The sequence below is a fragment of the Monodelphis domestica genome, chromosome 6 (assembly GCF_027887165.1).
Source record: "Monodelphis domestica isolate mMonDom1 chromosome 6, mMonDom1.pri, whole genome shotgun sequence".
NCBI classification, from domain to species: domain Eukaryota; kingdom Metazoa; phylum Chordata; class Mammalia; order Didelphimorphia; family Didelphidae; genus Monodelphis; species Monodelphis domestica.
This window is the reverse complement of record NC_077232.1, coordinates 140,572,716-140,716,894: the sequence shown is the minus strand read 5'-3', so window position 1 is coordinate 140,716,894 and position 144,179 is coordinate 140,572,716. Positions and strand designations below refer to the sequence as shown.

At 37.1% G+C, this 144,179-nt stretch overlaps 2 protein-coding genes and 1 non-coding gene across 4 annotated transcripts; 1 reads left to right on the top strand and 2 right to left on the bottom strand.

The window, feature by feature from the left end:
• Window positions 1-7,794: 7,794 nt before the first annotated feature.
• GSX2 (GS homeobox 2) lies at window positions 7,795-10,475 on the bottom strand. The gene is made up of 2 exons (XM_001363275.4): window positions 9,685-10,475; window positions 7,795-8,823 (listed from the first exon to the last, which is right to left on the bottom strand). Exons 1-2 carry the CDS (start codon window positions 10,244-10,246, stop codon window positions 8,483-8,485), a joined length of 903 nt encoding a protein of 300 aa, XP_001363312.2. The 5' UTR covers window positions 10,247-10,475; the 3' UTR covers window positions 7,795-8,482.
• A 47,201-nt stretch (window positions 10,476-57,676) lies between these two features.
• On the top strand, window positions 57,677-112,865 carry CHIC2 (cysteine rich hydrophobic domain 2). 2 transcript variants are annotated; one of them, XR_008912870.1, is made up of 7 exons: window positions 57,703-58,236; window positions 76,425-76,479; window positions 76,621-76,776; window positions 95,733-95,838; window positions 101,046-101,102; window positions 101,269-101,328; window positions 107,270-112,865. XR_008912870.1 is itself a non-coding variant. In XM_001363357.5 (6 exons), the coding sequence occupies exons 1-6, from the start codon at window positions 58,118-58,120 to the stop codon at window positions 107,318-107,320; spliced, it is 498 nt and encodes a 165-aa protein (XP_001363394.1). In that variant the 5' UTR covers window positions 57,677-58,117; the 3' UTR covers window positions 107,321-112,865. The 2 variants fall into 2 exon arrangements, 1 of the variants encoding a protein (XP_001363394.1); XM_001363357.5 differs by lacking the exon at window positions 95,733-95,838 and having other exon boundaries at window positions 57,677-58,236.
• Window positions 78,506-78,612, bottom strand: LOC130455342 (U6 spliceosomal RNA). The gene has a single exon (XR_008913249.1). It is a non-coding gene; the product is annotated as a U6 spliceosomal RNA (small nuclear RNA).
• Window positions 112,866-144,179: the final 31,314 nt, after the last annotated feature.

The window sequence follows — 144,179 nt, the reverse complement described above, 5'->3', positions numbered from 1 at the left end:
CATATATTTTGGACTGTGATTTCATTGATTTCCTTTTTTTCTTCTTTCTGACACACGCGCGTACACACACACACACACACACACACACACACACACACACACACACACACAGTCTACTAGTCTGAGCTGCAAACCTAGAGCTCATCAGAAAACTTCAGGGCCCAACCGATTTCATATTGTATTTTCAGGAGTTAACATTTGAAGCTGCCAAGTGCCCAGGGTTCTTTTACATTTTTGCCTGGCTGTTCTCTTGTCCTTTCGCTGTGGGTCTGGATATACCTTTCAGGGCAGCGACTCGCCCAGAGCGCCTCTGCTCAAATCTCGGGGCCATTGTTCCTCTCTCGAACTTCAGTAGCCAAGCGCCTACCCTAAAAACCAGCTGCGCTCTTCTACAAAAATCTCAATCACTCCATTTCTCAGTCTCTGTTGCGCGCGCGCTCTCTCTCTGTCTGTCTGTCTGTCTCTCTCTATCTGTCTCTGTCTCTGTCTCTCTGTCTCTGTCTCTCTCTCTCTTTTCAAATCCCTCCCTTCCTCTCCCCCCTTCTTCTCTTCCCTCCCTTCCTTTCCCCCCTTCTTCTCTTCTTTCCCTTTCTCTCCCCACATTTCCCTCCCTCTCTCTCAGGACTTGAGTCACTTATTTGAAACGGTGAGGCTAATACAAAGTCATCAAAGCACTATGGTTCTTGTCTTAAAGTGACAGCCCTCTTTATGGGGCTGTTTGAAATACGCCCCCTGCTTTTCAATGTCTCTCTATCCATCTTTGTCTGCTCTTCAGAAAAGCGGACAATATAAAGCACAGCCTGGCGAGCTCCCCACGCTCAGGCCTGGGCAGTGCCAACCTCCGCCTTTAAGCAGATTGAAATTGTCACTGCTTCATTAATCTGAAACTAGTTACTTTCCTAAGCACACAGCATACACTTCCGATCTATTTGGATACACTTGCAATAGCCTTGAGTCCTTCCTGGAGAGTGGACAGTAAGTAAGGCTTACTAAGAAAATGAAAAATACAGGATTTAGCATTGGAAAATCAATGGGTTTATATGTAATGCACAAAAGCATCTTAAATAGCAAGGGTGGGAAATGCTTTCTCTTCGCCCGTGTGTGTGCATGTGTGTAGTGGTGGTAGGGGTGTTCATGCTTCTTATACGTTAATACTTTCCTAAGGAAAATGAATTAGACAATAAATTTGATACACAGGATATTCATTATGTATCAAAGGATCAGGAGGTCTATAAACGAATCCTTACCTACTGTTTTGCATGCATCCCTTCGCAAAAATGATTTTTTTTTTTTTTGCAGGGGGAGAAGTGCAGTGGAGAGATCTTAGACTTTCTAAAACCTCTGAGTTCTAACATCCTATAATTCTTGATTCTCTTGTCCACAACACTATAACAAAGGAGAACCATTTGGAGAAAGACATTCTATAAGGAAAGGGAAGCTATCATCTATCTATGGCCATTTGTTCAATAACCCTAGTCAAGTTCCGTTTCTGCAAAGCTCTGCGTTAAGCTTGTCTTCTCCAAGTTCAGTGGACATCTTACACTCTAAATTCCTGAGGCTTCATAGCAAGTTCATTGTGAGGAGAGGGACTCCTATAGTTTCTCTTTCTTTTCCATAGAATCAACTGCACACCCCACCGCTTGGGGGCGGGGGAGGGCTGGAAGCCCTTTATTTTTTACATTGTCACCAGGTTTGTTTGTCTTCGGGTTTCTGGGTTTTTTTAATTTTTTATTCTCTATTCCATTCTATTCAGATCAAAGAAACAGGTCTCTCTTTTTTAAAATGAGCTCAGATTTTTTTTTCAGTAATGTGAGCCTAAAGATTTATAAAATAGATTTATATTGAATTATGTTAATAGAAGCTTAGTAAATGCACCATTTAATTGCAAGAAAAGTGCTCCCTTTTAACGGGTCTGTCACCTTAACAGGTACATTCAAAGATCCATCGAGAATAATGAAAATAGGAATAATTGTTTCGATGTGTGAGCCATATGCATTCAACCCTGGAACAGATTTCCACTGTGTTTAGAACCCCTTCAAGTCCTATTTCATCTGAAAGGGAGGGAGCATTCTCAGTGGTATTATTCTCCACTCCTTTCAAGATAGACCTTTGGATTTTTTGGAAGGGATGCCTCCAAACTCTCCCTTTTGTCCCTGTTTCATCTATCTTGTTCTAGGGCCTTATATCCTTCCTAACTGATTATTTCCCCCGGAACCAAACCAATCAAATAACAAATAACCTTCTGATACAGGTGAAGAAAAGTGGGTGCAAATTTAGGGGAAATTGGGCTAAAAAAGCCCAAGGACCTAAACTCTTTTAACCCAAAAGTTTACAAAATAAGTATCTGTTTCCCAAACTGCCTGACTTGTTTTCGGAGGCTTGTTTTCTTTTCTGCCTGGATTAGTTGATTATGAGACTCACAGATTTAGAACCAGAAAGTACTTAAGACATCATCTATTCCAACCCTCTCACTTTACAGATGAAGAAAATGGGGCTCAGGGAGATAGAGCAATTTGCCCAAGACATTGCAGTTGATTACAAAGAACCAGAGATGGGATATGAATCCAGGTCTTCAGCCTTCATTTCAGCACCCTTTTCTCTGTACTGATCCTAGACATTCCATCAGTGAATGACATTTTATTGTCAACAGCATGGTCTTCAGAAAGCAAAAAAGATGATTGGGATAAGTTTTAGAGCAGCAAAGAACTTCAGAAATGGGCTAGTTGAACATCTAGTTTATGGATCAGGAAACTGTGCTCAACCCAGGGAAGTTAAGTGCCTTGTCCAAAGTCACAAGATAGAGTAAGAAACAGAACCAAACAGAGCCAGGATCAGAGGCCTGGTTCTTTGATGTGCAGTGTTCCTTCTAACTCACCTTTTAAGGTGGTCTCACTTTTGACTTGGAAAATATTTTCAAGCCATAACTTTCTCTCCCCACCATTATCCACTGTGGGAAAAGGATGCAGAAAGGTCTAAGCAAGGAATATTTAAGAAGTGACAACATTTTGGTACCAGCAATAGCTCTCCAAATTTCAGAACCTCAGAGTGGCCACATAAGTATTTCCTTCACACTATGGGTCCATTTGTGCCACAGAGAGTAGAATCTTCTGCACTTGGGGCATAGAGTTGCCCTCAGGGAAACATGCTATAAAAGAAAGAAGGACACTTCTTGGGTCCCTTGCCCTTAGTAGGATTTCCAGCTGTGTTGCCTTTGCCGAAGCAATGATTGGTGTCAGGGCCTTTGCCTTGGGCTTGTGTCAGTCTCTGGGTGGGAGGGAGAGGGGGAAAGGCTTCTGCTTGGGTTCCTATCCTCTAGATGTCTGGGGTCAATGGGCAGGGGCCAGGAACTCTTCCCCTCCTCTTATCTCTCAAGGACTTTTCCTTTACATCAAATTCAGCATCTGCTGTGGAGGGGGTGGATTTAAGCCAGACCAGCTGCTCTGGAGGGTTACTTTGTGAAAGAAGGGAATTCCTTTCCCTTCCCCCACTCATCACCTCCACAACCACCACTACCACCACCTCCCTTTGGAGATTAATTCCTTGAGAAAGGAAAGGCCCTCTAAATCCAGGGCCTGATTCCTCATCCAGATTCAAAGAGGAAAACAATTTCTCCCTAGATGGAAATGCTACTCTCACTTTTCCTTTCTTTCTAGGTTTCTATGCATTAGCAGACACTTGAATCCTACAAATTTTAGGATTTTTTTTCTTTTGTAAGGAGTAGTTATTTTAGAAATGTTGATATTCAGCAACTTTCCTGAGACAGGCAGTCATAATAAAATCAAAGAATTAAAGCTGTACGAAAACAATAGTCTGGGGAAACTGAGGCTCAGAAATCTTTAAGTAGTGTGTCCAGGGTCACATAGATAATATCTAGAGAAGAATTTGAACTTAAATTTTCCTGACTTTAAAGTAAAGTACAGTGCTATATCACACTGCTTTTTTGTGAGTTAATCACTTTACTCTGATTCCTTTTATTGGAACTCCAATTGGAGTGACTTCCCAAGAGAAACACAGTGAAATGTCAAATTATATTGTGCCCATTTAAAAAATATTAAGTGGCATTGAGTGGGAGTCCCAGCAGATCTTAACCAGAATGCAATTCTAATTCCCCTGCCTTGTTTAGCAAAGCAAAAGTTGAGTTTTTTTTCAACTCAAATTCAGACTGAAGGAGAACCCCAGTAGAGAACCATGGCCAGTTGCCTAAGGGGCCAGCCTTCTGTCTGATTTATGATTTATAAAGACCATAACTAGTTCAGAATTTTTCCTTTCCTTTCCTTTCCTTTCCTTTCCTTTCCTTTCCTTTCCTTTCCTTTCCTTTCCTTTCCTTTCCTTTCCTTTCCTTTCCTTTCCTTTCCTTTCCTTTCCTTTCCTTTCCTTTCTTCCCTCTCCTCTCCTCATTCTTTTCTCCTCTCCCCTTCTCTCTCTCCCCTCTCCTTTCTTAGTTTTCTTTCTTTGTCCTTTTCTTTTTCTTTTTTGGTTGTGGTGGAAAGACAGAATTGCCTGTAGGAGAATGATATTGTCAAAAACACCTCTAGAATAAGAAAACCACCCCAATTCTTCAATGATAGACTGTGATGTCAGGGTAGAAAAACTCTAGAAGATGCATCTCATGTGAAGACTTTTCTGAGTGTCCCAGTTGCTATTATCCCTCACAATAGCCTTGTATTTATTTTATACACATTTGATAGCTAGTTTGATGTGTAGACATATAGCAGAGGCAGTGTAGTACATTGAAAGAGCAGTGGATCTGAGTTTCAATTCTTGTTCTGTTATTTACAACCTATATGAAACTGGAAAATCATTTAATGTCTCTGAGTCTCAGTTTTATCATCTGTAAGATAACAAAGCTGAATTAGATTACCTCTGAGATTCCTTTTAGCTTCATGATACTGTGATGATTCTCCTCTCTGCTGTCCCTCCTCCCAATAAGAACTCCCTGAGGGCAAGAGATTTTTGCTTTTTGCCTCTATACTCCTCAGAGTGCTGCTTGGCACTTGCAGTATGTTTATTGGATGTTGAATGAGTTAAAGTTCTTAGAGGAAGACTCTAGGGAAAACAATTGCCACCTGCTTTAGATATTTTGATCTTTATTTTTTTCCCCTTCATCTTGGAGTTCCAGATTGCCAAGGAAGTTCCTTCTAAACACCTTGCTCTCATCCACTCCACCCCCATACACAATGGGGAAAAGAAAGTCTCTGAAGTTTGCCACTGGGGGGTGGGGTGGAGAAAGAAAAGCTTCTGGACCTTCATTTGAAGCAACAAGATACTCTCCTTGTTGCAGAGCATGGATCTGGTGTCTTTGGGGTCCTTGTTGCAGCTACTAGGCAGCTCTCCAGCCAAGACTCCACTAGGACTCAGCCAGTAACATGCCTTCCCAGGGATTTCTGGGAGTGGTGAAGAAGAATGAAAAGCAGGGACCATTCTATGATTTTCCTTAGAAGTGAGTATGGGACCTAGGTGGCTCAGGGGGTTGAGAGCCAGGCCTAGAATAGGAGGTTCAGGTTGAACTCTGGCCTCCAGTACTTCCTAGCTGTGTGACCTTGAGCAAGTCACTTAATTCCCATTGCCTAGCCCTTATTGCTCTTCTGCCTTGGAACTAATCCACAGGATCAATTCTAAGACAGAAAGTAAGGGCTTATTTATTAAAAAAAATATTTTGCCAAGTTTACATGATACATTTTCTTTCCCTCCCCTCTTCCCTCCTCCCTCTTGGAGCTGACAGCCAATCCCACTGGGTTATACAAATGTTACACTTGATACCTATTTCTATATTATTTACTTTTGCAATCTTTTGAAACCCAAACCTCAGTCACATACCCATACAAACAAATGACAAATTATATGTTTTTCTTCTGTGTTTCTACTCCCACAGTTCTTTCTCTTGATGTGGATAACATTCAGAAAATAAGATTAAAAAAAAAAGATGAATGTGGCTCCTGCCAGTCCCCTCTCCTCAGCAACTTTCTTGCTTTTTTCATTAATCTTGGACTCTAGGAAGCTGGTTTTTACTTAATAGGAAGTGATCTTTTGTGAAGTCAGAGAGCCAACTTCATTTTCAGGGCACTGAGGACTGGCAAGAGGTGGGAGGAGAGATAGTGTGGGATGGTGATGATTTTGAAGGGTATGTGTATGTGGGGGTGGGGGTGGAGAGGGAATTTTGGGGATATATATCCTATCAGGTTACTGATCCAGGCTTCTCCAGCCAGGATTCTTATCAGTTTTAGGCAAGAGCAAGCCTGACTCTAGCTAGACACAAAAATTGGATCAGATCAGTTATTATTCTCAATAATGCTTGTGGCAATTAATTATTCTCAGCAGCCCCCTATTCTAGCCTTGTTCTTCCTACATAGGACTTTAAGGGTTTTAGGAATTCTGGTAGATTGTCAGCTGAATTACACTCTGTATGTGTGTAAATAAAATATTGGTCACCAGCTAGCCAATCCTTTCCTATTCCTCTCATTTCTGACTTGTCTCAAATCCAGCTTCCTGACCTCTGTGGCAGAGCCTCAGAAAGCTCCTACTCAGCTATTCAGCACTTTCCCTTCTGATAGTTCTTTTTCTTCCAACCTGCTGTGTCTGACTTGTCTGCTGCTAGAAAAAGTGAAGGGGTAAGGAGAGAAAATGGACTAATCTCTCCCGTTGATGGACAGGCTTAACTTTGGTCAAGTGGAATCACTAATAATGGGAGACTAAGAAAGGCCTTCATTACAAGAGAAATCAGAACTTAAGCTCCCCATGTGAGTTTAAAAGAAAGATCTCTCCAAGAATCATACTGGGTGATATCTTAATAATAATTTTGAAAAAGCATTTCGAATTAAAAGCCACAGGCTCAATGAAGACCAGAGATACAGTAGGCAGTACTTTTAAGCCAAGGGAAATAGTCTCCTATTTTCTGAATCTCCTGGCTCTGGGTACCCAGAAATAGAAAGCCTAGATTTTGAAGGCTGACCATCCATAAAACCTTCTCTTATATTGGAGACAGACAGGGGCAGTTAGGAGAAAAAGTTAGGTTACTTTTAAAGGGTAAAGAGAGCCTACTAAACTATGAACTTAATGAGATCAGGGATCATCTCTTATATAAACTTGGTACTTCATAAGTACTTAATAATAAAATATGTGTGCAGTTAAGACTCTGGACTCTGCCCTCATCTGGATTCTTTAGTGTTTAATGGCAAGGACTGGGGTCCCATTTTCCAGTTTTATAGAGAGCTGGAAGTCCTCAGAAAATGTATTGTCAGCAAGAGTGTTTTTTGTTGTTCTTGTTTGTTTGAAGAAGTAAGGATTGAGGTTTGCAACCTATATGATCAGTTGTCACTTTATCCTGTGAGAAATTTTCTTTACATAGTTGAGTTCTGAGGAAGAAAAGCAGAGAAAGCAGAAAAGAGAGGGGGTGAATTTAGTAGCCCGGGCACTTCATCGCTCTTAGCTGAAGAAAACCAAAAGCTTCAGGGGGATTAGTTGTAAAAGACATTCTCAGTGTGAGGAATTGTGAGGAAGTTAGATTTGAGATGAGGGAGGGCAAGGGATAAGACTGCCACCCATAATCATTCTCCATCACTGAATAATGACTGAAGGTGTTTCCCTAGAGTTTCATCAGTCTCATTAAAAACATAGAGCATCAAACCCCCTCCAACTGTGAGATCCATAATGCTGGGTCTGAATTTCCCTCTTCCCCCTCCTCAAAGGCTGAGTTAAGACACTGTTTCTAACTGCATCAGTTTCAGAATCGTGATTCGAAAAGGAGTGTGTGTGTGTGGGGGGGGATGTTAGGGAGGGCGAGAACACTCCAAACAATTCAAGAACTTTATTACCTCCTTTATTTAAATAAATATAAATATAAATTTATATAAAACTATTCACATACAAAGGGATTCTCAATGACTGAATTTGTCACTTTTTATAATCTTCAGAAACAGAACTACAAGGTATAATTTTCTAAGTTAATTCGAACTTCCTGTAAAAAAAAAAGCACAATAAAATAAACAAGAAACGGGGTTCAGCCATAAGAGATGTTGAAAAACAGGAGAGTAAATGACACACGTTTTTGGAAAACCCCAATACAGTGTTAAACTTTCAAATAACCCCCATTCTACAACACCAGCTTTTTTGTGTGTTATACAAGATTTTTAGTTGACTTCTAAATCAGTTACACTTTTAAAAGAATCTAGGACTGCGAATTGAACAGGAACCAAGCAAATAAAAACCGAAATGAGCTATGCCTGGTGCAGGGAGAGGAGGTGAGGAGTTGACAGGATTCTCCTCTTGGCGTGGTTGCAGCAGCAGCAGGTGCAGAACCCTGGAGAAGACTCCTCTTCGCCCGAGTTCACCATTTTCGCTGGCCTCTGCAAAGTGTTCAGGATTTCTTTGCGCCTGCCAGGTAGGCTCCCCGTAGGAGAGTCTCTGGAGGGATGGGAGATGGGGGTTGGGAAGGGAGAGAAGGATGGAGAGACCCTAGGAGCTTGTTCCGGTGAGGAAGGAGAGCTCATAATGGGGAGATCTCCTTGTCTTCGTTGGCGGAGGAAGGGGATAAGGACTCCTCGTCCTCCGATCGCGGGTAGTGAACTTGACTACTGACGCACTTGCAGCCCCCGTGACTGTTCCTCTGCGAACCTTTGCCCTCTTTCTTGTGTTTCACCCGACGGTTCTGGAACCAGATTTTCACCTGTTTCTCCGAGAGGTTAAGGTACGTGGCAATCTCGATCCTCCGGAGTCGAGAAAGATACATGTTTGAGGAGAATTCCCTTTCCAGCTCCAGGAGTTGGGTGCTGGTGAAAGCTGTCCTCATCCTCTTGCCGTTCTGGATTTGGCTAGTATCCGAGCCACCTGTGTGAGGAAGAAGACAAATCCAAGCATAGGTAAGGAACCAACAACAATACCCCAGGCACTCACTAAACACAGACCTTCTCATACCAGCCGCGCCGAAGCACGGACAGCAAGAAAAAAGTCCTGCCTTCTGACCGAGTCAGCCTCTATCTGCCCCCTTGGAGGCTGACTCGCTGTTCAACACGAGCCTTCTCTCCTGGATTCAATCCATTTTATAACTCTCTTGAGATTGCATATGCCTTTGAGGGTTAGTAGTGTGCGGTATTCAAGAGCCTCTTGCTTCCTCATCACTAAAAGTCCCACAAGGGAAAAATTGTCTTCTCCACGTCAGGCATCACAGCAGTTCAGTCAGAACTGATGCCTGCCATCCACAGCCGTGACCACGGACGGACGCATGCACACTCACGCTGGTGCACAAATTGCACACATTTCATTAGTGCTCTGACTTCACTAGGACCTATCAACACTGTTGTCTGTCTTTTGGGGCTTCACCTTAGCACGCTGCCCCACAGTTTCTCCCTCCTCCAGCACTGAGTAACCAGGTAAACTTAAGTAACTCTAGGCCTGGGGGCTTGATGCAAGTGTGTGTGTGTGTGTGTGTGTGTGTGTGTGTGTGTGTGTGTGTGTGTGTGTGATGAGCTGTGGACAAAAAAAGTTGGTCCAGCAACATCCTTTCTGCTGTCCCTGATCTTCTCTCACGACCTTCTTGGGTCAATCACCAAATCGAACTTAAAGGACTTTCCCTTATCCATCTCCACGGCTTTCTTTCCCACCCCCTTCCCGCCCCCCCCCCCCCAAATAAAAGGAAAAGTTTGGCCCGATTTCCCAGGGAAGGAAAGACCTAGGAAGTTTTCATCCTACCCATGGTGAGGCAATGGAACCTCCGGGGGTCGGTGACATTGTAGGTGGTCGCAGCACAGACAGGTGCGTGGTGCTGGGGATGTCCCAGGGCAGCAGCCGCGGCCGCAGCCGCAGCCGCAGCCGCCGCAGCCGCCGCAGCCGAGCCAGGCTGCTGGGGCTGGTGGTGATGGTGGTGCTGCGGCTGGTGATGATGATGATGGGCATGGCTCATCCGGGCACAGAACTGCGCGTCCCCAGGGCCAGGGGGAAATTGGCTCTTGAGCAAGGGGATGGCCCCGCCGCCTGCCCCACTGCCAGTGCCGCCGCCGCCTCCTCCTCCCCCGCCGCCTGCGCCGCTGCCGGTCCGCGCTGAGTGCAGGTGGGAGGTGACGCAGAGTGGACACACGCAGAAAGTGCCGCTCTTGCGGGACTGGCAGCCGGGCCCCGAAACTGACATGACCAGGGGCGATGGCATGCCCAGGGGGATAAGGAAGTCTGGGCCGTGCTGGTGCTCAGGTAGGGAGGGCGCAGGCCTCGAGGAGTCCTTGATGATCAGAGAGTCGACATAGAAGGATCGCGACATGTCGCGGAGGGCACGGAGTCCGAGGAGGCTGGGAATAGAAGGCAGCTTTCCCCCACTGTTTGTCTTCTCTTCACCCCTCCTTCCCCTTTCACCTCCAACTCTCTCTTGTTTTCCTTGGCTAGGCGAGGATGCTGTCACTGAAGCCCCGAAGGAACGCAGAGGTGCTTAAGTCTGAGAGGCGAACAAAGGGGTCCCCGGAGAGGGCTGGTCCTAACCTCCCCCGCCCGGGCTCCCCTGCTCTGGGGTTTTATATGCCCCAACCCAGCACGTGATGCCAGAGAGTACGGCACTGCTCCGGCTCCTCAGCATCTCCCCACCCTCGGGATAGGCTGCTCAACTCACAACAAAAACGAGGAGGGGGCGAGCACGGGAGGGGGTGGACTGCAGTGGGGTGGAGGCAATAGGAGGAGGAGGAGGAGGAGAAGGAGGAGGTGGAGTGAATAAAAAAGAGGGGGAGGGGGGAACTTCTTAAAGTGTATGTTTTGTTAATTTCGCGGTGATTCTAGCCCTTCTCCTCCCCTTCCTTCCTCCTTTCCAGAGAAACCCTGGGTGCTAGCTCCCTGCCCCCCGCCTGGGCAGAAAGCCCATCGGAGCACTTTACTTTCCACCCAGTTCCTGGCCCTACAGCTCGGGTGGAGGGGGAACAGGCTAGGTGGAAACTCCGAGGGTTTTTATGGGAATCATTCGGACAAAGGTCTCGCTCCAGCGTTGCACTTGCTCTGATTAAATGAGTCCTTTGCTCCTTGGAGCAGCAAAGACTGCAGGGTATGAAATCCAAGAGAACTCAATTTGGGCCCACCCCAATTCTCCCAAGTCCGAGTCGTTCCTGAGACCTACATCGCCGCATCGAATCTCTTGGCACTAGGTCGGTCCTAATAAGAATGTTTCGCTGCCTTGGACTAATAACTCGAGGCTGTTCTTATTCTTTTAGCCTCAGAGTAACATCTCTTACCTAGTTTACCCCTCCCTTTTTCCTCTATGCCTCAACGCCCTAATTAGTCGAATCTTGGCAAATTGTCGATTCGGTTTTTTTCTATGTAAACTTAAAAAAGTAGTCAGTCAGACTCCCAGTAGTCAAATCTCTATTAAATAGGACGACTTCTCGGGTGGTCGCCAAAAACCCTGTTTCACACTGCGAAACACCTGTTCGCCAGGTATTAGGATGAAATCTCCTCCAGTCAGCAAGCGGAGCTCACAGCCTCATACCTACCCCCGGAGAAGGATAGAGTAGGGTTTTCTCTGAATGGTCTCTCCTGATTCACTCGATACTTCTTCATCCTCAGGTTGCTCTGCGCCTAAGAGCTGAGGGCCAGGAGCAGATTTTTTTCTCTCCTCGTTCCCAGTATCTCCGTTGACCTTCAGACAATATTCTGGAAGGATGGATGCTGGCGAAACAAACGGGTCGTTATTTTCCACTCTTCCCCAGATAGAAACCAAAGGTGAAAGAAAGCACTAAGGCTTTCGATGTCTCCAGTTCTGCTTTGAGAAGAGTTAGGGGTCGTCAGCTTCGGAGGACGATAGTAGTTTGTGTGCCATGATCCATTTTGGTTATCTGTTTATTTATTGATCTAATTGTGCGATAAAAATTGCTTCATGGTTTTGCTTCAGTACAGAAATGAGGGGAGCTTATGTCCCCAGGGGAGAGGAAAGGCCCATCCCTCACCTTTGCCACTCCTGCCCCTAGTTAGTGGCACGTTTTTCAAGGGGCCGTTCCTTCTCTCGAGAAGCCAAATGGGCCAAGATTTGACAGATGTCTTACCTGTGAGCCTGAAACTTTTTACGGTCTATTTCTGTGGACTGGGGGAAAGCTGAGCTCAAAGGCAGCTAAAAAATAAAGCTTTTGCCTTGTGGAACTATGTTTCGAAAAACAGGTTGCATTATATGACTGACCTGGGGCGAGTATCTAGGGTCCGAATTCAAGAGACACAAGCCAGGCTGGTGGACCACGCTTCAGTTCTCTCCCCTTCTCTATGACTTCACTTTCCTTCTCTGTCTCTCTGTCTCTCTGTCTCTCTCTGTCTCTCTCTGTCTCTCTCTGTCTCTCTCTCTGTGTCTCTCTCTGTGTCTCTCTCTGTGTCTCTGTCTCTCTCTGTGTCTCTGTCTCTGTGTCTCTGTCTCTCTGTCTCTCTCTGTCTCTGTCTCTGTCTCTCTCTCTCCTTCCTACTTCCCTCTTTCCCTCTCTTCCTCTTCTGTCTTCCTTCCCCCTTTCTATCTCTGTCTTCTCCCCCCCCCCCCCCCCAGGCGAAGTGTAATTGGGTTGTTGGGACACTGCACTCGGGGAGTCAGGATTTATGGATGGCAATTAAAGTTTTATGAATTGCAGCTGAGGCTGGTTATTGAGCTATTTGAATGTGATTAGAATTCAATTAGAAAGTGGTTAGTGGACGGTGGGTCTCTGGAGTGTAAACAGACAGCTATTCCAGAAATGTGCTAATCCAACATCTTGTGACAACAATTAGGGAGTTTTAGGGCTTAAGGCAGGTCAACCTCAACTTTAACTGCTTTTTACCAAGAGTCTGGGATGAGAAACCTTTGCTAAATATGCTCAGTTTCACCCTAGGCCAAGTGGATACCAGTAAACTGAAACTGAGGAACAGACAAATTAAGTAAATAATTAGAGCACTTGTACCTCAATGAATATTTTATCCATAAGAGGAATTATTTGCAGGACTGAATTTTCCATAGTAATTGATCCAATTGTCTCTTCCATAGCCTAGTTTCAATCTTGCTTCATATATATAAATTATATTTATACGATATTGATACCTATTTTGTTAAATGAGGGGGTTGGATGGACTAGATAACTTCCAAAGTTCCTCCCAACCAAGACTTTCTATTATTTTGCTTAGATCAGCTAGACTTGTGGAGGGATTCAAAGTTTCACTTCAAGGAAAGATGCCCTTGAGGTGTTTTCTAAAGGACTGTTCCTAATATATTAGAGTTGCCTGGATCTATATGAGGTCAGTAAATGTGTCATTTTTTAAAAGTGTCATTTGAAATTTTATATTTTGAAAATGCTAATTTTGCTATAAAACCAAAGCTCTGATTGGGTTAAGTGTCTGATTCTAGAAAATTGCAGTTAAAATATTCAGCCTTCTGTTCTCCAAATCTTGGCCCAATAGTCTAGGGTCTAGAATCAGACTTTGAGTTCAAATCCTGCCTCAGATACTTATTAGCCATGTGATCCCAGGCAAGCAACTTAAACCTATTTGTCTCATTTTACTCAACTGTACAATGCATCATTGTAGCACCTATCTCAAAGGGTTATTGTGAGAATCAAATGAGATAATATTTGTAAAAAGAACCTAGCCAAGTGCCTAGCACATAGTAGGCATATATAAATGCCTATTCCTTATCCTCAAAGCTGTTGGGTAAGTAAGCAGTATAATGTCCAACAGAAAATGGTGTCGATGAATGCCCACTTCATGGTCTGACATCTAGAAAGCTTGTTCCCTTGAGGAACTAATATAAAATTCCTTGGCAAAAACAACCAACCAACAATAAAACCTCTTGTGAAACATAAGTTCTCTCTTTGTCTCAGCTGATTCCTTCTCCTCTTTCTCCACTGACTCACTCTGTGACTTTTGACAAGCGGCTAAGTCATAAGCCCCAAGAAGACAAAGATCCCGGTTTCTTAAGCTTTGTATCTATCTAGTGCTCGGTATGCAGTAGGAGCTCATAAACGTTGGCAGAACGCTGAATGCTGAAGGAATGATTTATGTACAAATCATCTTCTCCCTCTGGGCCTCTGTTTCCTCATCTGTAAAAATGAGGGAGCTAGACAACATAATCTCTGCAATTCTTTCTGATGACGCATTCTGTCATTCCTCCTGTCTCTCCTCAACTATCCTGGTCACGTTCTGTTTAAACAGTTCCAGTACTTCTGAATCCTTTCGGACTGGGACGGTCCTGCCTTGATGCCTAGTTGGAGCAATAAGAGCGCAATTTCCTAGGAGCCTCAAACTTTTGCTTTGGAGAAACGGTCTTTTAGGAGGGACAGGCGGAGTGCAGTGAGTCAGGCAGAAGAAGAACTCATATCAGTAATTTCGATTAGGAATTATAATAAAATCAGAGCATCACCAATAAACATCTAGAAGGAGAGACTAGCAGTTAACCGAAGGGCAGGGAGCTTTGGTCCTTCCAAGTCATGAGGGCTGACTGTAGGCGCGCGCCCACAGCCCCCTCATCCTCTTCACAATTTTATTTCTCAATAATTCTGTCCGATAAAATTTCATTGTCCATTAAGTAATCCCCGAAATGAGAGCTCTTATGAGCCTATAATGAGCTCTAATTGCTACGACTAGTCGAGCCACGTGGAAGGATTTAGAAGGTATTAAGCAGTTGGGTACAGAGCACAGGCTGTTACCTAGCCATTACTTTCATAATTCAAGGAGAAAATTAGTCCTTTTAAGGGAAAATCCTTTGATTCCCTTCATTCTGCTCCGGGTGACAGAGTATTGCTTTGTCTTCCTTTAGTTCAAGACAGTGTAACAAATGAGAATGTAACGAAATTGCCCGTCTAACCCAGCACACCTCACTCCTAGAATCACTTTTTAAAAATCAGAGCAGTTTAAAAAGAACGTTAGATCTCCTTCCTTCCTCCAGACTGCAACTTTGGTTGTCTTTTTTCCCCCCTTCTTTTCTCCATCAGTTATGAACCTTCCTTCTTTCTTCCTTTTTCCTTTCTTTTCTCTTTTTTCTCTTCCTTTTTTTGCTTCTCTCTGTGACCACTACTGATGTACCCCTTTCTTCCTTCTCTACTTCTTTTCATTCTCTAGAGTACCCCATAGCTACCGCTACTGCATCACCACTGCACTAACCACCAAACTTAAGGCTCCTTGTTTCCCAATCAATTCGCCTGAACCAGTTCTGCATCCTTTCTCATATGGTTGGACCGTGAGCTAGCCGCTGTTGTTTCGACACATTCCTGCCTCTCCTGCCCCCTCCTCAGCCCCCCTCCTCACGTTCCCCTCGGGATTTCCCAGTTTTAGGGTGTCTTCACCTCAAAACTGGCCCAGTGTTGACGGTGGAGAGAGTAGGCTCTCCAGCCCTGGTATTGCGGCGGGATTCTTGCAAAGATTTGCTCATCTAACATTGATTTCATATTAGTTTCCAAAGCGATGAATGATCTCAAAGCTGGGTTTTGTTAGCTGAACACCAACAGGAGACAGGACTTACTTGCCCCCAGCTCCCATTAATGAGGTCATTATAAAAGCGTGAACAAGTCTATGAATGTTTTATTGAAAGCGCATCGTTAACTTGTATCCATCCTTTTCTCCAAGTGGCATTGTGATATTGCTGTCTGTGGCACATCTTACCCAATATAGCCCGAGATTTCTCCATTATCTGTAACCAGGCAACACTTTCTGAATACCAAAAATTGAAAAGAACCGCTTAGTCTTCAAGAAAGTCCTCAATAATAGTGGAAAAGAACAAAGATCCAGGAGACAACAAAATGCCACAGGGGTGACTTTTCATGAGCAATTATCTCTCATTAATCAGAAGAACAGCTGCAATATTAATTTTCTCTCTTTCTTCCTCTCTTTTCACAGTCCTCAACATTTGAATAATCATAAATTTTGATTTTATGGAGGAGCAACAATTTCAGGGACTTGAGGAAACTAGCTACCTATGGGGAGACAGGAACTAAGTAGAAAATTCTCTTTTTTTTAGCCAGCCCCCCAAAAATGAAGGGGGAAGGGTGGTGGAGAAAAAGGATCCCCTTTTTTCTTGATTGTGGATTGGAGGCAGGACTTTCTTCTCCCCCTCCCCCTCCCCCTTCCCTTCGGCCTTCCCAACCTCGTCTCCTCCCTTTCCCCTTCCTAGAGCCCTGCACCATTCCTTCTTCCCCACCCCCCTTTCACTTATGGAAACGAGCAGGAAAATGTCCCAAGTGTCTGCAGTGGCTGAAGCGTGGGAGTTTCAACATCACTGCTGTCCATTTAACTTTCAAACATGAAGCCAAGCGTTGTAGATCTGTCCAAAGAGACAATCTTTGGGCGTAACTCGCATTGTAGTACATCAAAAGGCCCTTCGCATTATATGAACTCAGCGGCGCATTCATCAGAAATGGGGCAATAGTTCTCTTTTCAGAGTCCTGAGATTTTATTGTGAACAGGATATGTAGCAAGGGTGGAAAACTCGGTTCCCCAAAGATGAGGATGTAACATTAAAACGAGCTTTGGGGATTTAAAAGAATCTCATTACAGCAGAGACTAGCAATTAAAAAAAAAAAAAGACCTCTCTGAAAAGCTGTGGACCCGAATAAAAAAGGGGAGTTTTCGCTCAGCTTCCACATCCTTGCACTTGTTGAGTGGGAATTCAGTCTGCTGCGGCTATTACCTTCAGCTGCCCGAATATGGTCACTTTTAATGGGAGGCTGAACAAGGCTATTCACCTAAAGAGACGAGGTTAGGCTGTGGAAACAACAACATCAACAACAACAAAATGATTTCTCTTCTCCCCTTATTTGCTCAGGGAACGGACAGCCTTTTTGAGGAGCTAGAATTGTCAATTGTGCTAACCCCAGGCATGCTCAAGCGAAGAATTCCATTTGGCTTCTTGCAGAAGACCGGCTCCAGGCAGGGTGGGGAGGGGGGGGGGAACCCGAAGAGATGACAAGTTTTAAACTCAACATGATCAGTAGCACCATCAAACTGGCAAACAAGCTTTCAGTTTATGCTATCGAGAATTTTAGCAAAACTCCCTGCCTCCCATCTCTATTCAAATCCTCTCCCATGTCATCAATCTTCCCTTCCCCAAAACACAATGTTGTGAAGAGCAACAAAGTGAATAATGTATGTATCTAGTTCTCTTTTATCATAGGTAGCATTCAACCGGATATGCTCAAAATGCAAGGGATAAAGGGGGCTGAAATTCCGAAGCTCACACCAACTAGGGAATTCCATTTAATGCTTGAGATACTAGGACGTGCTCACCTTGTGCCATTTGGGTTCTGTGGGATTGCAAATGAAACCAGGCATCTAAAATAAACCAGCTTCATCTATACGGTAAATTTGTATTTCAACCTGCAGAATGGGGGTGGGGGTGGGGGTGGAAGATGGAGATTCATTTGAATCATTCAACAAAATCAAATTTTTACTGAATCTTTATATTTCAGAGAAAATAAGACTTGTGACTTTTTCTTGGAGGGTCAGAGCTCCAAGAAAGCAAAATTATCCAGATAATCATCAGCTGTCCATTTCCCCCATCCTTTTCAGGGGTCACATCTATAGTAGTGTTAAGTGATGGTTGTAGATTACTCTGAGGTTTAATGGTCAACTGGATAACATTGTAAGGTCTGGCAGTTCCTAGCAAACCTGAATGGTTTCAGATGTGGACTGGAGACTGTTGTCAAACTACATATTTGGGTCAGTGCAGGAAAATTCCTCGCTAGGTTGGCCATAGAAACTATTTGACCACAGCAAATTTTCTAAGGATATTGAAGAGAGGTTTCCATAAGGGATAGGGGGAGGCCCAGATAATCAAGTTAACAAACATTTATTTAGCAGCTATTCTGTGCTAGGTACAGAGTTAAGGATTGAAGATCTTGTATCCCAGAAAAGGGGGCACAAACAATAAAATGATTAAATAAAAGAAGAAATAAAGACACAGAGGGAGCATTCACATTTTTGATCAATGAGACATTTTTGCAGCCAAGGGTGCAAACAGGGAGTGTGATGTGATCTTTAAAAATGTCATTTGTCATGTTATATTTGCAAACATGAATTATACTGAAAGATCATGTATCTGATTAGTTGAAGTTTCTGATCCTAGAACACCTAGCATTCCCAAGGCATCTGTTCCTCAACACTTTGGATTTGGGGGGCTCTAAGGCTGTGGAAGTAGGTCAGTGGAAATAAAAGCTAGTGAATTACAAGCACACCGTCTGTCAATAGAACTTAATGTCATGCATTCTTTTACCAGGAAGAACTGCTTTGTGGTTCACTGTGATAGATTTCTTTCTCAGAAATAGCCCTAGAAACGATAATAGAATGGAAGTCAGGATATTCAGATTCTTTAGTCCCAGATTTGCTACAGATGCCTTGTAAATTACAAGACTCGATGCTTTTTGAGGGCAAGGACTTCCTGTCAATTCTGGTATCTGTTCTAGTGCTCTAATCAGTATATTGCACACAAGAAGTTCCTAATGTCTGAATTGCAAATCACTTAACTTCTAGAGATCTTAATTTCCTCATCTGTAAAATAAATGGATTTAACTAAATAATTTTAAAATTCCCTTAGAGTTCTTAATTTCATGATTCTTTTCTTCTCTCAAATGGTTTTTATTTGGGGGGGGGGGGTGGACTCCTTGCTGTTCTTCAGGGGCTTTGCTTCATGTTCCACCATCCTTAACACCACCTTGAGAAGCTGAGCCACTGGAAGCAGTTCCATCTGCCTGCTTTCATGAGAAGAGAAAGACAAACTCTGAGATCTTAACCTTTCAGAATGATGCTTTATTTTTTATTTTTATAACAAATTTCCACTTAAGTTTTCCAAAGTTATCCATAGTCTTCCTCCCTTCTTCCCTCCCCCCTTCCTGAGCTGACAAGCAATTCAAACTGGGTTATACTATTATCATGAAAAACATATTTGCATATTATTCATTTTAAGCAAATAACCTTATAGAACTAAAACCTCCAAACATATCCCCAAATAAATAAGTGATAAATCATATGTTTTCATTTGCATTTCTACTCCAATAGTTCTTTCTTTGGAGGTGGATAGCTTCTTTTTCATTAGTGCTTCAGAATTGTCCTGGATCATATTGCTATTATTAGGAAAGTCTATTACAGCTGATCATTCTATAATATTTTAGCTACTGTGTGTAATGGTATAATATTTTCCTGGTTCTGTTTATTTCACTCTGCTTCAGTTCACACAGGAATTTTGAGCTTAGATAGATGAAATTTCAAACTGCTGTAATAATTGTGCATTGCTGGGTCTAGAACTACAGGATGACTGGTTTAGGCTGTTTTTCACTGGAAATAATCTCCTTGGTATAAATAACTAGATGGTGATGTGGGTAGAATTTGGAACCTCAGAGACTTACTACTTGTATGGTCCTGAGCAAATCATTTAACTCTGTTTGCATTAATTTCCTCATCTGTAAAATGAGGAAGAGAAGGAAATGGCAAACACTCCAATATTTTGCCAAGAAAATCCCAAATGGAGTCAGAAAGAGGCAGAAACAACAGAACAACACTCTCCTTGGGATGATTTCTCAACAGGTTTCCAGGCAAGTTTTTTGGAGGCAAGACTGGCCCAAAGGAGTAGTCTTCCCAAAATAAGATGCTAGAGATGATCCTTTCTGATAATCCAATCTCTCCAAATTCTGAAAGGGTTACCCCTAACACAAGAGGCCAAGCTCTTCAAGGATCATTTAGTCCAGGTTCTCCACCCCTTGTTTTATAGATGAAAAAACTGAGGCCAAAAGAAGTAAGGTAACAGGACTAAATTTCAGGCAAATGGTAAGTGCAAAGCAAGAATCCTAACTCTTACCCCAATCTGTACTTGATTCCCTCTGGCAGGGCAGATCCTACCTTTTACAGGTTTCTAGAAGTAGGGTCCTGCTTTGTCTTTTTTTTTTTTAAACAAAGATAGAGCCAGGCCTACTTTGTTGAAGGGGGAACAATTTTGACTCAGATGAAGGGTAAGAACCTACCTCTTCCTGTTGCTGCTACTGCTGCAGCTCTGGTCCCACACCAGGCAGAGTCTTATACCCCAATTCCATCTGGAATTACAATAGCTAAGCTTGTGTTTTAGCTACTTGTTGAGTGGATCTGTCTTTCCTGGATTGGACTGGGCTGGGCTGGGCTGGGTTGGGTTGAGTGGGACATTGAGCTGCAGGAAAATCCCATTGAGAGAAACAAGAGATTATCTCTACCAGTCAAGTGGTCTTCGCCAACCAGGGTAGAAAAGCCCAAACTATCCATGTAGAGGAGGCACTTGCTTAAGAGGACTTTTTTTCATCCTCCCTGCCCTTACCCCACCCCCAGGGGAGGGAGGGAGGCAGTGAGACTCACAAGGAACCAGTAAGTAATTTGGAAGAAAAGAAAGATGTTGTTAGACGGGGATGTGAAATCAGAGCATCACCAATTTGTCCACCATCACCAGTGTGTAGCTCCGGATTTACTACTAAATTTCATCTTTTTTTTTCCACTGTCAGAAATTTAAGAAGATACTGTAAGCAAAAACATCCTAGCTCTCAGATTCTGTTTCTGCCTATTTATCTTTTGTATTAGGGAATTTTTCAGATGACTGTGCTCTCCTGGCCCACCAAGAAAATCATCTCCAAACCATTGTGGACAGGTTCTCCACCGCAACAAAACTGTTTGGCCTGACTATCAGCCTCAGCAAAACAGAGGTGCTGTTCCAACCTGCACCAGGGAGGCCAACGAACCAGCCATGCATTACAATCAATGGCACGCAGCTTTCCAACGCCAACACTTTCAAGTACCTGGGCAGCACCATCGCCAACGATGGGTCCCTAGACCACGAGATTAATGCCAGGATCCAAAAGGCCAGCCAGGCACTCGGGCGGCTACGCTGCAAAGTCCTCCAACACATGGGTGTAAGCACTGAGACGAAGTTCAAAGTGTATAACGCAGTGGTCCTCAGCTCCCTCCTGTAGGGTTGTGAGACATGGACACTGTACCGGAAGCACATGAAACAGCTGGAGCAATTCCACCAACGCTCCCTCTGGTCAATCATGAGGATCCAATGGCAGGACTGAATCACCAACCAGGAAGTCCTCGACAGAGCCAACTCCACCAGCATAGAAGTAATGGTCCTCAAAACCCAGCTACGATGGTCTGGACACGTCATCCGCATGGACCCACAGCGAATACCAAGACAGGTATTCTACGGTGAACTGTCAGCTGGACTCAGGAAACAAGGCCGACCAAAGAAAAGATTCAAGGATCAGCTAAAGTCCAACTTGAAGTGGGCTGGCATTACACCAAAGCAACTAGAACTCGCTGCCTCTGTCAGAAGCAGCTGTCGAGCCCACATTCACCATGCTGCCGCCACCTTTGAAGATGAGCAACATGGACGTCTTGCTGCTGCGTGTGAACGCCAACACCAGGCCACAGCGGCACCTCCAGTAACAAATGGCGTCCCATGCCCCATGTGCCACAAAATTTGCACCTCAGCCTTTGGACTCCAAAGCCACATGAGGGTACACCATAGATGAAACTGCACAAAGACAATAGTCATTCTCGATCACGGAGAGACTACCATTATACTATTAGGGAATTACTCTGAGAGGGAGATGATGAATTAAAGGTCAGATCTGCCAACCTTCTCCCTTCCTTCCCTCATCCCTCTTCTACCTCCCGCCTCTCTCTCCTTCCTCCCTCCTCCCTCCCCCATCAACTAGTCTACAGTTGATATTACTGGAAATCTGCTTTGATATAACGTAACTCTTTGATAACTTTAAACAAGGGTTTATTTAGATGGGGAAAAGTAGGGGAGTTGAGGGGAGAGAGGGTTTGAGGTTTTTTCCTAATCCTAAAATAATTCCTAAGTTGAAGGATAGTGGAATAGAGTCTAGATTCTGGGAAACTGGTCAACAAGTTTGAAGATTCAGTCATTTGAATATTGTAGGGAGAAACCAGAGAGCAGGATCTTTCCGTCCTTCCACCTTTCTGTTCCAAGGGCAAGAGACCAAGGTTTTCAGTTTGACTGATCCTTCCTTTAACTGTCCTTCCCCAGTCACCATTCTATTTAGAATGTCCCCTTGATTGACAGTTCTGCAGGTCTTGCTTCTCCCGCTCTGCTGCAATTTTTTCTAGTTTTCTCTCATCCACACTTTTCAGCAGTAAAATGTCTTTTGAGATGAATTTCTTTCCATCAATATTTCAAATCTGTCTAATCACAAGATATACCACACACCCTAAGACACAAAATGGTCCCATACCATTCCCACCCCCAAGTCAAAGTCATTCCTGTTCCTATGAGCCACATTGACCAATTTTGACTGGTGAATGCAGTCTAAACATCATTTTTCTTTTTCACTACGTGGTGATTTGAACTAGGAGAGAAACAGGTAACTCATATACACTCTTCCTAAGCACCAGCCAGTAATTTAAAAATTAAACCAAGATCTCCTTGTCCCTGACAATGTGCAACCAAGTGAAGCCTATTCTGGAAAACTTCTGGCAACTGGCTTTGAGGGGCCTTGATGAACCTTGAGAAATCAGCCTGATTCACATTTAAAATCACTGATCTTTGCTGATAGAATGAATTAAGTTTCAATCCCAAAAGTTGTGCATAGTCAAAGATCCAGACTCCAAAAAAGTATTGTTTGGACAAATGAGCAAAAAAAATTTGTCCTCATAGCTGCAGTTCTTTTTTTAATGTAAAGATGTTTTATTTTACCAATTACATATAACAAATTTCCATATAAGTTTTTTGAAGTTATATGATCTAAATTGTCTCCATCCCTCCCTTCCCTCTCTCTTCTTTTATATATTAAACAATTTAATCTGGGATATGCATGTATTATCATACAAAGCATTTCTAGATTCATGTTTGTAAGAGAATACTCATATAAAACCAAAATCCCAAATAAACCAAAGTGAAAATCTTATGCTTTCATCTGCATTATTACTCCACCAGTTCTTTCTTTGGAGATGGATAACATTCTTTGTCATAAGTTCTTCAGAATTATCCTGGATCTTTGTATTGCTGAGAGTAGTTTAATTAGGCTTCCACAGTTTATCATTCTATAGTATTGCTGATACCATGTATAATGTTCTTCTTGATCTCCTAATTTCATTCTGCATCAGTTCATGTAGGTCTTTTCAGCTCTTTCTGAAATTATCTTGTTCATCATTTCTTATTGCAGAATCCAAAACTAACTTATACTACAATTGGTTCAGCCATTCCTCAATAGATGAACATCACCTTAGTTTTCAACTCTTTGCCATGTGGTTGCAGTTCTAATAATTGCTGTATTAGAATTATTTTCTGATTTGTTAACTATGTTTACGAAAATGAAATTCATTAGGAGAACAGAACAGGAGATAGAATAATGATTCCACAGTCTGAGAACCAGGTTTAAATTCTCTCTCTCTACACACACACATATATACACAAATGTTGGCAGAAGTGCATTTATAGTAGCAGACAACTGAAAGGGAGCAGGTGACTCTCTAATAGGGAGTGGTTGGACCAAGAGTGATACATTCCATTCTGTTTTATTCAATTTGACAGGCATTTGATGAATACATAACTTTCTGCTGGATAGGTTCTGCTCTGAGCCCTTTTCTCTTATCCCTCTATAGTACTTTACTTGGTGATCTCATCAGCTCTCATGGGCTCCAGCTTGTCTGTTGACTTCCATGCTCACATCTCCAACTGCCTTTCAGAGATCTCAACCTGGATCTTCAATAGACATCTTTAAACAAAACAGAACTCATTACTTTCCTCCTAACCTCCTCCTGGTGGCATAAACACCACTTCCTTATTACCAGAGAGGGCAAAATCACTCTTTCAGTTCCTCAGGCTTGAAATGTAGGCTGCATCCTTGACTTCTCACCATCTTCCATCCTCACCCCAATCTGTTGCCAAGACCTGTAGATTTCACCTTTGCAACATCTCTCTCAAAAGCTCCCTTCTCTCCTTTGACAATTCTAGTGCAGGCCCTCATCACCTTGGCTCAAGGATATTTTCTGGCTGTTCCACAAGCCTTTTTCTTCTCATTTTTGACTACCAATTTCCTTAAAATCCCTACTAAAATCCCATCTTCTATAAGAAGCATGTTCTAAACCAACTAAATTCTGGTACCTTCCCTCTGTTAATCAGTTCTTATTTATACTGTGAAGATATAGCTTGTTTGTATATATTTGTTTGCAGGTTGACTCCCCTATTTGACTGTGAGTAACTTGAGGGCAAAGACTATCTTTTGCTTCTTTTTATATCCTCAGAGTTTAGGATAGTGAGATGAAAAATAATACAAAGACAAAAAAGCAAAATAATCTAGGAGATTATGTTCTTTCATGTTTGTTAATTTTATCCTGTTTTCATGAATACATTAGGTTTTGATTACATTTGTTTCCAAATAGATCTCTTACTAAAATGCCCATATGTGCAAAATATTTATAGTAACTCTATTTACCATGGCAAAAAATTGGAAAGAGAGGAATGGTTGAATAAGTTATGGCATATATGTGGAATACTATGTGCTATAGGAAATAGTGAAGGAGGGGGCAGCTGGGTAGCTCAATGGATTGAGAGCCAGGCCTAGTGATGGGAGGTCCTAGGTTCAAATCTGGCCTCAGATACTTCCCAGCTATGTGACCCTGGGCAAGTAACTTGACCCCCATTGCCTAGACCTTACCACTCTTCTGCCTTGGAGCCAATACACAGTATTGACTCCAAGATGGAAGGGAAGGGTTAAAAAAAAAGAAAAAAAAAGAAATAGTGAAAGTGATAGTTTTTGAGAAACCTGGAGAAGACTTGTATAAAAGAAGCAAAGTAAAGGTAGTAGAACTATAAAATAATTTATTCAATAACAATTATGTAAACACAGGCAACTTTGAAAGATTTAGCAACTCCAATTAACAAAATGACCAACCACAATTCCAGAGGACTTGACAATACATATTTGTAAAATGTCTTGTTTCTCTTATTTTCTTGTAGAGGAGGAGGTGAGGGAAAAAATTTAGACCTGAAAGTAAAATAAAATTGTATTGAAATTTTTAAATCCAAATATGTACTTATTCCTTTCTTACACAGAAAACTATCCCATGTATAAAAGGGCAGAAGGAGAAAACAGTGTAAAGCTAGAAGTATATGGATAGACAGAATTTCAGAGTTCTTGATCATGGAGGATTATTTGTGGTAATGTTAAGATCAAAAGTATGACCATCCTTGTGATTATCTTAGGTGGAGAGAAGGAAAAAAGTCAATGGAGATGAAAAATTTGATGAACTGAGAAGTCAGGATGTTTGAAAGGAATTCTACATGTGTGTTAAAGTCCCTAAGTGTAAGGACAGGAATTGCACTGAAAAGGAAAATCATAAGTCCAATGACAAACTCTTGGAGAAAAGAGGTAGAATGACCTAGGGACTAGTGCATAACTGCCACCAGAATCTGAAAAGGGTAATGAAATCTGGATAGAATGAGTTTCCAAGGAGGCTAGATACTGTTGAATGATGTCAGAAAGAGGAATATATGAAAATGAATAGGATAGAGAAGCAAGAAGTTTGTTTTTTCTTCCACATCCCATACGTGTATGCTGGTTATGAAGAAGAAAATATGAGAAAAGGAGTATCTAATATCAAAAAGAATAGACAAGTTGCCATGTATTCTTTGGGAATCCAAGTCTCTGTGATTGCAGAGTTGGAAAGGGCTTGAGAGGAAGAAGTTTGATAGGAAAAAGAGTTTGTTAACAATAGACCAGCGGGGATTGGGGGGAAGCGGGTGGTAAAGTTGGGACATTAATGCACTACTGGTGGAATTGTGAATTGATCTAACCATTCTGGAGTGTAGTTTGGAACTATGCCCAAAGGGCGATAAAAGACTGTCTGCCCTTTGACCCAGCCATAACACTGCTGGGTTTGTACCCCAAAGAGATAATAAGGAAAAAGACATGTACAAGAATATTTATAGCTGTGCTCTTTGTGGTGGCAAAAAATTGGAAAATGGGGGGATGCCCTTCAACTAGGGCATGGCTGAACAAATTGTGGTATATGTTTGTGCTCAAAGGAATAATACAGTGGAGGAATTCCATGGTAACTGGAACATGGGAGGGGAACAACCTCCAGGAAGTGATGCAGAGTGAGAGGAGCAGAACCAGGAGAACATTGTACACAGAGACTGACTGATACACTGTGGTACAATCGAATGTAATGGTCTTCTCCATTAGTGGCAATGCAGTGATCCTGAACAATTCAGAGGGATTTTCAAGAAAGAACCCTACCCACATTCAGAGGAAAAAGTGTGGGAGTAGAAACACAGAAGAAAAACAATTGCTTGATTACATGGGTGGAGGGGAATATGACTGGGGAGATAGACTCTAAATGATCATCCTAGTACAAACAACAACATGGAAATAGGTTCTGATCAAGGACACATGTAAAACCCAGTGGAATTGTGTGTAAGCTATGGGAAGGGGTGGGGGGAAGGGAAGGAGGAAAAGAATATGATTCTTGTAACCAAGGAATAGTGGTCTAAATTGACTAAATAACACATGACACATTAGGGACAGGGACAAGGTAGATGATTATGGAGGAAGACAGAGTAGAAACAGGGCAAGAGAATTTTCACACAAACAGGTTTGACTTGTATTCATAGAGATTCAGAAAGGAAAAGAGGGTTTGCTAGCTAGAAAACAGTAGATTGTCCAGTTCTACAGATTAAACAATAGTTGTTTCTTCCCAGGTCCCATGAAGCAGCATATTGAATTGATTTTCTGCTCTTGGCAAAGAACTAAGGCTTTGGATTTGGGTCAGCTGGAATTTTCAGCAGGAATGGTGTCTGGGCCCTTACTAGTTAAGGGGTATTAATCTCAGCTCTGATGTTAATAAAATAATCAGAGATTTTGGAAAGTGACAGTAGTATATATATATATATATATATATATATATATATATAAACAATAAAAATGAATGTTGAATTCCTTCAAGTACTATAATTACGCCTCTTACTGACAAGACAAAATACCAAAAATAAATCTTGAGAAATATATACTGAAGTGGTAATATCTATCCATTCTATCATTGTAAAGTTGCATACTTCATCTGTATTTGATCTCTTTTAGGGCTACCTTAGTGATAACTTCTTCAAACTCTTTGCTCCAACCAAATTGTCTTACATCTCCTATGATACTCACTTTCCTGCCTCTAGGATCATAATACCAAACTTCTAGAAAACTCTCCCTGCCTCCAGGTTGTTACTGTTTGAGTGGTATTGGGTTGTGTTGGTGGCTCTGAGAAGTTAGTGGCTTATCTACCATCAATCAGTTTATAATATCAGAAATAGGACCTGGACCCTTGATCTTCTGGGTTCCAAGTCCAAAAATCTGTCTACTATATCATGCTGCCTCTTTATTGTAATGCTTGTTTGTTTTAAAGCAAATATTGTATCATCATATAAAGGTATTTTTAGCCTGAACTGGACTTCCAGGGATGGCTCTATGATTCCTCTCTCCCCTATGTTCTGTGTAAATCTGGAAATAACCAATTCCGATCATGACAAGGTATTGGTATTTTCAACAAGTTTAGTTGATGAGCTCCTCCACCAGGACTCTGATGAACAGAGACATTTTGTCTAATCACTTTTCTGAGCATGGCTGGTTTCTAAAGATACAAAATAATGATAAATGGCTATTGCCTTTAATATTTCATTTGCAACTAATTGTTAGTAGCTGTTTGTTGCTGATAGTCTGATGGGAAGATGACTATTAAGTTTAGAAAATATCTCACTGAGCTACAAAAATAGTGGATAAAATGTATCGGTAGTCTCAGTTTATGAACAGGCTGTTTCCAAAATTACCTAAATTAGAATGTTGACCAGATTTTCCCTTTAGAAACAAAGTTATTCTATATGGAAGTTGGGTTTCTAGGCTAAGTTATAGAAACCTATTTAAACCACAACATGCCTACATATAATGCTAGAGAGAACATGACCAAATGGATTGTGTGCCAAAGTAGAAGTCCGGAAAAATTGGGTTTAAATTCCCCTCTAGGACTTCCTAACTATGTAACTGTGAGCAAATCGTCTAACTCCCCCACGCCTAAAATGAGAATAATCATGCCTGTTGTACCAACCTACAAATGAAAAGAAGGATAGATGAAGGACTGGAAGAGACCTCAAAAAGCCAACTAGTTCAACCTCCGCATAGTGGTAGATTAAGGAATTTGCACAAGGTAACATAGATTGTATTTGACTCCAAAACCAATATTCGTTCTACTCGATTTTTGCACAAGTGCTTTGAAAACTTTCCAGCACTCAATATCCACAATGACTACATTAATAGTATTACTGAATCTAACTGCCATGGGCTATAATATTTATGAGAAAATAATTAAGAGTTTACATTTATGCTATACTTGAAAGTTTCCTTAGTGGTTTACATGGCATATAAATTTGAGATATTTACATATGTAGTCTCCTAATCTTATAAAAACTTAGTGAGGGAAACTGAAGCTCATAGATGTTGTGACTTGTCAAAAATCATACAGCAAATAATCATCAGAGGCAGCTTTTGAGTCTCAAATGTCTCTCAGTGGAATGCTCTTTTGACTTTTACCTGAAGATGTCAGGAAGATATCTCTTCTCTCCTATGCATAAGAATGGAGATTCCCCACTCTTCCATCCTTTCCAGTGACTGTTTGGGGACTGATGTTAACTTCCATCACTGGTAGTGGCTCTGAATAGGGACAGTGGTACCCATAAGATTGATGTCAGTGGGAGCAAAGAAGAGATTAGGCAGAGAATTGGAGGTGAGGTCAACCTGCCCATGAAAGTCACTAAGATACTTCTTGAGTATGGGATGAGGATACATCCACATGCCAGTAATTCTTGCCCCTCTCCCCCACCCACCCAAGGATTGGCCTAAGTAGTCCTCTCTCCATTTTCATAAACTATTTCTCCTAACCAGGATCTCTTTTCTTTCTGGCTAGCTGTGGAACAAAGAGACTATTAGCTTCTGACCAATGCTCTGGAAATATGTATGTGTCAGTTTTTTAACAGCTACAAATGATGTTCTGGGAATGTTAAAGGGAAATAACTGCTAATATACCAGGTACAGTCTGGGGAATTTAACTGTGGCAAGCATGTGATTCATTGTTTTTATTAATATTATTTAAAATTTTTCTTTTACCACTTATCAGTTGGGGAATGATGTGGATTTGACTTAGCCCTTTATATATTTGAGAAATTAAATCTTTATCAGAGAAATTTGTTATAAATTTTTTTCTGTTTGTTGCTTCCCTTCTAATCTTGGTTGCATTGACTTTGTATAAAACCTTTTAATTTAATGTAATAAAAATTATTCATTTTACATCTTGTAATGTTCTCTATCTCTTGTTTGGTCATAAACTTTTCCTTTCTCTATAAATCTGATAGATAAAGTATTCTATATTCCCCTAATTTATTTACAATATCGCTTTTTACCTTTAAATCATATACCCTTATCTTCATATGGGCTGTGATATATTAATCTAAACCTAATTTTTGCTATACTGTCTTCCAATTTTCCCAGGAGTTTTTGTCAAAGTCAATTCTTACCCCAAAAGCTGGGATCTTTGGTTTTATCAAACACTAGATTGCTGAGGTCATTTGCCTCTAGTCCATTTCACTGATCCTCCCTTCTCTCTCTTAGCCAGTACCAGATTGTTTTGATGATCACTGCTTTATAGTACAATTTAAGATCTGGTACTGCTATGCCCCCATACTTTCTCTCTCTCTCTCTCTCTCTCTCTCTCTCTCTCTCTCTCTCTCTCTCTCTCTTTCTCTCTCTCTCTCTCTCTCTCTAGTTCTCTTGATATTCTTGAATTTTGTTCTTCCAGATGAATTTTGTTATTATTTTTTCTAGTTCTATAAAATAACTTTTGGTAGTTTGAGTCATATGGCACTGTATAAGTAAATTAATCTACATAGGATAGTCATTTTTATTATATTAGTGTGGCCCACACAGGAGCAATTAATGTTGTTCCATTTGTTTAGATCTAATTTCCTTTCCTTTCCCACCTTCCAAATATACAGTAGTCTCTTTCCTGTATCCCCTTTTGATTTTCTCTTTTCATTTAGCCTCTGTAAGGAAAGGTGTTGTAAGGGCAAATATGATCTGGTTCAGAACATTTCAGTAAGATTCACATATATTTCAAAGGAAAAGCAGGTTCTTTGACTTGGACCTTTCATCAAAAGAATTAAGAGCAAATAATGAAGTGGTGAAGTCCTAGTTTGTCTATGGAAATTCTGTGTTTTGAGGACTCTACTACTAGATCATCAAAGTTAGCTGTGGACTTGGTAGAACTTGAGTGATATATTCCCATGGACTTAATTATTATCCCTATTCAATTGACTCCCAGTTTATGCATCTAGTCCATGTTTCTCCCCTGAACTTCAGTGCCAGATTACCTATGGACCTATTGCATATTTAAAACTGGATGTCCCAGAAGCACCTCAACCTAAATATAAAATTGACCTTAGCCAATTTTCCTAGTTTTCTCCTAAATCCTCCCTTTCTACAAGTTTCCTGATTTCTGTTGAAAGCATCTCCTCTTAGGTTCACATGTAGAATGTGTTATTGAATGTTTGTTGATTGACTGACCCTTTAATTCTCTCCTCCTTCCACATCATCATACCTCAGAATCACCCTTCTCAACTCAATCTCTCCCCTTCCCTGCTCCAATGAGATGAGATAGGATGGGATGAGATGAGATGAGATGAGATGAGATGAGATGAGATGATGAGATGAGATGAGATGATGAGATGAGATGAGATGAGATGAGATGAGATGAGATGATGAGATGAGATGAGATGATGAGATGAGATGAGATGATGAGATGAGATGAAGCAGACTAGTCCCAGGCAGCAGTTACCTGTAGAAAAAGAGCAGGAAAGGGGAGAACAGCTAAATTTCCAATTAGTGACTTCCTTTACTTACTGCTCATTTAGTTAGGGTGACTGTTTTGGAGCAGTCATGTGTCTAAGGGAGGCAAGTAGGTTGACTCTTCCTAACTATAAGCTGAAATAAATATGTACTGTAAGCTCTCTCTCTCTCTCTCTCTCTGTCTCTCTCTCTGTCTCTCTCTCTCTCTCTCTCTCTCTGTCTCTCTGTCTCTCTGTCTCTGTCTCTCTCTGTCTCTGTCTCTTTCTTTCTCTCTCTCTGTCTGTCTCTCTCTCTCCCCAGAGTAAGGAAACCAAATAAGCTGGACAAGTTGAAGTATTCAAATGTTTAAAGAAGAAAGAGAAAAAATTGTGTCAGAAGATTATATTTGAGTTAGGAGACCTGAGTTCACATTTTGGGCCTCAGCTTTCTCAAGCACAAATGAAAATGTTGGACTAGATGGCTTTCGAGATCCTTTCAAGTTTTAAACCTTCTGCAGTTTCACCAATCATGGTGGCAGAAAATAATTTAATAGTGTATTGAAAGAATAGTGTTCAATTAGAAAAAATTCACAGAATTACAGATTTTGAAATGACAACAGAGACTATTATCTTTTCCATTGCTGAAAGAGAATCAGCCCTGTGACACAATAGTTGAATGTCTTTGTTTGAAGAACTCCATTGAGGAGCAAACCACAATCCTGAGATTGCCTGTTCTACTTTGGGATAGCTCAAATTATAAAGCTTTTCCTTAACATCAAACTTTATTTTACTTTTTTGGAATTTGCACTCATTCCTCATTCTGTCATCTGAGATAAAACAGAGCAAGTTTGTGGAATAAAAATTAAAGTCTATTTCCTTTAAACACAAGACAGCTTTCAAGTATTTATAGAAAGCTAAGATGTTCCTTCCTGCCCTCCCCACCTCTATCCTTATCTTTTTCAGGTCAAACATCTCCCATTCTATATCCAGGCCTCATATAGCTTGGATTTAAGGTGACCATTTACCAAGTCACTTAATTGCCTCTCTTACTTCTGCCTTAGGAAGATTCTTTTAGTATTTGTGTGACAGATATATTAGAGTGGAGAACACAGGGGCAGGGGGATTAATTAGGAGGTTCTAACATTAGTCCAAACAAATTGTGAAGAAAGTCTGAGCTAGAGTGGTAACAGTGTGAGAAGAGAGAAAAGATGGAATGGAAGTGGTGTTTAGTATCATCCCTGGTTTTGATCTTATTTTAATTTTGTGTAAACAGTTCTCAACTTACTTTTCATTTCTATTCTCTAAAACAACAGAAAAGATAACATGTTTAGCTTCTGATATGGTTTAGAAAAGCTTGTGAACAAACATTATTTTTAATTATTGCCAGTTTTGTATTAGAGTTTGCTCAATGTCTATTGATTTAATTAATTTAGAATATTTTTCCATGGTTACATGATTCATGTTCTTTCCCACCCCTTCTCCCTCTCCCCTCCCAGAACCAATAAGCAATTCCACTGGGTTTTATATGTATCATTGTTCAAAACCTATTTCCACATTATTACTATTTACAATAGAGTATTCATTTAAAGTCATATCCCCAATCAAACCACATGATCATTCATATGTTTTTCTTCTGTGTTTCTACTCCCACAATTCTTTCTCTGGATGTGAATAGTGTTCTTTCTTATAAGTCCCTCAAAATTGAATTCCATATGAATTGGAAAGGCCTCCAGGAATTGATGCAGAGCAAAAGGAGCAGAACCAGGAGAACATTGTACACAGAGATGGATATACTGTGGCACAATCAAATGTAATGGACTTCTCTACTAGCAGAAATGCAATGAGCCAGGACAATCCAGAGGAACTTATGAGAGCACTATTCATATTCAGAGAAAGAACTATGGGAGTAAAAACACAGAAGAAAAACAATTGCTTGATCACATGGTTCGATGGAGACAAGATTGGGGATGTAGACTCTAAATGATCACTCTATTGCAAATATTAAAAAGATGGAAACAGGTCCTGACCGATGATACATATAAAATCCAGTTGAATTGCTTGTTGGCTATGGGAAGGGAGAAGGATAAGAGGAAGGAGGAGCGGTGGGAAAGAATATGAATCATGTAACCATGGAAAAAAATTCTAAATTATTTAATTAAATAAATAAAAAATAAGTCCCTTGGAATTGTCCTGGATCATTTCATTGCTGCTAGTAGAGAAGTCTATTACATTCGATTGTGCCATAATATATCAGTCTCTGTGTATAAGGTTCTCCTGGTTCTGTTCCTTTTGCTCTGCATCAGTTCCTGGAGGTTTTTCCAGTTCACATGGAATTCCTCCAGTTCATTCTTCCTTTCAGCACAATAATATTCTATCATTATCAGATACCACAATTTGTTCAGCCATTCCCCAATCGATGGTACCTCCTCATTTTCCAATTTTTTGCCACCACAAAGAAAGAGGCTATAAATATTTTCGCACAAGTCTTTTTCCTTGCTTTCTCTTTGGGATACAAATCTAGCAGTGGTATTTCTGGGTCAAAGGCTAAGCATTCTTTTAAAACTCTTTGCCCATAGTTCCAAATTAACCTCCAGAATGGCTGGACCAATTCACAACTCCACCAGCAGTGTATTAGTGTCCCACTTTTGCCAAAGATATTTTAAAAAATTTAATTAAAATTTTTCCTGATTACATTTCAATACAACTTTTTTAATATTTGTTTTCTGATTTTTTGCAATCCATATTTTCTCCCTTTCTCTTACTCCTCCCTTTTCCCTAAGAAGATAGGTAATGATATAGGTTGTACATATAATATAAAATACATTTCCCTGTTTGTCATGTTGTAAAACAAAATGTATATTGCTAATACTAGAGAAAAATTCATGGAGGAAATAAAGTGAAGAATGTAATGTTTCAATCCACATTGGGACTCCATTTGCTACTTCTGTAATGGTGTATATATATCATTCTTAGTCATGAGTCCCTTGGAGTTATCTTGGATCTTTGCTTGTTAATAATATTTAAGTCATTCACAGTTGATTATCATATATTATTGTTATTACTGTGCACATTATTCTCCTGGTTCTACTCACTTTTCTTTACTTCAGTTCATATAAGTCTTTCCAGATTTTTTCGTGATCATCTTGTTTGTCATTTCTTACAGCACAATAGTGATTCATTACAATCACATATTACAACTTGTTCAGTCATGATTTCTGTGAATGTGAAATCCCATACCCCTTATGATTGTGATATTATCTTTTATATATTCTATAATTCTGTAATACTCTATAGCTATTTTGTAGTGACATTGCACCCCACCCCCTCACCTCATGCTAGCTGGCTAAGCTGTACATCCTTCTCATCTGCTCTGGTGTGACACTGAGTCAAAGATTTAGGTTTAATCCACAGGTTTCTATATAAGGTAGAAACCTTATAACCTCAGAACAGCCTAACTTTATGTTGACCTCTGCCGAATCAGCATAGCATGCAGTACATTCATGTGAAGGGCAGAGGTTACATCCATGGCATTACTGGCCATTGTAGGGACCAAGATACAGGGACTAAGATACAGGATCAAGGCACTGGCCAATTTACTTGAGTCAGATGAAACTATACTACTGACATCACTCTGTAAAACAGTGCTATGTAAAGGGAACACTCACAAGGCTTGAGGTCTTCAATTGAGGCTTTATTATGAGACTGACCCTCTCTCAATAAACCTATTTCTTTTTTGGCTTGGAGACTTTGTTTTATTTTTGGTGTCTTGGATAATAAATTTCTGCCACACATCCCCTTCAGTTTCCAGTTCTTTTCTACCACAAAAAGAGCTGCTATAAATATTTTAGAATGTATAGTTTCTTTTCCCTTTTCACCTTAGTAAGTAAACTTAATAGTGGTATTGCTGGGTCAAAAGGTAAACACAGTTTTATAACTCTTTGAATATAATTCTAGATTGTTCTCCACAATGGTTGGGTCAGTTTAAAACTCTACCAACAATGTATTGGTATATCCATTTTTCCACATCCCCTCCAACATTCATAATTTTGCCCTTTTATCATTTTAGCCAATCTAATAGTTGTGAGATGATATCTTGAAACTCTTTTGATTTGCATTTCTCTAATCAATAATGATTTAGAGCATATTTTCACATAATTATATATAGCTTTGATTTCATCAGCCCCAAACTGTCTGTTCATATCTTCTAACCACTTCTAACCACAGGGGAATGGCTCATATTCTTATATATTTTACGAAGTTCTCTCTATATATTTAGATATGAAACCTCTATGTGAGAAACTATACCAACCTCCTGCACCCAATTTAATGCTTCCTTCTAATCTTGGCTACATTAGTTTTATTTTTATAAAACCTTTTCAATTTAATATATTCAAATTATCCATTTCATATTTCACAATGCTTTCTATTATTTATTTCATAAATTCTTTTTCAATTTATAACTTTAATAGGAAATATGTTTTCTGTTCTTTTAATTTGTTTATGATATCTCCCTTTATACTAAGGTCACGTGTCCGTTTTGATCTGGTCTTGCTAAGATATTGGTTTATATATAATTTCTGCCAAACTGCTTTTCATTTTTCTCAACAATTTTTACAAAACAGTGAATTCTTATCTAAAAACTTGGAGCTTTATCTTTGTCAAACACAAGATTACTATAATCTTTTACTACTGTTTGTTGTATGACTATTTGGTTCCAGTGATATGCTTATTTTATTTCTTAGCTAGTACCAGATAGTTTTGACAATTACTGCTTTATGATATAGTTCAAAATCTGGTACAACTAGACCTCCTTCCTTAACATTAAAAAAAAAATCATTTCCTGTGATATTCTTTCCCTTTTGTTTTTCCAAATGAAATTTATTATTTTTTCTAGCAGGGAAAAATAAATTTTTGGTAATTTAATTGGGATGGCATTGAATAAGTAAATTCATTTAGGTAGGATTTTAATTGTAATCATATTGGTTCTGCCCATTCATGAACAATGAAAATTTCTCCAGTTATTTAAAGTTGACTTTATTTGAATAAAAAGTGTTTTATTAATTATGTTCATATAGGATCTGGATTTGTTTTGGAAGACATATTCCTAGGTATTTTATGCTATCAATTGTTAATTTAAATGGATTATCTCTTACTATCCTTGCAGTATATTGTTTTATATATATATACTTATATATATATATACACATATATATGTATGTATCTACATATATAGATTTAGGTGGGGTGTATGGGGTGCTCAGGGAGGAGTATTATCTCTGGTATGGAGGGCTTGCCGTGCCCTCCTAGGGCAGCTCTCCAATCTCTGACCCTCACCTGACACCCAACTCTCACTTGTGGCTCCCAGTAGCTGCTAGCATGCCCACCGGGTTGTAGACCCCTGGTGAACCAGGGCCTTGCTCACCCAGCATGTGAAGACTGTTTCGGCCGAACAGATGGAAGAAACCAATAAGAAGGTTCAACGGCTGAGATGGCGACGCAGCAAAGCACTGTGGAGTGCTTAGGGTGTGTTGGAGCACAAAGGACAACACGGCCATCCAATGCAGCTGAGGAAGTCTCCAGATGTAACGATTTTTCGTGCCACTGGACCCAGGCTTCCAACGCCAAGAGAGTGGGACTGTCTCTGTGCATCGACTTTTCCACTTAAATCTCCTTCACGCACAAGTATCTTTGTGCACACTCATCTATCATAGATGAAAACGCACAAAGACAATCGTCATCCTCAGTTACGGAGAGACTACTACTACTACTACTAGATTTAGGTGGGCTTGTTTTATATCTTGCTACTTTGCTAAAATTATTGACTTTTATTTAATTTTAGTTAAATATCTAGGATTTTCCATATATACCATTATGTTATCTGCAAAAAGAGATAGTTTTATTACTTCTTTGCCATTCTGATGATGATGATTGTGTCCAAAAATGTAGTGGCCCAGAATCCTGTCCTGTGAGAAACAAGGGGAATGGATTTTGTCATAAATTTTGTCAATTACCTCTTTACATGGAACACTATGCTTTTTAAAAAGTGATATTGTATGTAAATATTTCTTCCCTGTTCTATATTTTCTTTTTAATTTTATGGCAATTAAATTATCTATTTCATCTTTTATGATCTTCTCTACCCCTTGTATAATTATGAATAAATTCTCTACTGTGACCACGAAAATGTGGGTTTCAAGACTGTGAATTGCCAAAACTGTAAAAATAATTTTAGTGTCTTGATTTAAATCAAAAATAAGTGGTCAGGGCACAGCTGGGTAGCTCAGTGGATTGAGAGCCAGGCCTAGAGATGGGAGGTCCTAGGTTCAAATCTGGCCTCAGACACTTCCCAGCTTTGTGACCCTGGGCAAGTCACTTGACCCCCATTACCTAGCCCTTACCACTCTTCTGCCTTGGAGCCAATACACAGTATTGACTCCAAGATAGAAGGTAAGGATTTAAAAAAAAAAGTGGTCACCATGGGAAAAATTCCCAAATATGAAAATACCCAAGTCAGCTGGGTTTTAGGGAGATTTAATTAATACAAATGAAGGAATTAAGGGAAGGGTGAGAGACAGAGTAAGAGAAAATAGTAGGAGAAGGCCTAGGCCAAATAGGCCTAAGCCTTAAAAGAGACTAGTCAGTCTTTTATCCACTCACCACAAGATCATTCCAAGTGAGCTCTAGTGCTCAGAGAGACCCTCCAATTCAGCTTCCAAACTCAACTAACTAAATTCAGAGAGACCAGCTCCTTTTAAAAAGAAATTTCTCTTATGTCACCTCCCCTAAATTTTCACATCTACCAATCACAGTAGATATTTTCCACATTACTGTCCATTCTTAGTTCCCATCTTCTTTTGTTATCACCTTCCCTGAGTAGACTAAAACTTCACACCTCTTGCTAATCTTGCCCTTTGTAAATTGCTTGACCTTTTAGGGATTAATTTAACCTTTATAGGTATTTAGTACCCTTTTGTATTAGACCTAAAAATAGACCTAGCTTAAGGTTTTAAGTATGAGTTGGGGACTTTTTCATTGTTCCATCAGGAGTTTACAACTTTATCTTCCCCTAAAATATGCCTAAGTATGGGTGGAGTAATGTTAAAATTCCCAATACATTCCTGATCAAGTACCTCCATTTGTTACAAATAAGGGAATAGTTTAACCAAATCTTCTAAGGTAGAGTCTGAGCAGTTTTCAGATTCACAATCCCCCCTGATGATCATTGGGAGACTAGTCTCCCCATTGATCATTTAACATAATCATCTTGTAGTCCTAAACACACGTCTAACTACAGATTTATACAATATTCAATTTTCTAAGAGGAAATTACAGTAGTTAAGGAGGAATAGAAAGGAAAGAAGGCAAAACCAATGTTTTGCTAGGCGCATTGACAGAAAGCCAAATTAGGGGCAGTCCCCTTGGCATAAAAGTGTACATTTACAATAAATGTTCAATCAAACTTCAATTCAATCAACCACACCCAAAGTTCATTCTTGATCTTCTTGCTGTAGTGTAGATTTTCTGACATCTTTCTGCAATAGTTCATTCTCTGGATTTAGGAGTTAGCATGCTTCTTTCCTGAAGATCTTTTCTCAAACAAAAAATTCAAAAAAGCCTTGGATTTTATATTAAAATACAATCTCAAACAAAAAATAAGAAATCTTGGATTTTAAATTAAAATACACTACTCACATTATTAAAACTGCCTCCTCTGGTTCTCTTCAAATTTTTATGATAAGATCTCTTATATTCAGGCTGAAATTCCATTTTGAGCATATTGTATAATGTTGTATAGTGTAAGTTGTCAATCTAAACCTAGCTTTTGCCAATTTATTTTCTAGTTTTCTCTTGTTAAAAAATGGAGGCTTAATTCACTAATTTATTGGTTTGGATTTTTAAAACAATCAGATGTTATTTTAGATTGTTTTTGCTTTTTGTTTATATAGTCTATTCAGTGAATTTATTTTAGTTTAATTTTTTAAACCAATACCAAATTGTTTTGAGGTCTACTGCTTTGAGATCTGGTAATGTTATGACTCTTAACATTTGCACATTTTTGCACCAATAATCTGGAAGTTATAGACCCTCTAAACCTTCAGATAAATTTGAATCTATTCCTAAAAAGTATCTCCTCTTAGCTATTTAATAGATAGAACATCAAATATGAAAACTAATTTATGTAGTATCATTATTAATTGTATTGGCATCTTCCAATCACAATAACCAATCTCTGTCCTTTCATTTGTTTTTATTTCTGAAAAAAATGTGTTTTGTATTTGTATTTATCTGTTTGACAATAAATAAATAAGTAATTTATTCATATTGATGCTCATGAAATTCCTTTTTCAACAGAACACAAGTAAGATGAGTTTGGGGTTGTTTCTTTTATTTCCTCTTCAACCTCTTTTAAAATAATTTAAGTAGGAATAAGTATATTCACTTGATGTTACTCTATACATTTATATAACAATTTTAAGTTGAGGTAGGGTAGTGCTTCAATTTATATTTATAAGCTATATCTATTTAGTTTTTCCTTTCTCACCACTCCACTGTATGTATAAGCATGTAGTTGCAATCATCAAAATCTTGCAAATGTCTTGGTAATTAGCAATGAGATAGTTTTTTTGTAGTGAATATAATTTCCCTAATTTTCACCTCTTTCTCCACAAAGTCCTGCTCTAATGCCTCATTATGTCATGAAGGTGACCCTAGGTGCTTAAAAGTTATAACAGCAGAGCACAAGTTCTGGCAAGTTCTACCAAGCTAGGATGCCATTGACTCTGACCCCAGGAACAGAGTGAACCCACTTTCTTAAGATCAGCCTACCTAATTAAGAAGAAGACAAGTCAGCAGTACAAAATATACTAGTCAGTTGTGACAAAATTTTGACTATGGCCACCCAAGAAACCAGCATAAATACAAAATGATCCTCAATCCATATCAGGCCACTCTTCTTCTGCATTAACAGTGGCAGAGTCATAGAAAGGAGGCAGAGGATGCTAAATACAGGTTTTAGAACATCAACAAACTTTCATTTGACTGTCCTCTGCATTGGAGATCCTTTGTCTAATGAAGAACCAGTGAACATATTTCTAGAACAACTGAATCATGGTGATCTTGGTATTCTTGATATAAATGAAACCAAAAGAAAGGAGGAAATTACCACTAAGGGGAAGATAGACAAAATGGCAAAAGCAAAAGATGACAGGTGAATATCCTTTGTCTCCACTGATGCCTTCCTGATATCAGGAGAAATCATGGAAAGTCTCCAGCACATTCTGTAGACTCCCTGTGTTGAAATTTTGGGAGGACATGGACAAGTCACATAGGATGGACAAATTGGGATCTGTACCGTTATAGATAACTCCATAATCTATGAGAACAAAGATCTACTGGAATATTTGACAGTCATTTCTTTCTGCTTTTTGTTAGTAATATTTCTTAAAAACCCTTACTTCCATCTTAGAATCAATACTGTATATTGGTTCCAAGGCAGAAGAGTGGTAAGGACTAGGCAGTGGGGGTTAAGTGACTTGCACAGTCACATAGCTAGGTAGCATCTAAGACCAAATTTGAACCCAGGACCTCCCATCTCTAGGCCTGGCTCTCAATCCAGTGAGCTGCCCAACTGTCCCCTGTTAGTACTATTTTTTAATGACAGATGATTTTTGTGGATTTATTTTGTATCCTGTTACTTTACTAAAGTTGTCAGATCATTTCAATTCATTTTTTCACTGATTGTCTAGAGTGTTCTATACATATCATTAAGTTCATAATTAACCCTTATCTTCTGTCTTAGAATTGATACTGAATGTCAGTTCCAAGGCAAAAGAGTGGTAATGGTTAGGCAACTGAGATTAAGTGACTTGCACAGTCACATAGCTAGGTAGCATCTAAGACCAGATTTGAACTCCAGGACCTCCCATTTCCAAACCACACTCTCTAAAAATACACCTTTTTAAAAACATAAAAGAGACCATCATTTTCTCAAAGTTTTTCCCAAGAGTGCTATTGTTTTCAAAGGTTATTCCTAGCTATTGAAATAATCACATAGATTTTGTTATTATTATTTATGTCATTAATTATCCTGGTTGAAGCACTTAATTGTGTCCTTGGTATTATTCCACTTTGTTCATATTTTCTAGATATTTTCTTGTAATCTCTTCACAAAGATTAAAAATTTTACCCCAATGTAAATTAGAAAACTTGGTCTGTTTAGTTCTTTTTCTTCCACCTTTCTCTCCCTAGTTTGGCAATTCTAATCATCTTTGTCACATAAAAGGAACTTTCTTGTTCTCTAGAAAATCTTGCTTATCTGTAATTCCATAATTTTAATCAAAGGCCAGCTTTCCTTGAAATCTTTTCAGATTAATTCCACCTATCTTTGATAATGACAGTGATCTGAATCACCCTTGTTATGTACACATTTAAACACGCACAGGCTACTATGTTTATATAGCCACTACTTGTTACTTTATTTCTTTTTCAAGTTCTAGGATATGGGTCTATATATATTTTCTAAGTGTCAGGCATATCCTTAAATTTATAGCCTATATTCCACAAAATGTCACTTAGTGCATATGCTAAAGGAAAAAAAAATATTGCGTTGAGTACATCTTTGGCCTGACCAAGTTTGAAATTTCCCATGTTCTTATGAAATCTTTTCAAGGATAAGAACTAATTCTATAGTTTACTTGTTTTTAATACTTTCTTCAATTATAGTACTGCCTATATTTCATATTGCCTCACCATGAGGAAATCATAATAGAGTTGCAGACAGTACAGAGGAGATCCAAGATGATCAAGGGAGAAGAAAAGCTCCTAAATGAAGATAGATATCCTCCAAAAAATCAACACAAAATAAAAGTTTCCAGTGCAACAGACTAAAATTAAGGGGAATAATGATATAATTTTCTTGAATAGTTAACCATATAGAGAAGGTAAACATAGACTTGATCTTCTAATGCCATAATTTGATTCAATGAGCATTTATTATCTATTACCCACTGTGTTTGGTGCTGGCAATATGAAGGCAAAAACAAAATAATTGGTAGGAGTTTTATTTTTTGTAGGAAGATATAACATGACAGAGATAAACAGTTATCAAGCAATTTCAAGATTGATAAATAGCATGGCATAGTGGGCACAGTGAAGCTAGGAAGACCTGGGTTCAGGGTCTGCCTCTGATATATACTGGTTGTATAATTCTCAATATTTTGTGGAGAAAGTGCTAACCTTCACAATTAAGTATTTCCTCACTTGGAAGTTCCTTCTTCCAGTGAAATCACAAGTCCAGTCTTTATTTCTAATTTCAGAAGGAAGATAATAGTCCCAACTAGGGGAAAAGCTTCCTTTGGTTAGAGTCATCTAAATTAGACCCTAAGATTCTAAGAGGGAGAAAGTTGAGAAGGGAGTACATTCTAGATTTGGTTGATAGTGGATAGCCTTTGTAGAGTCACAAAGACAAGAGATGGCTCATCAAATGGATAGGACCAGCTGGTAGGCCAGTTTGGTTATTTCCAGGATAAATTCTCTAAAAGTGTTAAGAAAACTAAAGAAATTCAGAATTGTAAGGGACATAAAAGAGTCCAAGCATGACTTTTTATAGGTGAGAAAAAATAGGTAACTTGTCTTGCCATGTGGTTTTTAAGTGGTGAAATTCACAAAAGTGGTGGAATGAGGCCTTTAACCTAGATTTTCTGATTCCCAGTTTGGTATTTTTTTCATTACACCATACTGTTAGAACTTGGATTCATATGATTTCTGACCAAAAGCATTATATATGTCATTTAACATGTGATTCCTACAGCTACCCTTGTGATAAGGAAGCCTGGTGTGGTAGAAAGAAGATTGAACTCTGAAGACCTCTGTTCTATAACTTACTAGCCATGGAACCTTGAACAAGTTACTCTGAAACCCAGTTTTCTTTTTTCTTTAAATTGATTTATTAAGAAAAAATTTCCATAGATATATGATTCATGTTTTTTCCCTACTCCCCTCTCATAGTCAATGCAATTCCACTGGGTTTTACATGTGCCATTGATCAAGCCCTATTTCCATATCAAATCTCATACAAATTACACACTATATATGTGTCTCCAAAGGACAACACTTTTGAATCTTACCAAAACCAAGCAGCCCAAAATAAAATAAAAAAATGTGAACGACAGTGTGTAGCCCAATTTGAATGCTATTTGTCTTCGTGATCAATCTAGTTCTTATCACTGAATCATGTAATTAAGAGCTGAAATAGAGATAATTTTGCAGATGATAAACTGGGGCTGAGAGGGTTAAGTGACTTTCCCAAGGGCACATGCTTTGAATGTGTAGCTAAGCCTCTGACTCCAAATCAGTTGTTTCTACCTTAGCCCGCAAGCCTGGGTTGGTGATGCAGCTATTGCTTGAGAGTAACAAGCATGACTAACTTCACATGTGATATACTTGAAATGGCTAGAATCGACTCCTAGCCTCATCGTTTACAGGTGGTGACACGGCGGGATGTGTCATTGCCTCGAAGACGTAATCCCCTAGGCAGGAAAGAGGAAGAGCTGGCATCTTAACTAGCTCACACAGCCTGGGGGCAGTTTCAACTTCCTGCCCCAAGTTCCTCTACTGTTGTGGCAGCAGCTATTGCCGAAGGAACAGCGAGCAGGTTTGCAAGGGCACAATTTCTTTTCTGAGGAAGCATCACCTTGTACAGGACTCTCTCCGAGGTTGTTTGCCCTGTACTAACACATCAGCGGAATAAGCAATTCATTCCTCCAGTGATGCGTGCACTGCTGCCTCAATGAACCTCTCAGAGATCACGTGAGCTGTTTGTCTGAATACCGGGGGAAAAAAACAACCGAAAAGTCAAGCTGGCTGCTCTTGCTACTTTAGCCATAGAATTCTCAAGTTGCTGGGCAACAATGTAGGCTCTGAATGGATTACTACTCTTCCACCCCTCCCTGCTACACACTATTGCTTTCCTTGGAATAACAAGGAGAGTGGAAGAACAGAACAGAAAAAGGAATAGCAGGGGTCTTAATCTTCCTGTATTTATCTTGCTCTTCCAGGGATTTGAGAACATAATGTTAATACATATATGGTTGATTCTTTCCGTGTAGAAGTCATCAGAAAATGAATATTTTCTTAATATCATACATGAGAAAACTGAAAGAAAGTCATATGAAATATGGCCACTTGGAATCTGGTCAGGAAAACATAAAGCCTACTATTTTCAGTCTAGCTGAAGAAATTTAAAAAATGTCCTGGATCATCTTCTTGGTATCAAATCACTTTCTGGGGGCAGCTGAGTGACTCAATGGGTTCAAATATTGCCTTGGACACTTCCTAGCTGTGTGACCGTGGGCAAGTCAATTAACCCCAATTGCCTAGCCCTTCATGCTCTTCTGCTTTGGAATCCATACTTAGTATCCATGCTAAGATAGAAGCTAAGGGTTTAAAAAAAAAATCACTTCCTAGTCCTTAGTTGAATATTTAGGTAAATAAGTTAACACAGCCTTCTGAAGACTATTTAGATGGTTGGGGTAGAAATATATCATTTTCCAACATTTCTTATTAGAATTTAGTTTATTTTACTTTCCCTGCTTATATTTTCTCTCCTCTTTTTTAAAACCCATTTTTACACTATCATTTTTCTCTTTCCTGTACTGGATTAAAACATTGTGTTCCTCCATATTGCTTTTTGTGAACATTTCTCACCTGAAGCCAAAAAAAAAAAGTGAATAAACAAACTCATGACTATAGCAAGTTCATGACCTTAAGGCAATTTGAGGGTTCACTTTTTCTGCATTCTCCCCAGACTGCTTCTTCAGTGGTTTATCAATTATAAAGTGAGCGGATGGGCTAGATGACCACTCAGGTCCCTTTCATCTCTAGATCTATAATTCTATGATCTTGGTTTAGAAGTGACTGGGTTCTTGAATGCTATATTACTGGAATATACTCTTTGGGAAGTTTTTGTACTAGGCTAGTAAGGCTTTATTTACAGTACTGTAGATAACAGTACAATACTGCAAATAACAGATTTGGTCTACTTTTGAAGGACCAGCCTACATAAATATGTAAAAGCCCCTCTCCAGTAGACCAGCCACCAGCTGATGAATTCTTTGGCCATGGCAAGCAATGAAATGACAAATACAAAATGGCCTTTAGTCTTTTGTGTCAGCTTTTTGTTATTACAGTGATTATGACAATGCAGGAAAAAGTGGAAGAGGATACTAAGAATGTCAATTTGCATACTATCTTTATATATTAATTTAACTATTATTGCTACTCCTGCTGTCTGATTTTTGTCCAATAATCAAGGAGTTTATGTACTATTGGAGGAACTGACTCATATCAGTCTTGACATTCTCACTACAAATGAACCAGACAGAAGCAGGAGTAGTTTCTGAATCACCTGCAGGAAGATGAGCCTAACTACTGACCTGGCATTCTAGAAGGCAGGAACCTAGAAGGAGCTGTTTCCACAATGTAGAGTCAGAGTAAAATATCAAATGCCTATTCATCTATTCTGCAGATTCCTTCATATTCTGATTAAATCTCAACCTCCTAGAAGTGCATGGCAGTAGTTATTTACTGCTGCTACTGCTTCCTTTTGTCTGTAAATATGTACCTGTAGGTCTTGAGTGTGTTAAGCATTTCTTTTGTGAATAAGAAATAAATGGTTGTCTTATATTTGATTTACTTTGTGCATTGAATAACATTCTTGTTCTCAGTTGGGGAGAGACTTTGGACACTTTGCCAAACTTAAGCTTCAGGTAATTTTCTCTGTGGTTCCAGGATAGGGGCCTAAAGAGCCAGAAATAATAAGACAAAAGAACCTGATCTATATCTTTTGAAGTCAAGCTTCTCCAGATTTGAACTAGTCTATCTGCATAGGTTTAGGGCTGATAAGGGCCCCTTCCTGATAAGGAAAAGGGGAAGCACCTCAGTCCCCTGGAATTGGTACTGATCCTTATTGTCATATAAGGAAGCCACATCTAAATTAAAGGATGGCTTATATATTCTGTCTAGCAGAAGAAACGGTAGAGATAGTGTGGCATGGAAAAGATATATTGGACAGCATGGCTGAGATTTAAAAAAATGAAGCAGCCAAAGGCTTTTACTACATTAAAGAATCATACCTTTATATCATGTATTCTGTCTTTAAGAAGAGATTTGGGAAGCAATGGTTAGGAAGAGCTTTCATTCATACACCAATTATTGTGAATCATATCCCCCCAATTAAATTTGCTATATTTTAGCAGATGGGAAATAACTGGTTACTGATGTGGGAGTTATTTTAGAAATAGCTGCCTAAATCTGTCATTTAACTTGTTGGAGCAAAGACCAAAACCAATACCAAAATAAGAGAGAGAATAAAAATAAAATATGACTTTTGCTTAAAACAGTTCAAATCTGACCTATTTAGTAAGCTAGGAACAGCTATTTACAAGGAAGTTTTGCTCATGTAAACAATCTTCACAATGAAGCTATGAGAGTACAGAAACTGCCTTAGCCAGCAAACCTTCAATGTCCTTGCTAGTTGGAGAGCTGTGTCAGCCAAAGGCAGGAAGGACCTCTTTAGATTATAAACTTCTTTGTAAAACCTTACAGAGTAAGATAGTGGAAGATAATGAGCAATGTAGCCTTTGAAAACTGAGAGAAGTGTCAAAGGGAAAAAAAAAAAGTTTTCAGAAACCTAGATAAGAAACACAATCACTATTGTAAGAATATTTAAGGATGAAACTGGAAAGAGTCCAACAAACAGCTGAAAAGTGGAAATGATCTGTCAATTTTTTCTTACAAATGGCTTTCTCCATCAATGACAGTGATATAATTACACTTGTGCTTTAGTGATTGAAAGGGCATTAATATTAAATATCTTTTAGCAAAGTGTAAAGCACAGGGCTAAGAATCAAGAACAAACAAAAAATTCAGACAGTCCTGCTCTCAAGGAGCTAACATTTTAGTGGGGGAGACACCACAGATGAAAAGAAGTTAGGTGGAAGAGACTCAGGATTCTTAAAGATATATAGCAGCAAAGTGGATGTTAATGCCTCTTCTTTTATATCATTTCCATTGATAAAATCATATCAATTTCTGATGTTCAACCATTTGATGCTGTCAAGAACTTTTTTTTTTTAGTAGCTGGATCAGTTGCCACACAGGGTTGTTTACCAAGATGATGGCTGTAAGAACTAGAGTATAACCCGTTCCTTTTTCAAAGCTTTTGGGTTCAGGGTCCTGGAGGTTGTGTCCACTAAGATCAGAAGGGTTATGGTGCCTACTATCTTTTCCTCAGAATCCCTTGTTTTTCAGCTAGGCTAACTTATCTGCTATGTGGGTGACAGTTGTTGGCAGTAGGTGGGGATGAATAGCTCTTTCTCCATAGGAGTTACTCTCTGGGAAATGGCTGTGAGAGTTGGGCTAGATGCAGGACTGGTGGCCTGGTTGGAGGTCGTGAGGTAGTAGTGTCACTTCTTAGGAGGCCCATGTTTTTATTTTTGGAAACATCACAGTTTCAAAATGTGCTATGTGAGGAAGCAGAAATGGGATTAAAGAAACAAGAAGGGAAGAATAGTTAGGCCAGACCAAGTATATACTTTGGAGATCTGTGCTAGAACTGATGTTTTTGAGAGTATTAGTTAACTTTCAAGATAGCTGTGAGACAGATATTAAATACTCATAAAAAAATCATAGTGCTATTTTGGAGTAAGAGAATAAGCATTTGTATAATGTCTACTATGTGCCAGGCACCAAATACTTTACAAATATTATCCCATTTAATCTTCATTACACTCCTATTGAAGTAGGTGCTGTTATCCCATTTTATAGTTGAGAAAACTGAAGCAAAGAGAGGTTAAGTGACTTACCCAGGATCATACAGGTAGTAAATACTTGAACCTAAATTTTAACTCAGGTCTTCCTGGATGCAGGTCCAGCAATCTATCTGCTACAATATCAAGCAGCCTTGTTATTACTATCAAAAATAAAGAAATTAAGAAAATATCAATAATTATTGATTCAAATATCTTCTTTCTCATTTGAAAAAAACTCAAGACCATAATGTGTGTGTGTATATATATATATATATATCTCAAATGTAACCTTAATAAAAATGTTCTCTCAAATGATATTCAATACTAGATTATATCTTTTTGGTCATACAAGTGACTAAAAGGTATGAAGAATACAAGATCCCACAGCATCTATTGCTTGTTGACTATAAAAAAGCATTTGATCCAGTTGAGCAAAATGTTGTTCTTCTCAAAAAGGTGTTTCCCGTGCATGTGTGAAAATCATACAAGACTCCTTGAAAGACAAAGAAACAGAGAGAACTTTTGTTTGCTTTTTCATTATTATTAAATATCAAACAAGCAATAAAACCTATGCTTGCCAAAAGTGTTTTCCACAGTCAGCAAGGATTCTAACATAATGTTGAAATGCTTCTATTGGTAGATGACATTACATAGATTGCTTCAAGCCCTAGAACACTGGAACTTCTTAAATAGCATCCATAATTACTGAGATGATTTCGGTCTCCCTTTTCATTCAAATAAACATTAAAGCCCATTGTCTCAATGTATAACTGCAGGACAGTTGAAAGAACTAGTCCATCAATTCATATATTCTTGATAAGCAATGCAGATGGCCAATAACTGGGCCCACTATTGAACTTGAGGGGGGCCTTTGAGACTGTTTCTCCATTTTGGTCACGTGAGTAATAGGGACTGATCTCTTTTCTTTGCCCCAGCTATCTAAGGGCTTGGGCCTTTTGGCCCAGCCTAAACAGAAGGGGTATTTAAGCCCTATTCCCTTCTCTCCCCTTTCTCTCTCCCTCTCTCTCTCTATCTCTAATTCCTTTCTTCCTCCTGTCTGTAATTAAACTCTATAAAAGGTTGACGGCTGACTTGAGTTTTCATTTAGGAATTACATAGCTGAATCCCTTGGCGACCTTAAATTAATATATATCAGTCTTTTAAAAGTGAGTTCCTTGTCACATTGTGGCGACCACGAAGGGACAAAAAGAGAATGGGTAAGATTGCATTTGAGAAATTGTCCTGTACTTAAAGTAGCCTTAAATTGTTACCAATATTCTTCTAGTTATGGTATGTGACCAAGAATCATTGAATAGCACAATCTCCAGAGAACTAGAATTGTCATTCCCCCAAAAGGCAATGAACAAATAGAGTAAGGGTCCAAATTGATTTTAGCCTATTGACCAAATAGAGTTACACACAAATGTTAACTATGAATGATAGTATCAAAAAGATCCCCTGAGCATAAGTGAATGAACAGCTATCCTGAGATGAACCTTTCTAGCTCTGGCAATTACCTAGCTAGCTCAGTGAACGACCCATTGTATCTCAAAGAGGAGTATAGCCATATACTCTGGAGTATATGATGTTTTTATTTTCTCCAGTGCTGTGTCACCTGTGATAACAATGTAAGGTGATGTATGAATTTTTCCAAACCATTGAATATCATGTATATTCTGCTGCTGAGATGATAAATAATGCCTACTTATATTTGTGGTAGATGCAATATCCTTGACGCCTAGGCTAAGATGGTTTTTCCCTAAAAAGGCAATGAAGTCAGCCTTTGAGACTTAATTTATTCAGAGCACTAAGGTCCATAGCATTGACATAGCTTCCTGGCCACTTGAGGTATAAAAAGCTCTGCTCATGGAAGACACTACTGGAGCAAATGTTGAGGCACAGGTAGCTGAAGTTAAGTGAATTGTGTATCCCTGCTGTATCAGTTTTCCATATGGTTAAGTAAATTTTTAAAAATGTTATATGATCTATAAGTATCTCTCTATTTTTCTTCCCTCACCCCTCAAACCCAAGCTTAAACCACTAGACCTGGACCTGAAGAATAATAGTTCAGGCACTGGGGATAAAAAAAGCAAAAAATGAAATAAACCCTGTTTTCAAGAAACCTAATTCAACTTGGAGAAATAACATGCACATAAAAATGTATATACAAGACACATACAAGGCAGACACAAAGTATCATTTTAAAAAATGTATTTAGAATATTTTTCCATGATTACATGATTCATAATCTTTCTCATCCCTCTTCCCTTCCCCCCCTCCCAGAGGTGACAAGTAATTCCACTGGGTTATAAATGTAACATTGTTCAAAACCTATTTCCATGTTATTCATATTTGCAATAAAGTGATATTTTAACATCCAAAACCCAATTATAGCCCCATCAAACCATGTGATCAATCATATGTTTTTCTTCTGTGTTTCTACTCCCACAATTCTTTTTCTTGATGTGGATCTCATATGTCCCTTAGCATTGTCCTGGATCATTATTACTACTATTAGAAAAGTCTGTTATATTTGATTGTGCCACAATATTTCAGTTTTTGTGTACAATGTTCTCCTGGTTCTGCTCCTTTCACTCTGCATCACTTCCTGGAGGTCCTTCCAGTTCACATGGAATTCCTCCAGTTCATTATTCCTTTGAGCACCATCACCACCAGTATAGGAACCATCTGCAGTTCCTATATAATAAAGTTGTGGGTGGTGACCTGAGAAGGAGAAAAGAGACTGAAGGAAAATAGGTGAATAATAAAGACTCAGAGACAACAAGTTAAAACACATGGGGAGTCTCGATCTCAGTGGATACTTCCCATGGACAAGGGTGCCAGAGAATTAACAGGAAATATGAGGAATCAGAAAACACATGGGGAGTAAGAACTCCTTAATTCTTCCTATGGGCAAGAGTGCCAGAGAATTAATAGGAAGCATAGGGGCGACAGTGACTCAAGAAATGATAGGCCATGAGGAAGAAAATAGACTAGGGCTGCAAGAACATTTGCAGAAGAGGAAGAAGGATTAGCAGCAACATCCAGAGATGTAAGAGAGAGATTCGAGCTTGTTCCCCCACTTTTATTGGGTATTCCAGGAATGTGGAGAGGGAGGTGATCAATGAATATGTAACATGGCATAGGTTTTAACATTGGTTGAATTGACAATGACGAAATCAAAGAGGTGGAGATTAACCTGACATGCGCCTTGGAAAGGAATGTGATCTGACAAGGTGGGAGCTAGGATACTGCTGCTGGTAACTTCCGGCTCGGGATTACCCTTGTCCTTAGGACTAAAGATTTAGAAATTCAATAATCAATACTTAATATGGCAATGAGTTTGGCATATGAATACATAAGACACAATATCAATACATCAATCATACTTCCAAGATGCTAACATGCCTGGTATACTACAATATGATACCACAATTTGTTTAGCCATTCCCCAATCAATGGACACCCCCTAATTTTCCAATTTTTTTGCCACCACAAGGAGTGCGGCTACAAATATTTTTGTTCAAACATTTTCTCTTATCTCTTTGGGGTACAAAACTTGTAGTGGTATCTGAATCAAAGGGCAGACAGTCTTAGCACCCTTTGGGCATGATTCCAAATTGCCTTCCAGAATGGTTGGATCAATTCACAACTCCACCAGCAGTGTATTAATGTCCCAATTTAGCCACATCCCCTATGACATTCATTATTTTCCTTTGCTGTCATATTGGCCAATCTGCTAGGAGTAGGGTGGAACTTAGGAGATGTTTTGATTTGCATTTCTCTAATTTGGAGACACAAAGTATCTTTGATGGGATAGTACTAGCAGCCTAAGGGACTGCGAGAGGCCACCTGAAGAGTTTACTCTGAAAGGAAACCAGGGACTCCAATAGAAATAAGAACAAGGGAGAATACTGCTGACAGGGGGACAGTCAGTGCAAAGGCAAGAAGATGGAAGATGAAGCATCTTGTGTGGGAAACAGCAATTAGGACAGATGGGTAGACTATTGAGTATGTAGAGAGGAAAATATATGTATATTGTATATATGTATATAATGTAGGTAGTTGGATACTAAAAGATCAGGTTGTCTGGGCAGCTGGGTAGTTCAGTGGATTGAGAGCTAGACCTAGAGACGGGAGGTCGTAGGTTCAAATCTAGCCTCAGACACTTCCCAGCTATGTGACCCTGGACAAGTCACTTGACCCCCATTGCCTAGCCCTTACCACTCTTCTGCCTTGGAGCCAATACACAGTATTGACCTAAGACAGAAAGTAAGGGTTTAAAAAAAAAAAAGATCAGGTTGTTTAAGATGACAAAAGAGTTTACATTTTATCATAGGGGTAACAGGGAGACCCTGCAATTTAAGAATGGAGGGTGACATGGTCAGAATTTGCTTTAAGAAAATCATGCTGGGGGAGCAGCTGGGTGACTCAGTGAACTGAAAGCAAGCCTAGAGACAAGAGATCCTGGGTTCAAATATGACACAAATTTGATACTTCCTAGCCTTGTGACCCTGGATAATTCACTTAACTCCCAGTGCCTAGCCCTTACTGCTCTTCTGCCTTGCAACCAATACTCAGTCTTGATTCTAAGACTGGAGGTAAGGGTTTTGGAAAAAAAAAGAAAAGAAAAGAAAATATGTTGGCAGATGTGTGAATGATAGATTGGAGTGGAAAGAAAATAAAAACAGGGAGACCAATTAGAAGGTTATTGTGACTAGTCTGGTATTAATTTAAGGGCTGAGATTGAAAGTCAGGGCTCTCCTGATTTCAAGTTTGGTGCTTTTCCATTATATAACATTGCCTTACTGGCCAGAAAATGTGGATTTGAGAATTGGATAAATTCTCTTCCCTGAACAGTTGTTTTAGGCAGAATTCCTAAAGCCTTATGTATCTTCTACTCTTTCTACCAGAAGAAAGGTGCCCAAAGTTCAGGATTACTTAGAGGATCTTGGAATAAATACCGTATTGCCCATAGGGGATAGGGAAATATCAAAAAGTCTCATTTAGATTGAGTGTCTAATCTGGGACATTCACAGAAGCCAAGACCCCTTCAAGATGAAAGGATAAGAATGAAGAAGTCTTTTTGAGCTGAGACTGGTGATGAATGCGAACCAGGAGCAAAATGGCTTCTCTAGCTATATTGGGAATCAGAGGAAAATGAAATTTGGCATTATTCTTAAAGAGTTATAAAACTGTGCATACCTTTTGACCCAGCAATTCCACAATTAGGTGTACTTTCCAAGGTGATCAGAGGAAAAGGAAAAGTGCCTATGTGCTCTAAAATATTAAAGGAGCTCTCTTTGTGGTGGCAAAGAATTGGAAACTGAGAGGATGCCCATCAGTTGGGAAATGGCTGAACAAGTTATGGCATATGATTATGATAGAATACTATCATGCCATAAAAACAATGAGCAGGTTAATGAAAGAAACACATAGAAAAGCCTATGTGAAAGTGAAATGAACAGAATAAAGAGAGCATTATATACAGGAACAGAAATATTGTTTGAAGAATAACTTGTATATGCCCACTTCTAGAAAAAGGAATGATATAATAGAAACATAGAAAGACATAGTTTTTTAATATATATATATACATATATATCTTTTTATTACCTGGTGCTTTATTTAGAGTAGGGAAGGAAGGGAGGGTGGGAGATTTGGGGAAATTTTAATGTAACAAACTAATTAATTTTTTAATAGAATGAACAAGACTACTGATCAGAATCAATAATAATGGTCAATAATATCAGAAACAAGGCAGGACTATACAAACTCTTCTTGTGTCATATTTGAACTACAAATAACAGTATTCATTGTCATTAAGGAGCCTACTGACAACAGGCTAAAATCCACAAGGGGTTAGAAGGTTTTTCTCCCCATCATATTTGGTAGTATGTGTACCTCATGTTCTAGTGCTCCTTAAACTTCAAATGGAGAATTCATAAAATCAATCATGGAAGGGCCATGATTAATCCTCTTATACTTACATTGATTGTACCCTCCAGAATATAAAGGAGAAATTCAATATCTTTATTGTATGTATTATATGTCTACTGTTTGATGATTAAAGACAAGCACACCCAAGGAGACAAATGAACTTTTGTGTGTTGTTTTCCCCCAGTAGATTACCAATTTATTGATTATAAGATTATAAATAATTATATTATCAAATATAGTTCCCTTTTCATTCTTACATATCAGTATGGAGAACAGTATTCCTTTCTGAGATTTTTGGAGTTATCTATAACTCTTCCTTTACCTAAGATATGCAGGCTACTATCAAGTTCTCCCTTTCCTGCTTCCATTTCTTTCATATCCATTCCCATCTTAATGTAGGCATCTGTCAACATCTATTTAATAGATATATTCATTAGTTTCAACTCCTTTGCTGGGAGTTCAAGGCCCTCCACATTATGATCCCAACCTATTTTTCCAATATTATTTCATAATATGCCCCCAGTGAACCTATCAGACTGGACTATGCACTGCTCCTGAAATCTGAACTGTGTTCTGTCTCAGTACTTTTGTTCAGGCTTTTCCCTATGCTTGAAATATCATCCCTCCCTTTGTTGAATATCTATCCATCCTTTAAAATCCCATATAATGTCACTTCTAGGAAACTTTCCTTTATCTGGGTTGGTACACCAATTCTCTTAGAACTCCACACTATTTCACAACACTCTAAAGCATTAATCATATACCATTGCTTATTATAATTATCTATGTTCCTTATCTCTCTCATAGGCTATGAACTTCATGGGAAGAGGAGTAGTGTCTTATCTAACTTTCTATGTCTCCTATGGCTTAGCACAATATTCTGCTATATAGTGAGCACTCAATAAATATTAGTGGAATGAGTGAATAATTGGTATTAAGTAAATGTTGAACTAGATGAGCCAATGAGAGGTGCAAAATGACATTTGAGATTTAAGGGAGAAAAGATCATCATGACCTTCCGGAGGAGCAGAAGAATTAGGAAAAACTTCATGGAGGAGGAGGAACTTGACTTATGTCTTGAAGAATGGGTAGGATTTTTAGCAGATGGAAATAAAGCTATGAAAGGCAATATAGTAATCCTTGATCATAGTAGGTAATTACTGTTTTTTGAATTGAATTAGATATTCCAGTAAGTAAAATATCAGGTTATATGAGTGTGAATCTGGGAAGTGAATAGTGCATGGCTATCAATTCAATTTGGCTAGTGTGGAGAGTACATATGGGGAATAGCCATGGCTCATAAAGCTGGGAAAAGGGGAAGGAACCAGGTTATATCAATTAATTTAACAATAAAAAGTTTGGGTTTTATTGAGAAATAATTACATACACTTACATAATGCATTAAGATTTACAAAACATTTTCCTTAGTTTCAGTTGAATGGGTCTGAGCAAAAGAATATTATGAGATATGCACATAAGGAAAATTGGCTACAAAGGGATGATGGATTTTGAAAGACTTCAAAGGTTATAAATAGAATCAATGGGTAGAAATTATAAAAAGATAGGTTCGATAAGGGGAAAACTTCCCAATATCTCAAAGTGCAATTAGCTCCCTTGGAAATTCAGTAGTACTTCTTCCCTGGAGGTGTTTGAGTAAAGGCTAAAGTTATCTTTTGTTGGGAATGATGAGGAGACTCCTCCATCTTCAGGTATGGAATGAACTACATAATCTCTGAGGTCCCTTTCAGCTATAAGAATCACGACTGATTAGTGTTGGAGAAAACTAGAGATGGGAGAAATTGTTTGAAAGGCTAACTTAGTAGTCTGGACAGATAGGAATGAGAGCTTGGGAAAAATAGTTGTCATTGCAATAGATAGGAGGGGACAATTGAGGGATATATTGTTGACATACAATTCCCCTTATTTGAACATAATTTATTGGTTTTTCACTTCTCCCTCTGCCTTTTCTTAAAAAAACTGAACTCTTTCAGAACCATATCTAATCAATCTTTTGACCCTTCATCTCTCTCCCAGGCTATTTCCCCTGCATTAGCCACTCATTGAAAGTACATCCTATCTCTTTGACTCCTTGGAGAACCAATTCAACTCTATCTTGTCCTCCTTTCTTGAATCCTTAGCCTCCTAATCATATTGCCAATGATGCCCAGTCAAGCTACTGATGGGAGATAAGGAAGAGGAGAGAAGGAGCTCATGGTGAATAGCTTCAAATTTTTCCTATAAAATATGAGGGAAATTTCTCAGATGAGAGAGTGGAGTAAAGGGAAACCATGGGAGATTTGAGTAGGGAAGAAAAGGTTTGGAAGAGTCAATATGGTGAGCAGGATAATAAGTTGATGAGAGGTTTATTAGGATTAGCCTAGCAGTAGTGAGGGCCTGGTTAAGTTTATATAACATAAATTTGTAGTGGACCTAGTTGGAACCCTTGCATGATTTTTCTCCACCTTTGTCCAGCAGCGTCTCCTCCTATCATCCTTCAAATCCTAGCCCCCTCTTACCTTATTACACCTTTGTTCTCTTTCCTGAATCAGTGGCACTGACTCTTAGCTGTTCTAAGAACAAGCTATTCCATCTCTGGACACTGAGCAGTTTCTTTGGTTGTTTCCCATGCCTGGAATTCTCTCTACTGATTATTGACCTCCCTGGTGAATGCTTCAGGAGCACATATACTAACTGACTTCCTTGGCTTCTGAGTTCCAACTAAAATACCATCTTCTATAAGAAGGCTTCTCCCACACCTCTTAATCCTAGTGCCTACTTTCTATTATTTTTCTATTGATCCTGAATATAATTTGTTCTGCATATATTTGTTTGCAAGTTGTCTTCCCCATTAGATTGTAAGCTCCTTGGGGGCAGGGAATGTCTTTTGCCCCTTTTTTTTTTGTATCTTACTGCTTAGCACAGTGCCTGTCATATAACTGGGACTTAATAAGTAGTTATTGTTTGATTGGTTGATGTAAAATTGACAGGATTTAGTAACTGGTTGACTAGAGTTAGAAAAATAGAAAATAATCAAAGGCAACTGAGTTTTGGAGCTTAGGTTAATAATTAATCAAAGGTGTGCTACTGATAGAAACTGGGAAGTCAGAAAGAGTAGCTTCAGGAGGAAGGAATTAAGAGGATCATAGATAGAAAGCTGGAAGGGACCTTGGAGGTCACTAAATCCAGTGCCCCTACCCTCCTTTTTTAACAGATAAGGAAATTGAGGCCTATCAAGGATGAATGACTTGCCTAGTCACACAACTAGTAAAAAATCTGAAACACTATGTAAACTCAGGGCTTCCTGATTTGGGTCTAGTACCTATAGAGAAGATAAATTCTTTTTTGGACCTTTATGAATGCTTGGCAGGGATAGTTTGTACAATGTTTCAAGTCTTTAAGCTTCGGTAGTTTAAAACTTCATTAAGACTTTAGAGACACCCCGTATTTTTGCACTTTTCCTTGTGGTAGTTATTGAAGAAGAGGGTGGGAAGCAGGAGACTCCTCAAGGGAGGTAATACTCTAGAAGGTAGATGAAAGGCAGGAATATTCTTCTGTGCTTTCTAATAAGTTGGTGAACCTGTTTGACAGAGTTTGACCCGGCCTCCTGTAGAACCTTAGCGTCTGTCAAAGGGGCAGACTTCCAAAACTGCCCCAGTCTGGAAAACCAACAGTGAGACAAGCTGTCTAGATTAGAGATCAATAGCAATCAGTGGCAGGTTCAGAAATCCCTGTTGTAATCTGACCCCACGGGATTGGCCTGCAGCCTAGGGTCTGGAAGTCAGGGTTAGGGCTATTCTGCTCGCTCTAGTATTGGGGGTGGGGTGGGGCTGAGAAGAAGACGCTTGACTGTCAGGTACTCCACCTGGGCCTATAGGTTCCTCTCCCCCTGTCTTCTGACGTCCAAAGTCAAGGTCTTCTCTAATTAGGCTACTGCACTCTTAATTTCCTCTTTTTCCTGAAGGCCTCCACCTTTTGACAAGATCTTGGGCGGGGGGCGGGGGGGCAGAGTCCAAGAAGTCGCTTGGGCTCCTTGGAAGCAGGAGAGAATAAGGAGGAAGCCAAAGAAACTGCAAATAACTAGCGAGTTGGCCGCGTGCCCGAGGAAAGGGAAGGATGACGTGGAGAGCGAGAATAGAGAGCGCCCGCGCGCACGCGCGGGTGCCCTCCCCAGTCGCTCGTCCCCTGGTCTGACTGTATGCCAAGTCTCGCGATGCCTTAGGCCGCAGCTCCTGCTGCGGGTGGCTCCGCTGTTGCTGTGGTTGCCTTAGTTGCTGCGGCGGCGACGGCGGCGGCCCCGGTGGAGGTGTAGTCCACTGAGCGGATGTTGACATTGTGTGTCTTTATGGCTTGATGGTAATGGCGGCTGTATTGACGACCGGGACTCCGTCTACCTCACTGTAGTCCCCCTGGAGAGCCAGCGAGGGAGCTAAGCGAGCTGAGCCGTACCCCCTTGGGCGCCTGAGGTAGCGGCGGCCTCGACTCTCCCCTTCACCCTTCCGCCGCTCTCTCACTCCAGTCCCGGGACTCAAGCCCCTCTTGGGCCGGGGCGGGGAGGGGGGAGGGCCTGCGAGGCCTCAGCATGGCGGATTTCGATGAGATCTACGAGGAGGAGGAGGACGAGGAGCGGGCCCTGGAAGAGCAGCTGCTGAAGTACTCGCCGGATCCCGTGGTGGTTCGCGGCTCCGGTCACGTCACCGTGTAAGGCCCGGAGAAGGGTGCGGGAAAGGACGGGGAGGTGGAGGGCAGCGGCGGGGCCCCTCCCCGCGACGTCCATCCGGGGCCTTCTGGCCTGGGCTTGCGACCAGGAAGAGCAGGGACTTGCCTTCCCTGAACGCTCTTTCTTTCTCTCTCTCTTCCCCTCTCTCCTTCTTTCTCTCTCTTTCCCTTCCTCTCTTCTTCCTTCCTTTCCTTCTCTCTCCCTCTTTCCTCTCTCTTTCTCTTTCTATTCCTTTCCCGCAGGTCCCATGGACTTCAATGTCACTGAAAACCCAGCAGAGAAGGCTTTTCTTACTTAATCCCTTACTTCCACCCTGGTCTGGCAAACTGTCCTTAGGTCATTTCCTTCCTTCATGATTTCTCTTCTCCTTAACCTCGATTTCTTTTCCTTCTGTGTCCAGTGACATGTGGTTCAGACTATGTAGAAATGGACATAAGGGCACTAAATCTTAATCTTGAGTGTTTCATGTCTGAGAGACACACACAGAGACTGCAAGGGTGTTCCTAGTTTCTTAAAGCATGTCAGGGATTCTTTGCGCAAAACCTCCCAAGATCCTGTGTTACTCATGGATTTGAATGTACGTGTTGCTTAAAATCTGGGAAGGTAACTAGTATCTCCAAACAATTAAGAAAAATAAACAAACCTAAACTTCCAGTTTAGTTGCATGTAGACAACCTTGCTGATAATTGTTGTCATTCTTCTTCCGTCAAAGTACCTGTGGCTTCTTCCTCCCTCAATCCCGATTCCACCTTCCATTCCTTTTTAGTATATACTTGAATCTCACTTTATAAAAGTTTAATGAAATTCCAGCAGGTAACATTTAACATCTAGGTAGTAGAGAAACAAAAAGGGGTAAAAAGCAGTCTTCTAGAGTTGTGACTAATATAGGAATGTGAACACTTGAACCAAATAATGAGTTGTCCGGAAGTAGGAAGTTTTGTAATGTTTACCTGAAAAGTACAGTTATGTACAACTTGCAACATTATTTTTATTCTTTTCCATTACAAATCAGATGAGATATAAAGCATCTAGCCCTGAACCTAGCACATAGTAGGCACTTAATAAATAAATGCCTGTTCTCTCAGATCCTGAGATCCAAGTGCTATGTTTATTAGTTAGCTCTTTAATTTGCTTTTTGCATGAGTGTCAATTAATGATTAGTATACTTTAAAATAATTTTTATTACTTTTTGTAAGTTTGTGAATAGAGTACTAACTTTAACTTTTAGCCAAATAGATTTCAGACTTCTTATTAGTAAAAATCAGTATTTCTCAACAAGCTAGTAGGCTATCTTGTTTAGGTGTGCTTATGTAATACTCTGGTATCTTTGGCACGAGTTTACAGAGTATAGACATTGTATAGGAACTGTCACCCCCCATCCCTGAGCACCATTAAATGTGTAATGCTTATCTACAATTAATTGTGGATAAATCATTTAACTCTTATACCAGCATAAGTAATAAACATAGTAAATTACATTTGTAATAAGTACTCCAAAATCACATCACAGTACATCTTTAATATTGTAACTTTTGACACTTAAAATCCACATAATTTTTAAAAATCCTTAGAATCTTTAAACTTTTTCCATACTGTGATATAGCTTTCTAGTTTGCAGTTGATTTTGCACATGTTATTTATCACTACAATTCTGTTAAGTAGGTAGATACAGTTGCTCAGAGTAATAGCTCCCAAACCTTTTATACCTCCAGTCCATGCTATCGTTCCTGCATTAAGAATTTCTTTGAAACTTAGAAGTAGTAGAGTCATTTTTCTTAATTATAGCCTCTTCTATCTGGGCTTTATAATTGGGAGAGAAGTGGCATATCTGATTGAAAGAAATGCAAGGTATATTGGGAGAAGGTGTTAAGTTTAGAATAGAGTTGAGAACAAAATAGTAGGTGATAGATATTGATTAAATATTGATTATTTGAAAGGGGCAGTCATCAAAAAGTAGCAAAGCAGTTCCAGGTTGGATACCCATGACCCCTTGGCTTCTCCAAAACTGTTTTGGTTCTTTCTCCCATTTTTAATCTTTATTTCCATTTTAAAGAATTCTGATTTAGATAACTCACTTATATTATCTTAAATGAGTTTTAGTTTATCTCTAGAATATAGTTATGAGCTTAAATTGAATTTTAAGGTACTTAGTTGCCTCAAGACTTAGCTTTGTGTCACCTCCATTGGGAAGCCTTCCTGATTTCTTTTTTGCCCCCATATGTTAGTATTATCTTCCTCTTCACACTATTTTGTGTTTCCTTATCTGTATATGTTGTATTCCCCAGTGGAATATAAGTTTCTTAAAAGCAGGGTACTTTGTCTTTGGATTGTTTTTGTTCCTAGTGCCAAGCAAAGTACCTTATATATGTCATATATTTTATATATGTATATATAGTAGTTGATTGCTCAGTGTTTCATGAATTAATTTAAAAGCTATAGCAATACATGTAGAATGTGTTCTCTTGATGGAAATCTTAATGTGAGAGCTACTTAACAGAGGTGTTAATTGCATCTAGAGGTAGGAGAAATGCATTTTGTAGGGTCTTCTCTGTTATGACTGATTACCTGTAACTTTTCTTAATTCAAATAGAAATAAGACAGAGTGAAAAAACTAAGTAATTGAACTCATTACTCATTTTACTAAGTGGTTGTGTAGATACTTTCTTTTGACTAACTTGAATGAATTTAAACTTAAATGTATTGAAAATGATTTTTTTTAGTATGGATGGGTAATGAGATATGGAGATCTAGAATATATTTCATAGTTTTTTTGTGTAATATTTTATTAGTTTAATCTAATTTTATTATATCAGAGTTAAGGTGTCATGTAGTTTTTAACCCTTTCATTTTACAGATGAGTAAACTGAAATATCAAAGAATTTGTAATTTTCACACAGAGATTAGGATTTGAACCCCAGATCTTCTGCTATACAACTGGTACTTTTTTTTTTATATTAAAAAAAATTCCTAAAACTTTTTTTTTTTCAGAATCTGTTCCACCTCCATCCCCCAAAAGAGAAACTCTTTATAGGAAATATTTGTAGTTAAGCAAAATAAACTCCCTTATTGGTCTTGTCCAAATACACACATATAATACAAATATATACATATCGGTGTCCAGCTATAAATATCTGAATGTGTACTCTGAATCTGTTACCTCTCTATTAGGAGGTAGGTAGCACATTTCATCATGAGTCCTTTGGAATTTGTGGTTGATTGCATTGATCAAGATTTCTTCAGTCTTATTTGTTTACACAGTATTGTTTTTGTAGAAATTGTTCTTCTGGTTCTTGTCACTTCATTGTGCATCATTTCATACAAGTCTTCCAATTTTTCTCTTCCCCTTTATCATTTTCAGCATAATACAGTATAGATGCCATAAACATTTATTAAGTACCTACTATGAGATTCATACTGTACACTAATATTCCATCATATTTATGTTTCATAACTTATTTGACCATTCTCCAATTGATGGATATAGTCTCAGTTTCTTATTTTTTGCCACCATGAAAAGAGCTACTATAAATATTTTTGTATACACGGATCCTTTTGCTCTTTCTTTGATCATGTTTGGGTTATAGACCTAGTAGTGATATTGCTGGGTTAAAGGATATGTATAGTTTAATAAGTTTTGAAGCGTAGTTCCAAACTACTTTTTAAAATGGCTGTATCATTTCATAGCTCTGCTAATAGTGAATATTGTCTTACCTGGTTTCCACAGCTCCTCCATCATTTGCCATTTGCCTATTTTGTCAGTTTTGCCAATTTGATAGATATTACATGTGTAAGGATAATTTTAGCTTTGTGACTTGAAATCTAAATAATTGTTTGCCAGGGATGATTCCCAAATAATAAAAATACCCAAGTCAGTTGGGAATTATGGAGATTTTAATTAATATAGAGAGAAGGAATTAAGGAAAAGAGAGGAGAGAGAAAGAAAGAAAGAGAGAAGAGAGAGAGAGAGAGAGAATGAGAGTTAGTTCTAGCTTCACTATAAGGTATGAGTTAAGTACCTTCATTGTTCAATCAGGAGTTTACAACTTTAATCTTCCCCTAAAGTATGTCTAAGTATGGATGGAGTAATGTAAAGTTCCCAATACATTCTAAAGTACAGTCTGAGTAGTTTTTAAGATTCACATATGGAACTTTAGAGTTGCTTTCAGTTGTATTTCTTTATTTGTGTAAATCTTGTATTTTCTCACTGTACTATTCCTATTCCATGTCTAATTTAATGTAAATATGGTGCCACTTTATTTTTATTTGTAAATCACACTTATAACTTAACGTATATGTAGGCATTATTTAATAATGGTGAATATGTGCAAAGTTGTTTACTTTTTGTATTTTAAATGTTTAATACATTTCATTCTGTATTATGATTTCCAGATATTAATCACTGGCCCCAACCCCCAGGTGCCTTCCCTTGTAACAAATAATGACACTTAAAACCAAGGACAGTGACTACATTTGACATTATATGCAAAAATTCTGGTTTTCCCCCTTTTGTTTCAAAAATCATGATATAAAATTTTTGTTTCAAATATATATAAGTATATATATATAAATAAATATAAAATTTGTTTCAAAAATCATGATATAAAATGTCTAGTGTAAGATAAATAAAATATACTTCACTGTGGTTTTCATAAAACCTTTTAAACCTGATAACACTTCAGGTTCTTTCCTCATCAATACACTTGAAAAATTGTTTCCTGCCTGAATGTTTTCTTTTTGACATCAGAAATGTATTTCAGTTTCATTAATGAAGTAGACGTTCCAAACTAGAAGCGTCACTGAAAACATGTATTCCATGGAAAAGAACAGCAAAGAAGGGAAAACAAAAGTATCATTTTTGTTATTTTGTTATTTTGAAATGTATATAGTGATTTTTGTGCCTGTGCCATTCATCAGTTACCTAAAAGATAAACATTTCTGGAGTCTGAGTATAGTCTTCTTAGATTTCTGAAGATTGACCAAAGTTTTCAAGATTCACTCTAGCATTATTGTTCCAGAAAAGATAATTATTTACTTTGGAAAGTTGTGGGGAGAAGAGGTTAATGTACTTTTTCTAAAAAAAAAAAATCTTTCTGATTATTTCTTTAAAAGACTATACTGTATCTGAAAGTTTATGCTTCATTCTGTACTAGTGGTCATAGTTATACTTCCTAATCAGCCCTCTGAAGTAACTGGTTAACGGATTTTTGACTAATGCAGTTTTATTCTCATTAAAATAGAATATGTTCATTTTTATTAAGTACCTAGAATATGCAGTATACTATTACAGGTGTTAAGGGAAATATACAAAGATAGGTTAAGATGTGGTCCATATCTTCAATTATAGGATTGTAGTTTGAGAGATGGATGAGAACTTGAGACCTAGAAAAGGCAAGCAACTTGTTCAAGGTAACACATTATTGTCATAGTTGGAAATTTGAACTATAGTCCTCTCTAAATCTGGTGCTTTTTTTTTTTGTAGACTATAGTAAGGGCCATGCTATTTTGTTATTTAGCCTTCCTTTCTTCCATCCATATCTTTTTATTCATCCTCATAAATCAGAATAAAACTGAAGGCTTTACATGGTCTTTGGCTTCTAATTTGAGCCTAATCATGGATTTGAATGCCATTTTTGCTGAGTTTTATGTTTAATACCTTTTATTTCTGTTTTATTTTCCTTTTTGATTTTGTGGTCAAGTATGATTAATTTTTAAAAATCACTCCACCTAATCTTCATCAATCCTTCATCTGCCAGAAGGATTTTTCATAGTTTAATTTGGAGCCTCTCTCCACTCTCTCCTCTCCCTAGGTATATAGTGACTAGTTTAGAGATAAATATAATGACATACATAACTTGAAAAGATTTGGTAACTATTCTCTTGAGTCCAGTGGACATGATTTGTTGCACAGAAGCACAATAAAATCAAAAGGTATATCTATTGACTTTACGAAAATTGTTAGCATATTGTTAGAACAAGGCAGTGGCTACTTTGATTGGCTTGAAAATGTTCATATTCCAAAATAACTGTGATGGAATGTTTGGTGTTTGAGAGTTGAAACCAATTCTGCCTAACCAGTTTTTCCTATAATTCTTATATCTTGTCCCCCAAATACATATTTAGTTTTAAGATGTTAATTCAGTTTAATTTTGTTTCAAGACTTGGGGAGTTATGTACTTTTGGAAATTGGAAATATAACCTAGCCTTGCAAAACCAGGTCAGAAATAATAGTTACCTTTTCCAAAATGGACTAAAGCCCAAGAGTTTAATAATATAAAGTCACGTTAAAAGATTAAACCATTGTATATTGTAATAAAATTGTAATTGAAATGAGACAAATTAATTTAGATTTTTTCATATACCAAACAACATTAAAATAGGATGACTTTAGGCCTTTTCCAGTAGATCATTATTGTTAGGGGCTCAAAATTTGAATGTATGGGAAAGTTTTGTAAGTGGGAAATTCTGAAGAAAGTTATTGTATTTGAATTTTTAGATGCTCTATAATATTTGCAGCTCAATTATTACAGTATTAGACTCACTCCTGATAAGAGAAGTGAAACTAACAAGGCTTTAAAAATTCCATGTGAATAGCTATGTGAAATAAAATGATTAAATTTTGAAGAGTAAATTACATTTAATTATTTATTATTAAAAATTAATTAATCAAGTATATTTTAGAATAAGCCTTTTAAATTTAGCTCTTTTCTGGAAGTCTAACTAATTTATTTCTAACAAGTCAAATACTTAAGAGCTTTGAATAAAAATGAAAAACTTGGTTAGAAGAGAATCTTCCAATTAAAGTACTAAAAATCTTATTTTAGGATAAATTTATAATTTTTTATAAAGCTATTACCTGAGAAACTTAATTCTTAAGCATAAGTGTAGGTGTGACAGATGTAGCAGCAATTGCTCCTTTTGTGAAATATACTAAAGTGTTTTCTAAGATGACTTTGCCATTGTTTTTCTCAGGATTTATTTATAAAATTCTAGATAGATCTTTGTCTCATCTCATATGTTGTTGAAGTCTAGTACAATAGTGCCTTATTGATCTGACATTATTGGAAATAGATGTTTCATGTAGTTTGATTTTCCCAATAAACTTAATAGTTTTTCATAGTTGTAAAATTTTAAAACTGAAAGAGACCCAAGAGATATTCTAGGCTACATAGGATTATTTTGCAGAAGTGACAAAAATTTGTCAACTATTTTAATGGAAATATTTCTGCCTAATAAATAATTTCCCATTATCTTAAATGCTATATTTAATCTTATCTTGAAGACTTACAGTCATCAGTCATTGAAAAAAGAAGCACTGCATTTGGAATCAGTGGTCCTAGGTTCTAGTTCCTTGCTTTTAAGTATATTAGGCAAGTTAATTAAGATCTTAGCTTTAATTTTCTCATGAGTAAAATGAGTATTGTAGTGCTAAGTGACCTCAAAGGTCCCTGGCAGCTCTAAATCTATTACTGATTTTTAAGTATTATACTGTAATATGCCTTCAGGGACTATTTGAAGTATTTAGGGCACTTTGCCTCTATGCTATTGTTTTTGAATTCAGGTTTCTTTTTGGGGGTGATAGTTTTCCTGCTTTGTCCTAAGTTAGCCTTTATTTCTTGTTACTCTCAGTTTTATTTTAGAAGTCTTTTCCCTCACTCCTGTTGTTGACTGGGAAACCAGATAACCAAGTGTATGAGAAATGTGTCCATTGTTAGGGTAAACAGGGTGAGTGAGGGTTTGAGACCATGATGGTATACCTATGGCATGTGTTCCAAAGATGGCATGCCGAAACCTCTCTGTGGGTATGGGTGCTGTCCCTGGTAGGGTTAGTTACTAGAAAGGCAGAGGGACTCTGGTGGAGATGCTTCCCTTCCTTTCTCCATGTGTCTCCCTACTTGTCTGTACTTACTCTCTCTCCTGAGTGGAGTGCTCAGGCCATTTCCTTCCCTTTCTCTTTCCCTTGCCTGGGATAAGATGGGAGGGGAGGGTGGGAGAGATGGGGGACACTTGGTTGGGGGTGGGAATGGGATACTGCCTTCAGTCTGGGAGGGGTGGAATGGGCACCGCACGTGGTCTCTAAAAGATTTGCCATTACTGGTTTAGGAGCTTGAAAGTAAAATGCAAGAGCCTTTTAGTGTCAATTCAACAGTTATTTGTTTATTTAAGCAAACATTTATTAAGTACCTACTATGTGCCAAGCAAAGCCATATACTTCATTATTGTGCACATGTATGTACTTGATGTACTTGCTTTTATTTACTCCTTATTTCTGGACTGTTCTAGATAATGGATAATTGATCTTTAGATAAGAGGGATAATATTGCATTAATATGAAGATAGACAAGTATATTTCATTTCAATCTCAGATAATATGATTGCTCTGAAGGTGCTTGAGGAATTTTGGAATTGTGGCAGTGGTCACTTTTGTTAACTTTTTTTTCTGTTTAATTCTTACCTTCTGTCTTAGAGTGAGTACTGTGTATTGGTTCCAATGGTGAACCTATGGTGTGGGTGCCAAAGATGGCACACCGAGTGTTCTCTGTGGGCACATGGGTGCCCTCTGCCCCCCAGTTTATTGCTAGAAAGGCAGAAGGACTTAAGCGGAGCTGCTCCCCTCCCCCTGCCCACCAAACCTGATCCCTCTGCCCAAGAGCCAATGGGAGCACACAGGGGGTAAGGTGGGCAATTCATAGGCTGCAGAGAGGGAGGTGAGAGGAGCACTCGGGCCACTCCCCTCTCCTTCTCTACACTGGCTAAGGACATCCCTCACTTCTTTTACCCCTCCACCCAACAGCCCAATGGGAGCGCTTCCTCCCTACCCCTGTGTGGGGTAAGGGGTGGAGAACATACTCAGCATGTTGTAGGGGAGGGGCTTGGCACTCCATCTCTAAAAGGTTTGCCATGACTGGGCTGGGCAGTGGGGGTTAAGTGACTTGTCCAGGATCACACAGCTGGGAAGTGCCTGAGGTCAGATTTGAAACCAAGACCTCTTGTCTCTAGGCCTGACTTTCAGGCCACTGAGCTATCTAGCTGCCCCTTACCTTATTCTAATTCTTACCATTCCTACCTCCTCCCCTACCAGCATAAATTTTTTTGGGGGGGACAGTGGATGGGACAAAAGAACTACTTTTGCCCATTTGTGGAAGTAAAATTATGTGCCAGACTGACTGAAAAAGCCCTTTTTTGAGAACATACTTTTTGTTATTGAGACATCAACCAAAGTGGTGACCCTAGGCATTGAGTTTAATGATGCTTCCTATAGAATATTAAATAATGGTACAGATAACCTACCTTTGTATTTGATTTAGATTGTATTTTATAAATAATCTTAATAATTGGTAGCATTTATGTAACACTAAGGTTTGAAAATTTCAGCACTTTACAAATATCTCATTTTATCACAACATCCCTGGGAAAGAGATAGGTGCTATTACTATCCCTATTTTACAGATGAGGAAACTTGAGTTTGAGAGAAGTTAAATGATTTGCTTGGGGTCATAGAGCTAGTAAGTGTCTGAGTCACAATTTGAACTGGCAGAACAGCTCTATACCTTGTACCTACTTCAACCCTATGTCTTAAAACCTTTGATTTTACTTATAAAGTGGCCCTTGTTTATTCTAATGAAGGACTTCTTGCATAGGCAGTCCTCTTAGGATTTTTTTTATGTTCTGATATTCATTCTGATGTTTATTTGTAAATGTTCTTTCGGATTTTTTTTTTAAAGGAATGATTTTGACAACATAATATAAAATCTTGTGCTTTGTCTTTCAAATCAGAGCAATTTCTCATAAGAAGTTTTACTCTTAAAGACTGTACAAAACATAAATACTTTTCTTAATGCTCTGGCATAGCAATTTTTCTAGTTATAAGTTAAATCAATTGAACCCATTTTCCTTTGGACATTAAATGCAGTCATTTTAATCTGCCAAATATTTGACTCTTCCACTAATGTCCTACTTTGGTTCTTAAGGTGGCATAGAGGTAACTTGGATTCACCAAGGTTCTTCAAAGAATGTGCTAACTTTAGCTAGTCATAGGAGATTAGAAAGATTGCATCTTGTACGAGAGATAGCTATCATTAGATGGATGAACCTACTTAGGCTCAGACAAGCTCATCAAGATTGTACAACAGATGATTATTTTTTTACCACAGAAATTATTGAATTATTTCCTAAATCATGGAGGATTTCTACCTGTATAGGTGGAGATAGACATACACTTATAAAATAATAAGAGTATATTTAAATATATATGTACACACACATACACACACAAAGGAGTTAAATATAAAGTCATTTGGGAGGGATGGCTGGACCAATAAGCATTAGGAAAGGCTTCATGTTGAAGATATGACTCCTGAAATACATTTTAAAAGCAAAAGAGGCTTCTGTGGATTCAAGGGAAGGAGGAAGTGCATTCCAGGCTTGAAGGGGGATGGCCAGTGTAGAGGCACAGAAAAGAGAGATATGGAGTGTCTGAGTGATGAAACAGAAGGCTAGTTTGACTGGATTATAGAATAATGTCCATTGAGCTGAAAAGATAGGTTGGGGCCAGGTTATTTAAGACTTTGAAAATTAAACATAGGAATTGATCCTAGAGGTAATTAATTGGAAGCTACTGTTTAAATGAGTAGTAAGTTTTATGGTCAAGTCTGGGCTTAGGAAAATCAAACTTTTCAGCAGTTATATAGGATAGAATAGAGTGGTGAAAGACTTGAGACAAGAGACCAATTAGTAGGTTGTTGCATCAATAGGATCTAAACTAAAGCAGTAGATGTGTGTGAGTGGAGTGAAGGTGTTAGATACGAGAGATATGAAAGTAGAAATGGCAAGATTTTGACAATGATTACTTATATCCGATTGAAAAGTAGAAGATAATGCCAAGTTTGATTCCTTTGACATAAAAAGGAAAGTTTGGAAGAGGGAAAAGTTTAGGGGGAAAATGATGAGTTTAGTATAGGGCATATTGAGGTGAAGATGTGTCTAGGATATCCAATTTGAAATATCTAATAGGCAATCAACTAGTCATTAAACATTTCTGAAGGGCCTACTATATGCTAAGTGCTGGGGATACAAAAGGCAAAAGATAATCCTTGTCCTAAAGGAGCTCACAGTCTAATGGGGGAGACAACTGTTAACTTGGGAAAAACACAGAACTACTAAAGTAGTAAGAAAAACCAAGCTTTTAATCAGGAAAGAGATAGAGTTCAATATTTCACTGCCACACAGAGTCAAGTGCCTAAAAACCACACAGAGCTAAAGGCTCTGGCACTCTGGCAACAACAATATCTCCAAGAGGATCATCTGTTAGATGATTCTCTGAAGAGCAATAGAATTTGGGGAACTTACATACTATTTGGGGAACTAAGGACAGGCAAGTATGATTGATTGACTACCATGGCTACAAGGAAATGAGAGGTCCAGACTACACTGACTGGATGCCAACAGGCTTTGGAAAGAAACCTTAGTCAGAGGCTGGGGTATGGGGGAGTGACTTACTTATAACAGACACTAAAAGAATCTGATACAATAGGGGAAACTTCCAGGACTACCATTTGCTTAGGTCTGCTAGCCTCACCTAAACTGGGATTATGAAGAATTTTAAGGTTTTATTGTTCATTTTGAAACTGATGAGTCTGAGGCCTCTTCTCAGCGAATTCTCAGGGGAGGAGGGCACAATTGAGGTCTCCAGGTTTCAAGTTCACACAACAAATAAACATGTACAATCTCTATAATTATAAATAGGAAATAATTACCAGAGGGAAGGCACTAAAATTAAGAGGGATTGGATAGGACTTTTTGTAGAAGGTGAGTTTTAGTGGGGACTTAAAAGAAAGCTTAGGAAGCCATATGTAAAGATGAAGGAGGCAAGTGTGGGAAGTATCCAGGAGCTGTCAGAGAAAATGCCTAGAGCCAAGAGACGGTGTATTTTATTCTGAGCAGCAAGGAGGCCATTGTCATTGGATCAAAGGCAGTTGGTGATTTGGTATAGAAACTTTGGGGAGAGAATGGAGCTGGATCTACAGATCTGGGAGTTATCTGCATAGAGATGATAGTTAAACTCATGGGAGCTTCTGAGATTATGAAGAAAGCTTTCTTTAAAATGTTTATAAATTGCAGTAGCCCATTTCCTAAACCTCTGCCAAAGCATTCACTTGAAAAACACTTGTTAAATATTTTCTGTGCATTATGCTAACTACTGAGGATATAAAAATAAGAAATTGAATAGTTTTGGAAAAAATTTTGTGGCATACATGACAGATAAAAATGTCATGAAATGTATTAGAAACTTAAAAATGTTATGTGGCAACTTACACAGTTGATTAAAGGCCCAATGCTGTTCAGTTTTCAAGAGAGAAAACATGTGTTAGTAATCAGTTGCAAATATAATCAGAGATGCAATTTGAGCAACTTTGAGGTACCATTTCATATCCATCAAATGGGCAATAACAATAAAAAGCAAAGAAGTTCAATATTGTTGGAGTTGTTCATTCACTACTGATGGAATTGCAGAGAGTCTTTTTGGAGAGCAATGTGGTAGTTTGATGTTAAAGCTAGATAAATATTCATACTCTTTAGTCCTGTAATTCTGTTGTTGGACATATACCCTGAAAATGATTTTTATTTTTATTCTTTTAAATTTTAATTTAATTTTTTTTTGGTTACAATACTCACTTTATTTCCCTCACTTCCTTCCACCCACCCTTCCTTCAGCCAACACGCAATTTCATTGGGTATTGCTTGTGTCCTTGATCAGAACCTATTTCAATGATGTTGTTTGCACTAGGATGTTCATTTAGAGTCTCTACATCCCCAACCATATCCCTTTGACTCATGTATTCAAGCAGTTGTTTTTCTTCCGGTGTTTTTACTCCCACAGTGTTTCCTCTGAATGTGGATAGTGGTTATTCTTGTAGATTCCTCCAAGTTGTTCAGGGTCACTGCATTGCCACTAATGGAGAAGTCCATTACATTCGATTGTACCAGTGTTTCAGTCTCTGTGTACAATGTTCTCTTGGTTCTGCTCCTTTCACTCTGCATTACTTCCTGGAGGTTGTTCCAGTCCCTATGGAATTCCTCCACTTTGTTGTTCCTTTGAGCACAATATGAATATACATTTTTAAAAGATTATATACTCAGGGAATTTATTTTAACATTTTGCCTAGTATAACACACTATAGAGGCAGTGTGGCTCAGTAGATAGAGGGATGGCTTTGGAATCAAGAGGACCTGAGGTCAAGTTCTGCCTCTGATACACACTAGCAGTGCTAGATACATAACCTTCCAGTTCTTCAGATACCCCTTCCATGTCTCATCTATAAATCAAAGTAATCTTTAAATCCTTATCCTTGTAGTTAAATTAAACATGCTATTCTTTTTATATAAAAATGTCACCTCTGACTCTGAGCAGTTAAAAAAAAAAATTTTTTTTTAACCCTTACCTTCCATCTTGGAGTCAATACTGTGTATTGGCTCTAAGGCAGAAGAGTGGTAAGGGCTAGGTAATGGGGGTCAAGTGACTTGCCCAGGGTCACACAGCTGAGAAGTGTCTGAGGTCAGATTTGAACCTAGGACCTCCCATCAGCTAGGCCTGATTCTCAATCCATTGAGCCACCCAGCTCCCTCCCGCTGCCCCCCAGCAGTTTTAAAGTGTTTTGGTTTTTTTTTAGTGGTAGGAACATATTGTACTGGGTAGCTCTAGGTTATATGTACTTATTCTTACCTGGTATATCCTCTCAGAACAAGTTAAGGATAAATTAAGGCTATAGCCTTTCTCTGGATAGAACAGAGGGTTATTTCTAATGCATATTTTTGACCATGATGCACCCCAGATTGATAAGTCCAGTGTTGCCCTGTTTACTGTCTCTAGGATAAAATACAAAATACATTCAAAGCCTTTTTACAAGTGGTCTCCATTTTTCCTTTATAGATTTATTATTCCTCTTCCTGTACTCTGTGGTTCAACCTTATTTACTCCTAAATTTCATTCAATCTCATTTCTCTGTACTTTTGTAGAGGCTGTCCACCCATACCTGGAATTTCTTCCTTTTTTCTGCCTATTATATCTTCCTTCAACAAAGCTCAACCCTACTGCCACCATACTTCCTTTCCTGATCCTGTCCCCTCCTTTATTCCTCCCATTTCCCCCCAATTACTTTGCATTTATTTACATAATCATGTATTTCTTTTGAAAGAATGGAGCTCCTTAGGGCAGAGGTTTTTGTATGTGTATACCTAGTGCCTGGCTCATAATGATGCCTGATAAATGTTTCTTGATTGACAGATCTTTGTGAGGATCAAGCCTATGATCTTAATTTGTAGTAACCAGTTAACTTACAGGAATATTTATAGGTATCTCTATTTTGATACTGCCCAGCTTGTATCATGATTACACATAATTATTCTATTAGATGGGATAGATGTTTTTTCAATGAGGAGTGAATGTATATGCCATACACAAATTAAAAATAAGGCAATTCACCCCTCCCTCACCCCACATAAGGCGGCCCCCTCAGCCTTTATTTTTATTTATTTGTTTGTTTATTATTTTGGACCCTTACCTTCCATCTTGAAAATAATTACTGTGTATTGGTTCCAAGACTGAAGAGCCATAAGGGCTAGGCAATGGAGGTTAAGTGACTTGCCCAGGGTCACATTTTTGGGAAGTGTCTTGAGGCCAGATTTGAATTTAGGACTACCTGTCACTAGACCTGGCTCTCAATCCCCTGAGCCACTCAGCTGCCCACATTCCCCTCACCTCAGCTTTTAGATGGGAACTTTGAGACAGTGTGAGGTTAAGTGACTTGTCCAAGATCACATGACTAATAAGTATAGAGCCAGTATTAGAACCTAGATTTCTTCATTCTGGTCCAGTATTCTTTCTATTGAGCCCACACTGTCTTTATCTGTGCATGTATATACACTTAATTCATATATTTGTAAGTGCCACTAATGTTAATGTAAAAGTCTGGAATTAAGTTCTCAAATTGACTTAAGTCATTCCTATTTTAAACCTAGACAGAAGTGAAAATTTGAACTGATAGTGGTTGTTTTCACTTGTAAGCTGACCTAGGAGAGAATATCATTTGCTGTTAGGAATAAGCAGCAATAAATTTTATTAGTATAATAAAATTATATTTATAAAAACTGTATATCCCACCTTGGTAGATTTCTCTTGGTAGAAATAATTTTACTCTACTCAAACTGTCGGTACAAACTTTTAATATTTATTAGACTTGTGAAAATTCATTGTAAATATGACTTTTCAGGAAAGATGTTATATAAAGTAAAAGTATATGTTTGTTATGACTGATTAAATGTTAATTCTACTGATCAATGAATGCCTCTCAATTTAGTTTGCTTTCTTCTTGTTCAGGACTTTGCCATTGGAGGGAACACCCAGATTTGGTACATGGCCTATAATATATACATCTCCATTATTGACTTTTTCTTTCACCACTGTCACTGATTTTCTATATGACCAGGGGCAGCAATAGGCAAAATAGTAAAGTAAGTAAAGCTTACTTTCAACATTCCTGCCCCATGTTAGTGCTTTCCCTTCTCTTCCTGCCCAGTACCCCCAATGCCAGATTTCCCCACCCCTGCTCTTCCTTATCCTTCTGTGACCCATCCCCTTCACTTGTAACTTATTTGTCATATAGCTGATATTCTCAGGACAACTTTGAACTTCCAAGATGTCAGCTAACAATGTGATTATTTTGTATTAATTTCCTAGAATGATACATTAAGGCATATTTTGATCATAGCCTTCTGGAGATAGAATGAGAATTTCAGGCCTTGAACTGTTTTATGAGGGGAGTATATCAGATTTGAAAAGTAAGAAATCATTATTAATAAGTCCTGTTTTATCCCAGGCAGTATGATGGATATTATGTGGACTATAAGGAAGTGTAAGCCATAGGCCCTGTCTTTAAGGAACTTATCAATCTCACTAAAGAAGTAATTTTCTGCTTTACTTTTGAACAGGGCTGGCCCTATAGCTGACTTTTTGTTAACAGAATACTGATATTGACCTATCATGTTGAGAAGTTGATTAATAAGTAAATAGTTATAAAGAGAACAGGCTCACAGTTAAGCACATGAGCACACAAGGTATGAGAATGTTAGAGCTAAAAGGAAACAGAAGATCATCTTATCCAGCCCCTTTGTATTACAAATGGGGAAACTGAGGCCTAAAGAGATGAAATGATTTACCACAGGTTACAGATGAGGTTATAGTCAAATTAGGATTCAAATCCAGGTCTTGGGATTTTCAAGTCAGTGCCCCTTTTACTATAGAGTACTGGAGCTATATAAATTCTAAATTTCTATTTTTTTATTTTTTATTTTTTTCTTCAAAGTTGCTTACTTTTCTGCATGTCATCTTTGCATTGTGCAGGAGACATCATGCCTATTTCAGAAATTTGTTATGTAACTGAAGTTAAGCATTTAAGCAGTTAGCCAGGTAAATGCTATGTTCCCTGGGAGATTTTTAAAAAAGTATATTACATGAATTTATAAAATTTCTCCTGAATATTTTAAAGGGAAGATTCAAGCTTGGATAATATGCTTTATTTTTAAAGCTATGTAACATCTCATTTTGATTTTTCCAATCACTTAACAGACATATATATAGTGCTTTTTTATAAATTTGTTATCAATATATGTTAACTCAGAATGAAGAAGCCCATTAGTGTAGCGTTTCAAAGAACACTAAATGAAGAATGGTTACTAGATTTATTTAATCTCCTTGGGACATATGCAATAGTACAAAAATTGTTTCAATTACCAATTCTGACTGACATGTTTTGTTTTACTTTGTAGTAATATTTAATAAACATTTAAAAGAGGTATTCCCAGATGTCAAATGATAAAGGATTTTATTGACATCTTTTGTTTTTATATCACTTTCATTTCCAAATATTTCTCTCCTATAACACATCAGCAGAAGTCTGACAGTGTATGTATGTATGTAATCTTCCATACTCTTAGACCTCCAAAGACAGGAGGAAATACATGTACTATTATTCTTAGGGCCAAAAACTTCTTGGTCATTGTAATTATATATTTCCTAATAGATGCATTTACATTCTCACATTTTCCTTCTATACCATCTTATATGATGGTAGTTCAACAGCAGAAAGTAATAATATCCTTATTGATAGGGATCCTTTGGCAGGCTCTTTGGCTAGTAAGAATTCAAGGACAAGCAGATGAAGCCAAGTGATTTGTCATGTTGTTTTGATTTTATTCCCAGAATGATAAAATCCCATCAGTGTTTTAATACCCAACCATCTTGTTTCTGATAAGATTTCAGAAGAGGTAGCTTATCTCCTTCTATACTCCATGATTACTGAGACAATATTTTGGTATTCTTTAACTGTATTTTCCCCTATTCATTCCTGCCCCTCTCCCTTCTGTCTTCTAATTTCCTACTTCTTCCCTATTTTTACTTTTTCTTTGGAAAAGGTTGCTAACCCATTAATCATATAAAATGTTTGAAGTCAGTAAAGTAAAGCAAATATGAATAAGAAAATATATCTTAATATACTCCCATTTAATGAATATTTAGCCCAGGGAGTCTTGACCATAGCTCTGTGGACCCCTAGTAAGGCTTTGAATTTGTTTTTATAAAATATTTTGATTACTATTTCAATAAAATTGTTTTCCTTTGAAATACTATGTATTTTATGCATTTAAAACATTCTGAGTTGGGTCCATAGGTTTCACTTGACTGCTCAGGGAGTTTATGATACTAAAAAGATAACAACTCTTGATCTAGCCAGTTTTAATTGTACAAATGGTTATTGCACTTGCCAGCATATGCCTTATTATAAATTGTACAATATTAATGAAGTATTTCTGTATCATATTTAAGCATTCATTGTTAATCTATACAATTATGTTCTGACTAGCTCTTTGACCATGGGCAAGTCACTTAATCTTTCTGAGCCTGTTTCCTCATTTCTTAAATGACAAAAAACTGAAATCTGTAGGAGCTATAGCTTAGAGTTATTGCAAGGATAAAATGTTATATGTACAGCATTTTGTAAAACTCAAAGCAATATTTAGAATGCTAGCTATGTATTCTTGTGATTTTATTAAGTTGAGAGTCTTTGTGGCACAGAAATATCATGCCATAACTTTATTCTTATGCTTTTTATTTTCGTAGATTTGGACTGAGCAACAAATTTGAATCAGAATTCCCTTCGTCATTAACTGGAAAAGTGAGTGCTAGAATTATTTAAATAATATTTGTCAGCCATACAACTAAAGGTCTTATTGCAAAAAACTTTATTTGAATTTTAATGATTATAGAAAATATTTTCAACTTTAATATTTTAGTGTTTTGTTTTTCATCTCTTTAGGTAGCACCTGAAGAATTTAAAGCCAGCATCAACAGAGTTAACAGTTGTCTTAAGAAGAACCTTCCAGTTAATGTCCGTTGGCTACTTTGTGGTTGCCTTTGTTGCTGCTGTACATTAGGTTGCAGTATGTGGCCAGTTATTTGTCTCAGTAAAAGAGTAAGTTGGATTTCATATTTCTATATTTGCAATCAGGAAAGCATGTCTTGTTATATATTATGTTTCTTAGTTTCAGTAACTGATAGTAATATTAAGTAGTTTTGAGTGAAGAATGTTATTAGGAATAATATACAAAAATGAAGTTAAATAATTGCAATCCTAATAGTTTAAAATCTAAAACCAGCATAATAGAAATAAATTTATCACAGACTAAATACATACAAATCGCATATAAATAGTTGTGTAGCATATATATGCAGAGACTTCTGTTTCATTGAAATTGAATGAAAGCTTACTTAATCCACATTTTATTTGTTACTGGTATCTGAGGTCGAAGCTATACAAAAATATGGCTGGACATAAGGTGGTAAAGTCTTTGACCATGTTCCGTGACATGGAGCAAAGAAAAATACACAACAGCCTTCATTGCAGCTTTTTGTGCTTCCTTACTGATGTTAGTAGAATGACTTAAAAGGGTGCCAAGAAAAATACAGTTTTAAAATGTTCTATAAGCATTAATTTAACTGTTTATATTCTAAAAGATCTTGGTCCATTGACTAGTGACTTGATAATAAAGAGCCAAACCACTTCAGTATCTACATTCTCAGAATAAATGAAATTAGAAAGATGCCTCAAGACTTTTCCTTAGAGAAACAAATAAAGAAATTTGTGTAGTTGGTTTCATCATGTACTCACAGATCTGACATAATTTCTTGGAATATTTGATCATCTTTCCTTTCAGTAATTGTGATGAACATAACCATCATCAGGAAGATATTTCCAATATATGTGCCAACATCTATTGCAGAAGATAAAGAAGATAAATTCTATAGAGAATTACATCAACATAGATCTATAGAATATATTCAGCATATCTACACAATTTTCATGAAAATGATTCATGCGCATTCTTTTTTTTTTTTTAAACCCTTACCTTCAGTCTTGGAGTCAATACTGTGTATTGGCTCCAAGGCAGAAGAGTGGTAAGGGCTAGGCAATGGGGGTCAAGTGACTTGCCCAGGGTCACGTGGCTGGGAAGTGTCTGAGGCCAGATTTGAACCTAGGACCTCCTGTCTCTAGGCTTGAATTCATGCGCATTGCAAATATGAAAATAAAATGAGTAGACTTCTAAGGATATTTTTTTTTACTGCAGACCACATCTTCTCTGTCATACAATTGACTGAAAGTAATGGTGTTTTGTGTATTGTTTTGTTGATTTAAAAGACTAATGAGTAGAGCAAAACAGCATTAAGATCTCTTCAATAAGATGCCTTTTATGACTATATTGAAATCATTTAAGATTCTAATCCCACAATTAGAAACAGTGAAGAATATTGGTATTCTGTAAACACTTCTGCAAAAGTTGGATAACTATATGGCAAAGAAGAATAGAGCCATTCTTCATTGTCAGCACACTAAAATTATATCAACAATCTTTATTTTTTAAAAAGGAAGAACAAAGAATAATATATTTTCTCAATTGGAAAAGATGGACATTTTTATCAATGAAATATAAATTCATTTAGATTAAATTTAAATAAAAATAAAAGCATTTTGTGTAATGAAAAACATTGCTAATGTTAAAAGAAGAGAGAGATTGAGAGAAAATATTTGCATTAAGTATATCAGATCAAGGTCTGAAATCCAGTTATATAAGGAATTGACAGACTAATAATACATTGGTATAGTGGTCAAAGGACATGAGCAGTTTTTTACTATAAACATAAAAGGAAATATGGAAAGACTGATTACAAGGTGTGTCATCCTCAGATGGAGACCATGTTAATTTTCTCTATATTGTTACAGTTTTAAAATACATACTGTCAGAGCAAGCATAATATTTATACAAAATCATACAAAGTTAATTCTGTAGAACCAGAACTACCATATATTGGCAACTTTTTTTGTTTTTTTTTTTTTAAGGAAGAAAATGAATTCAAAGGTAGTAGTATTTGAGACATATCTGAAAAGAAGCATGAAACAAAACACTTTTTTGACTTAACTCATTTAGTGTTATCTTATTAAATACTATTTAAATGGTGTTAAATGCTGTTTTATAGTAAATTTATTTAAAAGACCATATACAATCAAATATAATTGCAGAGATAATTTTATTTAAAGATCTTCAGATCATCAGTGTCAAGCAAAGCATAAAATTAGAGAGATGAAGAATTACAGAATGATGGAATTTCACATTTGAAAGCAACTTCAGAGGCCATCTAATCCAACTGGTACCTAAAAAAGCATAATCCCTCTAAAATATGTCTCAAGAAATAAACATCTAAACTTTATGTGAAGTCCTTCAGTTAGAGAACCCACTATCATTCTCATTTCATTTTGGATGGCATTGTTAGGAAACTTTTCTTTATATTAAGATTAAATTTGTCTCTTTGTAATTTATATAAATTACTCTTAGTTTTGTCTTTAGAGGCCAAGTAGAACAAATAAATATTTCCTCTTTCACATGATAGCCTTTCAGATAACTTGGAGTATTTGAATATTCTCCAACAGCTAGAATACTCTTTTTTTTTTTAGAATGCAATTCTTTATAATATTTTATTTGATCATTTCCAAGCATTATTCATTAAAGACAAAGATCATTTTCTTTTCCTCCCCCCCCCCACCCCCAGTAGCCGAAGCATGATTCCACTGGGTATCACATATGTCTTTATTCGAACCCATTGCCATGTTGTTAATATTTGCATTAGAGTGTTCGTTCAGAGTCTCTCCTCTGTCATGTCCCCTCAACCACCGTAGTCAGGAAGTTGCTTTTCCTCGGTGTTTCTACTTCCACAGTTTATCCTCTGCTTATGAATAGTGTTTTTTCTCCTAGATCCCTGCAGATTGTTCCAGGACATTACACCGCCCCTAATGGAGAAGTCCATTACATTCGATTATACCACAGTGTATCAGTCTCTGTGTACAATGTTCTCCTGGTTCTGCTCCTCTCACTCTGCATCACTTCCTGGAGGTCATTCCAGTCTCCATGGAATTCCTCCACTTTATTATTCCTTTTAGCACAATAGTATTCCATCACCAACAGATACCACAATTTGTTCAGCCATTCCCCAATTGATGGGCATCCCCTCGTTTTCCAATTTTTGGCCAAAACAAAGAGCGCAGCTATAACAACTATAATACTCTTGCTGATTTTTTTTCTTTTTTAGGCCATATACATATTTTTCCTACTGTTGTGGGAGAAACACACACAAGCAGAGGCTCACCCCAAGAGTGGGAGACTTCTGGGGCAGCTAAGTGGTTCTGTAGATTGAGAACCAGGCCCAGAGATGGGAGGCCCTGGCTTCAAATCTAGTCTTAGACACTTCCTAGCTGTGTGACTCTGGGCAAGTCACTTAACCCCCATACCTTAGCCCTTACCATTTTTCTGCCTTAGAACCAATATACAGTGTTGATTCTAAGATGGAAGGTGGTCAGGGTTTTAGGAGGAAAAAAAAAGAATGGGAGACTTCTGTTCAATCTAGAAGTAAGAAAATAATTTTATTTGAAGAAGTTTAAGGTGATAAAATAGCCTAATAGCTGGTGGAAGAGCCTGGGGTCTAATCAGATAGTCTTTGAGCTAATGGGTAAGCCCAGGGGCTAGTAGAGTAGCTTCTCTGGAGCTGATTGGAATAGCAGCTCTCCAGTTGGGGAGTAGCAAGATCAAGTGTGGAGTTGGGGGCAGGAAGGCTCTGTGGATCAAGGTTTGCATATTTGAGGGTTTGGGGGCTTGTCTTCTCCCACTCCAGAGAAATCTTTACCTTTCATAAAAACCCTAGAAAATGGGCATAAGCAAATTCAGATGGAGGTGTGGTTTGGGTATACATCACCAGAAAGGGAATAAGGACTATGTACAGGTTTAGGGGGTTCTTCTGGAATGTCAGAGCCTTACTACACAGGTCCTATGTTCTTCCCATTATCTACTTTGTCATCATTTGGCAATATGGGAGAGGTCTCAGTACCCTTCTGGAATAGGAACATTGGAGGTGGAGGGAATGAAGGGGTGGAGAATGGGATACAGTACAGACCTGGCAATTCAGAATTAAGGTAAATATAGAACAATATGAGTCATTCATTAAACAGAGCAGCACAAAGCTGATTCCCAGTATAGAACATTACAGATCTAGCATATCTACAAAGGTGATTGATGATATAGAATGAGTAACTGATAAACAATATAGATTCTGCATTTCATGCTTGAATAATGTTGAAACTATACATTTTGCAATTGATATTTAATTAATGCTAGTAACTAGTGAGAAAGATAAGATTTCAGAGTATGAGGGTCCTGTTTCCATCATTGCCCCTCACTGCCTGCTGCCAGCTTCTATCACAACCAGTACTCATATAATATGAATTCAAGACTTTTCATCATTCTTATTACCTTTTTTCTGGGTTCTCTTAAACTTATCCACATTGTTACTAACATGTGACAGAGTATTCCAGATGTCTAAACAAAGGTGTTTGATACTTTCATGGAACATGTCAATTGTAGCAGTATGTATCACTATAGATCATAAGCTATCCCAAATGTTCCTATTTTTATAGAAATTTTCCTATTTTTATATATGATCTCCACCCCTACCCCCCCATCCTTACATCATTGTATAGAGATTAGTTTAACTGTTGCAAAGGAAAGAACAGATGAAGAATGCCTATTGCCTCTGCTATGGCATGTATTTGAATGGGCAGTCCAAAGAGTTCATCATTATGTAGATTTTGGTTAAACAGTAGATGGATAGTAAATTTGTCTTTGAATCAAAATGTAGGAAAATAGTGAATTAGATTGCATTAGGGGAGTGGTGTAGCTCTTTCAATGATCTCAGTCTGCCTCTGGCCATAAATAACTCATCTTTTTAGCTCAATTGTTGGTTTAGTGATACTTTATAGTTGTGATACTTTATAGTTGCAAATCATGGAAAACCATAATCTCTTAATCAAAACTGCCAGTGATCTAAAGGGCAGTGGAAAGATACAGTGACTACAAATTGGCTATTGCCTATTATCACTGTTAACTCTAAGAAATAGTGTGAAATCCAAAAAGTAAATAAATATAACTTTGTAAAAGTAGGTGAGCTATTCATATTGTAAAAGAGAGATATCAGGTGAATGATAGACTGATTCATTGTTACCCAGGAAAAGCTGAAATTTCAAAGAAACATTCCAGCATGTTGTATTAATTCTTCTTTGGAGCATGTCATGTACAAGAATCACCAAAAAAAAAAGCATTATGCCATCTAGCATTTAATAAGTGCCTTATATCTGCCAGGCATTATGCTCAGTGCTGGGAATAAAAAAGAAAAGCAAAAGGTAATCCCTCGTTTTAAGGAACTTAGTCTCTGTGTGTTCCAAATAGGAACTATCAGAGGGAGTATCTAGGTGTCTGAGGTCATGGATGCATTAAAGTATGAGTTGGTTTTTATTTTAATTTTGTTAGAACAGGAAACTTGGCAAAATGATTTTTATTTGTCCATTGTCTTATGATATAAATAAAAATGTATAAAAGCTTTTGACACGGAAGATGAAAAGATAATTTATTGTTATTATGAATTTTGAAGGACTTTGTGGTCCTTTTTGAAGTCCAGATTCTCCTGTCTATTAAGAATTCCCCCATATTTTTCTCACAATATAGGAATTCTTCCATTTCTGGTCTGATTCTACAGTAGAACTTTTGTAATTTAAGTCATTTCTGTCATATTTATAGTGTTTGATAAAGCTAGAATACAAAATCATACTTGTGCAAAACTGCTAATATTTATCATATAGACTTGGAGAACTTTATATAACTTACTTTTTTCCCCCAACTACATATAAAAATAATTTTTACTTTTGTTTTCTAAAATTTTGAGTTCTAAAATCTCTTCCTCTTTCCCTTTCTCCCTGCTTAAGATGGCAAGTGATTTGATCTAAATTATACTTATGCAATCATGCAAAGCACATTTTTACATTGGTCATGTTGTAGATGAAGATTCACGTCGACGAACATATATATGTACGTGTATGTTATGTGTGCGTGTAATAAACCAATGAAGAAAATAAGATGGAAAATAGTATGTTTCAATCTGCATTCAGACTTTCACCAGTTCTTTCTCTGAAGGGAGGTAGCATTTTTTATCATGAGTCCTTTGGAATTGTCTTGGATCTTTGTATTATTGAGCTCAGTTAAGTCATTCACAGTTGATCATTGGTATAGTATTGCTATTACTGTGTACAATGCCTTCCTGGTTTTGCTCACTTCATTTTGCATTAGTTCATGTAAATCTTTTCCAGATTTTTCTAAAATCATCTTGCTTGTCATTTCTTATTGGACAATAGTATTTAATCACAATCAAATACCATAATTTGTTTAGCCATTCCCTGATTGATGAATATCCTCTCACTTTTCAATTCTTTGTCACCATGAAAAGAACGGCTATAAATATTTTTGTACAAATAGGTCCTTCCTCCAACCCTTTGCTTTTTTTGACTTGGAGAATTTTAGAGTTTAAAAACACCTAGTAAAAATACCTAGTAAAATACCTAGTAAAAACACCTAAAAATACTAATGTTATTTTGCAGATGAGGAAATGAGGGCTCAGAGGTGTTAAGTGACTTCCCCAAGGTGTCACAGCTTGTTAGTGGCTCAGCCTGGATTAGATACTGATATATGAAAATTCCCTATTTCAATTTTTGTGGGACTAGTTTATGACCTGTGTTATTTTATAAATTTGAAGACACGCAACTGTGGTGTAATTTCTTGTTTAGGTAGCAGCAATAGGTGGAGGAAAGGAACCCTTAAGTTAGACTAGTTATTTATTCTTTCTTGTCTGAATTCTATGATCTATCCCTTTGATGTCACATTATTTTGAATTTTTATTTGTCCAAGTTGGTCACTTTTTAGTTATTTTTTTTAACTTTTATAAATACTTGAGGTAGAAAGTGTTCCATAGTATTAATTTCTTGCCATCACTAGCTTGATTGCTCCTTGAAATAAAGGCTTTGGTTCCCTTAAAGACATTGATTTTTTTTTATTCTTTTTAAATGCTCTTACAACATATACAAAATATTTATCTGCTAGTGCTCTGAAAATTGACTCAAAAATTAAAGAAACAGTGAATAGTAAAGATGATTTTAGTCTTCATAATGTGTTAGTATCCTCTCCTTTTTTTTTCATTAAAGTAGATAGACCAAAAATTACTTCTGTAATTCACAAAAACCTTAGATCTCAAAATTGCCTAAGCTTGATAGTAAAAGTCCTAGACTATGGGAGAAATTCAGAGAATGCTTATGGGAATGTGTGAAGATAGGATTAACTCTCCCCTTGTCTATTTTTAGCTAATCAAATCAAGAACTGAAAGTACCCCTACTTGACACTAAGTAAGAGAGTTCACAAATCACTTTCTAGAGTGGGTGACAACTCCAGAGGCCCCTGCCTTGCCCCGGGCAGCTCTAGGCAAATTGAAAGATAGCGATTGGTTCCTATAAAGTGGGGAAGGGACAGGAAGTGATGTGGAAAAAGGACTATAAGAAGTCCAGAACTTCCTGTCCAAGGGACTTCTCTTTTGAACTTCTCCTTTGGAGTTCATCTTTGGACACTTTGCATTGGTGAGCTGGACTGAAGGAGGATCCCTTCAGTCCCTCGATCCTTCATCAGCTCTCTAGGTGAGTAGCCGACCTTCCTTTCCTGGCTTCTGGAGAGATTGTTTCTGGAGAGACCTTCTTTTCCTGGAGGAGGCTGCAATGGTGGAACCCTTGCTGAAGACACTACTGGGACTCCTGGCTTAAGAGACTACCATGACTCCACATGGAGTTCAGGACTTGAGAGCTCTTGCCGGCTGGTGAACTAGACTTCTTCAGAGAGAAATTATAGTTAGGGTATCTAGCTAGGCAGTACTTTCTACTTCCTTCCTACATTTCTCTCTTTTACTATATCTCTATCAAACTAAATTGTTAAGAGTGACTAACAGACTCGTGACTTAAGAGTTAATTTTTTAAATTGGCAAGCTCAATATTACTTTAGAACTTTTATATTTAGCATAAAACCTAAATTTGAAATTTCTTACAAATGAAAGTCACTTGCTTAACATTGCAAACTAAATTGTTCCTTTCTGCCATGTCTGGGTGGCTGGTGCTATTAAATATTATCATGGTAAACATTTATTTAAACAAATTATGTATCAAGAATAAAATGATATAATACATAGTCTTAGTCCTTGAGGTTAGTACAAGTTAGTTGGAGACCTCCTAGTTAAGTGGGATCATAATAATCTTATGGAAGAGAAGGTCCTTTGGAAACAAGAGGGATAGAAGTGTTAATTAGATCAGATTAGATTAGAGATCAAAAAGTTAGCAATCCCCAAGCCATTCCTAGTTTTGTATTTTTAAGCTGTCATTAATTTATATGTAACAGGGTGGAGGTAATATGGTAGAATAACAGGAAGAAGTACAGTGACGTTTCTACCCTCACAGTGAATCATCTCAAGTTGGCATAGGGAGACACATAGTTTGTGTACACTAGGGTTGGAATCTAGTCATAAATTTGCCACAGACAAGACAAGGTCCCAGACCCATAACATGGCACTGTGACCTCAGGCAGGGTTCAGAAATAGGTGCCTGCTGGCAGCTTTGCCACTCACTCCTCAATTCTGGATTAAAGTCCAGGGACCTGCATCTAGAAGTAGCTGTCAAAAAAACAAACAAAAAAACCCCCAGAAGTAGTCATCTAGAGTGAGGAGCACTCAACCCTGGGCTGTGTCCTGAATAAAAAGTTCAGAAGCAAGCCACAGCTGTGTGGTATGGAACATCTTCGACTGCTCCAGTCTGAATCCTACAGAGGGGTAACCAGGATAGGAATCTTAGAGCAAAGGGAGCATAGCTTTCTAGCTGGCTAATATTGTCTGAGTCCAAGAAGCTGTTGCCTAGGCCTAACCCCTGGTCAGGAAATTTCATTGCTCAGGTCAAGGAGCCAGTGATGAGACTTTCCCTGGATTCTAGACTACTTTGGGGGCACTGAAAGTTTGTAGGTCTCCAGCCTGAGCTGTCCTGAGGTTCTAGAATAATATAATACTCGGCACTTCAACAGGGTCAGCTCAAACATTTCCTGCACAAGAGGAAAAAATCCAGCCCTGATATCAAGTTCAAAGTCAATAAGTAAGCTGGAAAAACAAGCAAACAAAAAAAAAACAATCTTACCAAAAAATGCTATTGTGGTGACAAGAACATTCTTTTCTCTTAATTTAAAATTTAAAATTTATTTTTTTTCCACTGGGTTATGCATATATATTATCACTTGAACCCATTTCTATATTATTCATTTTTATAAAAGAGTAATTTTTAAAAATCAAAACCACAAATCACATACTTATATAAACAAGTGATAAATCATCTGTTTTCTGGATTTCTACTCCCATAGTTCTTTCTGTAGATATGGATAGCATTCTTTCCCCCTAAGTCCCACAGAATTGACCAGAACATTTATGAGACACATCCAAAAGAGAATGTCTTCAAAATGTCTAAAACCAAAACTTCAAAAACATAGCTTGGACAGGAATTCAACTAAAATTACTGAAAGAGACAAAACAAGAGTTTTTAAAAGTTCATATGAAATGAGGTCAGTAGAGTAAAAGAAATTAGAAAGAATAGGAAAGAGGACTAACAGTTTGGCACAAGAGGTATAAAACTGCCCAAGTAATACTGAAATTTAGACTGGACCAAATAGAAGGCAATGATCCACGAGATGAAGAAAATTAAAACAAATCTAAAGATTGAAAAAAAAATGGAAGGAAGTGTAAGATATTTCATAGCAAAAATAACTGACCTGGAAAACAGTTGGAGGAGAAAAAAAAAATTAAGACTCATTGGACTGCTTGAAAGCCATGACCAAAAAAAAGAGGCTAGACGTCCTATTTTCAGAAATCTTAAAAAAAAAAAATTACAGAAATGCCTATCAATTGGGGAATGGCTGAACAAATTATGGTATATGATTATGATAGAATATTGTGTTGTAAGGAATTATGAAAGAGTTGGTTTAAAAAGACCCTAGGAAGAAGTATATGAACTGATTGAAAAGTTGTGAGAATATCACTGTAACAGCAATACTCTAATGCAGTGGTGGGCAACCTTTTGAGCTTGGTGTGTCAAAATTTGCCAAAAAACCAAGCATAACTTGGGTCATGTGTCACTTCAAGAAAAAAACCATAATTTTGTGGTATTTATAGTTTAACAAAAATGTGTAATTGTAACATATAACTGTACTTAATAAACCAAAATCTAATTCTTTAACTTACCTGCTTAGTGACTAATTTGTTCAGCTGTCAGTCGGTTTCTTTTGTTGGTCTTGATCTTATTTAACTTGTGTGGGGTGTCATGAACTAAGATAAGTGAGGGGGAGGGGGAATTCTTTAACCTGCCTATTAGTGACTTATTTGTTGCTGAATTTCATTGGCTACATCTTTCAGGCTGTTTCTTTTGTTGGTTTTGATATTATTTAACTGCCTGCACATGCTCCTCCTCCCCACCCTCATGGCCAGTGCATGGAGCAACCCTCCCCCCAGGACCATGTCCATGGCTGAGGGTGCACTGAGCTCTCATGCACCCCCTGTCATCAAAAATGGCTACACGTGTCATAGGTTTACAATCATGGCTCTAATGTAACGGCAGTGCTGTAATGATAATCAACTATGAAAGACTTAGCTACCCTGATCATTAGAGTGATCCAAGATAATTCTAAAGGACTCAGTTTCCTCATTTGTAAAATAAACTAGAGAAGGAATTGGCAAACCACTCCAGTATCTTTGCCAAGAAAATGTTAAATGGGATCAGGAAAAGTCTGACTCTACTGAAACAACTAATCTATAGACCATGATGAAAGAATGCTATCCAATTACAGAGAGAACTGATGAACTCTTGAGTACAGATTGAAGCATAATTTTCCTTTGTTTTTCTTGCTTTTATTTATTTTCTAACATGACTAAAATGTAAATATGTTTTGCATGATTTTAATTGTATAATTGGTATATTGCTTGCCTTCATGGGTGGGGAAGGAACTTCAAGAAGAGAGAGCTTGGAACTGAATATAAAAATATGAATGATATAAAAAGAAAAAAGAAAACCAACCAGATCTTTTAGGACTAGAGGATAGCATGGAAATAGAAAGTATCCCCATATCACTTCTGGAAAGAAACGCTCAAATGAAACTCCTGTAATTCAGATGTAGAGCTTCCAGGTTAAAAGAAAAATTCTGCAAGCTGTCAGAAAGGAATAATTCAAATACAAAGAATCTACAGTCAGAATAATCACACATGATTTAACAGCTACCACACTGTTAAGCAGTGAGCTTGGAATATGATATTCTAGAAGGCTAAGGTGATAAGTTTATCCTAAAACTTAATTCAGCAAAAAGGAATTTAATCCTATGGGGGGAAAATGGTCTTTTAAATGAAATAGAGGACTTCCAAACATTCCTGATGAAAAGACTATATTTGTGTAGAAACTTTGAAATTTTCATACCAGAGTTAAGAAAAAGATAGAGTAAATATGAATGAATAATAAAGGACTAAGAAATAAACTGCTTACATTTTTAATAAAATTTAAGATGATACATTTGCCCCCTCTGAACCTCTCTTCCATTAGTAGTCATAGAAGGTTTCTAATTTGACAAAATACCTGGGAGTGGTTGGTTCTGTTATATCTTGATGATCTTAAGAGAAAAATGAAAAGAGAAGGGGAATACACTGGAAGGAACTTGAAGAAGAAAAGAGGAAGTGAAGATTGGGGGAAATTTATATTTTTATTTGATTATATTTGTGTGTATGTATACATATTTGGTAATCAGGATATAAAATCAAAGGATGGGAAGCAACTGACACTAAGCCTCACTCATCTCATTGATGAGAGGAGGGAAGTACACACACATATGTAATTGGATACAGAAATATTATTCTTAAGGCAAATAAGGAAGGAATGGAAGGAAGGATGAAGAGGGATTTTGAGAGTAGTTTAAGAAAAGGATTAGTTCCAAAAGGATGTACAAAAATATAGCTCTCTGACGTGGCAAAGAATTTCAAACAGGTTATCCATCAGTTGGGGAACTGAGGAACAAATTATGGTTTACAAATGTGATGGAGTTCAATTATCTTGTTAAGAAGTGATGACGGAGATGGTTTCAAAGAAACCTGGGAGGGATTATATGAACTGATGCTGAGTGAAGAGATCCAGGAAAATTAGTTTATATAGAATGACAACAATATTGTAAAAAATAAGCAACTTTGAAAACTTAGGAAGTCTGAATAGTTGTGACCAACCATGATTCCGTAGAACTAATGGTGAAACATCTTACTACCTGTGTGAAAGAGTGGAAAGACTCTGAGTGCAGAATGAGACACGTGCATGTATGTAGTAAGACATATGCATTATATATGTATGCACACATACACATATACTTTTATATACATGGGTTTGATAGGTTTTTTGGTTATTTGGTTTTTTGTCATGGCCAATGGAGAATTCATTTTGTTCAACTGTATATGTTTGAAACAATTTTTAATGTTTGTTCTTCATTGGGGGTGGGGCAGGGGGAGAGAAGAGTTTTGCTGATTCAGAAGGCAAATTTAATTTAAAATTTTCATATAGCAACAGTTAATGTCATCATAGTTTATATTAGTTTATACTTTTGATGGATGTCTTTATAAAATTTATTATTTATTTCCTGTTCATTAAGTGGCATATACTGAATGACATATAAACATTTTTTATTGACTCTGTAATTATTATGAAAATAAGGTATTACATACTCTTTAGAGGCTGTTGAAGGATATAGAACTATACTAGATGGAATAGTCCTAGACTTATGAATTGCCATAATCTTTGTGTTTTTGCTTCTGGTTTTTATAATTCTCTTCTTTGTTTCAGCTATCATTTGTTGCCACTTTAGTATGCCAGTAGCACTCTGTCTTCTAATTTGCTGTTGTTGATAATCTGTGGGCTGGGAAGTAAAGTGGATAAGATTATCAGAATTGTTTAAAATAAGAGCAAAAAGTTTCTAAGTGAAAGTACTTTGCAGGCTTTCAAATTGCAAAGATCATATAGCATTTGTTTTGGCTACTAAAAGGCCATTTCTTCTCTCTGCCTTCCTCTCCCTTACTTTTTAGTTCTCTTTCATATTCCTATAGATTGTTTTTGACATGTGGGGATTTTACTGTTACCCCTAACCTTGATCAAGACCTATTTCCATATTACTGATATTTGCACTAGGTTGAACATTTAGTCTATGTCCCCAATCATATCCCCATTGACCCATGTGATCAAGTGTTTTTCTTCTGTGTTTTATTCCCACAGTTCTTCCTCTGAATGTAGATCATGTTCTTTCTCATAAGTCCCTTAGGATTGTCCTGGATAATTGCATTGTTGCTAGTAGAGAAGTCCATTACATTCTATTGTACCACAGTGTATCAGCCTCTGTGTATAATGTTCTCCTGGTTCTGCTCCTTTCACTCTGCATCAATTCCTGGAGTTTGTTCCAGTTCCCATGGAATTCCTCCAGTTCATTATTCCTTTGAGCACAATAGTATTCTATCACCAACATATTTGTTGGTCATTTTGTTCAGTCATCCCCCAATCAAAGGGCATCCCCTCATTTTTCCAATTTCTTGCCACCACAAAGAACGCAGCTATGAATATTTTGGTGCAAGTCTTGTTCCTTATAATCTCTTTGGGGTACAAACCCAGGAGTGCTATGGCTGGATCAAAGGTCAGGCTGTCTTTTAGTGCCCTTTGGCATAGTTCCAAATTGGCTACTTTTTCAAATACCACAAAAAGTCTTGTGATGAATATATATATTGGTTTATATGAAAACTTTATTTTACTTATTTAGTGTGTATGACCAATAAAGGATTGCTATGCAGAGTATGAACATGGCTTGATAATCTGTTACAAACTTAAAGGATCTTCATCTGTTTTGCTTTTATTTTTTGTATGTTTGTATAACTAATTTTTTTTTTGTGGTTGAAATACATTTTCTGCATTTGTATTTTTGTAGTATATAAATCTAGCAGTTCTTATGCAAAATTTGTGGTGCTTTTGTGTCCTGCTGGTAGAGCCATTATTTGCCAGTGGTATTTGAAACCAGATCTTGGTGACTCTGAGTCTAGCTCTGTTGTGACATACTTTTTTCTTAATTTCTGGGAAGCCTGAAATACCTATATACATTAGGGTCAAAAGAAACTTGCTTGACATCCTCACTCTTATTTACAATTCTTCCTGCTTTGTTTCCAGGAGAGTGTAACATTTCAGAGTTGTTGCAAACAGTCAGTCAGCAAGCATTTAGTAAGAGCTCACTATGTGCTGGTCACTGTGCTAAGCATTGGAGATAGAAAAGCCAGAAACAGACCCTTCTGAGAGAAAGGAATGAGAGATAAAGTAAAGTGCAATGAGTTGCAGGGTGAGAAATAGAAAATCCTGTCTGGAATGCAAGGGGAAGAGTTCCAAAGAGAATGTAAAAAGAGGAAAAGAGAGGAGGTTAAGCTGAAGCTAAAAGAATGTTCCTGGGTCTCTCTCAGAATTCTGAGAGAGGGACTGGTAGGGGGGTTAACATTCAGCCCCAAGGAGCAGTTTGGGAGCAGTGAGAAAATTCACAGCTTTTGGACTCTGGTCTCCCTCAGATCCTGCTTGTGATTCTCTGTGTAATCTTGTGTTTGATTCCTGTACTTCCTGAGATATTCCCACTAGCCAGTTCCTGATCTAGTTTAATTCTACCTGTGACACTTTGAGAAAGAAAGCCAGTTTGTCTTGACCTGAACTGTTTACGCTACCTTTACAGGCACTAGCCTGCACTCTTGGTGATCAGGCCATTTGGTCACCAATCTTGATCTAGCCAACTTGATCTGTTACCTTCACCGAAAACTATTTTGTAAAGGCCATAGGCTAGGGAAGCTAGGATAGGGATATTTTGGGGAACATAGCTTAGTCAGGAAGGTTGTGAGATAACTTGGAAGACAAAGAATCAAAACTTGTGAAAGTCTCTTAGTTTTGAGGTAAACTTGGTTTTATTAGCCTAGGGATCTCTTTGGCCCTCCACCCTCACCCAGTTCTTGTTGTTTTACTTCATTAAACCTGTTGTTAATAAATATACATCAGTCAGATTGTGTTTTTGAGAGCTCTAAGCCTGAAGGTAGCCATCTTGCCTTCTTAGCCTAAGAGAAACAGAGACAACAGACTTCTGATTGTACTTATCTTTTGAGTGGTGAAACCTAGTCCTTTCACTATTCTCAAGGAATTTACAATCTACTTGGAGAGACAACTCAAATAACTGTGTACAATTGAGCTATACATGGGATATATTGAAAATTAACCACACCTTTCCTGAGGAATAATGGTGATTACTATGTTAAAATTCTTTTTCTGCCATACTAATATATCTGTTGCTACTCCCTTTACACCTTGCTTTTATTGAGGCATCTAAGTAACTGTTACTTTTATATTTAAGAAGGTAGAATGAAATGCTGGTATATAAAATATTGTTAGAATGTTTTTGAGGCTAGTCATGCACTAACAAAACAGACTCTTGGAGAAGGACAGTTTTTAAAAGTCAGATTCTTAATTTAAAAAAATTATTTTTCAGTAGTTTAGGGATTTGTGGTTTTGTTGGTATAAATGTTCCTCTCACTAATGCAAATCGTATTACCTCTATAATTTAGAAGAGTTGTTGGGGCTGGGAAATTAATCTCTGATGCCAGCTTGGTAAATGAGCTACTTTGATATTAACTAGGCATGTGGTGGTGAACCTATAGCACACATGCCAGAGGGGGCACTCAGAGCCCTCTCTATGGGCATGTCTGCTGTTGCCCCAGCAGAAAGTCTACCAGTTTGTTACTAGAAAGCCAGAGGGACATGAGCCAGGTTGCTCTCTTCTCCCTCTTCACACAGGACATTTCTGACATCATCTGTCCCTCTAAAACGTTTGCTGTCACTGAACTAGGCTGATCTTCAGACTGTGGCTAGGGTTCATAATTAGGTATGTTCAGAGATTTCCAATCTGGTCTAGGAGCTGCCAGGGCTTTAGGTGTGCTGTTTATCACCTTTGGGAGTCTGGGGGTCATCTCCATTTCAGAGTGAAGCACTGGATTAGGAGTAATACAGTAGAACTTTATTTGATGTGAATTCAGTATACTCAAATTCAGGTATATGTGATTGTAATTGAAAAAATAAAATTAGAAAAATACATAAAATAAAAAATTTATGCTGAATTTGTACCACTTTCCAAGTGGCTAAAATCTCACATCAGTTCACTGAATCACACTCATTCTCACTCTGAGAAATGGTAGTGTGAGTCATTATATTGATTTGTACCAAGCATTAGCTATGGCATTAGCCTGTCTGGAGTTCTCACTTGTTACAAGTTGTTTCTGCCTCAGAGCAGTGCTTCTTTTCATTTAATTAATACTAATAATGGCCCCAAAGTACAAGAGTAGTGATGCTGGTGGCTCTGATAAGCCTAAGAAAAGTTGTAAAGTGCCTAGGGATGTTCATATAAAAATACTTATTAAATAATGGGGTTTGCTATAATGTATGATTTTCAACTTATCAGTTGTTGTGAAAATTGAGGTTTTTTACTATATTTTAGTTTGACTATAAGTTGTATTAATTTCACTCATTTCAAGCTTTTGATAGTTCAACATAGAATATCGTTTCTGTTGGCAGACACTGACAGTATTAGTCTTTATAGACTTTTTAGTTATGTTGTAGCTTTATGTTTGCTGATATTTTTAGTAATTATATATGGAATGTTGATTACCCCCTTGCCCTATGTAAAAGGTCTTTTCCATTGTGCATTTGTCCTTGATTTAACATTTTCTTATTTTTAACCCTTACTTTCTGTCTTAGTAATAACTCTTAAGACAGAAGGACAAGAGCTAGGCAATTGGGGTTAAGTGACTTGCCCAGGGTCACACAGCTAGAATGTCTTGAGGCCAAATTTGAACTCAGGAAGAAGAATCTTCCTTACTCCAGGCCTGGTGCTCTATCTACTACACACGTTATTTTTCCTCTTTTTTTTTCCTTAGGGAGCTCATTTATAGCTTGCTTAGTTTCTTTTTCTAAGATTTATTCTATTTATTGTATTTTTGTAAATATTCATCCATTTCACTTAGATTGTTAGATTTATTGGTATATAATTTGGCAAAATAACACCTAATATTTACTTTTATTACATTTAAAAATATTTTTCCATGTTTCCATGATTCATTTTCTTTCTCTCTTCCCCCCCCCCCCCGCCCCCCAGTCAACAAGCAATTCCACTGGGTTGTACAAATGTTATCACTTGATACCTATATTACTCATTTTTGCCATAGAGTGATTTTTTAAATTTTTAAATAGTTTTTCCATGTTTTTATTTCATTTTCATTATGGCAAATTCAACTTTTTCATTTTTGATACTGGTAATTTGATTTTCCACTTACATTGTTTTAAAAATCAGATTTACCAAAGGGCTATTTTCCCCCATAAAACCAGCTCCTAATTTTATTAGGGAAATGGTTTTCTTATTCTAGGCCTGGTGCTCTATCCACTGTGCTACCTAGCTACTCCAATTTAGTATTTTCTTACAGACATGACCTTTGTTTCATTGTTTTGGGAAGGTAATTATTGGGTAATAAGTGTAAGAGAATGATATCCTATTTTACTTTCATTTTAAGATTTTTATCTTTGATGTCTAATCTATCTAATCCTTGTCTAGTTGCCAGATCTAATGACTTTTTGTCAATAGTAATCCTTACTTATCATTAAACATGCTATCTTCCTCCAGATAGAAACCTGTTGATCTCAGAGTACAGAGAAGAACCCCCTTTCGCCTCCTCCCTCCCTCCCTCCCTCCCTCCCTCCCTCCCTCCCTCCCTCCCTCCCTCCCTTCCTTCCTTCCTTCCTTCCTTCCTTCCTTCCTTCCTTCCTTCCTTCCTTCCTTCCTTCCTTCCTTCCTTCCTTCCTTCCTTCCTTCCTTCCTTCCTTCCTTCCTTCCTTCCTTCCTTCCTTCCTTCCTTCCTTCCTTCCTTCCTTCCTTCCTTCCTTCCTTCCTTCCTTCTTCCTTCTTTCTTTTTCTTTGCATTCTCACTGATTGGAAAGTACTTTACATTCTTTATCATTTTAATAAAGGAGTTAGTATTGGTAGTATTGTCAGTTAAAAAGCACTTATTAAACATTTTTCATGTGTAATTTACTGTGTTAGGCCAATGGATGGGGGAAAAAAGGCTTGGGAAAGACAGCTAACAAAATGAGAACGACCCTTTGAAAGAGGTAGCATTTGAACTGAATTCTAGGGATTCCAAGAAGTAGATATCAATAGGAATATAATTCCAGATGTGTGGAAAAGCATCAAGGTAGAATACTTAACTTCAAGTATGAGGAACAGCAAGCAGGGCTGTTTGTCTTGAGTGAAGAATTTGGGGGAGCAGTGAGTAATATGTAATAAATCTGGTATGGCAGACTGAGACCAGTTTGAGAGAGGCTTTAAATGCCAAGGAAGTTTATATTTGATTCTGTTGGCAATGAGGATCCATTGTTGCTTCTTGAGTGGCATGGCCAGACCTGTACTTTAGAAATATCAAATTGGAAGCTGGGTGGAAGATGGATTGGAACCAGGGAGACCTAGGTGAGAAGGGCCCAGTGTAAGATGGTTATATGTAGAGAGAAGGGAATGGGCACTAGAAAAGTTGTGATCTAACTGATAAGACTTGGCAGCTGATCAGATGTTTGGATGAGTGAGTATGAAGTTGAAGTAGCTTATGTGATTTTTAAGAAGGTTACATAGCTGGCAAGTGTCAGGAAGGATTCAAACCCAAGCCTCTTCTCCAAATACATATCTTTGTTGCTGCTTCCCCTTTTACATCAGCTGTTGCCATTCCTAGTACCTCCCCTTCTGACTGCTCCTTTTCTGCCTTTCAGAGAACCATCTCTTATAACAAATAGTTTTGTTTGTTTGTTTGTTTTTTAAGAAAAAGAGGAAGAAGAGGAAAAAAAAATCAGAAAAACCAGATGAGAAACAATTCAGAAAAAGGAGAGGGAGAAAGGAGCTTGCTACCCTGAAGGCAAAACTTCTAAGTATGATAAACTTGCAATAGATGCTTCTTTTCATTAAATTTTAGGGAAGTATGGTAATTAATGGTTTAAAAAAATAAACATTTTATTTCACATTGAGAGGCAGCATAACATGATATGAGACTGGGTTTAACTTTCAGTTTTTATAGTCATTATCTGTGTCATCCTGGGAAGATAAATTAACTACTCTCTGTACTTGTAGGGGAACATCTATAAAATGGAGATAGTAATACTTTATGTTATCTCAGGATTGTTTTAAGGAAAGTAATAGATTGATTGAGAACAAATTAGAGGGTACAATTCTCACTTTTTGTTTCAAACAGTTTAATAAATGGTTAAATCCATAAAAGATAATCAGTGATATCAGAATTTAAAAAGTATAAGAAGTATAGAAATTTTGATAAATATTATCAGTATATGAGAGATCACTAAAACAACCCTAAAGTTTACTGGTTAATATTTGTCAATTAGCACACAGAAAAACACACTCTTCCATGAAGATGAAACCCAAATTCAAATTGGGCAATTTCTGCAGAAGAGAACTTCCTCAGTTTGGCACCTAGATTGCAGTGCATAGAATTTCTGTTCAGCCAGGAGTAAAGAGGGACCCGAGTTCAAATGTGACTTCAAATACTTTCTAGCTTTGTGAGTACATATCTAAAGACAAGGTTTACAGGCATACCCTGGTTAACATAATCAGTTTGGTCCTCTAAGAAGACAACATTAGGTGAATCAAAGTTGAGGGGCAGTTTGATAGGAACATTATTACTTGTGTACTGTTAGCTGAAGTATATTATGGCAGTTTGGCTTAGAAACTGGCAAGGTTTGTTTATAGCTTATAAATCACTACATAGCACTAATCAGGATGATGTCATAGGAGTATATTCCTAGGAAATAACCTCTTTAGGAAAATCAGAAATAAGGACATTATTGAAATGTATGAAAGGATTTTCCTTTATAGTTTTAATTCCTAATTGTTTATGATCTAATTACCTCATTTATGGGTTATATGGCTATTTATTCTTCCCCAACTTTCTATTCCCCAACACATTAGAAAATGAGAAAGAAATTAAAATGAAGAAAATTAAAAAACTAAAATTCTACTTTATAATATAGAATTGTTAGTAGTGTTAGATTTAAAACATTCAGATTTTTTCTTTTTTTTAAGATATATTTTATTCTGTGGATTTTGGTTCATATTGGTTGCCTCTATCTTAATCATAATTAAATGACTTAATTTACAAATAAGTAAAATAAAGATTATAGAGGAGATAGAATAAATGAAAGTCTACAAAAAGTAAAATGGATCTTTTATGTGCTGGAGGTAGGCTATTCAGGTAGTAGAATTTTCTGCTTCTAAGAATATGCTATGTGTTTCAAGCTTAATATTGTTACCCTTGGCAGGTTATTTGGGTTTTCTGGAGTGAGTTGGTGGTCTTGATCCATTTTGTAAAGGACAAGAACCCATGATAAAATTAACTCTCTTGTTGGTCATCTAAGCAGAATGACTAGAGATTCAATGCTAAAAACTGCTAACCTGTCCTCTCACCCCTTGGGTTTGAGCACAAAAAAGGATTAAGGCACTAGACTGGTGGAGCACGGTGGGGAAGCTTACACTGAAGCTTGCACTGCCTTTTCTACTGTTCTTTCAGTTAAATAGAAGATTTTAGTTCCCAGGACTATCAATCTGGTGCTTTTCTCAAGCACTAAATTCACTTCTTTTTCAAAAATTAAAATGACATTTTAAGAAATCCACTGGACTAGAACATAAAAGATCAGTGTTCTATTAATGGTTAAGGTTTCATTGTCATTAATGGACCCTAGACAAATTTTTTCAGATGTATATTAATTTGATTCAAGTTCTTAGGGGATAGGAAAAAGGGATGAATATAAACAAAAGCCAAGGACAATTTTTGATAGTTACATTTCATTTGATTTATTTGGTGTCATAAAAAACCCGAAATTTGGCAGGACTGTAGTACATTTTATTAGATTAAATATATGACAAACCCATGGACACAAACACATAATTTTTCTTGAGTGCAATTATAATCTGCTTTCTTGCAGTGATTAAAGACACCTAATTAAATACAGCTGTCATGAATGTGAAAAAATGTTATATTTTTCCAGTGTCTGCTAAATTGGCATTGTATTCTTAAAACTATATTTTGATTTTGTGAACCAAAATAATTGTAGAGTATTAACAAATGTTCTTAGTAACTAAAGCCTTTTTTCTTTTAATTTGAGCTTTTGTTGTTACTAACAAATAATTTGTCTCACAGGATTTTTTTTTTAATACTACTGCTAGTATCTATATGCTTGTCATCGTAGTGTGCTAGAAATGTTCCACTCAAATCAAGGGTTCTTTTCTGGTTTTGTATGTCCTCACCTGCTCCTCACTGTAAATCATTGAGATGTCAAGTGCAGTGATTAATTAAGCTGCACGTGCAAGTGCTTTTTTTTTTTTCACCTGTCAAGTAGGAAAGAAGTCTTGCTATAGAGGTTGGATGTTGCTGTCTTAGTTCATAGCTTTTACTCCAGGCTGTGAAGTTGGCAGAAATATTTTGCTTTTAGATTTTGTCAAAGGCTAGCAGAATATTCGATTAAAAAAACTTAGGCATCCCAAGGTATATTTACTGCAGTGAAATATATTATTAAAGTTTTATTTAGGAACATAGTAAGTAGAGACATTTCCTATGTAAATTACCTGAATTTTGTACATTTGGTTTTAATCATCATCAAATGTAGATTATGGAGATTTTATATTATTTACAGTAAGTACTAAAAGTATCAGAAATCATTATGGATTCATAAGAGCATATTATTAACCAGGCATAGAATTTATGTGGGCAGATTTATAGTGATTACTTTATTTTTTATTTAATACTTAATATATGTAGCATGTTAATTTGTTCATGCTTTAAAGCCTTATTTGTAAAAATTAGGTATAAAAGGGTAGTCTTAGAGAGCCTGATTTTCTTTCCATTCATCTCCTTTCCCCTCTCTTTTTTCAAACCACCAGTAAAATTAAAACCTCAAATTGTATAGTAATCTTAATCTATTATTAAAAGGTCCTAGAAAGGAAGATTACAAGGTAGATTCAGGTTTTGAATCAGTTTTGCCATTGGTTTAGCAGCGGGTGGGCAGGCAGATGCCTGCTCAGAGTAGAACCTATTGCCATTTTTCACCATTGATAGAGTAGCCTTTCAGAGTCAATGAGCTCTGTCAATGTGAGCTTGTCAAGGCTACAACTTCATAGACCTGAGAGGCGGTTTGAGAGGTCAGCCCTTTTCAGGTTCGCTGTGATGCAAATGAACTTTAATGCTTAAACAACTATTGGAATTTTTATGTCTGCTCCTTGTTCTTTTTTCTTCACAAAGTCATTGACGAGACATTCAGTGCTTTTTAAATTGGAAGTTGCATTGTGCTAAAGACCTAGTACAGATTTACGGAGGGCTGAAAGCAGTTAGATCATGTTCTTTTCATGGTGCGATTAGAATCAAATCGATTTCCCTACAGCCTTCAGCATTCAGATGGCAATTTTAACAAAGCTTGGGGGCTAGACAAGGGACAAAACGACTGAACTGAATGTTAATTACACTCTGCAGCCTTATTTTCTTTTGATTTGGAGCTGACTGGCAACTAAATTAACAAAAAGTGTGACCATAACTGCTGCCCTATTTTCATTTAAAAGGAGAGCAGTCTCTAAAAGGCTATCTTTACAAAGAAACAAGTGAGGTCTGCTGATCATTGTTAACAAGGGCACTGTTTTTTTAAAAAATTCTTGCCCAAAAGACTATGTTAAAAAAAAAAAGTAATGCAATAAATTAGTCATTGACACACTGCTACCTAGAAAGTTACTTGAGTTTCTGCTTTTATGGCAGAATTTAGGAACTTAGGCCAATAGTGGCAATTCATAGATAATAATGAATTATAATTGGCATCTATGTGACTATAGAACAGTCTTAAGCACATTTAAAATGGAAAATGTAGTATGTATGGCATCCAGATTAGCAGTAGGTGCTTTAAATAAATATCAATATTAGATTGTACGATAGAGATTTAACAAGGTTTTGATGTGAACAATTTTTACTTTACAAATTATCCTTGCTTGACATTTTTATATTAGTTTATTAATATTTGTTTATAACATTTCAGTTGTTTTGGAATATTAACTGCAAGATGCTTTTTCCCTTTGCCTTGTAAAGAAGCTGCAGCTGCACCAAGTTGAGGTTGATTCTGCTGCAGTTCTCTGTCCTTTTGCACCTGCAGCTGTGTCAGACTCATCTTAACACCTGGCACCATGAATTATCCTCTCTTTTATTCATACTCTTAAGCAGGTCACATTTAGGGCTACATGTTATCTGTTGCAGTAGTAAAGTGGCTATAAATGTCAAGTAAATTTCTAAACTGTTTTATGAAACTGAATGAAGAGTTTCTGAATATACAGGCCTGAGTCTGAACTTTGGGTATGAAAATGAAAATAGAATTTTCAATAGAAGTTGTTTTATCAGCAGATCCTCTCTCTCTCTCTTTCTCTCTCTCTCTCTCTCTCTCTCTCTCTCTCTCTCTCTCTCTCTCTCTCTCTCTCTTCTCTCTCTCTCTCTCTCTCTCTCTCTCTCTCTCTCTCTCTCTCTCTCTCTCTCTCTCTCATCCCCTTAAAAAAACCAAAACCAAAAACTTTACAGGTTATATTTTCTAAGTCCAATTTAGGCCCTTATTAGACAGAATTCAGTTTTAGTATATTGTATAGTGATGCTAATTTGATGACATTATTACTATTCACTAATTGCTAGTTTTTAAACTGATAATTCAATAGGACTCTTAAATATTAATGTATTTTTATTTTACCTTATGAGTTATTTTATTGACATTTAAATATTTAAAATTGACATTGGAATGCAGTATATTCAAATATATGTTATTTGGTGGATAACTTTAATGTTAGTTATTCTTGGGTTATATTATGAATTCAGAGGCCACAAAGTTTCAAGTAGTTAAAAACACTTGACATTCATGTTAAAAAAAAAATTAACAGAGAAGATCCTTTCTGTTACTATTTATCACTAAAATAGTTTCGATATTGCTATAGACCACCCTGTACTTAGTCACTGTCCTGTACCTCTCCCCTTTTCACACAAAAAGCAGCTGCAAAAGAAAGTTTTTCTAAAACCAGTCAAGAGTAAAGTTTTTTCTCATTTGTCTTCCAGACACGAAGATCGATTGAGAAGTTATTAGAATGGGAAAACAATAGGTTATACCACAAGGTGAGTGCCGCAGGGAGCAGCTTCGTACTGTTGGGGTCTGAATTGCACAGTATGGAAACAGATGCTTTTGTTGAACTAAAAATATGAAAGGTGGACAAATGGGTTACTCTGTGTGCTGCAATAAAATAGAGCTCATTTTTCTTCCTTTACTCTCGTTCTTGTCTAGTTGTGCTTGCACTGGAGACTGAGCAAAAGGAAATGTGAAACGAATAACATGATGGAATATGTAAGTTAAAGGGCTGTTTTGTGAGTTTCTCTATTAAATGATCATTTATTTTGCTTCTGATCTTATTCTTTTCATGATTATTAATCAGCAAAGGTGTCAGAAGCTTAATCTCCTGAGTGCAAGGATTTTCTACGGTTCACAGATGCATGGTTTCATGTGCAAGACTGATTTATAAAGTTATGAATGACTTGAAAACAAGGCTTCACTGTGTTCTGAAAAATAATAAATTAATTGCCAAGATAAAATAGCCTGAACGTGTGTTGATGGAGTGTGAAATTTTAGATGCTGTATAAAGAATAACCACAACTTTGGTTACGCAGCAAGTCAGATATGGCTTTTTTATATAATGCTAATCAAGTCTCCAAGTATGGAAGAAGACCTTTCAACCAAGCTGCTGGAGCTTAAGAAACCTTTAGCCTGTATAGATTTTAACTGCCCATACCTCAACAGTCTTCAAAAGTATCTTTCACTGTGTTCCTAGAATATTACTTTTAAAGTTCATTTTAAAAGTAAGCAAAAGAGAAAGAGGTTCTTCTTGTGTGTATTCTTAGTGTATAATCTTGCAATTCTATAAGTTTTAAAAATTATTTGGTATGAAATTTAGTTTGCCTCCATCCATTGGGAACTTGATTTGTTTGAAATTTTTGGTTCTTCTGAAAAATCTATGGACAACCTAAGGAAATTTGGGGTAATGATACTCCATTGAAACTAGATGTTTTATGTGTAGGTTTATGGATAGATGTGAAAGGCCCATTAAAGGGTTAATTGCTGAAAATAAAGATTAACCTTCCTGAAGTACCTGGCATAGTACTTCTTACATATCTTTGGTCTTTTATTGCATGATATTTTGTCTATTCTTTGAAACAATGCAGCTATCATAGATAGCTTATAAAAAGATTGATTAAAACAGTGTTTAAATAGTTGGAAATTATCCTAAAATCATCTTTTCTCTGTTAGCATTTCCCCTTTCTTCCATTTTCATACTATCAAGTCCTATTTCTAGCCTGAAACATAAAAGACCTTTTAAAAAATGCTTCTTTTTTTCCCACAGAATAGCTCTATTCAGTGAACCGAATAATGTAGATTTTTCGTATCATTATCTATTATATCAAACATGTTAATTTATGATGATGAGAAAGACACATGATACTTCTCTATAACTATTTTAAAAAGCACATCTGAATAAGTTGTTTTGAGCTTGACCTGTGAAAATGCTAGTCTTATATAGATATGTTTTTTAAGCCATATAATACTTCTCTAGATGATATTTCTTTTCTTCTTTTTTCCTTGTCCCAAGGGGACAGTTTGAATGTAGGTTAGGGAGTATAGTTTTGGGAATATGGAAATATTTAATACATTGACAATTCAGACTTCCCCACTAACCTAAAAATTCAAGCTTTGTTTTCTTTTCATTCTTGAATTTGCTTCAGAGAGAGAAAAGCAGACATCTAAGCTAATGCTGTTTAATCCTTCCAAGGTGTATATGTATGAAATTCACCTATTTAGTGAATATATTTATCACTGACATATGTTTTTATGACATTATTTTGTTAAGTAAGACATATAAAATAGGATTTTTTGGGGAGTTTATCTTAGAAAATGTTCTCAGTTGTGTATTATCAAAGGTTTTTTAAAAACAGTTATGTCAGATTTTTCTGTATCTACTATGCTTACATACACTTTTTATTTAGAACAGTAAGAGACTAATAAAGTTAGCTAATATACTTTGTAATAACAGTATGTTTACCTATGAGAAGATTGAATTAAAAAATTTAAATAGTTTTGTATTTTTTACCAAAGGGTCTTAATTTATGTATTTTTAAGGATTGGAGGGGAAATATGTAATCTCAGATATTCTTTTTTGATGGTTTTCCTACTAAAGTGCTCCATTAAGAAGATACTGCCTTTTCTTTAGTTAATATTACATGTTTTTGCTAAAAATTCCTTTTAAGCACAACTTTGGTAATTTTGAACAATATTTCAGTGAGAGGAAAGAAGGATTCTAGTCATATTTTGAATACTAGTGGAATTTTAGGGAAAATCTAATTTAACTTTATATTCTATCTTGAAATGCAGTGCTTTATCTAATGGATTTTAATGGCTTTGGTGCCATGATAGCATAGATATGACTCCAAATTTTCAAAAACTTTGCCAGTAAAAAATGATTTGTGATGATCCCCATATGACCTTGAAAAGGTTTTGAATATTGCTTCTATATGTCTGTTGTCTGAAGATAGCCTCATTTAACTTGGAGAAGCTCATTTTGAGGTTTGACACCAGATGATGCTTGATTTGGGTAGGTAGGGAGCATAGCATTTCATTAAACTACTAATTTACAAAGAGCTTTACAACCTTTTCTGGTAGAAAGAAAATACACGTAGGTGAGATAACAGATCATTGGAATATAATAACTACATGGCAAAAAATAAGAGACCACATAGATTGTCAAAGAATAATACTCATAAAAATGTTTTCTCAAAAAATTAGTAATACCTAAGAAGACAAGAACTGGCTTTCTTTTTGATATATGTAATATATAATGTTAAATTTCATAATGTGTATGATATAACAAATGTTAGATCTGAACAGAGATTATGCTTTAGCATTCTTTGTCATTTAGTTCCACAAATGTTTGTTAAGTGATGACTAAATAGTTCTATTTTTATATCCTCACTTAGCACTTAGCAGGATGTCTTTGAATGGAAGTAATAGGTCTTTAATATTTATTGAGATATGAGGAACAACATGATGGTCTTGGTGTTGGACTTATAGAGTTAAGATAACCTGGTTTCAAATCATATCTCTGACATTTATTAGCTCTGTGACTTTGGATAACCATTTTACGTCTCTGAGTCTCAGATAATCTTTAAGACATGTCTACTAAATTACTGTTAGGTTTGCAATCTTTGTGGACCAAGGAAATCACAAATTTTTGGTAAATTGCTTTATTTAATTGCCTAATGTAATGCCTTTTGCCCTTGTAGAATTCAGTCTACTAGGAGCCGTTGAACATGCCATAGAATTTTGCCCCTGGCAAAAATACATAGTTCAAAAGCAAAAAAAAACCACCTTACTATTTGAGAATAAAAATATTGGATACCAGGTTTTTAGAAATAAAAGATCATTTTAAAGAAACTTTGCATAGTTCCCTCTTTTTTTTAGGCAAAGAAATTTAGGAAACTAAGTGCCTATGATAATACATCTTGTAAGTGGTAGAACTGTGCCTAGGTCCCTTAGACACTTGTCTTTCTATTCTATTGCTTCTTCTTGAAGAGAGGAATCATTATATTCTTTGAGTCATTATTATTAAAATTCTTGGGTAAACATGAAGAATTTTAAATTTGCATAGATTTAAACCTTAGGAATTACTTGTGAGCCTTGTGACTTCTATTCAAAGCTCTTAATTATGTACCATCTTTTATCATTTGGGGCTTCCTTGTTCTTTCTCTTTTATTATTTCCTCAGCATTTTTCTTTTCTCATCATAGGATCATAATTGTCTAAAGATAAAAACAATTCATAATATCTATTAAATCCAATGCTAGAATAAAAATTAGGAGTTCTGGATTCTAGTCTTGCTGTGGCATTCATTTGGCTATTATTTATTTATTTATTTATTTATTTTTTTTAATATATTTTATTTGATCATTTCCAAGCATTATTCGTTAAAGACATAGATCATTTTCTTTTCCTCCCCCCTACCCACCATAGCCGACTCGTAAGTCCACTGGGCATTAGATGTTTTCTTGATTTGAACCCATTGCTTTGTTGATAGTATTTGCATTAGAGTGTTCATTTAGAGTCTATCCTCTGTCATGTCCCCCCAACCTCTGTATTCAGGCAGTTGCTTTTTCTCGGTGTTTCCACTCCCATAGTTTATCCTTTGCTTATGAATGGTGTTTTTTTCTCCTGGATCCCTGCAAGTTGTTCAGGGACGTTACACCACTACTAATGGAGAAGTCCATTACGTTCGATTATACCACAGTGTATTAGTCTCTGTGTACAATGTTCTCCTGGTTCTGCTCCTCTCGCTCTGCATCACTTCCTGGAGGTTGTTCCAGTCTCCATGGAACTTCTCCACTTTATTATTCCTTTTAGCACAATAGTACTCCATCACCAACATATACCACAGTTTGTTCAGCCATTCCCCAATTGATGGGCATCCCCTCGTTTTCCAGTTTTGGGCCACCACAAAGAGCGCAGCTATGAATATTTTTGTACAAGTCTTTGTGTCCATTATCTCTTTGGGGTACAGACCCAGCAGTGCTATGGCTGGGTCAAAGGGTAGATATTCTTTTGTCACCCTTTGGGCATAGTTCCAAATTGCCCTCCAGAATGGTTGGATCAGTTCACAACTCCACCAGCAATGAATTAATGTCCCTGCTTTGCCACATCCCCTCCAGCATTCATTACTTTCCTTTGCTGTTATGTTAGCCAATCTGCTAGGTGTGAGGTGATACCTCAGAGTTGTTTTGATTTGCATCTCTCTGATTATAAGAGATGGCTATTATTTATTATTAGCTACTTTGTGCCAGGAATTGTGCTAATCTCTTCTATCAAAGATCTTACTTACTTGATCTTTCCAAACAACCTTATGAAGTGCTGGTATTCTTGTTATCCCTATTTCATAATTGAGGAAACAGACAAGTTAAGTGATTTGCTCAGGAACATACTATTAGTTAAGTGTCTCAGGTTAGATTTGGACTCGGGCCTTCTTGATTCCAGGCCTAGCATATCTACTATGCCACCTAACTTCTTCCAGAAAGATACAGAATCCGATTTTAGCCATTTGAGGGACCTGAATGATGTAAATTCGGCTCCTGAGCAAGATGGTGTATTTCATCAAGATTACATTATTGATAATGCAAGCAAGACTGGATAGCCCACTAAGACAGATAGAGAAAAGCCTACTGTCACCAAAAGATAGAACCACTAATAGAACAACTAATGAGCTAATGATATGTTTTGATCAAACCCAGCAAGTTAGAGAAAATGGACAGCTTTTAAAGATTTGGAGCCATGGAGATCTTAGAGCAAAGAGGCAAAAGAGCCATTTAGAAATTCAGTGCAGGGTAACTGGAATCAGGAGAGGTATATTTGGGTGATTTTATTACAGGACTGGCTAGGGGGACAAAATCTGAGAGGGCCAATGTAGTTACTAGAGTGGTAGTGCAGTTAGGCCAAGGTTAGGGTATCTAGACTACAGACAAATTCTGGAAACTGATTTTGGAAAGGATTGAAGCATCTCCTTCACTAGACTTGAAATGCAAATTTCTATCCAACTTGAGGTTTGAGCATCTTATCAACTTTAAATAGGGTTAAAGTGAGATGCAAGGAAAAAGGACTTGGTGTTTCATAATTTGTGCCAGTCATGCTAATCTTTGGCTAGGCATTAGGGATTAGAAATCTGCGTTCTGAATAACTTTTCTATGCTTTGATTTACTGTATTCCCATTACCTGCCAAAATTTCTAGTAACTCTTCTGAAAAAATTTAGCTTAGTCTTGATTGAAATTAGGAGAAAGGGGAATTACTTATTTACACTTTGATCAAGAGTAGAGAGCAAAAGTAAAGGGTATATAAACTAGGCACCCAAAAGAGATATCTGACCAGTAGTGTAATTAGGTAGGTACATGCTAGCTAGGCCATTCCTTCACACCTTAGTTTGGTCTCTTGCCTCTTTGATCCTTTTGTTTAGAATGTCTAAAACTGAGTTAAACCCTGTTTGGTAGAGATATAGAGAAAATAATAAAGATAATTTTTATGGTAGTATTTGTAAATAATTTCTATGGATTTCCCAGAGAAAGACTGTTTGAATGCTCAGTAGTGGTGATAGGAGTGTTTGTGATTATATTCTTAACAATCTTTTCAAATGATAGAAAAGTGCTAACATTTTGTTTGGGTCAAATTTGTTTAATTTTGTCTTCTTTTTTTTTTTTAACAGGTCATCCTCATAGAATTTTTACCAAAGACACCGATTTTTCGACCAGATTAGCATTTGCTTTATTTATAGAGACTTATCCAAGTATGTTGTCTTTCCAATGGTGCCTTGCTTGGTGCTCTCCTGGTGGTGACATAGCATTGGTTCTACAGAATCTTGTGGTGTTTTTTTTTTTTAATAACCGCATGTTCTAAGTGTGCATTTTTGTCAGACTTTGCAACAGTTATTTCATACAGATGTTAAATAATTAAGTTATTGTGCTTTTTTCTGTTACTGTATCTTGATTTTCAAAGATTGCTTTTTTTTTGTATTATCAAAAAAATACATTTGAACACAGCCTAAAAATGACCAGGCCTTTTTTTTTTTTAAATTTTTAACTTAAGATTCATGATCTTTTCATTGTAAATTCTTTTAACATAAACACACTTTCTGTGACTCTGTGTGTATCATTTCCAGTAGACATACTTTATTTTATATTTTTTATTTCTTAATTTAATCAAGGTATTCCCTTTTTGAAATAGTGAATTTTCTGTACTAGTCTTTTTTGGATTTAAATCCCCATTCCCCAAATCCAGCTCCTAGTCCTCACCTCTATTCCAAGTAGGCATATCTGTGTTCATTCACATGGATAAATCATATCAAATAGTTCTGAAAATATTCTGTGTTCAATGTTGTTAAAACAGACATTGAATTATTTTGTCTAGAGTAGGAGAATCGATTAAAGGTATGCATGCATCTAATGGTTACTAGAGCTCAGGATCACAGAAGACATAGTAGCATCACAACTTACATATATCTTTATTCAAGGTTATATCTTTAATGATGGCCTTACTTGGGTTATTTTTTATTGTTTACCAAATTATATGTGCAAAGGTGCAGAAATATTCATTTTTAGTATTTGTCTAAGGGACACATTTTCCATGCTATCCTATTTGCATTCCTAGTTTGGATAATCTTAAAAATAGCCATGAAAAATTGAGTAATGGCAACAAATATAGGCAGTCATCTAATCTCCAAAGGATATTCAAAACAGGATTTATAGGACAATAGTGAGAACTTTAAGATATGGAGAAGATAATCTGTATACATGGTGGTGAGTTCTTTTAAAATTTTAATCCATTAGAATGACTTAATTCTCTGCACAATTATTTAAGACTTTTTTTTTTTTAAAATGGGGATGTTACCTATTTTTTGAGTCAGGCCAGTTATATTCATTATAGCATTTTTTTCCCTTTTGTTTGTACATACCCTTCATGCATTTAAAATTAAAATTTTTTTTCAGTTGTATATATGTAAGTTTTTGTTCTTTTTATAAGCCTGGAACTATACAAATTTTAATGTATGTTAAAAACTTGTTCCATACAGCTGTGGTATCGAGCAATAATGTGAATAATTTTGAAAACTATATACTCTGATTAATAATTTGTATTAAGAATTGGTACCACTATAAAATACCTTCCTCCTTGTATTAAATCTTTTAAATACCAGTTTCATTAATTTATACATCTGTATTTTTTAGGTGTTCTGTGTATTTCTCCACAGTACTGTATTCTCTAAAATGGTTGGATGTCATTTTATACTTGACATCAGGAACTGTATGAATAGTTTGTCATTTTTTCCCCTAAGAATTGTTTACCTTTGGTGCCCAAAATAATAGTAACAATTTAAAAAGAATGATTAACGTTTCTTCTGAAGAGCTCAAATTACAGAGCCCAATCACATGTTTCACCTCACTTAGCTTGTATCTAGGGTATGTTTTGCTGCCCTTTGAATAGTGCAATTAAAATGTTATGCTATTCAGAACCACACTGTAATATTCCTTATTGGGTTTAGTGTAAAAGAATGTTGTATAGAGAAATCATATCTGCCTCAGGGTTTAAAACCAGAGGAAAGGTAGGCTGCTTGTTTAAAGTTAGATGATGCAGTAGAATGTTCTGTCTCTAAATGTGGTACTTTATCTTGCATGTGTAGGTGTGTCCCCCTTGGTGTCATAAAAAGAGCTGAACCTGATAAGAAAACAAAAATGTACATTTATATTTTCCCCCCTTCCTATCTTTAATTTTTCTTTTACTCAGCCTTCATCAAAAAAAGATGTGGGGCATTTAAAAAGTATATTTTTAATATAGAATCACAAGAGAATATGAAGCTTACTATGGATGGTAGTGCTGAGTATAGGGTCCTTTTAAAGCCTTTCTAATTCTCTTTTTAATTAAATGGAGAAGTGTGTCATTTGCTTAAAGAGATTCTCTGGGAATGTGCACTCTTAGACTTTCAATGTGTATCTGGAAAAGAACCATGAATGCTTAATATGCCGGCACTACCATGAGCCAATTATGCCTTGAACAGTTAGGTTTTCGTGCTTTGGTTTTCATTAGTGTCCCCCAGTGTAACTGGGTTACTCTTTTTTACAGACTATGGATTTGAGTGGCCACATTACTGGAAATTGCAAATGTCAGAGATACTTTTATGTATAGATTGGACTGAAGGAAACACTCAAAATGGCAGTTCTATAGCTCCCATCAGTTCTGAGCCATATTATTTTTATACTGGCAGGGTATATTGGCAAAGTGGGTTATTTGTAAAAACCTCAATGAGTGTGTAGATTCTTACATAGATAGACTTAGTGAATAATTTGCATATCATTTGTGGTTTTGGAAATAATTCACTATTCTTGTAAAGAAAGAAACATTTGGTGGTATTTAAATGTAGAATAAAACCATGTTATAATATGGTTTGCTATTCCATGGATTGGATATTGTTGGTAAAATTATGTTCCTGGAAACTCAACTATGCAAAATATGATTCATTTATTAATAAAAACCATAGTTAGTCTGAAATTATATGGTTAGCTTGTAAGACAGTTTACTGTCTTGTAAGATAGTTTACTCCCCCCAAAATTATACTCTTAAGTTAGGAAATGGTCATTGTATTACTATGTTTATACTTTAAGAAAACTAGTAATGACTACTTTTATTCTGTTAAGCAAAACTCCTGTTTATATTTCCAAATAGTTATGCCCACAAAACCAGTATAGTAGTAACCAAAGGCTTCCTTTTATCATTAGTTTACCCATGTTACTGAAGAATTATAGTTCAGGAAGAACCAGAAGATGCTAGCAAAGTTTTTTATTATTTTATTATTTTTTACTATTTTATTAGTGTTATTTGTGGAGTGTTTCAGGTTGTTTCTTTAAATATTAACTCATCTGTCCCATTATATCTTGAGGTTTTCAGGAGCACATAGGCTACCTTAAGGCAGAATTGCAAAGTTTGTTTTTGTTGCCCTCCCACCTCTATTTCTATACCCTTTCCCTTTCTGTCCCTGGCTATCTAGACCTCCCATGTTCTTTTCTTTTCAAATAAGACAGCCTACCTCCTTTGGGCCTGCCTTTCCTCCAAGTACACAAATTATCTCTTCTTCCTTTCCTATTTTCTTAAAGCAAGGCTCTTTATTTCCTGCTTCTTAACTTAGTATTAGGCTATTTGATTATTTAGGGGTGAGTGGGAGGAATCATTGATAGGTTCTGCCTTCTTTGGGGATATTTGCATTTCTAAAAGAGGAACTTATTAGCTCAAATGAATTGCTAATTTGTTTGTATTAATGGGAGGATGTCACTCTTGCCTCATCTCGGTTGCCACCAACTGTAGTTCCAACTCTCATGCCTAGCACCAGTTTCAAAGCTTGTACTCAGTCTTTATTTTATACATATATTTAGCCTAGTGTTTTCTTCCTTTCTAACATTGCTACCACCCTCTGACCCCTTAGCTGTTCATGTAACATTTTAATTATTTCATATTCCCCTTAGAAACTGTTTATTATCACAAAGAAAACATTAAAAATATCCTTCCATGAGGAACAAAAGAACAAGAAAATAGGACAAAATGGAACTGGTACTCAAATCCTTTTGCCTTGTTTTATGATGTGAGGCTTAGTTGTCTCAGGAGACTTTAGGAAGAGAGACTGAAATTAGGACAGGTGCTAGCAAAAGTACTAGAATAGAGAAGTCCCTCTCCCCCATTAGAACCCACTCCTTTTCTGTTCTCTTCTTCCATCTTTTAGCACCATAGTATTTTGTGAATATGTTTTTTTTTTACTTTTTAAACATTATTTTATTTGGTTATTTACAAACATTATTCATTGGAAACAATGATCATTATCTTTTCCTCCACATCCCCCCTCCCACCACTTCTCCCATAGCCAGCGCACAATTCCACTGGGTTTCACATGTGTTCTTGGTTCGAACCCATTTCCATGTTGTTGGTGTTTGCACTAGAGTGTTCATTTAGAGTCTCTCCTCAGTCATTTCCTCTCAGCCCCTGTAGTCAAGCAGTTGCTTTTCATCGGTGTTTTTACTCCCACAGTTTATCCTCTGCTTGTGGATAGTGTTTTTTAGATCCCTGCAGATTGTTCAGAGACATTGCATTGACCCTAATGGAAAAGTCCATTACCTTCGATTGTACCACAATGTATCAGTCTCTGTGTACAATGTTTTCCTGGTTCTGCTCCTCTCGCTCTGCATCACTTCCTGGAGGTTGTTCCAGACTCCATGGAATTCCTCCACTTTATTATTCCTTTGAGCACAATAGTATTCCATCACCAACATATACCACAATTTGTTCAGCCATTCCCCAATTGATGGGCATCCCCTCGTTTCCCAATTTTTGGCCACCACAAAGAGTGTAGCTATGAATATTCTTGTACAAGTCTTTTCCCTTATTATCTCTTTGGGGTACAAACCCAGCAGTGCTATGGCTGGATCAAAGGGCAGGCAGGCAGTCTTTTATCACCCTTTGGGCATAGTTCCAAATTGCCCTCCAGAATGGTTGGATCAATTCACAACTCCACCAGCAATGCATTAATGTCCCTACTTTGCCACATCCCCTCCAGCATTCATTATTTTACTCTGCTGTCATGTTAGCCAATCTGCTAGGTGTGAGGTGATACCTCAGAGTTGTTTTGATTTGCATCTCTCTGATTATAAGAGATGTAGAGCACTTTTTCATGTGCTTAAGGTTGTTCTATTATAATATTTTGAGCCTGAATACATTTATGAAGATGAATGAGATTACCAATGCTTGTTTCTTTTTTCCTACTTTCCATATACTTAATACCTATAAAGTTACATATTTTCAGGCTTACATCATGCTATGTAATGTAGAGTTCAGCTATGTATCATTAAGTATTATATGCTAGAACACGGGAAGGTGTTATATGGTTTGGTTTAGAAAGTTATATCAGAGGTTTCAAAATTTTCTTGATCATAAAGATTTTTTACAAAATAGGAAATTAAATCACAAGTTTCTTATGCTAAACCAAACACTGGAGGTCAGGAGTTGACATGTGTTTCATAATTGTCTGCTAACCTTGTGAGACTGAGTTACTTGGTCTTGGCTAGTTGCTCTATCTACAAAACAAAGATATACCTACCTCATAGTATTATGTGAACCAATATTTTGTTAGTATTTGTTATGTTCTATGTGAAAGTAACATTGTTTTCTAAGAGGAATGTTTCAGTAGTAGTAAAGCATTTATATGTATCATGTCAACACAAACCTCATTGAATTGACCAGGAAATAAAGGTTTTAAGTTTACACCTGCATTTTCCGAGTTGGGTAAACTTGCTGTATGTGGCTAGAATGCTACTTTGTTTATGTTATGGTAATCAAAGTAAGACCCTTTATATACAGATCTGGTTGAACTTGCATAATTATAACTGAATAGAAAATTGGACTTAGAATGTAGGAATTTCAGTTGTAGTGTGTGGGCAAGTTGTTTAACTTCTGGGCCTCAGTTTCTTCATCAGGAAAGTGAAAGGATTGGGCTTCCTGCTATCTCTGAGGTCTCCTAGCTTTAATATTCTTTGAATTCTGAAATAAAATTCCTTTGTGTCATGTTATGTCTACTTAAAAATAAAATGCTTTGAAATTTAGGGTTAACTTCTTATCCATCCCCCACCCCCACCCCCTGGTGGGTTAGGGGGTAGGCAATGGGAGTTGTGACTCAGGTCATAATTGAACCCAGGACCTCTTGTCTCTAGGCACTGGCATTCAATCCATTGAACCATCTGTCTGTCCTCTTTTTCTTTTTTTTTTAAAGAAAGTAGAGATTCTGTGTTTGGGTCCTTGCTCCAACACTGATTAGTTTTCTGATTATAGACAAGTCACTTAATCCCTCAGATCACCAGTTTCCTTATCTGTAAAGTGAGGATAAATAATACTTATACTATTTGTCTCACAGGATTGCTGTGAGGAAATTTCTTTTTCCTTAAAACACTAAGTGTGAGTTACTGTTACTATTTTGAATACAGTATTTCTTGAGCAAATATTAAGGGGTTAGCAGAGCAAGACATTTTATTTAGGAAAGTAAGATATATCTTTTACCAGTAGAAGGAGAGCAGTATGATCATATAATATACTGAAATACTTTTCACTATTGTTATTTGTTGTATTTGAGTATATTCTTTTTTTTTTTTTTTAAACTCTTACCTGCCATCTTAGAATCAATACTAAATATTGGTTCCAAGATGGAAAAGCAGTAAGGGCTAGGTTTTAAGTGACTTAACTTGTCTAGGGTCACATAGCTAGGAAGTATCTGAGGCCACATTTGAATCCAGGACCTCATCTCTGGGCCTGGTTCTTAATCTACTTAGTCACCTGGCTACCTCTAAATTTCATTATATTCTTGAAAAGCTGCCTTTTCCCTAAATTCCTTTTAATTAAATTTCTGCACCCATTTGATTTTTTATTGTAGATTTGTTTCAAACATGTCTGTCTAAATATAAAGTCCAGCATGAAGGTATGGCAAGAAGGTATCCTCATGGAAATGTGTGCTTCAGATTGAAGAGTTTTCCATTCCTTACTCATATCCCATTTAACTAGGCAATTTCAGCTATCCCATTATATCTTTATAAATGCTTTCTAATTTTTTTTTGTTAACTGTAGGCATTTAATTTCCATGGAAGTTTCTCTCTCATTTGGTGAAATAAATGGCATTAAATACTTTCAGAGTTAAAGCATTGTAAAATTTACCATTAGTGGCAGTAGAAACAAGGTGATCATATTAAATGCCAGATCAGGGAAATAATCACATTGTTTCTAGAAGTTCTGACTCACAAAGGGTTAAGGCTGTGGCATAGTCAATGGCTATAGACAGAGTAATGTAATCACAAGAGAAATTATTTTAAAATTTTTTATCTAGAATTGGAATTTTTTCAAGGTTAGTGTCAAATAAAGCATGTTATTTGTCTTAAATTTGATGATCTTAAATGAACTCGACAAGGATTGTTAGGCAAGGGATTTAAGGAATTTGCACCTGTTATTTTTAAATAACATTTTGGAATAGTTTGCAAATAAAACATAATTATTCAGAAACTACTGATGACCTATGAGAAATTAAAAGATGAAGAGCTGGAACTCTATTCCATGCTGCCCTCAAAGAATATAAAATCAGGTAAGTCAAGTCCTATTTTTTTTGTTCAAATAAAATTTTGGTCAAATGTTTTCGATTTAATTTTAATAGTTGATGTTCTATTTCCATGACAGCTATTTAAAGCTGCTTTTCTTTCAGTACTAAGAAGCTAGGATTGTGGCAAAAAGAAACATTTTCATTTTTTTAAAATAAGAAATTTACACTATTTTGGTAGTGTTGGATCTATGTTTGATAGGGATAGTGAGAAAATAGAAGTTGCTAAGAATTGATCATTGTAACAGCTATATGGAAAGCTATATTTAGGGATGAGTATATTTTAGTTGTTTCATCTGTACCAATAATATAATTTCCAGATTAAAGAAGCCCCCAAGAATGTTAATTAGTTCATTATATTAAGTTTTTACTTGCTGATTTTTTTAGAAAACAAATTAATGCCTTAATTTAAACAGAAGGTGATTTTTTTTTGATGCTTTGTACAACTAAGCATCTCACTCAAATTAGTTCAGCACTGAAATCTAAAATATGGACCAGTGGATTTATTGCCTATTTGTCACTATAGATCATAATACTGAATAAAATCCTTTAAAACCAATTTGAGTGGAGATGAGGGAGGAAGCTTGGAACTAAGGGAGCAATTACTTAAAGGAAATTGACCAAACTAGCAGTTTATTTAACTGGATTAAATTATTGAGCATTTCTTAATGAATAAATGTATAGTCATCTTTCTTTACACAATGAACAGGAATAAATTTTCCAAACCAATAAATCAACTTTATTAATGCATACTTAAGAGCTTGTATTTAAGCTCAGGTTTTTTGGTTTTTGGTTTTTGTTTTTGAAGAGAAGTATGTGCACTTACCAATTTCTCATGGTTGGAAAAAGATTTGGATATAAAGTCTGATGTGATTAGTATAATCTTTTTCTCCCCAAAAATCTTGTTTCAGTGTGTCTGATTTTAAAAGGTAAATCCTGTGGTCTCATAGTTTTTCAGTTTCAAAATTTTGTACATCTGTAAATAAGCATATCTATATGTAGATATATAGATATGTATATCTATATATAAAAGCGTTCAATCATGCTTGTTCACATTGTATCAATGACTTATTTAGGTACATTGATTTATTTTTCCTGAATGTTGTTACAGTTAATAAAATAATTATGAATCTTTTTACTAAGACTTATTTTCTTTTACATATATATAGTAAGCAGAAATTCTTTTCTTTTGAATGTTTGCTTTTAGTATTATTACTTGAATTTTATCTCAGTTATATCAAGTTAATAACCATTTTGACTGGTCATTCAAATGATCGCTCCTAGTGGAGGAAATATATATAATTCCTAGGGTACTGTGACTTTTTTTTGTTTATATCAGGCAGAAACACTATTGTCAGGGGGTGAATAGCTAACATCCTGTATATGTAGTGATTTGGTATCTATTAGGTAACAGTCAGGCAACTTGCTAATTTTCTATATGCTGTGTGTGAGAGGCATATTTCTTGAAACTTTTTTGATTGCTCTTTACTAAAGAAATCTTAAACTCTTCCAAAAGCAAAACACAACAACAACAACAAAAACTAAAACCCTTTCTTGGAGCTCCTGTGAAGCATGCAGGGTGTTGTAATTTCAGTTTGCAAAGTGGTATGATACAATGTTGCTGAGCAGAAAAGCACACGATAGATTTAATGTAGCCAATTGTGTACTTTTGAAAAAAAGAGTAACTGTTCCCTGTGAGTTAATTTTGGATTTTTTCAGAATCTCTCTTTTAGGCTTTGTGCAGGATTCTTCCAGACAAATGCGTATTCCATGTGGGCCACTGTTCTGCTAAATGCTCTCAGTTCTCCTTTTGCAATCAAGATTATGTTGCTAAGGAGATTTTGCTTTTATTGGTGCCATTGATTTGTGTTAATACGTTTTGAATACCTCTTGGTATTCTTCCTTAGACAAGGCCAAAAGAAAAACTTCCCCGAGTTTCCCAATTTACATCACAAATGGAGCGGTGGTGTAATGAAGCCAATATAAAGTGGGCAGTTGAAAGGGAACTAAAGAAGGGCACTCAAGTGAGAAATGAAGAAATGTGCCGAGTGCAGTCTGTGGCTGCCTTCGGTCCAGCTGCAGGAACTGGCTCCAGGCAGAGGCAGAGGGAGAGTGAGCGCCTCCCTCTTAAAAGACCACCCACTTTCTGTAGCCTTGCTTGGCACTCCATAGATTACCTCATTGACTAATATAGAGCCATTACAAAGCAAGGAACTCCTCCTGAAGCAAGAAGAAATGGTTCTCACCCCTGTAGCTCTGCTTCTTTCACCCAGAGCTTCGGTAAGCCCATCCTTTGAATGCCAGGTGATCTCTTGAGTATTTGAAGGGGAACCCCAAGGATGGAATAGGCCTCTGGGCTTTAGATTCCTGGTATATGAGTGCTGAGGTTGGGGCTCTTCCTCATGGGCAAGACAACTGGAGGCAAAACTGGTTTTACCTACCTGGCCTTTTTTTCTGATGGCAGTCTCCTCACAATCTTAGAATAAATATTGTTGGTGGGCCCAGAGTCTAAGAAGGGGTTGGTATTGACTAGTAATTGGCTTGTTTTCCATTTAACTAAATGCCATGTTGAAGGACCTTTAGTTGGAAGAGCTAAAAACTTCCTGTTCTTAGCACTCTTAGGAGCTCAAATTCAAAGACTATGTGACATCATTCTAAAGTGACACAACACATACTACATTAAATTAAGAAATGTCTCTAAGATTTAAGGGTGATAGATAAATTCTATGGGAAAAATAATTTCTAGACAAGGTTTAAAGGAAATTCAGAGTTGGAGTCAATGTGGACACAACATTTTTTAAAAAATGTTGCATGATGAAAACAATTTCTTTAGAAATTCAAATTAAGTGGTGAGTTGATTATGGAAGAAAAAAAAAAACTTAAGTTTAACCACTAGTGTTGTAATACTGGGTGAGCCAAGCAAGAAATACATTCTGCAAAGGCATTCTGATGTCACTGGAAAACATAATTTATGGGAAGAGTGGTTTGGGAAAAGAAGATCTTGGTTTTTCTATTAACAGTATCTTTTCAAAAAACTTTTAAAACTAAGGTTTTACATCTAAACTTTTTAAAAGTTAGAAAAAGAAGCAAGAAAATTCAGAGATTGAAGTCAATAGGAATCAAGCATTCTGTTTCCAGTAGTGAAATCCAGCTCTTTTGTCAGTAAAGATTTCATATATTTTTCTAAACTCATGACTTATTTATGTATTTCTTCTCAAATACTGATCTATTTTCAGAAACAATTTCAGTGAATGAATTTCAGCTTCATAAGGAAAATGAAATTAAAAATTTTCATTAAAAATGTTTATTTTAAAACTTCATTCTAATATCTACATTAACTCCATTTCCTCCATAAGGTCCCCAGGCATTAAAGTTAGTGAGGGAAAAACTACATGAACACTTCTTATAACTTGAAGTTTATTGTTTATTAAGGTAATGTGAGACAATAGTTCAAATCTCATGTGTTTGCTATGCTTAGATAATGAGGATAGAGTATCAACTTGATCCCTAACCCATTTCCTTTTAAACTTTGATGAATGTAGCTCTGGTAGTACTAGAGAAGTTCATATCAGCTAAGAAAAGAGTCTTCTTAAAACAGTGTATTTTTCAGCCAGCTCAAACTTAGTTATGCAGAAATGCCAACTGCAAGCCTAATGTGGACTCTTGTCTTCATAATTGTCAGTAAAGAGAACCTTTTGAATACTTGTGCATAAAACATCACAATATTTGGGTGCATAGACATGAAGTATTTCAGAATAAATTAACTACCATGCATATCTCATTTTTTAAATGTGAAGATAATTATTCCTGAAGGAGGATTGATTATCAACTCTAATCTTTTTCAGAATAAGAAGGAATCATCAATCCATCTGGTTCGTTGCTGTTATATACATTATACATAGTGGGTGTTCAACAAGTTGACTAAATTACAGAATTAACGTGAAAGCATTTGAAAGACTCAAACACATTACCCACTGGATTAAATATAAACAACTAACATTTTTGTCCTTCGTAACCTGGTTGCATCCTTTTTAGCTTTATACATTATTCCTTTGAACATGTCACTGTCTAACCTAGCTTTCTCATAATTCTTCACATGTGACATTGCATCTCTTGTATGTGCTTTTCAATGGTATAATCCTCCTACCTAGAATGTACTATCTTGACCTCGAATTCTTAGAATCCCTAGCTTCTTTCAAAGATCAGCTGGAGTTTATACATTAGTGAGTCTTAAAAGGTACCTCCAGTTTTGGTAGCTGAGTGCTTGGAAATCTCACCATAGCCATGTTGTATCTTGGCTCCTTATAGCCAAGAATAAGCCTATGTATGTCATGAACCAAAAAGTTTGAGAATTACTAATGTTCATGAAGTTTTACCCTACTAGTGCCCTTCTCCCATTATCTTGGGTATTGATTATTATATACCTATAGATGTGTCCATAATTTCTCCTTTTGCTAACTTGTAAGCTCCTTGAGGTCAAGGATTTTTATTTTTTAAACTTTATGAATTTCTAGCACCTTAGCCTAGTGTTTGGTACTTAGGCTTTTAAATAAATGCTTTCTAATTGATTTGGGTTGGTATTTACTTTTTATTAAGAAAGAAGAAGGCAAGTTCTTTCATGTTCAGAAAGCACAAATACATTGAGTAATTTTCCTAAATCACCCATGTTAAAATTTAACTGGAATGCCAGTTCTAAATTTCTAGCATTCTAATACTGTATTTTCTTAGAGCCAATGACAGAAACTGATCTATTCTTTCCATACATATTTGTTCATTTAGTGTTTCAGAAGAATTGGCTTTGTGAAAGTACTTTGGAAAGTTTAAAAAAAATGTAACATCAATATATTAATGTTAACTGATGTTATTATTATAATTGCATGGTGAGAGTGAGATAACTGTTGGACAGCTCACATGCTCCATTGCTATCCTTGTGATGTCAGAGGAGAAAAGCTTCCATAAATTGAGTGAACACTCTTATGTCGAATTTGTGGCAGAGCATGGTCAAATGTGGATGTGTCAGCACTGATGATTTGTGATCTCTCACTGAAAGAAACATCCACATTGCTGAATCATCTGAGTAATTTTACCATAGCAGAAAAGAACTAAAGAAATCCCCTTCCTTTTGTCAGTATGGGGTAACTAGTACGGTCAACATGTACTGTATTGTCAACATTTGTTCTAAAAAAAAAAAAAAATCCTAGGATTTTATATCTGAAATTTTTACAAGTGAAGAAATTAAGGTCCAGAGAGGGTAACCCACTTGCACAGTCTCACATAGTTAATTTATGGTAGGAATAGAAGCTAGATCTATCTGATTTTTAAAATAAAGCTCAGATGTTGCAGCAAAATACATAGGTCTTTTGGCAAAACTTAAATTAAAATAGATGAACTTGCTTTAATAATTTGACACTTCATATGCTTAATGGATTTTAAATTATATAGGACCAAAAAATGTTAAACTCATCTTAGATGAAATTTCAGCCCGCCCAACCCAAGTTTTTTATGACAGCCGTAATTACTTCCCACCCATGCCCTCAGTTCTCCTGGGAGTGCTTATTAGGCCAATGTGAAAACATTTAGAATGCCTGGCAGCCTACCAGACGTTGAGTTAAACATCTTGGGGTGGCTAGACTGCTTGGTAGCCAACTTCACATCAGATTAAACACATTCTGTACATGCTGAATAGCCCCAACAAATTTTTATACTAAAAATGCATGGGATGTGCTGAGCTTCCTAATGCAAAATCTCTTTATGCTTTGCTGCCACTCTTAGTGATGTCAAAATGTGATCTTTTGTTGAACTTCATGTTTTTTGTTTTTGTTTTTTAGCAGGGTCTGAGGAGGAATAGTTGAAGGCATTGGTGGAAGGAGGATAAGAATGATGTTGGGAAAAAGAGACTTATGACAGTACAGTTTTTAAAGATTCCCTCTATCCCATGCAGTCTAAAGATAAATACTCATGAATTTTGATCTGAAAAATTTTATATTTCATTGGCATTTTAAAATATGAAAATCCACAAATACAAATTTAGAGTTTTTTTATGTCAGGTTGTATATTTCAGAATGTTTTTTGTAGAGTTTGAGAAATCCTGTATTCATTGCTTTCATATGATTTCTTTTGATTTTTAGGTGCTGACAAATTAATGACAAGAAGTCCTATTGTATTAGTCTTTATTATCTCTGAATAATCTACAAATGTAAACCTAACTAATACTGTCAAACATAAAACATGATTAAATGTTTTTGAATAACGAAGTGTGTCTTAAATTTCATTGCTCAGTCATATAAGACCCTTATTCTCCATTGGCTTGTCGTTCTCATTTTGGGACCCTCTGGAGCAGAAATGGACAATGTGATTCATCTGAGTGGCAGTTCAGAGTTGAAGTCCTTGACTCTAAGGATTATTTAGAGATTAGTATAAAAGAGGTCATATGACTAGTTACTCCATTATGTCACTAATTTCTCAGATATTCTTTTTTTTCCCCTAAGCACTGATTAGAAAGATCTATAAAGGCACAAACTAAATTTTGGAGTGTATTGTTTTCTATAGGTTGTAGCCATGGATAAAAAAGAGATTGGGGTAATAGTGGTTGTTGTAATGAATAGAAATGCAAAGGCCCAGTGTTCAGTATTCTAGGAGAAATGGGCTTCTTATTGGGCTTGGGCTGTCTGTTGAAGGTGATTGGCAAGCTGGTGCCTCTGAAATAGCAGGCAAGCCCCCCATTCCTAGTCATTGGCATCAGGACTAATGGCATTTGGGCTTCATGCCACAATTGAGTAAAATACTGTTTGAAAGTAAAGTAATGCATTCCCAAGTAATGTGAATTAATGCTTCAAAGACACCATTAGGCTCTTGGAAAACAGGAAGTTAGTTTACATCCATGCATAACATCTTACTTCTAGAAAGTATGTTAACGACAGGCAAATCTTTTGATCAGGAGCTTTTATGTAATATCTTGTAACAAGGGATTGTGCAAAAGGAGAAATGATGCCACTAGTTTAAGCAGTAATACAAATTCCTCTAATGAACTGCTTTTGTAAGTCAATGCATTTGAGAGGGCTAAGGAGACCTATTGCTCCATCTTAAAATAACATGTAGATTGAGGAGCTGAGTCTTATTTCTGAGTTTGTTTTGATAAGTTCTTTTACCTTCTTTCTCTTGAATGGATGGTAGCTTAAAGCTTAGAGAGTTGAACTTTTTAAGATTGTGCTAAACATACTCAAGATTTACAACCAATCCTACAGAAAGTATCTAATACTATAGAAGAAAGATGACATTTGCTATTTCAACAAACACTTCTGTTGTTGCAGAGTTATCTTTTTTTAATTTATTTTTTTAAATTTTAAACATTTTATTTGGTCATTTCCAAACATTATTCACTGGAAACAAAGATCATTTTCTTTTCCTCCCTGCCCCCCCTCCCACCACCTTTCCCTCTCCCATAGCTGACGCTCGATTCCACTGGTTATCACATGTGTTCTTGACTCAAACCCATTTCCCTGTTGTTGGTATTTGCATTAGAGTGTTCATTTAGAGTCTCTCTTCAGTCATATCCCCTCAACCCCTGTAGTCAAGCAGTTGCTTTTCATCGGTGTTTTACTCCCACAGTTTATCCTCTGCTTGTGGATAGTATTTTTTAGAGCCCCGCAGATTTTTCAGGGACATTGCATTGACACTAATGGAGAAGTCCATTACCTTCTGTTGTACCACAGTGTATCAATCTCTGTGTACAACGTTTTCTTGGTTCTGCTCCTTTCGCTCTGCATCACTTCCTGGAGGTTGTTTCAGTCTCCATGGAATTCCTCCACTTTATTATTCCTTTTAGCACAATAGTATTCCATCACCAACATATACCACAATTTGTTCAGCCATTCCCCAACTGAAGGGCATCCCCTCGTTTCCCAATTTTTGGCCACCACAAAGAGTGTAGCTATGAATATTCTTGTACATGTCTTTTTCCTTATCTCTTTGGGGTACAAACCCAGCAGTGTTATAGCTGGATCAAAGGGCAGACAGTCTTTTATCACCCTTTGGGCATAGTTCCAAATTGCCCTCCAGAATGGTTGGATCAATTCACAACTCCACCAGCAATGAATTAGCGTCCTCACTTTGCCACATCCCCTCCAGCATTCATTACTTTCCATAGCTATCATGTTAGCCAATCTGCTAGGTGTGAGGTGATACCTCAGAGTTGTTTTGATTTGCATCTCTCTGATTATAAGAGATGTAGAACACTTTTTCATGTGCTTATGAATAGTTTTGATTTCTTTGGCTGAGAACTGCCTGTTCATGTCCCTTGCCCATTTATCAATTGGAGAATGGCTTGATTTTTTGTACAATTGATTTAGTTCTTTGTAAATTTGAGTAATTAAACCTTTGTCAGAGGTTTTTATGAAGATTATTTCCCAATTTGTTGCTACCCTTCTAATTTTGGATGCATTTGTTTTGTCTGTACAAAAACTTTAATTTGATGTAATCAAAATTATTGATTTTTACATTTTGTGATTTTTTCTAGCTCTTGCTTGGTTTTGAAGTCTTTCCCTTCCCAAAGGTCTGACATGTATGCTATTCTGTGTTCGCCTAATTTTCTTATAGTTTCCTTCTTTATGTTCAAGTCATTCACCCATTTTGAATTTATCTTGGTGTAGGGTGTGAGGTGTTGATCTAAACCGAATCTTTCCCACACTGTCCTCCAATTTTCCCAGCAGTTTTTATGAAATAGTGGATTTTTGTGCCAAAAGCTGGGATCTTTGGGTTTGTCATATACTGTCTTGCTGAGGTCACTTGCCCCCAGTCTATTCCACTGATCATCCTTTCTGTCTCTTAGCCAGTACCAGATTGTTTTGGTGCAGAATTATCTTAAAAGACTTCACTTCTCAGTACAAAAGATACATCCAAAATCTTTTATTTTCAATCATAATATATTCTATTTTCTTTGAAATTTCAATGTTTTATAACATGGAACAGGCATTTCTACTGTCCCAATTGTTTTTCTTAGTAATTTTTAAATGGGTGAACAAAAAATCTTTCATTATAGATGAGAAAACTAATCAAGATCCATTTTAGTAGAAAATCTACTTTAAAAACTGGCCTTTTGGCTAACTTTATGTACCACTATTTAAACATCTTTGTCCATTAAATTGAATATTTTTGCCTTCTAATGTACATGTGTGATTGGAGCATGATTAAGTTTCTTCTACTAGCATCATCTTATACATAAATATTTTTACAATAATGTATTCACAATTTCCTTAGGAACTCAAAGGCCATATGTATTTCTCTTGTTTCTTGAAGAGCAAATCTCAAGATTTTTCTTAGGACTTTTTTGCTTTTCTTCTTAGAAATTTCAAGGTTTTAGATATACATGAGGCATTCTATCCCCAAATGCCCTTTAAAATTTTGATTATCCTGAGAAGAAAATTTAATCTTTTTATAGGAAAATGATATATATTTTTACATTATCAATATAAATTTTAGTATTGATGACTATTTTAATTTTTGCATTTGTAAATAGATAATGTCTTAATGACTATTTTGACTGAAAATCAAATAGATTTGATTGCATTTGGAAAATTATAAAGCATTTGAAAAAAATTGCAAGCTGTTCCTTTACTTTTACATCTGTCTTTTTTAACTCTACTTTCTGTCTTAAAATCAATACTAGGTATTGGTTCCAAGTCAAAAGAATGGTGAGGGCTAGGCAATTGGAGTTGTAACTTGCCCAGGGTCACATAGCTAGGGAGTGCCTGAGGTCATACTTGAACCCAGGACCTTTAGGTCTCTAGGCCTGGCTCTTTATTCACTGAGCCACTTACCTGCCTCCATGCCTGTATTTTAAATACAAAATATTCTGGTGATGGCAGGTGGCTGTCAATCATGGAATACCATAATCTTCAAAGATTTTAAATCTGATGTAATGATAATGGAAACATCGAGTGGAAATGGAAAAACCGATGGCATATGTCTTAAGTAGATTGTAGAATGTTAACAGTGACAATGCATAAGATGCAGAGTAAAAGATTCTATCAAAGAAATATATTACCTGAAAAGGTGGTAAACCAGTAATGTAGTAGGCAAAAAAGTCAGACAGTTTAAGGGTTTCATTTGCTATGAAATATTTAAGACCTAGAAGAAATCTCTCCATATTGAATAGCCTTTCTGGAAGATTTTAAAGCAGATATGACTCTTCTTCCTATTCTTTCCATTTCCTATCCAATTCTCTTCCATTTCCATTTCCTCTACATTTGTGTAACACTAAGGTTTTTAACACAATTCATGCAATTATCTTAGTCACTTCTAGAAAGAACTTTATGAAGTAGATACTTTAGGTTGTCACTGCCCTCATTTTGTTTTTTATTTAAGGCCTTCATTGTCCTCTTGTTTTCTCATCAGTTTAAGAGTTTCCTCTTAAACCTACCCCTATCTCCATTCAGCCTTTGTAACAACACTTAGCAGTCAAGTCCATTTAACTCTATATGTTATAATTCAAAGCAATGGTCCTTTCTTCTAAGAAGAGAAAGGTATTGTTCCCATTTTCAAGGTGAGGGTACAGATTCAATACTGTTTTCTGATAACTACTGTTCACTACCTACTCAAAGCTCAGAACTTTCTGCAACAACTGCCTTTCCAACAAGTTTGTATAATTCATCAAGGAATGCTGTAAATAGCAAGTTATTTCCATGTTTCATCCAGGTAAACAGTTTCATTGTTCAGCCACATAATTTAAAAAATAAGTTATATTGAGTACTTTTTGGTTTTTGCCATTTCTGAAAATACACTCTACCCCCTAGTTTGAATATTTATCCCCTTAAAAAAATTGCTATTCTGAGATATTCTGGGTTTGATACAGTTAGTGCAATGTCATCTGCACGTGAGATAGTCAAAGAATGTATTTGTTACATGTGAAAATGTGTTTATACCTTGTTTGATTGTGGACATATGGTTAGGATATGCTAAAGGTTTGTATGTGAAAGTTACAGATCATTTCAACTATCCCTTGATACCCCCCTCCCCTTGTATAACTGCATTTCAATCCTCTTTCACAGAAATCAAAATTTTTATTTTTTCTCATTTTTGTTCCAAACTATTTTTAATCAACAACAACAACAACAAAAATCTATTTGTAATTATAGTAAAAAGAAAGTTGAAATTCAAGGATGCAGTTTCCACTATTCACTTCCCAAATTAGATCACAGAACAATTAGGAAGATAACTTTCTCTCATGAATACTTTTTTTTTTTTGGTTCTTTTGAAACTGCCTTATGCAAAATTCTCGAGCTTGATCAAAGTCAACAAAGTCACTGACACAAATTTTTTATATTTTCTGCTATTAATGCACTCAAGAATGAACACATTTGAAATCTGACTAAAGGAACTAAATGTTTTGCAAGGCTAAAGAACAGCTAGACACTCCCACTATCCTCATTTCACTTTTATGATTTTTATGTATTTTGAAAAATCAGCATCATCTCCCCTTAATGAAATGTAAGCAGTTTATCCTCGTTTAGTTCCTTATGAGTGTGGTCACCTTTTAAAATATTTCTCTTAATTTCTGCATTGGAATTTCAAATATCTTGCTCAATGCTGGTCTCTATCAGGAATGATTTGAAGGCCTCTATTTCACTAAAAATCCACCCCCCACCCCAAAGAATTGTATTAAATTTTCTTGATAAATGGTTCTTCGGTGTGAATCTACATTCTTTGCCTTTTGGATCCTCCAAGCTCTCAGCTCCTTTATAATTGTTGTTTCAGTCATTTCTGACTTTGTGACCCCATTTGGGGTATTTTTGGCAAGGATACTGGAATAGTTTGCCATTTCCTCCTTTAGCTCATTTTACAGATGAGAAAACTGAGGCAAAAAAGATTAAGTGACTGGACTAGGGTCTCACATCCAGTATCTCAATCCAGATTTGAACTCAGGTCTTCTTGACTCCATGTCCAGTCCCCTATTCACTGAGCCATCTTGACACCCAGCCCCCCAAGTTGTTGCTGCTAAATTGTGTACTGCTAACTGTGACTTCTATACTTGAGTGCTTTCTAGCTGTTTGATATACATCTCCCTCTATATATAATTTGGTTCTAACATTCCTTGGAATTTTCATTTGGAGGTTTCTTTCAAGAGGTAACCAGTGGATTCTATTTGCATATTTATGATTCTAAGATATCTGGGCAATTTTCTTTAAAGATTTTTCAAAATGGGGTCTTTAATTCCTTTTTTAATTATAGCTTTCAGGTAGCCTAGTTATTAACTCTTATCTTCTGTCTTAGAATCAATAGTAGGTTCGGGCAGAAGAGTGGTAAGGGCTAGGCAATTGGGGTCAAGTGACTTGTCCAAGGTCACACATCTAGGAAATGTCTGAGTACAGGTTGGAACCCAGGACCTTTCATTTCCAGGCCTAACTTTCTATCCACTGAGCCACTGAGCTGGTCCTAGCCTATTTATCCTTAAATAATCTCTCCTTGATCTATTTTCTTTCTTTTTTCTTTCAAACTCTGACCTTCTGTCTTAATATCAGTTCTAAAACAGAAGAGCAGCAAGGGCTAGGCAGTTGAGGTTAAGCAGTTTACCCAGGGTCACATGGCTAGGAAGTATTGGAGGGTAGATTTGAAACTAGGTCCTTCTGACTCCAGGCCTGGCTCTCTATACTATGCTCCCTAGTTGCCCCTTCCTTGAACTACTTTCTAGATCAGTTTTTCCTATCAGATAGTTCATATTTTTTCAGTCTTTTGCTTTTGTTTTATTATTTCTTGTTGTCCTATGGAATTATTAATATGCTTTTGGTAAATTCTAATGTTTAAGGAGTTATTTGGAATAAAATAACTTTCTAAAGTGTTTTAATTCATTTTCTGTTTTTCCCCCCTCAATTTTCTTTTATTAATCTTAGTGGATTTTTACTTTAAAATTTTTTTGCTCATTTTCAATCTCTTTCTTTAGCTCCTACTTTAATTTTTCTTGAAATTCTTGTTCATTTTGTGTCCAATTTACATTCTTTCTTTTGAAGCATTGTTTGAAGATGCTTTCAAGTTACTATTTTCTGTATTTGTGTCTTGAGCTTCCCTGTCACCATAGAATGATTGGGTTTATTGTTGCCAACATTGCTGTTTGCTCATTCTTCCAACCTGCTTCTTTGACTTTGTACTTTATGTTAGTGTTGCACTCTGCTTACTTCTAAGGGGCATGTCTGACCCGAGTTTCTGCTGCTTTCACAGATTAGTCTCAGGACCTGCAAGTTTTTGGTGCTTCCAGACTGATATGATACAATGCAGGGAAAGGTCTGTTCATTGCCTTTCTGGTCTTCAGGTTTCTTACCTAAGTTTGGTTCTGTTGCTTCATGTATAGTTTAGTAACGAGACCATTTTGTGACTCTGTCACTATTAGCCCGATGGGAGATTCTACGGTTCAGAGTGCCTGAACTACTGACACCTCTTTGCTTCTGGCCTTCTGCCCTTGTTTTTTCATTGCTGGTTTATGTGCTAGGTTAAAGGTTAAAACTGAGTTACCACTCTGCTCTTGGCTTCTGAGTCACACCATTAAGATTTTGGAATTTGTTTGTTTTTTTAATGCATTAATCTACCATTCCAGTTCTCCTTGGAGCTGTGAGCTAGAATTGGATAATGGGTGAGAGAGCTGCCAGGTGGCACCTGTTTTTGCTCCCAGATGGCACTCTTTTCTGCTCCCAGTATTAGTTCAGGGGTCCCCTATGATCTCTTTCTGTCCTACTCTCTTGCTTTTTACTCCAGTGTTCCGTCTTGATTCCCTTTCTGAACCTAAGCACTGGAATCCTCCTGGTCCCACAGGTGCAGCTGTTTGCCATAATGCTGGACTTCTGGTCAGCCCTCCTCTAGCATCTACATACCTAAGTTGCTCTGGCCTGGAAAAATGACTCAATGTGACTTTTTCTTGGGTTTCCCAATCAGAATTTGGTCTAGCACATTTTCTATGTTATTGTGGAGAAGGTATGTTAGGAGAGCTAGGCAAAATATTTCCTCTCTGTCCAACATTTTGACTGTAACCCTCCCCTGGAAAACTTTATATTCTTAATAATATTTTTGTTAGAAAATTTTCAGTCTTCAATGAACATGGGTATTTCCATATATAAAGAACAGAAAGAATGCATTCTAAAAACTGAATCTGACATCTTTTTTATTTAAGGATATTTTATTTTGCCAATTGTATGTAATAATTTTCAATATACATTTTCTAAAATTATAAGATCCAAATTGTCTCTTCTTTCCCTTAGAGATGCTAAGGAATTTGATCTGGATTATACCTGTATTATCAAGCAGAATATACTTCTATGATGGTCATTGTTATAAGAGAATACTAACATAAAATCAAACCTCCAAAATGAAACTGTAAATAAACGAATGTGGAAGACAGTGTGCTTTGATCTGCATCTGACTCCAGTAATTCTTTCTTTGGAGGTGAATACCATTCTTTGTCATAAGACCTTCAGAACTGTCCCTCATCATCATCATCATATTGCTGAAAGTAGCTAAGTCTTTTATAGCTGACCATAGTACATTATAGCTGTTACTATGCACATTGTTTTGGTTCTGCTTATTTCATTCTGCATCAGTTCATGTAGATCTTTTCAGATTTTTTTCTGACATCCTGCTTATCATTTCTTATAGCACATTTTTTTATAACCAACACATTCCACTATTTGTTCAGCCATTCCCCAGTTGATGGACATCCCCTCAATTTCTAATTCTTTGCCACCACAAAAAAAGAGCTGCTATGAATATTTTTGTATAATGTAACAGGGATTATAGGGGAATAAGGATGATGGAGAGAAAGGGGGAATGGATTGAGAGGGTGAAGAGATTGTTCTTCCCCTCTCTTTGGGGAGATAGCCAAGGCCTGTCTCCTTGAAAGAGGGAGTATGTGTCCTCAGAGACTGTTCTTGGGAGATGGAGGGCAAGAAACTAGAGAGGGAAGCCTTAGTAAGATATTCTTGTGCATCTGTTTTCCTTAGGGACACCAACTGTCAGTTCTCTTCAGGATCTTGGGGCTACTTCACTATCAAGGAGGGATGACTCTTCCTTGGGTCTGGCAGTCTTATGTCCCTGAGATCCAGAGGTTAACCCCCACTTTTGGGCAGAGGCATGACCCTCCCCAAATCTTCAGTTCCCCTTACTGTTGTTAGAAACTGGTCCAAACCTAAATCTAGCATAACAGATGGATTTATTTAGGTTCAAAGAGGAAAGGAATGGTAAGGGTATCAATCAGGGAAAATGGGTGAACAGGAAGCCCTACACTTTTCCCCTCTGGCAAATTGGCCCTCCAGAGTCTGGGTTCAAGGTTTCTCAGCCTTGATCCCTCATTGCCAGCTGCCTGTTGGTCCCTACTCCTAAGCTAATTACTTGAATACAGGAGTCCAGGGACAGGTAAGAGAGAGATAGAGAGGGAGACCCTTGAAAGATTTCTGTGGACATCTTTCTTCAAAGTCCCAGTCCACAAAATCCACTGATGGCTTTGATTGCTGTTATTGAGAATTGAGTGAGAGGTATACAGGGGTTCAGAAAGAGACAGTTGATCTCCAGAGAGACGGGCTTCTTCCCAGCTTAGGAGATCAGTCTCCTTCCTCAGCCTCCCAGCCTGAAGAAGTGGCCAGTTGGACTTCTCAGCTTCTGATTCCTGGAATTTTCAGTTTTTTCTTTTTGCTCCTCCCCCACTCTCCCTTCTGCTAGTCTCTGTCAGACTGTTCTCTGCTTAAAGTGGATTATCTCTTCTCCTGTCTTACAATAAGTTGATCTTTCCTCCATTTTCATAATCTCTTTGATATATGGACCCAGTAGTAATATTACAGGATCAAAGGGTATGCACAGTTTTATAACTCTTTGGGCATAGTTCCAAATTGTCCTTCAGAATAGTTGAATCAGTTCACAACTCTACCAGTGCATTAATGTACCAGTTTTACCACAATTCCTTCAATATTTACTACTTTCCTAGTGGTAGTTTGAGCTGATGGGGGAAGGGGCTTTTGGACTTTGTCACTGACTGGGAGATATACTCTCTCTCCCTGGAGGTTTGAAGATGGCTGAGAGACTTTTGTGAGGCTGATTTGATTTTTTTTTGTTTGTTTTCTTTGGCTCTGAGCAGTTGAAGCTGACCAGGGGAGAAGCTTTTGAGTTGGTGGTCTATAAGAGAGTGGAGCTGGCCAGGAGAAAAGGAGAGACTTTGAACTTTGTTTCTTTCTGGGTTTAAGCTAAAAGACCTTACTGATTTTCTTGTGAAGAAGAAAGAAGATTTTGAACTGCTATTGTCCTCCATCTCCCTAACTGTCTAAGAGTCACACTTGTGACTTCTCAAACCCTCAATTTTACCTCATTTAGATTAGGGATTTCCTCATCCCTCTTACCTCAGTTTCCTATCCTGTTATCCCAATAAACCCCTTGACTGAGAAAGCAACTGGAGTGTCTTTATAAGTTCACTCAGGAGGGAGGGAAGAAGCAAAGGCTTCAAGAAGATCTGGGAGGTGAGGGATGCTCAAGGGAGAGGTTGGTTAAGGGAGGGAGTGAGGGAGGAAGTAGATTGATCCATCAGCAATCAGTAGGGATCAATAGGCAAAACCCCAGAGTAAACCCCAGGGTATTCTTTTATGAGTAGTTCCCTTAAATACCAGTATCCCTGTGTAGTGGCATCCCTCAGCATTTCTTGTTTCTATATCCATTACCACCAAGCAGTTTTAGGTCCCATTAGCAGCAATCTCTCTCTAGTCAAAAGCTAGAGATCAGTTTACCTTCTCTATTTCAACAAGTAGTAGTTTCTCTCAAGTCAAAGTCAGTTTACATCTTTATTACAGTATTGCTCTATACCTAGTTTCTGCCATACCATTTTCCAATTTTATAAGCAGTTTTTGTTAAATAGTGAACTCGTATCCCAAAAGCTGGGGGTCTTTGGGTTTATCAAACACTAGATTGCTAAGGTCATTTGCCCCTGTATATTGTGTTATCTAATCTATTCATTGATTTCCCCATTCTATTTCTTAGCCAATGCCAAACTTTTTTTTTTAAACCCTTACCTTCTTTCTTAGAATTAATACTATTGGTTCCAGAGCAGAAAGGCAGTAAGGGGCTAGGCAATGGGGATGAAGTGACTTGCCCAGGGTCACACAGCTGGGAAGTGTCTGAGGCTAGATTTGAACCTAGGACCTCCCATCTCTAGGCCTGACTCTCAATCCACTGAGCTACCCAGCTGCATCTACAAACTGTTTTAATGATTATTGCTTTATAGTACAGTTTGAGATCTGATACTGTTAGGCCACCTTCCTTCACATGTTTTTTCTTTAATTCCCTTGATATTTTTGATCTTTTGTTCTTCCAGATGAATTTTATTATTTTTTCTAGTTCTTCAAAATAATTACTTGGTAGTTCGATTGGTTTGACACTGAATAAATTAATTAATTTAGATAGAATAGGCATTTTTATTTTATTAGCTTGGCCTACCCATGAGCAATTAATATTTTTCTAAATTATTTAGACCTGATTTTATTTGTGTGATAAGTTTTTTGTAATTCTCTTCATATAATTCCTGTGTTTGTGTTGGCAAGTAGATTCCCAGGTATTTCATATTGTCTAGAGTTATTTTAAATGAAATTTCTCTTTCTATCTCTTGCTGCTGAACTTTATTGGTAATATATAGAAATGCTGATGATTTATGTGAGTTTATTTTATATCCTGCAACTTTGCTAAAATTATTAGTTATCTAATCTTAAAATTAATTCACTAGAATTCTCCAGTATACCATCATATCATGTATAGTGATAGTTTAGTTTCCTCATTGCCTACTTTTATTTCTTTCATTTCTTTTTCTTCTGTTGTTGCTAAAGCTAGCTTTTCTAGCACAATATTAAATAATAGTGGTGATAATGGGCATCCTCACTTCACCCTAATCTTATTGGGAAGGCTTCTAACTTATTCCCATTACAGATGATACTTGCTGATGGTTTTTGATAGCTACTACTTATCATTTTAAGGAATGGCCCATTCATTCCTATGATTTCTTGTATTTTTAAGAGGAATGTGTATATTTTGTCAAAGGCTTTTCCTACATCTTTTTTAGTTAATCATGTTATTTCTGTTAGTTTGGTTATTGATGTGGTCAGTTATATCGATAGTTTTTCTAATATTAAACCAGTCCTGCATTCCTGGTATAAATCCTACCTCATCATAGTAAATGATCCTTGTAATATATTGATGTAGTCTACTTGTATTTTATTTAAAATTTTTTTGTAGCTATATTCATTAATGAAATTGATCTATAATTTTCTTTCTCTATTTTTGCTCTTCCTGACTTAGGTATAAGTACCCTATTTGATTCATAAAAAGAATTTGGAAGGATTCCTTCTCTGCCTTTTTTCTTGCTTGTGTAATATTGAGATTAATTGTTCATTAAATGCTTGATAGAATTCACTTGTGAATCTATCTGGCCCTAGGGATTTTTTCTTAGGAAATGCATGGATGATTTTTCGATTTCTTTTTTTCTGAGATGAGATTATTTAGAGATTCTATGTCCTCTTTTGTTAATCTGAGAAATTTAAAATTTTGAAAATATCCATACATTTCACTTAAATGATCAGATTTATTGGCATTTAATTGTGCAAAGTAGCTCCTAATGATGGCTTTAATTTCCTTTTCATTGGTGGTGAGTTCACCTTTTAAATTTTGAAACTGACTATTTGATTTTCTTTCCTTTTGAAAATTAACCAATACACTTTTATTTTCCCCCCTCCCAAAACGAACTCCTCATGAATTCATTAAATGGTTCTCTTACTTTTAATTTTATTAAATTTCTCCTTTAATTTTTAGGATTTCCCATTTAGTCTTTAATTGGGGATTTAAAATTTGTTCTTTTTTCTAGTTTTTTAAAGTTGATAGACCAATTCATTGAAGTGCTTTTTCTCTATTTTATTGGTATAAGCATTTAGAGATATAACTTTTCCCCTAAATGCTACTTTGGCTTTATCCAATACATTTATTTATGTTTTCTTCTCATTGTCATTCTCCTTAATGAAATTACTAATTATTTCTATAATTTGTTCTTTGATTCCCCCCTTTTTAGTGATAGATGATTTACTTTCCAATTAACTTTTTATTTGTCCTTCTATTCTTATTCATTATAATTTTTATTATGTTATGATTTGGAAATGATACATTTATTATTTTTGCTTTTCTCCATTTGGTTGTCAAGTTTTTATGCCCTAATACAGGGTCAGTTTTTGTGTAGGTGCCATGAACTGCTGAAAAGAAGGTATGTTCCTTTCTATTCCCATTCAGTTTTCTCCAAAGATCTATTCTAACTTTTCATTTATTTCCTTCATTTCTTGTTTATTTTTTGGTTGAAGTGGGAGGATGAAGTTCTCCACTAGTATAGTTTTACTCTCTATTTCCTCCTGAAGTTCATTTAATTTTGCCTTTAAAAATTTGGAGACTATAACATTTGGTGCATATATATATGTTTAGTATTGATATTACTTCATAGTAATTTTAGCACTTTTAAGTAAAGTAAAATTTAGCACTAAAAGATAGTACTTTTAGCAAGATGTAATTTCCTTCTTTATCTTTTAAAATTATATCTATTTTTGTTTTAGCTTTGTCTGAGATCATGATTGCTATTCCTGCTTTTTTTTTTTTACATCAGATGATGCAGAATACATTCTGCTCCTTCTCCTTACTTGTACTCCTTGTGTATCTCCCTGCCTCAACTGTGTTTCATGTAAGCAGTATATAGTAGGGTTCTGGTTTTTAATTCACTCTGCTATCTGCTTCCACTTTATGCATGAGTTCATCCCATTCATAGTTATGATTATCAACTGTGTATTACCCTCCATATTATTTTCCCTTTTGATCTTGCTTTCTCTCCTTTTATTTTATTTCTCCTTAAAAATGTTTTGTTTTTAATCACCACCCCTTACTTCTCCCTCCCTTCTTTTAAAAAAATTTATTTGGAATATTTTTCCAAGGTTACATGATTCATGATTTTTCCTACACCTCTTCTCTTCCCCTTCCTGATGCCGACAAGCAATTCTACTGGGTTATATGTGTGTTCAAAACCCATTTTCATATTATATTTGCAATAGAGTGATCTTTTAACATCAAAACCCTAATCATATCCCCATAGAAACATGTGATCAAGCAGTTGTTTTTCTTCTGTGTTTCTACTCCCACAGTTTTTTCTCTGGATATGGATAGCATTCATTCTCATAAGTTCCTCTGGATTTTCCTGGATTGTTGCATTGCTGCTAGTAGTAAAGTCTATATTACATTTGATCATGCCACAGTGTTTCAGTCTCTGTGTACAATGTTCTCCTGGAGGTCTTTCCAGTTCACATAGAAATCCTCCAGTTCATTATTCCTTTCAGCACAATAGTATTTCATCACCATCAGATACCACAATTTGTTTAACCATTCCCCAATTGATGGATATCCCCTCATTTTTCAATTTTTTTGCCACTACAAAGAGCTTGACAAATACTTTTATACAAGTATTTTTCCTTATCTCTTTGGGGTACAAACCCAGCAGTGGTATGGCTGGGCCAAAGCATAGGCATTCTTTTAAAGTCCTTTGTGCAAAATTCCAAATTGTCCTGCAGAGTGGTTGGATTAATTCACAACTGTACCAGCATTATATTAGTGTCCCAATTTTGCCACATCTCCTCCAACATTTATTACTTTGTTTTGTTGCCATATTGGTCAGTCTTCTAGGTGTGAAATGGTACCTCAAAGTTGTTTTTATTTGCATTTCTCTAATCAGGATTCTCCCTCCCTTCTATTACACTCCCCCCATTGTCTTATTCCTCTTATACTTCTGTATAGGATGAGATAGAATTCTATTCCTGGATGAGTATGGTTATTATCCCCTCTCTGAGTCAATTATGATGAGAATAAGGCTTAAGCATTGCTCATCACCACCTTTATCCTTCTCTCCATTAAAATAGTTTTTCATGCCTCTTTGAGATAATTTACCCTATTTTGTCTCTCCTTCCCCTCCTTTATCAGTCTAATCTTTTTTTTTCACCCCATGACTTTTTTCTTTGCATCTTATCATCTTAATCAGCTAACTCCTACACCGTCTATGCATATTCCTAACTACTCTAATACTGATAAAAATTTTAAGAATTTCAAATATCTTTCCACATAGGAATATAAACAGTTTGATCATATTTAATCTTTATACTTTCTCTTTCTTATTTATCTTTTTTGGCTTCTTTTTGGCCTTGTTTTTGGACATCAGAGTTTCTTCATAGGTCTGGTCTTCTCATCAGAAATACTTGTAAATCTTTTTTTATTAAATAACGATCCACCCCGCCCCCCCCCCCCCCCCCCCGAAAGAATATGCTCAGTTTTTCTGGGTAGATGAGTCTGTGTTATAAACTTAGATTTTTGCATTCTGGAATATCACCTTCAAAGAGTTCTGATGTCATATTGTGGAGGTTGCTAGTCTTGACTAGTTCCATAATATTTGAATTGTTTCTTTCTTGCTGTTTGCAATATTTTCTTCTTGGCTTGGGGGCTCTTGAATTCAGTAATAATATTCCTGGGAGTTGTCATTTGGAGATTTATTTCCTGAGGTGATATGTGGCTTCTTCCTTCTCCTTCTCCTTCTCCTTCTCCTTCTCCTTCTCCTTCTCCTTCTCCTTCTCCTTCTCCTTCTCCTTCTCCTCCTTCTCCTTCTCCTTCTCCTCCTTCTCCTTCTCCTTCTCCTTCTCCTTCTCCTTCTCCTTCTCCTTCTCCTTCTCCTTCTCCTTCTCCTTCTCCTTCTCCTTCTCCTTCTCCTTCTCCTTCTCCTTCTCCTTCTCCTTCTCCTTCTCCTTCTCCTTCTTCTTCTTCTTCTTCTTCTTCTTCTTCTTCTTCTTCTTCTTCTTCTTCTTCTTCTTCTTCTTCTTCTTCTTCTTCTTCTTCTTCTTCTTCTCCTTCTGCTTCTGCTTCTTCTGCTTCTTCTGCTTCTTCTTCCTCCTCTTCCTCTTCCTCCTCCTTTTCTGTTTTGCTCTTTTGTTTAAGAATAGCAGGATAGTTTTAAAAATTATTTCTTGTATTATGATGTCTAGGCTTTTTTATTTTTTAGCATGCCTTTCAGATAGTCCAATAATTCTTATATTGTCTCCTTTGTATCTTTTTCCAGGTCAGTTGTTTTTTTCAATGAAATATTTCATTTTTTCCCTACTGTTCCCCCCCCCCCCATTCTTTTGGTTTTGTTTTATTGTTTATTGATGTCTCATGAAGTCATTAGCTTCTAGTTGCCCATGAGCTTTTGTGCCTCCTTTTTCATTGAGTCAGTTCTGCTTTTTAATTATTTTCTTAATTGGATTTTTGTGCCTCTTTTACTTTTGGTCAAATCTGTTTTGATTTGCTTTTGTTTCTCTTCCTCATTTTTCCTCTGTTTCTCTTAATTGATTTTTGAAAACCTTTTTGAGCTCTTCCAGAGCCTGAAACCGATGCATATTTTTCTTTGAAGTTTTGCATGTATTTACTTTACTTTTACTATTCCCTTCTGTGTCTGCACCATGCTCTTCTCCCCCTCCCCCCCAAATTTTCTATGGTTAGGTGTGTTATTTATTTTTTTGATGTTTTCTCATTTTCCCAGCCTTTTTCTTGACTTTCACTTTTATCTTAAAGGTAGTCTCTGTTCTCAGGGTAGAGGAGGCACTCTCTTAAATTTCAGTTTTTCCTTGCTGTTATCCTTCACTTTATATCTGGGCTTCTGCAAGTTTCAGTTTTCCAAGGTAGTATGATGATTTGTGGGCTGGGCTCTGAAAGCCACCTTCCATTGCTGATTCAATCACTCCCTTTAACTGCTGAAGGCTTGAATAACTAAGAGCACTGTGAGCTATGCTGTAGTGGCCCTCTGGATCTAGCCTCAGGATTGGGCAGGGATTTTTGGTCTTACTCTGGGCTTGATTAGGTCAGGTACAATATGGACTGCCTTGTACTGTGGCTTGTAACTTTGCCTTGAGTTTGGGTAGGGACTATGGGCCTAGCCCTGGGTTTACACAAGTCAAGTGGGCTGCAGACAACCTTGATCTAGGGTTTAGGCCCTCATTGCAGGCTTGGGCTGAGGCTCTGGACCTCCTCTTAGGTTCACACCAGCTAGGGACCTTACTGACTGCCTTCTGCTGTGGTTTGGGACCTTTGTTTGGACTCAGGAAGGGGCCCAGAACCTGTAGCAGCCAGGAACACTGCAGACTACCCTCTGCTTGGGTTTGGGCCCTCATTTCAGGCTTGAGCTAGGGTTTGTAACTTTAAAGTGTGTCAATAGGGTTTCACTGCTGTTGGTCTAGGCAAGGTCTTGTCATTGGCTTGTGCCTAGGTTCAGAACTTAGAACAGTAAATGTTGGGTGGGAGGACTTGCTGTTTGATTGCTGGTACTCCTTGATATGGCCTTTTGTATACTGTGCTCTCTTCTCACCCCAGTGAACCAGACCCTTTCTGTCTACCTTTTAAGTTGTTCTCTGGATGAAAGTTCCTTTATTCCATTTCCTTGTTTGTTCTTTTATTTTGGTATTCATTTTGAAGTGTTATTTTAAAGTTGGTTTGAGAGGATTCTTATAGTGGTTTGAACTTTACTTGCTTCTACTCTGCCATCTTGGCTCCATCCTGGAAGAACAGCCTTGATTACTATTCTAAGAATAAGAAGTAGAAACCAAGAGAGAAAGTTTGGAGATGAGGAAAGTACATGTGCCTGGATGGTAGGAAATGACCACACAGTCACAATTCACAGTTGAATTGTTGGTATCTAGTTATAGCCAACATTCATTAATCAGGAGCCAAAAGCCCCAAAGTAGGAGTTAGATTTTTGGTTAAATGGTAGAGGATAGAGAATATTAGCATTGTAGGAAGATGGTTTACATGTGGAATTTGGGGGGAAACAGCAGGATAAATAAAAGAACAAGAATAAAAGAGAAAGGAAAAAAAGTTTCCAATAGGAAATCCACCAAAGGAAAAAAATTGAGGAAATAAGCAAGCAAAGAAAACTCTCCAATAAAATTAAGAAATACTATGGAGTAAATAACCCAAAAGAAATAACTAGAATAATTGAAATATAATTATTCCTATAACCCAAGAAAATAGAATGCAATTGACATAGTAGTAGTCTTTTGGAAGCTGAAAATGACGATTGTCTTTGTGCATTATCATCTATTGATGTACCCTCATGTGGCTTTGAAGTCCAAAGGCTGAGGCGCAGAGGCATGGCACATGTCTCTTTGTGGCACATGGGGCATGGGACTCCAGTTGTTACAGGAGGTGCGGTTGTGGCCTGATGTTGGCGTTCATGTGCAGCAGCAAGATGTCGAGATCGTTTATCTTCAAAGGTGGTGGCGGCATGGTTAATGTGGGTTCGCCAGCTGTTTCTGTCAGAGGCAGCAAGTTCTAGTTGCTTTGGTGTAATGCCACTTCAAGTTTGACTTTAGCTGATCCTTGAATCTTTTCTTCGGTCGACCTTGTTTCCTGAGTCCAGCTGACAGTTCACTATAGAATACCTGTCTTGGTATTCGCTGTGGGTCCATGTGGATGATGTGTCCAGACCATCATAGCTGGGTTTGGAGGACCATTACTTCGATGCTGGTGGAGTTGGCTCTGTCGAGGACATCCTGGTTGGTGATTCAGTCCTGCCATTGGATCCTCATGATTGACCGGAGGGAGCGTTGGTGGAATTGCTCCAGCTGTTTCATGTGCTTCCAGTACAGTGTCCATGTCTCGCAACCATACAGGAGCGAGCTGAGGACCACTGCGTTATACACTTTGAGCTTCATCACAGTGCTTACACCTCTGTGTTGGAGGACTTTGGAGAGCAGCTGCCCAAGTGCCTGGCTGGCCTTTTGGATCCTGGCATTAATCTCATGGTGTAGGGACCCGTCGTTGGCGATGGTGCTGCCCAGGTACTTGAAAGTGTTGATGTTAGAAAGCTGCGTGCTGTCAATTGTAATGCATGACTGGTTACTTGGCCTCCCTGCTGCAGGTTGGAACAGCACCTCTGTTTTGCTGAGGCTGATAGTCAGGCCAAACAGTTTTGTTGCGGTAGAGAACCTGTCCACAATGGTTTGAAGATGATTTTCTTGGTGGGCCATGAAAGCACAGTCATCTGCAAAGAGAGCTTCTAGGATGAGTCTCTCTGTTGTCTTTGTTTTTGCAGTCAGGCGGCAAAGGTCGAATAGTGAGCCATCCATTCGGTATTTGATGTAGACGCCCAGGTCTAGATCCATCACAGCATGTCGTAATACCTGGGTGAAAAATAGGTTGAATAGTACCGGAGCGAGGACACAGCCTTGTTTCATGCCATTGGAGATGTTGAAGTGATTGGAAGTCTGTCCACCAGATAGGACTTCCCCTGTCATGTCAACTTGAAAGAGCTGGATCAGTTTGATGAATTTTGCTGGGCAACCGAGCTTGCTGAGGATCACCCACAATGTGTCCCTGTTCACTGTGTTGAACGCCTTTGTCAGGTCTATGAAGACAATGTAGAGACTTAGGTTCCACTCAAGGCATTTTTCTTGCATTTGCCTCACCATGAAGACCATGTCGATGGTGCTGCGATCTGGTCGGAAGCCACATTGTGATTCAGGCAGGTTCTGCTCTGAAACAGATGACAGGAGTCTGTTGAGTATAACACGGGCGAGGATCTTTCCAGCAGTGGAGAGTAGTGAGATGCCTCTGTAGTTGTCACAGGCTGCTCGTGAGCCTTTGTTCTTGTATAAGGCTACGATGGAGGCATCTCTGAGTTCTGAGGGCATGTCTTCCTCTTCCCATATGCTAGTCAGCACTATATGGAATGCCTGAAGTGCCTTTCCATTTAAGGCTTTGTACACCTCGGTTGGGATCCTGTCTTTACCGGGTGCCTTGCCTGCACTCATTTGTTTAATGGCTTTTTGGACTTCTTCTAATGAAGGAGGGACGTCAAATTGCTTGATGATGCGGTTTTGGGGGATCTGGTCAAGGGCCCTTTGGTCCACTGAGGAGGGTAAGTTGAAGAGCTGGTTGAAGTGTTCTTTCCACCTGTTGCTGATGCAATAGACATAAGAACCCCCAAGAAAGGGTTAGATAATTTTTTAAAAGAAAGAGATAATCAGCAAAGTTAATGCTCTAATGTAAGTTTTTAAAATAAGTCATACATAAGATTTAAGACTAGAAACCATTAGAAAAACAATGAATACCTTGAAAAATGAAAATATTAAATAACATAAGAATTTAATAATGAAAATTATTGAAACACTACAGTTTTAGAAAAACACTCGAGAGACCTATAATAAAAAAACCAAATATCTTGGAAATTAGGAGAGAATCTAAGAGTATTTGGCACCTCAGAAAAGTATGAAGTAAATAAAAATTAAGCATATATTGAATATGAAGCATCATGTGAAGAATTGATGAAAAAAAAAACCCTGAATACTATATTTTGGAAAATCAAAATTACTTAGGAATATCAGAACCAGAGAGCAAAATGTCTATCTAAAAAATTTCATAAAATGCCATCAGAGTTTTAGTGTACCCAGAAATTTGTTACCAGGTACCATACCAAAATTTCCTGATTAGAGAAAATTATTCAAACAGGAAGCCTATACTCTTGTACCAAGAACTCCTTTCAAAATTGTGTAAAGCTATTAGGAATAAATTAAGATATTGGATTATAAGATATAATGAAAAGCAAATAAAATCACTCCAAGAATCCTATGAAATGAACTTAAAAATTTTTTTGGGGAAAATTTTATTTAATCAATTAATTTAGAATATTTTTTCCATGGTTACATGATTCATGTTCTTTCCCTCTCCTCCCCCTCCCCCCCATAGCCAATGCAAATTCCACTGGGTTTTACCTGTGTCATTGATCAAGACCTATTTCCATGTTATTGATATTTGCATTAGGGTGATCATTTATAGTCTACATCCCCAGTCATAACCCCATGGACCCATGTGATCAAGGAGTTGCTTTTCTTTTATGTTTCTACTCTTACAGTTCTTCATCTGAATGTGGATAGCCTTCTTTCTTATAAATTCCTCCAAATTGTTCTGGATCATCGCATTGCTGCTAGTAGTAGAAGCTCATTACATTCGATTGTACCACAGTGTATCAGTCTCTGTGTATAATGTTCTGGTTCTGCTCCTTTCACTGCATCAGTTCCTGGAGGTCATTTCAGTCTGTGAAATGAACTTTGAATGGAATTGGCTTCTGTGTTCCAATCATAGCTGTACATATGAAAGGTATCCAATCTGACTTTTAATTTTTAATGTCACAAAGAAACCTTGGACAACATTGGTACTAAATTAAAAAAGAACACATTTAGCTATCTTTTAACCAATCTTAATCATTCCTTTTTGTTGTTTTACCTACCTATTTTCAGATCTTGTATATTGTGAGAGATTCATCTGGGAGTGTGCTGAAGTTTTATATGATTTCTATAACTTTATTGGTCTTTTAAAGCATGTATCTATCAAATCTAATATTATTCAGAATACTTTTGTCTTCTTAACCAAGGTCACAATCCACCTCCTCATTCCCCCTCATCATACACATGCAATCAATTGTCAAAATTTTTCAGATCTACTTAATACCTTCTATCCCATCAGTCCTCTTTTCTCCTCTTATGTAGCCACCTCCTGGTTCAGGCTCTAATCATCACTCACTTGGACTAATTATTGCAAAAGCCTCTGAATTGGTCTCCCTGCTTCAAGTCTCTATCCTCCAATCCATCCTTCTTGACATATTTGTGAAAGCACTGGGCCAGGCCTTAAGCTAAGTAAATACTTGGAATGCAAATACTAGTGAAAAGAATACCAAGCTTCAAGGAAGTTACATTCTATGGGGAGGGGTACATAAAAAGACCCTGGAAAGTAGGTGGGGTTAAAAAAAGAAGAGTCCTCATACACTGTTGATAAGGAAGGGGGAAAGTCTGGACATTTGGGAGGAGAACCAGGAAAGAAGGAAATATAGATGGGCTGGATACTTCTGAAGGTGGTTCCAGGCAGTGACTTCTCAGGGAGAAGGTTTGGGGGCTAACATATGTAGGCTGAGAAGGTTGATGAAACATTCAGAGGCTCAGAGGAAACTGGAATAGAATAGAGTATTATATCCAGAGGTATTACAACAATTTGACTGAATTGTAGAGGGTCTGAAGAGGAGTAGTATATAATAAGGCAGGTTGCAAAAGGGTTTTCTATACCAAACAAGAGTTCATATTGCATCCTAGAGGCAGTAAGAAGTCACAGAAATTTATTAAGCAGGGGAATGACATGCTCACACTCGTGCCTCAGAAATACCATTTTGGCAGCAACAGGAAGGCTGGATTAGAAAAAGGAGAACCCAAAGCAAGGAGACCAATTAGGAGGCTATTTTCATTGTTCATGGAAGAAGTGATGAAATCTAAATTAGGGCATTGTCTACATGAAAAGAGAAGAGATGGGAAATGAAGAATAGCATGGAGATAGAATTGACAAGATTTGACAACTGTTTTGATATATAATGAGTGGATATGATATTGAGGTGCAAGATGGTGGTTCAGCAGTCACAGTTACTCATACTTTAAGCAGTAGGTAGCTCGGTGGAGAACGTTCAGGTCTGGGATCAGGAGGTCAAGGGTTCAAATCTTGTGTCAGACATTTACCAGTTGTGGGACTCTGGGAAAGTTATCTATCTATCTATCTATCTATCTATCTATCTATCTATCTATCTAAAATCTGGAAATTTTATTTAATTAATTAATTTAGAATATTTTTCCATGGTTGCATGATTCATGTTCTTTCTTTTTCCTCCTCCCTCCTCCCACCCCTTCAATAACTGACACACAGTTTCACTGGGTTTTACATGTGTCATTGATCAAGACCTATTTCCATATTATTGATATTTGCATTAGGGTGATCATTTAGAGTCTACATCCCCAATCATATCCCCATCGACCCATGTGATCAAGCAGTTGTTTTTCTTCTGTGTTTCTACTCCCATAGCTCTCGCTTTGAATGTGGATAGTGTTCTTTCTCATAAATTCCTCTGGATTGTCCTGGATCATTGCATTGCTGCTAGTAGAGAAGTCCATTACATTTGGTTGTACCACAGTGTGTCAGTCTCTGTATATAATGTTCTCCTGATTCTGCTCCTTTCACTCTGCATCAATTCCTGGAGGTCATTCCAGTTCCCATGGAATTCCTCCAGTTCATTATTCCTTTGAGCACAATAGTATTCTATCACCATCAGATACCACAAATTGTTTAGCCATTCCCCAACTGAAGGGCATCCCCTCATTTTCTAATTTTTGAGGCAAGTTATTTAACTCTGATTGTCTAGCCCTTACCGCTCTTCTGTCTTAGAATTAATACTAAGACTGAAGGTAAAGGGTTATAAAAAAAATCATGATGATAAATAACAAAGGGTCATCTAATAAAGCTTTCAATTAAATTTCTGTCTAGTTCTAAGTGCAAATTTTTGTCTTGTCTCTATTGCAGGAAGATAAATTTTCATGGG

Bases quoted from the DNA above. Each gene is read 5' to 3' on its own strand.
- CHIC2 (XM_001363357.5), top strand. From the start codon at position 58,118: ATGGCGGATTTCGATGAGATCTACGAGGAGGAGGAGGACGAGGAGCGG. The intron at 76,777-101,045 runs GTAAGTTGGATT...TTTGTCTTCCAG, and splicing joins TTATTTGTCTCAGTAAAAGA to ACACGAAGATCGATTGAGAA. The intron at 101,103-101,268 runs GTGAGTGCCGCA...GTTCTTGTCTAG, and splicing joins ACAATAGGTTATACCACAAG to TTGTGCTTGCACTGGAGACT.
- GSX2 (XM_001363275.4), bottom strand. From the start codon at position 10,246: ATGTCGCGATCCTTCTATGTCGACTCTCTGATCATCAAGGACTCCTCG. The intron at 8,824-9,684 runs GTAGGATGAAAA...TTCCTCACACAG, and splicing joins GTTCCATTGCCTCACCATGG to GTGGCTCGGATACTAGCCAA.